Source organism: Pinus tabuliformis, chromosome 1_2, assembly GCF_031772625.1.
Source record: "Pinus tabuliformis cultivar Carrire ecotype Pingquan chromosome 1_2, CPIR1, whole genome shotgun sequence".
Taxonomy (NCBI): domain Eukaryota; kingdom Viridiplantae; phylum Streptophyta; class Pinopsida; order Pinales; family Pinaceae; genus Pinus; species Pinus tabuliformis.
In genome coordinates this window covers 644014830-644159008 of record NC_142298.1, presented here as the reverse complement: position 1 = coordinate 644159008, position 144179 = coordinate 644014830, and the positions used below count along the sequence as shown (strand labels likewise).

The 144179-nt window shown below is 38.5% G+C and overlaps 1 protein-coding gene and 1 long non-coding RNA gene across 2 annotated transcripts; both read left to right on the top strand.

Annotated features, from left to right (window-relative positions):
* The first annotated feature begins 25941 nt into the window (after positions 1–25941).
* On the top strand, positions 25942–115084 carry LOC149207318 (protein PECTIC ARABINOGALACTAN SYNTHESIS-RELATED-like). The gene is made up of 11 exons (XM_089395680.1): positions 25942–26438; positions 26611–26661; positions 27480–27567; positions 53320–53396; positions 67279–67367; positions 79052–79171; positions 79341–79457; positions 113208–113351; positions 113678–113801; positions 114248–114439; positions 114634–115084. The coding sequence occupies exons 1-11, from the start codon at positions 26157–26159 to the stop codon at positions 114991–114993; spliced, it is 1644 nt and encodes a 547-aa protein (XP_089251806.1). The 5' UTR covers positions 25942–26156; the 3' UTR covers positions 114994–115084.
* Positions 115085–115706: 622 nt separating this feature from the next.
* LOC149207317 (uncharacterized) lies at positions 115707–116563 on the top strand. The gene is made up of 2 exons (XR_016252000.1): positions 115707–115902; positions 116101–116563. It is a non-coding gene; the product is annotated as an uncharacterized LOC149207317 (long non-coding RNA).
* Positions 116564–144179: the final 27616 nt, after the last annotated feature.

The following is a 144179-nucleotide window of genomic DNA, read 5'->3' as shown; positions in this document are numbered from 1 at the left end:
ATTTGAATGGTATGCCTACATCAGCACATCTGAATGTACTTCCATCTGGATCATACAATATGCTTTTAGGTATGGATTGGTTGTATCTTCGTAGGACTAAGGTGGATTTTTATGAGAAGGCTATTGAGTGCTTGGATGACAATGGAGAACATAAAATCTTGTAGGGTAAGAAGAAGGAAACATCAATTAGAATGGTTACAACTATGCAGGGAAAGCATAGTCGCGAGAAAGGGTGTGTATTATTTGTAGTGCATATTTCAAGTGATGAAGGTAAGGTTGTTGAGGTTTTGAATAGGTATCTGATTTTGCAGCAGCTCCAAGATGTGTTTTCAACAAAGATTTTAGAGTTGCTGCCTCACAGGGAAGTGGACTTTTCTATTGAGTTGGCACCAGTGGAAACACCAACATCAAAGGCACCTTACAAGACGAGCACACCAGAGTTAGTGGAATTGAAGTTGCAGTTGAAATAAATGCTTGAAAAGAGGGGGTACATAAGACCAAGTGTATCACCTTGGGGTGCACCAATGTTGTTTGTGAAGAAGAAGGATGATACTCTCAGTTTGTGCATCAATTACAAACAATTGAACAAGGTGACGACCAAGAACATGCATTCATTGTCGAGGATCGATGATTTGTTTGACCAGTTGAAGGGAGCAACAATGTTCTCGAAGATTGACTTGAAATATGGATATCATCAGGTACACATCAAATAAGAGGACATTTACAAGACCATTTTCAAAACCAACTATGGGTCTTATGAGTTTGTTGTAGTTCCTTTCATTTTGACTAATGTTCCAACTACTTTCATGTGTTTGATGAACAGTGTGTTGCATCCTTATCTGGACAAGTTTTTGATTTTATTCATTGATGATATATTGATATATTCTAAGAACGAGGAAGAGCATGTCGAACACTTAGCAACAATATTGAGATTGCTAAGAGAGCATTAGTTGTATGCCAAGCTTAGTAAATTCAATTTCTTTCAGACAAATGTACATTACTTGGGACATGTTGTCTCTAAGGAAGGCATGGTAGTGGATCCAGAAAAGATAAGAGAAATCATGGAATCGACAACTCCTAGGAATGTGGATGAGGTCAGATCATTCATGGGGTTAGCAAGTTACTATAGGAGGTCCATCAAGAACTTCTCACGGATTGCATATCCTATTACATCATTACAAAGAAAAGGAAAGAAATTTGAATGGACAGAGGAATGTGTAATGAGTTTTGAGTAGTTGAAGCAGTTGCTTACAAATGCTCGAGTTCTAAAGATCGTAGATTCAGACAAAGAGTATGTGGTGTGTACAGATGATTGGAAGAGAGGACTTGGTGGAGTCCTGATGTAGGAGGGACAAGTGGTATGCTACGAGTCAAGGAAACTGAATGAGCATGATAAGGACTATGTGACACATGATCTTGAGTTGGTAGCGACCATTCACGCATTGGAGATGTGGAGACACTATCTTCTTGGTAGGAGGTTCATCTTGACGAGTGATCAGAGTGGATTGAGATACTTGTTTGACCAACCTAATTTGAATTCTAGGCAAGCTAGATGGTTGGCCACGATCAATGAGTTTGACTTCAAGATTAGGTATATTAAGGGAAAAGAGAACATGGTTGGAGATGCTCTTAGCAAAAGAATACATGTGAATCACATAACAACTATGAGCTCATATGGGAAATATTTATAGGATCATATCTTACAGGTAGGACAACAGGATGACATGTACAAGGAGCTTAGGCACATGTTACAACAACATGGTATAGGTGAACAAGATGTGGACTATCATCTAACGACATATGGTTTGGTCATACTTAGGGACAAGAACTATGTGTCAGACAACAATGCACTCAAGAAGCTTATCTTTAGGGAGTTTCATGTCAAGTCATATTCAGGTCACCCGAGATTTTATAAGACATTAACAACAGTTAAGAATTTTTACTATTGGCTAAATCTAAAGAAGGAGGTCGATGAGTTTGTGGCTAGGTGCCTGGATTGTCGGCAAGTAAAAGTGGAGTGTAAACACCCAGGTGGTTTACTATATCCGTTTACGATCTCATAGTGGAAATGGGAGGTCATTTCCATGGATCTTATTACAGGTTTGTCGAGGTCATCTAGACAACATGATTCTATCATGGTTGTGGTTGATAGGTTGACTAAGGTAGCACACTTCATTCCAATGAAGTCTACTTATTCAACTATTGAAGTAGCACAAGTTTTCATCATAGAGATAATGATATTGCATGACATTCCTAAGAAGATTGTGTTAGACAAAGCTGCTAAGTCCACTTCCAAGTTTTGGAAGGAGTTATTTGCAGGTTTGGGGACAAAGTTGGCCTTTGGTACAACTTATCATCCGCAAACAGATGGAGAGATAGAGAGGGTCAATAGGATTATGGAGGACATGTTGAGGATGTATGTTATGCACCAACAGAGGAGGTGGGAGGAGAATCTTCCACTAGTTGAGTTTGCTTACAACAATGGGTATCAGGAGTCACTGAGGATGAGTTTGTTTGAGGCACTTTGTGGGCAGAGTTGTAATACTCCCATTAGCTAGAGTGATCTAGTGAACAGGGTGTTAATAGGACTAAACATGTTGGTGAAGATGGAACATGAAAGGTAGGTAATCAAGAAGAATCTAAAGGTAGCACAGGACAAGCAGAAGAACTATGCAGATCAACACAAGGTGTTTAAGGAGTTTCAGGTTGGGGAACAAGTGTACTTGCACATCAAGCCCAAGAAGAGATCCTTGAGGATTGGGTTATGTGTGAAGCTAGCATCTCGATATTGCGAGCCTTTCAAGATTCTTAAGAGGATTGGACGGGTGGCCTATAGACTTGCACTACCTCCAAAAGTGAAATTCCATGATGTTTTCCATGTTTCATTGCTTTAAAGATATGTGAAAGATGTTGATAATGTGATTGATTTGTTTGTATTGCAAGTGGAGCCAAAGGGGGAATTGTAGCCAGAACCTCAATGCAATTTGTAGTGGAAACAACTCATGCTCCAAAACTGAGCAATCAAGTAAGTTAAAGTGCAGTGGAAGTACATTGGGCCCGATGAATCTACATGGGAGACGGCTAATCGGATGTAGGCTATGTATCCTTCATTGTTTTTCGGTTGAGGCAAAGGCGTTTTGGTATATGCATATATTTATGTATGGTCATTATTGGAAATACCACAATGAGTTGTGTTATAAAGCTCCAATAAGCAATATGGTTCTCATGTTGGTTTGCTTTTCAGCAGGTTGTACATTGTAAATATTGCATCGAGCTAAATTATAATGCTCCATGGGCAGTGTGTTTTGGTTTTCAATGATCTTGCTAGTTGTAGGTGTCATACAACATCGAGGATGGTGTTCCCCTAAGGGGGAGGGGTGTGTAACAACCCCGGTTTAAAATTTCATGTAATAAAGTTAATAAAGTCAAAATAAGACTGTTGAAAATAGCAACAAGAAATGTTAAATATAGAAGTGCTAAAAATAGCACTGCTATAAATAGCATTTCGGGATACCTTCTTATTTTAGTTAGTCCCCGAACTAAAATAGAGAAGTAAAATTCGAATTTGTTCTTAGCAGTTGTTTGATTAACAAATTAATTAATTCATCTTGAGTTAATTAGTTGGAGAAAATCAAACATGAAGTCTATATGAGGACATGCAACAGTTATCAAATTGATTGAGGAATTTATCCCTTAGTTATAGAGATAAGCATAAGTTGTAATTAGTTAGCTCAGTTAACAGAGTTAAGTCCAGTTAGATTAGTTCAAATAGTTTGTTGAACTAATTGTGAGTTCAGTTAGTTAATGCATGCATGCATGTAACTACTGCGCTTCAGATAAATGAATATTCTCTCATAAATAACTCATGCATGTCAGTTCAGACAGAGACCCAGTTGAGATTAGATGATGGGACAATGTACTATTAGTTGCAAGAATATTCCATGGAGGATATCTCTTGCATGCAGAAGGAATTCATTCCTTGGAGATTGCGAAGTTACTTTTGGGTTTGGTGAGTGTCTGATGAGGCCAATTCACACAGGTGACAACATTGGACCCCAAGGAAAACTACGCAAGGAAATAGGAGGCTTGGAGGGCTGAGGGAGGGCATATATTGTGTCTATTCAACCTGTGAGATGTGTTGTTCAATTGCAGAGAGAGCAAGATAGCTTGTGAGTCGATTCTTTGTGTAATCTGAACATATTTCCACTTGTATGATAATACAGAGATCAGGGTTTTTAGCTAAGGCTTTCCTCAGAGTATTCTTATGTGTTCATGTGCGATTGATTTCTCATTCTCAGTTATATGTATTCTAATTGATCTTGCTCATATTTGATTAAGATTCCACAAGTTTGCTATAGAAGTAGATCTTGTATTTTGTTTTAGTATATTGCATAATTTGTTGATCTATAGTGGGAATTTTTACATGGTATCAGAGCAAAGGTGATCAAAGCGAAGAACAACATACAAGAAGGGAGAAGTTCGAAGTTTGAGGTTCCCGAATATAGAAATCGAGTTCTTATCACATCTCAAGTTCACCAGTGGCGTTCAACAGTTTAAGACTCGAGTATGCCCTTAATGGCAACTCGAATTATATAGCCTGGAAGGATTGCATGGAAGCAGTATTAGAGGATAACGGTCTAAAGGAATTCATTGATCAAGAAGTCCCCAAGCCGACAACAGCTAATGTTACAGAATTGGCGGAATGGAAGAAATGTGTGGCTAGAGCAAGGAGAATCCTTCTAGAGGGAGTTCGAGACCACATAGTCTCAAGTCTCCATGGGAAGGAGGCATCGTTTTCGATGTGGAAAACATTGAAAGATCTATATCATAATAACAACGATAAGAGGAAGTTGGCGCTGAAAGACAAGATTCGGAAAATTAAGTGTGAAAAGGGCGACACGATCTCTCCATATCTGAACAAGCTCACCACCTGCAAGGATGAGCTTGGAAGTGTAATCACGACAACCGCTGATGACATGGTGAGTCTTGCACTCCTCGATCTTCCTAAGAGCTAGCATAGCTACCAAGACTCGGTAAATGGAAGAGAAAAACTGCCAGATTAGGAACGAATTTGGTCGGATTTGATGCAGGAGGAGATAAGAAGAAGCACCAGAGATGGATCCTCATCAAAGCAAGATGACGGAGAAAATCTAGCCTTAGCGAGTAAGGCAAGGAAGGGGAAAGGGAAGGCATCCCATTCCAAATCTAGTTCTTCCCATGGTGGGAATAAGTTTGACAAATCAAAAGTGTGATGCTTTCGTTGTCATGAAGTGGGCCATTATGCTACGAATTGTCCACAGAAGAAATCCAAGAAGGGATCTGATGGTGAGGCACTGGCCTCAATGTTTGAGTTGGATTTCTTTCTTATCGCATGGATGGTTTCATCCATGGTGGGATGTGTTTGGTACCTGGAGAGTGGAGCTTCATTCCACATGTCAAGTGACAAGAATCTTTTCAGTACCTTGGAGGAGAAGGATCTCCAGATGCGGATCAAGATGGGCGGTGATGGAAAGTACCGTGTTTCGGGTGAAGGTACATTTATGTTTCAAAGGGAGCATGGAGCTCCTCTTACCCTGACTAATGTAAAGTATGTACCAGGTCTGAAGAAGAATCTTGTGTCTGTTGCTATGCTAGAATATAAAGGCTATGATGTAGTCTTTAGTAAAAGAAAGGTATTCCTGAGGCATATTGGCACTGGACAAACCAAGCGAATCGGGATTCGATTAAAGAATTTGTACAAGTTGGAGGTAGATGATTGTGCTGCATTGAGTTCCAAAGTTGAGATGCTGCGGAGCCAAGATGTTGGCGAGTTATGGCATAGAAGATTGGGCCACTTGCACCATGGAGCCCTCAAGATCATGCAACAGATTTCTACCGAACTTCCCAAGGGAAAACTAGAGCAGACGAATACATGCAAAGGTTGTACCTTGGGTAAGTATGTGAAATCTTCCTTTCTAGATGGAGACAGTAGATCTGGAGCAATCCTGGAGCGAGTTCACACAGATGTTTGTGGACCATTCTCTACAACCTCCATCACTAAACAAAGGTACTATGTTATTTTTATTGATGATTTTTCTCGTAGATGCTGGATCTACTTTATGCATAAGAAGGATCATATCTTCTTGAGGTTTTGTGAGTTTAAAGCCTTGGCAAAGAAAGAATCTGGAAAGAAAATAAAAGCCTTGCGTAGCGACAATGGTGGAGAGTATGTCTCCCAACAATTTAAGGATTTTATGCTGCATAAGGAATTAAATGGGAGTTGATGGCACCCCATAACCCACAGCAGAATGGGGTGGCCGAAAGGAAGAACAGATCGATTGTGGGAGCAACTCGAGTGATGTTGCATGACCAAAGCCTACCATTGCATTTGTGGGCTGAGGCATGCAATACAATAGTATACTTGCATAACAGAAGCCCGCACCATATATTGGGAGTGAAGACACCTATGGAGGCCTTTTCTGGGAAGTGACCAGATGTGAGTCACTTATGAATCTTTGGATCATCGATTTACTGCCATGTGACCAAAGATGCCTGGAGGAAGCTAGATCCAACAGCTGAGTTGGGAATACTTGTGGGGTACACTGATACACCCCACAACTGTCGGGTGTACCTGCCTACCAGTCAGATATCTGAAGTTCGACGAGCAGAAAGCCATGCGAGTATCACTTGAGAGGGAGCTCAAGTTGCATGCAGAGGAGAAACTTTCAATTCCTAAGGAAGAGGAGCCTCAGATTGATGTGGAGAAACCACATGCAGAGGATCCGGGAGTGGAGACATCCACTCATGCTGAGTCTTCCAGAGATGGGCATAAATTCTCAAGGGAAGCTGACAGGTTGATCCTAGATGCACAGGAGAATGTGGGACAAGTTACAACCATATTCTCAACGCAGACAGAGGAGGTCACCCGAGCAGTACACTTGTTACATAGCCCTGGTTGGGGAGTGTGTAGAGTCTGAACCTTCTTCCTTGGAGGAGGCAATGCAACAACCATTCTGGGTTGATGCAACGTTAGAGGAGTACGACTCTATCATTCAGAACAGTGTGTGGGATGTTGTCCCAAGACCTCAGGACAAGTCAGTGGTGAGTTCCAGATGGCTTTACAAGGTAAAGCAGGCAGTTGATGGCATTGCTGAGAAACATAAGGCAAGGTTTGTTGCCCGTGGTTTCTCACAGGTCGAGGGGATCGACTACAATGAGACCTTTGCTCCCGTAGCAAGGTACTCATCTATCAGATCGATGTTGGTACTATCAACTCAGATGGGTTGGAAGATCCATCAGATGGATGTGAAGACAACATTCCTCAATGGGGATTGAGGAGGAGGTGTACATTGAGCAGCCAGAAGGTTTCGAGACCTTCGATCGTGAGTCGCTTGTGTGCCGACTCAAGAGGGCTCTGCATGGGCTAAAGCAAGCACCTCGTGCTTGGTACACTAGGATCGACAACTATTTCACTGGGTTGGGCTTCACCAAGAGTGAAGCAGGTGCAAACCATTACCACATCATGGTAGAAGGTAAGCCATTGATCATTGTTCTTTATGTTGATGATCTGATTTTGACATGTGATGATCAGCTGATCCAGTCTTGCAAGGAGGAGCTTGCAAGAGAGTTCGAAAAGAAAGACATGGGTCTTATGCACTACTTTCTAGGCATGGAGATGTGGCAAAAAGATGGTGAAGTATTTGTGTCTCAAGGCAAGTATGCCAATGAGATACTCAGGCGCTTTCACATGGAGAAGTTCAAGCCCATGCAGAATCCTCTAGTTGGGAACTGGAGGAAGGAGGATGCTACTTCAGGTGAGGTAGTAGCTGCTACTGTTTATCGACAGCTTGTGGGTTCACTTATGTATCTGGTGAACACACGACCAGACTTATGCTTTGCGGTGAACCAGTTGAGTCAAGCTATGGTTCAGCCTACCAAGCTATTTTGAAAGGCCTCGAAGCATGTGCTGAGATACCTCAGAGGCACATCTCAGTATGGATTGTGGTACAGATGGACAGAAGGCATGAAACTTCAGGGCTTCACAGATGCAGATTGGGTAGGGAGTCCATCAGATCGGAAGAGCACTTCTGGAGGAATCTTCAACCTTGGTTCAGATACAGTTTCTTGGTACAACAGGAAACAGAGATCAGTTGCACTTATCTCAGCAGAGGCTGAATACATAGCTGCTAGTCAGGCTACATGTGAGGCCATTTAGATGCGAAAGATTCTAGTGGGATTGTTTGGTCAAAGGATGGATCCAACTACGATCTACTGCGATAATCAAAGTTGTATCAAACTCTCTGAGAATCCAATTTTTCATGACAGGTCCAAGCACATTGATATCCGGTATCACCATCTCCGAGACTGTGTGGTCAAGAGGATCATGTTGTTGTTGTATGTTTCGACCAAGGAATAGGATGCAGATATTTTGGCTAAGGCATTGTCGAAATGCAAGTTCGAGTTCCACAGAGACAGAATTGGGGTTACTGATAATCCCTTTCTCGTTGAGAGGAAGTGTTGAAAATAGCAACAAGAAATGCTAAATATAGAAGTTCCACAAATAGAATTGCTATAAATAGCATTTCGGGATACCTTCTTATTTTAGTTAGTCCCTGAACTAAAAGAGAGAAGTAAAATTCGAATTTTTTCTTAGCAGCTGTTTGATTAAAAATTAATTAATCCATCTTGCGTTAATTAGTTGGAGAAAATCAAACATGAAGTCTATGTGAGGACATGCAACAGTTATCCCATTGATTGAGGAATTTATCCCTTAGTTAAAGAGATAAGGATAAGTTGTAATTTGAGTTGTAATTAGTTAGCTTAGTTAACTGAGTTAAGTCTAGTTAGATTAGTTCAAATAGTTTGTTAAACTAATTGTGAGTTCAGTTAGTTAATGCATGCATGCATGTAACTGCTGCACTTCAGATAACTGAATATTCTCTCATAAATAACTCATGCATGTTAGTTCAAATAGAGACCCAGTTGAGATCAAATGATGGGACACTGTACTATCAGTTGCAGGAATATTCCATGGAGGATATCTCTTACATGCATAAGGAATTCATTCCTTGGAGATTGCAAGTTACTTTTGGGTTTGGTGAGTGTGTGATGAGGCCAATTCACACAAGTGATAGCATTGGACCACAAGGAAAACTGCACAAGGAAATAGGAGGCTTGGAGGGCTGAGGGAGGGCACATCTTGTGTCTATTCAGTCTGTGAGTTGTGTTGTTCGATTGCAGAGAGAGCACGATAGCCTGTGAGCTGATTCTTTGTGTAATCTAAACATATTTCCACTTGTATGATAATACAGAGATTGGGGTTTTTAGTTGAGGCTTTCCCCAGAGTATTCTTATGTGTTCATGTGTGATTGATTTCTCATTCTCAGTTATATGTGTTCTAATTGATCTTGCTCATATTCGATTAAGCTTCTACAAGTTTGTTGTAGAAGTAGATCTTGTATTTTGCTTTAGTATATTGCATAATCTGTTGATCTACAGTGGGAATTTTTACAAAGACCAAGGTCATGGGACACTTATTCCTAGATGAATGTTGGGCAAAGCATCTTAGTGGGTGTTCATTTGGTTATTATGGCTAAGGGGAAATTGGCTATGGCATTGGTAAAGGCTTTGAAAAGGCATGAGGCAGTATTTGGAATTTTATTTATGAAAATAATGGAAAACAGGAGAAAAGGAAGGTGAAGGGTCACAGGTTGCATGTGAGGAGGAAATTGAAGGAAAATTGATGGAAATTGAAGAAAATAGAGGCCTCATTGATAAAAAAGATTATGAGAATCAGTTCACAACTTTTCTTAGTTCAATTTTGGAGCTCTCTTTCTAGTCTCTCTATTCTCTCATACTCTTGAACACTTATAACATTCTTGGAGCACTCTAGCATTGGAGAAAGGAAGGGAAAGGAAAGACAAGAAAGCAAAGGGAAGTAAGGATCAAGCAAGGAAGAGTTGGATCAAGTGACTACAACATGATTACTTTGCAGGTATCGAATTGCATGTATGGTTTCTGTTGGAGAGGTAAATCCCCTCTGCAGACAGAGGCGATCCCACTAGCCCAAAATGGGACTAGCAACAATCAATTAACGCTACCATGCAAGTTCCTAGTTGCCAATAGAAAGTGGATTATGAGAACCAACCTGGAGTCCAACGCTAGTGTCGTAGAAGAGTTGATACTCCCGTTCCCTTGCTCCGGCAAGTCACGATCCTCACGATCTCCGCGAATGGATACCTGCACATGCAAAGAACGAAGCGAATACAAGCATAAAATCCACTAAATACAACTATATATCAGTCAGAAAAGATATAGATCAAACATGAACAATAAGATCGGAACCATAATGATAGTCGTTTATTAATGAATAATCAACAGAGAAAAGTACAACCAAAGTTCTGACGTTGAATCTCTCCTTTGGCTGGGCGAGCAGCTACATATCTCTTGCAATAGACCTTTCTCTCTCAAGCTTCCGGCAGCATAACCTCCCTATGATCCAAGACTCTTACTATCACTCGAGACAAGCGTTATCACTACTACTCAAAAACTAGCTTGTCAAATGCATGAGGACAGACTTTTATAGATGGAGAAGGGGAGGAAAATAAAATGCATCAAGACACCCATTATGGATTGGCAATATCTCCAAAAAGCCGCTATGGATAGATGTAAGGGATAGATGATGAATCTCGACATCTAGAAGATTAGCTTTATCCTCAAAAGACTTCATGACTTGAAAGGAAAAAACATCAGGGCGCGCGTTTGTTAAAAATCTTTTCCAAACTTGGTTGGCGCAGGTGTTACTCTAAGACAGAGCGCCAATGGGCGCACCTTCTTTTGAGGATCTCGTTCATTGGCGCGGGTAGTACATTGTGGACCCGCGCTAATGGAAAAAGGGCACTTTCCAGGGATATTTTGCAGGAGGTGTCTTCAGGTCACATGAAGTCCATACTTAGGGGAACATAATGCAAGTGTTTTTAAGTTATGTCACTGCTCACAGGTCCCGAAATGAGTCCTCCAAAGTATGGGAAAGGGGTAATAGGGACGGTGACCAATGGTGACAAGTTACTGTGTAACAGTTTCCTTGCTAGTTTTGGCCTGCATGGTACATGCATGTGTGTATTTGGTTCTCTTGTTGTCATTGGCATGAGTTTTGCCAGGTGTGACAATGGTTTTAACCTTACCTTGCCATTTTTGGATAGCCATGGTGTGATGGGGTTCTTTAATTTGGTTGAGCTTTGTATTGTCGAATGGTTTTGGAACGGGCTGAGGTGGTCTCAGGAAAATTCCCAAGAGCCTAGGAATCCCTTGATTGATAATAGCAAGATTGCGTAAATCCTAAGGGTGGAGATGGGCAAATTTATAAAGGTATCGGTGAAGAAATCTGGAGGCATCCAAGCTTGTTTAGGGTCTAATGATCTCTTGACCAATTTTGGCGAGATTGCGGTAAATCCTGGTAGTGTATGTTTGTTGTTTGGGCCTAGGAATCCCTTGACTGATAATGGTAGGATTACAGTAAAGCCTGGTTGTGTAGGTGCTTGTTTTGGGCCTAAGAGTCCCTTGACCGATTTTGGTGGGATTGCGGTAAAGTCTAAGGAAGCCTTGTTGTTTTGTTGCCAGTCCCACATTCATGCTTAGAATATGGCACAAGGTTGATTGTATAAAAGAGAGATTTGGTTCAACCCAATCTATGGTCGAGTGATATTGGAAGTCCTTGACTTGGTTATATTTGCATATGTTGATAAGAGCTCTTTTCCTCTTGTATTTCATGAGTATTCATACTTTCTATTATGTGGCTTTAATGGTTGTTTTATCTGTAACAGCCCTAGTGAAAATTCTATGTGTGATACAGGAAAGTGTTCCCTCTGCGGACAGAGGCAACCCCTCTAGCCCTAGAGTGGGTCTAGTCACAAACAAGGATAGATCAACAATAGCTTTCCTTAAACAGTCATAGTTGGAGGCCTACCTCAACCGGTGGTCGATGGAGTTTCGTTGCGCTGCTCCAGCTTCCACTTCCTTGATGAGTGATCAACCTGAAACAATGCAAAGGAAATACAACAAAGCACGTAACTAGAAAACAACAATGATCTATTTACTCACAAATTCAAGAAGTCATGAGCTATCAAGTAAATTATATACAAGACATAGGAAAACATCATTGATTGTATTAATAATGAAATGAGAGTAAGCTTACAACCAAAGTCTTGACGTTGCAAGCCTTCTCAAAGGGATCCAACCAGCATGTTCTTCAAGCATTCACTCTTTGAAGATGGATCTCCCAACATACAAAGTTCTCTCTCACTCATAAGTTTTACACAATTTTAAGGGCACTTCACAACCTCCCACAAGCTATCAACAATCCCATACTTGTCACACTCACATCAGCTATCTAGCAAACTCACAAACACTAACAACACTGCTCAATCCAAGAATTTACCAACTAGCCAACTATCCAAACTAACAGTGCATAGCAATGGTGAGAGTTTAAATAGGAGAAGGAGTCTCCATGAAAGGTGGAAGAGTGAGCTTATCCCGAAGGAAGGTAGCACAATTGACGGAACTGCCATACTAGAGAAGGAAGGGCGACACAACCTATGCCAACAACCAGGTATGGAGACATCCAGAAGGTCGACCGTTGGAACGAATTCGCCCAATCTGGATCATCGCGGGTGAATAACTGAGCTTTAGCGCTGACATCGCTAGTGAGCAATGTAGCTAGTCAGATCATCGCTAAAGATAATAAGTAACCTCGCGCTGGAGCATAAAATCGGACCATCGCAGGAATCAGATGTACTTCCGCGTTGGCAGCGCGGCTGGACTGTTTATGAGCGCCCTTCAGCACATATATTAAGTCCATAATAGCGAAGAGGCAGATAACTTAGGAAAAGTGGGTCATTTGGCAGCACAAGAGAGCATTTGTTCAATATGAGCATGTTTGACTTGGACACATGACACAGTAGAAGGATTGGAGTGAAAGAAATGACAATTTACTACGTAACAGATGCCCCCTAAAGTATAAAGCCCGAGAGAATGGGAGGGGTGAAATGCTTTACGAAACTGACTGAGCTGGAACACCATCTGGAACGACCTGCACGCAAGTACAACTGATATCTCTGAGAGTGAAGTACATGTAGTCTAGGCATGGGCGTAGCGATTCAAAAGACATACGAACTAGGTCTGTGGTCTGGACGCAGCCATCCAGCGAATAAGACCATGATAATGATAAAGGTATGGTCGCAGCCATCCATGAATATTCAGGTATGGTCGTGGCCATCCATCAATGAGTCATGTAATCACGAACCAAACCACGCAGCTCGAACATGTGTAATCTGAGTTTGGGGTCTTGAACCCAACTAATCATAGTACAAATTCTAACATGCGAATAGATGTGCTGAGGTCAAGCATGATAGAAAGTCGCTTGATTAGCGGTCAATGATGAAAACCGTTAACAAGCGCGAGAGACACCACCAATAATGCCAATGGTTCTCAAGGCACTATCTAGCACAATCCACGAAGTGTGAAGAAGGAGTTGAAATCGAACACTCGTGGAATCACCCAATCAACGACTAATGATGAAAGTCGACTGTCAGGTGCGAAGAACTTGCCATTGAGGCATGCAAGCTCTAAGGTACCAAAGGGGATCTATTGATCAATCTCCTGGATAATGAGCTGACGTTGACAGGAGACGACTCGTCGCAGGAGGGCCATAAGGTTTCCCCCATCAACGACACGAGATAAGGAACAAGTGATAGATGGCGAAACAGAGTATCAGAGGAGGAGGCAAGGATGTAAACTGCAAAAGGATTATACTCTTGAACATGTCGGCGACACGACTCCAGAGGGTGGCAGCATTCAGGTACCAAGGGATCAGAGGCTCGATGGAGACGGCGTGAATCGGATGGAATGAGGCTAAATGGCAACCCAAACCCACGGAAGGCCAAATGACGATGTATGGATGTCCTAACCCAACAAGAAGCAAAAGTTTCAATGTTCAAGAGTGACTAGCTGCCAATGATGATTTCCAAATTATCCCCCCACCATTATTGGCGAGTACCCCAATCATTTTTGTAAACAAGCTTGAAGGGGATAGCATATGCTTGTAGTATAAGTTCGATTGTCGGTCGAATCCAACCTAGTAATAGTTTAACGAGCCCTAGGGAGGAGAAGCTCGAGTCTCATCATGGTGATGAGTCCAATGTCGTCAGGGTTTAACGAGTCCGACATAGGTAAAACTGGAGTCTTTTTCATGTTTAGAGAGTTTGAAAAAGACACGGAAAAGAAAACTCCAGGGGGGTCCTTTTTTGTAAATTTGTGTCTCTCGAGCCTGAAAAAGTATAAAATAATACTTGAAAGAACCGCTTGACCATTACAATCAAGGAGTACTTTTCGTGATTAGTGACCTCGACCCGAAAAAGTAGAAAAGTGATCAAAATCACGTTGTTTCGTAACCAGTAACGAACCCGGAACGACAAAGGCCCGACAATCTTTTTGTGTTTACACGGTGGAAAAAGAGCTTCAAGCCGACTGCCTCTTGTTTCTTTTAATGAGTCAAAAGGAATAACTCGGCTATCTTTTCGTCTTTAAACGGTCGGAAAAGAGCTTAAAGCATACCGCCCCTTATGTCGTTTAACGAGTTAAAAGGGAAAACTCGACAATCTTTTCATCTTTTACGAGTCAGAAAAGGGCTTAAAGGTGACTCGTCCTAGAGGAACGAGTGGTATAAAGGGTAGCAACTGGTTCTGGCAATGGTGGAATTGCTCAAAACATGTAACGGTCAAGATGTTGGCTAATAAAACCACTCATCACTACGGTACCTCAGGAAAGGATAAACAATCAAGTGAAAGCATATGATCAGCCAAAGAGATGGTGGCGATGGAATGAAACAACCAAGGCTCATCTAGCAGAATTTAGCGGATAAAAATGATAATCACGAGGTGTAAATTAGGTATGGGTTCATTTTTACACAAGCTTGAACCATGGAGAACTCTGCTTGGATCCGCTTTCATGTTTACACAAGCTTGAAACGAAAAACTATGCTTGTTATAAGTTCGCATGCCCCTAGCATAATGACACAAATCGAGGTGCATGCCCCCCAAGCTTCATGGCATTCAACGAGGTGGATGGAATGGAGGTTCACATTCGAGATCTTGGAAAGACTCGACTTGGATTTTACGAGATCTTAATCAAAGACTCAATTTGGAAAGGGGAGTTGTTTCATTTTTTAATGAGGTTGACACAGTGAAAAAGAACTATCCTCATAACCCTTGTTTCATTTTTTAATGAGGTTGACATAAGATCAAGAACTTTCCTCAAGATTCCTTGTTTCATTTTTTGACGAGCTTGACACAAGGTCAGGAACTATGCTCATGACTCCTTGTTTCATTTTTGAACGAGGTTGACACAGGAACAAACTATCCTCGTGACACCTGCTCATGGGCCATACGAGAACATGGCTCCCAAGAGGTCTTCACGGGATGGAAGAAACGCACTCTGGGAGGAATACATGTCATGAGGCACTAATGACAGATCAGGTTCCAAAGCCCCCAATACATGATGTACGAGACCATCTACATGATCATCAGCAGAGGCGGAGACAGAACGGGTAGCCACATAATTGACCTGTGGCAAGGAAGGTACTGCTTGCGAGCAAGAACTGATAGGGGACGACGGCTGCACAGGAGGCACCGGGGGACTAAAGAACGATAATTGATCTACGGTCACCATTCTTCCGTCGTGTGGAAAACAAACCACATGGAAAAGTGAAGAGACGAGGGCCCCCATGGCATAAACATAGTCACGACCAAGGAGAAGACTAAAATCTAAAGCACCTTGGACAACCATGATGTCTATATAGACGGTTTTGCCCCCCAAAGTAACAGGAAGCTTCGGGAGGATCCCTAAAGGTTGACTGGTTCCTCCGTCAAACGCCAACAAATTCTGTGTGACTGGCACAAGCTGTGGGGAGCCCAAAGCTTGCCAAGTAGTGGAAGGCACAAGACTGACAGATGCACCCTCATCTTATATAGTGCCAGGTACTGCCTTATCATAGGCATGTACTGTAATCTGGAAAGGCACATAGGATGGAAGGCAGAATGCAGTCAAATGACTCCAGTCGAAGGAAACGACCGAACTACTTGGTGGGGGAATCATATGATTGCCCCCCTGCTCTACAGGAACTGAAGAAGGACTCTCGTGATCAGCGGGGATAGGAGGGTCGTTTTCGGACTCTAGAGAATCTGATGAGACGAGAAGAACATGAGCATGATGCTCTTCCGAAACAAAGTGATCAACAGGTGGTGAACCCAAGTCGACACTCTCTCCGACCAATGGTTGGTTTGGAACATGCTTAGCACAACCAAGCTCGGAAAGAGGAGGATGGACAAGAGAAAAATCTAATTCAATCTCTTTGCCAACGGGGAGAGGGTCTGAAGAGAGCCTCTGATAACCAACAGGAAGTTGCGGGGAAGAAGCTGTAAGACTTTTCAAAATGGCGGAAGCTTTATCCATGAGCGGACAAAGGTGAAGGGGATGGTGGCCTTCACATAGCCTACAGGGGAATCGAATCTTCCCTTTCTTCTTACCACTGCCAATTGATAGGGTAGCATTGTCATGAGCTTCAGAGGACGATGAGGGATGAGCCGGATAGCGAGACCATACGTCTAAGATCCTAGGAATACTAGGACAATCACGAAGAAGATGGTCACCCTTGCACAATTTACAAGGAAACTTAACCTTTCGCGGAGAAGCAGAAGGTGGTCTGACCTGAGATGTACTCGGAGCAATAGATGCACAGGTGGCCTCGCGTTTATCGGACTTCTTCTTCTTCTTCTTAGTCTCCTGGTTACTAGATCTGAAACTTTCACCAGGCGAAGGAGGAGAGGTAGAGGAAGAAACATGGGAAGAAGGCGTAGGCTTAACCTTGGAATCAACATGTCATGGTTCGGATGAAGGAGACGGTGGAACAGGAGTCATGACACTCGGGACCACCGAGGTTGAAAATAACTAAACGGGTAAACCGATGGTTAACCCAGGCAAGGACAGTGTTGCCATATACAGATCACCGGCATTTCCGAAAGGTGGAAAGGGACTAGGATTCCCATATGGGGAAAGACCTTGGCTAGTAGACTCGGGGAATGTTGCCATCGGGAACGAGCCTAAAAAACAATCGAACTGTAAAGAAGAATTCTAACTGTTACCAGGAATATTTCGTGGGCAATAAATTTTATGACACAGGAACAAAACTTGACCTTTTCATGTTTCAAGAGTCGAGAAAAGGATGAAAAGGTGACTCTATCTCTTTCGAGGTTTAATGAGCCTGAAAGGACAAGTGCTCAGATGGACCTTTTCTTTTAGGGAGTCCGAAAAGGAATGAAAGTGACTACTCTGGAGAAACTAGGCAAAAGGTTTACCAAACAACCCGTAAAACTGCATATACACCTCGGCAGTCGTATGAAAACCAAGGACTTTTCGTATGGTAGTCAATCTCCCGAATGCTGTGTTCGGTGCGTTATGGTTTGCAAGGCGGCAGACACGACTTCCTAAGGATAAAGGATGATAACCTAGTGGGGTCTCCCAACATATACTCGACGGTACATGGGAGCACAATTCCGTACTAGACTGCTATTGAGTCACACAAGGAGGAATCACCCAACCTTGAGTGAAAACAATAGTGACTAGGTTTAACGACGCCGGAGTACGTCTCTAGCCTAGACCTCTAAATGGTGTGCGCTATGTTCCAATGCATTGTTAGGTTTATTTAGTTCATTTTAGAGTTGATCTTGAATTATGTTTCAGTTTTCAAGCCTTACCGTAGGTATACAACAAATCCTAGGATGCAGCTAGAATGAGCGAAATATCCTTTTACTTCAATGAACACCTACCTACGGGAGGTTAGAGAGATCGTTCCCAAACCAAGACGAGTGAATGTAAACACTAAGAAATACAATGCATTAATACACTAATCTCACGATGCATCGATACTACTAATGAAAGATTTAAAATTCGCTTTCCAATTTCTCAAACATGAAAATTCATAATGCAAATGTACTTTCACTTTCGTATGCTAAATGAATGCAAAATTTTCTTTGTTTTTGTTTGTTTGTTTGTTTTGTTTTGAATTTAAAGAGATAAACAAGCAAGTGTGAACTGATCGATCCAAACAATTGTGATCTATGCTTGGTAGTGAAGAAATCGAATCAACATAAAAAATTGGTTCAATAATCGACACTAAAAATCAACCAGCAAGAAAACAAGTAGTGAAAAAACCTCAAGCAAATCAATAAGACAGTTATGGATGAACCTTGAACAGACAAGTAGCCCAAGTAAACGGTTTCTCGATGAAACTTCTAAAGGGCTAGGTCACATGGTCCAAAAAACACAAGACTCACTCAATGAAATCAAAGAGACAGTACCCTAACCAAAAGCAATTAAAACAAGCTAATGAGAGACAAGAAACAACAGGGGATAAGCAAGATTGATGAATTCAGGAGGTAAAGTTGTAAAAACAACTTTACAATAATCATCGCAAGTGTTACATTGACAACTAGAGCTGTCATTGCTAAACTAGAGACCATCGCTAGGGATGCACTAACAACTAGAGTTGTCGTCGCATGTATTACACTGACAACTAGAGATGGTCGAGAAAGTACACCTATTTTCGGCGATGATCCTATTTCAAGAGTTGTCGCGGGAATTAAACTAGCAACCCGAGATCATCGCGGGTGAAAAGCTATAAAATGACGATGACGTCGTGACTGTTAGGCTTTTTTCCGCGATGATGTTCAAAAACAATGACAAATGAACAAAAAACTCCCAAACAAGAACCAGTCAATCCAACAGACAACAGAGGGATTTCCCAAATCAATCTAGGTAACCCAAAAGACTGATAATTTATCCCCAAAATTTAAGAGAGACCAAATCAAAATCAAAACAAGAGCAAACAAGAGAAAAACATAGGACAGACTCCCCAGCGGAGTCGCCAATTTGTGATGCAGGAAAGTGTTCCCTTTGCAAACAGAGGCAACCCCTCTAGCCCTAGAGTGGGTCTAGTCACAAACAAGGACAGATCAACAATATCTTTCCTTAAACAGTCATAGTTGGAGGCCTACCTCAACCAGTGGTCGATGGAGTTCCGTTGCACTGCTCCAGCTTCCGCTTCCTCGATGAGTGATCAACCTGAAACAATGTAAAGGAAATACAACAAAGCATGTAACTGGAAAACAACAATGATCTATTTACTCACAAAGTCAAGAAGTCATGAGCTATCAAGCAAATTACATACAAGACATAGGAAAACATCATTGATTGTATTAATAATGAAATGAGAGCAAGCTTGCAACCAAAGTCCTAACGTCGCAAGCCTTTTCAAAGGGATCCAACCAGCATGTTCTTCAAGCATTCACTCTTTGAAGATGGATCTCCCAACATACAAAGTTCTCTCTCACTCATAAGTTTTACACAATGTTAAGGGCACTTCACAACCTCCCACAAGCTATCAACAATCCCACACTTGTCACACTCACACCAGCTATCTAACAAACTCACAAACACTAATAGCACTGCTCAATCCAAGAATTTACCAACTAGCCAACTATCCAACTATCCAAACTAGCAATGCATAGCAATGGTGAGAGTTTAAATAGGAGGAGTAGTCTCCATGAAAGGTGGAAGAGTGAGCTTATCCCGAAGGAAGCTAGCACAATTGACGGAACTGCCATACTAGAGAAGGAAGGGCGACACAGCCTATGCCAACAACCAGGTCTAGAGATATCCAGAAGGCCGACTGTTGGAACGAATTCGCCCAATCTGGATCATTGCGGGTGAATAACTGAGCTTTAGGGCTGACATCGCTAGTGAGAAATGTAGCTAGTCAGATCATCGCTAAAGATAATAAGTAACTTCGCACTGGAGCATAAAATCGAACTATCACGGGAATCAGATGTACTTCCGCGCTGGCAGCACAACTGGACTGTTTATGAGCGCCCTTCAGTGCGTATATTAAGTCCATAGTTGCGATGAGGCAGATAACTTAGGAAAAGTGCGTCATTTGGCAACACAAGAGATCATTTGTTCAATATGAGCATGTTTGACTTGGACACATGACACAGTAGAAGGACTGGAGTGAAAGCAGTGAAAAATTACTATGTAACACCATGTAAAAATATATAAATACCACGGATGATGGGACACGTATTCTAAGCTGAATGGTGGGCAGGACATCCTAGTGTGTGTTCATTTGGTTGTTTATGGCTAAGGAAATTGGCAAAGGCAATGGCTAAGGCATTAAAGAGACAAAAAGGTCTTTTGGCACATTTATTTATGAAAATAATGGAAAGTAGGAGAAAAGGAAGGTGAAAGGTCACATGTTGCATGTGAGGAGGGAATTGAAGGAAAATAATGGAAAATGAAGAAAATAGAGGCCTCATTAATAAAAAGGCTTCTGAGGATCAGTGGGCAAGACTTCGTCAATTTAGCTTTGGAGCTCTCTCATTATTCTCTCTCTCTCTCTCTCATACTATTGGACACTTAAAGTTTTCTTGGAGCAAGGAAGGAAAAGAAGGCATGAGGAAGCAAAGATCAAGCAGCTACAACAGGCTTCATTGCAGGTATCAACTTGCATGTGTATTTCCCTTGCTAGATTTGGCATGCATTTGATTGTATGTGTTTCTTTTCTACCATGGCATGGGTTTTTCCAGGTGTGACAGTATTTTCAGCCTAGCCTTGCCATTTTCTGATAGCTTTGATGAGATGGGTTCTCTCATTTGTTTTGTGGGGGATGGCTGGATTGGATTTGAAGCTGAGTGGGGTGGATCTTTGAATTGACAAACACATGGTGGTAGTGGTCCTTGAACCAGACTGAGGATGCACGAAACCACTGGCCTAGTAACCCCTAAACTAGACTGTGGGTTGCAGTAAAGCCAGATTGTGTGCCTCGGTGGGCCTAGGAATTCTTGCCTGGTAAAGCCAAGGGGTGGATTTTCTCTCCATTGGGCCTAGTGATTCAGGGATGGAATGCACGGTAAAGCTTCGAGAGTATGTCTCGGTGTAGGGCCTAGTGGTCCCTAGATCAGACTGTGGATGCACGATAAAGCCTGAGAGACTAGGAGGCACTCAAATTCCTCATGGTGTAGGCAGAGAACTCTGGTGGCATCCACATTGATTGGTGTTTTTCATGTGTTCTATGAGTCCGACATTCATGCTTGGAATATGGCACGGGGGTGATTGGCTGAAGAGAGACTTGGCTCAGCCAATCTATGATTGGGTGGAATGTGGCAATCCCATCACCGGTTGGTTCATTGCATTTATTAATGAGAAATTGATTCCCTTGATTTCCATGTGCAAATGTACTGATATATATATGGATTTTGATGGCTGATATGTCCATTATATTTCTGTTCCTATTATGCTGGTTATATGTACTTTTTATGGCAACAACTATGTTTGGTTCTCAACATGTTTTTACTTGCATATGAATGTCTAATGTGTTTATGAGTTAATGGAGGACAATGCAGCAAATGGCATGAGGGAACAATGGTTCATAGTGATTCTCAGATAAGTATGAGATCCCTACACTTAATTATGTTATTTACACCTGTAGGTTACATGTTGATGATATGTTTGACAAAATGCTTGTCATGGATAGTAGGGGTCTTGTGATAATCTTGTTCATATTATTGTTTTTTTGTCATTGTTTCCTTGCATCCTCACTAATTCTAAATGATCATTCCATTCTGGGCAGTGTCCCGGGCTTTGGGCCGAAAAAGGTGGCTCAAATCCCAGAATGCTAGCATTGGTGCCAAGACTAACTCACCTGGGCAGTGTCTAGGGAGCGTTAGTCCTAAAACTAACTCACCTTGGCAGTGTCTGGGAAGCGTTATAAAGCACCTGGAGCAGTGTCTGGGGAGCATTAGTCCTGAAAATAACTCACCTGGGCAGTGTCTAGGGAGCGTTACCCTACCCTTTAGTCTCTCTAATAGCTGTAGAACCCAAGGACAGGCAGTCTGAGTGGCTGACTTGTCTTCTGAAGGTTATGTGGATGATGTTGGATGACTGTTTGTGATGCTCCGTATATTCCATTTCCTTAAAGTCACCAAGGAGGTTAAATCTTATCATAGTGGCCCCTCGTCACATGTTTACCTCGGCTCACCGGTTGCTTGGGTAGAAGTGGGAGGAGGGTGTTACACTATCATTGTTATTATTCTGGTTATATGTTGGATTTAGGCAAGGTTTTATGACAAACTCTAGTTATGACTCTCAACATGTTTTGATTAGTAAATGAATGGTTAATGAATGCATAACCTAATAGATGTTATTGCAGCTATTGTGAGAGGTCATCATACCTTTTGATGGTTTTCAGATAAGTATGTGACCCTTATGTTCAGATTTGCAATTATGACCTGTAAACTACATGTCCACTATGTGTTTGACAAAATGTCTGTCATGGTTACGCCTTGTTAGGTCAAGTTCTTGTATAAGATTTGCATTAATGGCTTTGTCCTTTTGTCATTCATCATTATGGAAAGTTCTATCAAGTTCTTGGCAGAGGTGTGGATCCTAGCCCGAAAAAGTAGCTCATATATCGGGGTCGCATGCACAAAACTAGGTAATTTAGATTGCAATCGTTGGGAGGCAGGATTATCCATGCGACTAGAGGCTTACAGTCGCTGGCTTACCTTGTTATGTAAGCGACTGAGAGTCCAAGTCAGTGAAAAAGCAAGTTAACTCACGGTTTGGGCACTTGGGGTGGTTGTCTAGCTCCTGGGGGTCCTATAGCTCTTGAGGGAGGTCTGTAAAGTTTTAGGTTGTCGATTCCACTTCCTTAAATGTACTTACGAGGCTGAGTCATATCATAGCAACTCTTCATCACATATTTACCTCGGAGGACCAGTGAACTTGCGTAAGTGTGGGAGGAGGGTGTTACACTGGAACAAGGAGTTTGGAGGTGCAGGGCCCCATACCTTCCAATGCAGACAATCAATGGTGGGTTATCCACTTCCAACCCCAGACAACCTCTAAAAATCTCACCTAAACCACTAAACAAAACAACGCAAAGTGGAAAACAATATTACCTGAGTTAAAGACGAAGGTTGCTTCTCAGTTGCTCGCGCAGATATGTCGCCATGGAGCAAAAACTGTCCACTCCACAAGCTTAGGAATTCTTCCTTCAGTCGAACCTCTTTCGTTGGGCCAAGGTCTCAAACACTAAATCCTCCCACCAATTCGCTATTCCAGCTAGTCCAACTACTGAATGCAAGACTATACTCCAATGTCGTTGCAGGAGGAAAGCCAGGGCGTAAATTGCACCAACGACCATCCTGCACTGTAAGAATAAAGAATTCTGACCACAACACCCCTCCCATAACTAAATACCTTCCAATGACTCCCATTGATATCTACACGAACATAATTAACCTTGCTTCTTCTGGAGCCTTCTCATACAAGGCGCATAAACAATCTTCTTTTTTTATGCTTCATTCCCTCTATGTGTGGGGGTATTGAATGCCCCTTAGGGCTCATTGTTTTCCACATTCATCTCCCTCATCGGGGAATCTTTAGTAAGAGTTTGAAAAACCATATAACAAATAATTATGATTAAATCTCCAATGATTTTTATCTTTTGAATGCCTCAATTCTTCTAAATCCAAACTATTATTTAAAATAACAAAATTTTACCTCAGTTATTGCATTGAGAGGTGCATTCTATAGCCTAGTATGAAGTCGATGTGTGATTCTATCCATACTTAACATGGAGTTGAATTTGTCCCTCTCGAAAATAAAATAAAAATATTTGCTAAATAGAAAACCAATGTCGCCTATAATAAAAAAACAAAAATGAATTGCATGTTTAGCTAGTTTTAATTAAAAGTGTTATAAAACATCACTAAGCCCACATGTGGAACATGCAACAAGAAAATCCTAATTTCTTTTGTCCTTGAATTAAATTGGGAATACAATTGTAATTCCACATCTCATGATAACTTGTATTAGTTAACTAAGTTAATTTGACTTAGTTGTCTTAGTTAATTGGAGTTGAGGGTCTAGCTTGAGTCATGTATAGTGTCTCCTACTTTATAGGAGCCCTCGTAGAGTTTATTTTGAGTTGTAATTAATTAATTCAGGTTAACTGAGTTAAATTCAGTTAAACTAGTTCCAACTCTTGGAGGAACTAGTGGGAGGTCTAGTAGTGTGGTGCTGACTGCAGTGATCAACCAATAAACTCATGATTCACTCATAAAAACTCATGCATGTCAGATCTGAGAGTTACCCAGTTAAGATTGGAGTTTAGGCACAATGTACTATTAGTTCTATAATCATCTGAATTGTATAAGTGGTGCATGCAGTCAGAGGAAGGCCTATGAGGATTGCGCAATTCATATTGAGGAATTCCCCTAATTAATAGGGGGCTAATTCCCAAGGAAATAGCGCAAGGAAATAGAGACTTGGGCAAGCGAACAATTGGTTAAGAATTGTCCTAGGCTTGTCTAGGAAGCTGTGAGCCAGATAGAGATAGTGGAAATGTTGTTTGGGATTGAACAAAACATTGTAATCTTCTCATATTTTTTTGACTAATGCAATATACAGATAGCAGGGGTTTTTAGCTGTGGCTTTCCCCAGGAAATCATTGTGTAATGTACTGATTGAATTCTTTCTCTTGTATGCTTCGTGATTTTGCAATTGTTAATTATTTCTGCTGATGAGTAGAGTAGATTCAAGTCTATTGTTTTAGCATATTACAATTAACAATTTGAATCTACAAGGAATTTCTACACCAACCTCACTAGGGTCACTTGATTTGTTGTTGATATTACAACCCAATGTGGTAAAAATATTTCAGTCACTCTTAGTCATAAATAAATAAACAAAATTTTTAGATGTCCATATGACACAATATAATTTCATATCGATTTAGCAAAAAAATGTTTCTCTAGTTTCGGCCAAAAACTCCAAAATGTCTAATAGTTAGACAACACCATATTTTAATATGCACGACTAAGTTATATTGCCTTATACTTAAAATACTAATAACCAAAAAAACCATTTTAATATGGTCCATAGATAAAATGTCTCAAAGCACATCACATGTAAAATATTTTAATGTCAAATATGTATATATTATATATTGTTTAATTTTTTGTTTGTTTGTTTGTTTATCTTATCATATAAAGCGATTGAAAGAAAATAATTCTTAATGGTTACAAGGTTTAAAGTAGTTTCACTATTTTACATTTGATTTTTTTTAGTATATTTTTTTGTCAATTTTCTTTTAAGTTCAATAATTTTTTTTTAATTATATAGTTTATATAATTTTCAAAACTAATTTCATATATATATATATTAAAATTTTGTCTCGCCATAAAAATTAATTTTTTTCTCAAATTTTATATTTTAAAAGAAATTTACAACTAAAAAATTTAACCTTTCTCAATTTTACAATTAAAAAAAACATTCACAACTAAAAAATTTAACCCCAATCAACTCTCCATAATTAAAATAAATCTATACTTAAAATTTTATTAATTCCCTTCCATAATATATATATATTTTTATTAATTCCCCTTCTATAATATATTTCTTATTCTCCTTTTGGATCAAAGATAACCCTTACAACGGATTTTAATGATTAATAAAATAAAATACTTTAATCTCATGAAATTTGTTCTATCATTAAAACAATAATTAATAATTATTTAATATGGAAAATCAACCTTAAAATAATTTTAAGGTTTAAAATTTTCATGTCCCAACGTGTCTAACGTTTGAATCAAAACTAATCCACATCGTCGAGAATAATTTTTGCGAAGACACAGCTAAAATCTCTTTTATTCCGATGAAATGTGAATTAGCAAAAGTAAATAATAAATACTAAAATCTCCTTGACAGCGAATCAAAATTTATTCCATCAACACGGAATTTTGTTTGCAACAAAAGTGAAGATTTTCCAAACTGTGAATTGACTGACAACAACAGCTTCGATAAATTTCCAATTACCAAACCTAAATTTACTGTCTGCTCGTTTGGAAACATTTCACAGGTAAAGCGATCTCGCACCATTCCAGGGAAACGAGGATCCGCGATGGAAGAGTTACTGTCTCGACACACACAAGTGACGTTGAAGATAATTCATACATGAGAGCTGCTATTTTTGTGGTAAACAGCAGCATAACTGCATTACAGAAACGATGGACTTCGGCGGAGTCGAAATGAGGCATTCAGGATCCTCGTCCTCTCCGTCCTCGTCTTCGCCATCCAAGCAAGCTAAAGAGGAAGCAGAAGTTGAAGAAGAAGAAGAGAAAGAAGAACTCCATAACCTAAAATTCAGAGGATGGAATCTCTCCTCTCTTTACTTCTGGAAAGACGACAGGCTCTCCAGACCGGAGGTCTTCAGAAAACTTTCTTTAGCATTGCTCTGCGCTCTTCTGTTAGCAGGATTCATCTCGCTGCCGCCCGTCTGGAACCGTTTGGTAAGCATCTTCACTGTATTCAGCCATGTAATCACACTTAAGTTATCGGGTTTTAGCAAATCAGGACCAGCGGTTAGTTATTTGTTAGGTTGGAGTATATTTACATGGAGATAATGACTGTATTAACCTAGATCAGAGTTCAATAGAGAAGTAATCCACGCGATCTGTGCAGAATCCTCCATATTTGTGCAAGAAGGAAGGAATTGTTCTCCGTTGTCCACATGTAAGTTCATTTTCTTTCCATACTGTAATTGTTTCACCAATCAGCCTGTGAATTTGCTTTTATGGATCAGGAAAAGTCATTTTCTATGCAGGATTGCATCTTCAGATTTATAGAATTGACTGCGCCTGAAACTATTTTTTTGCTTTTATGTAAGTTTTTAATAAATCTAGAATAAGCTAGATTTTAATTACGTAAATTTCTAGGTCGTTTCTTGTTCGCAGGCTGTTAGGTTTCTGTCAAACACAGTTTATGAAAAATTTCTGTTCAAATTAACAAATATGACCATAACTGGCTTTTGGTATCACCAGGTTAAATATTTTATTCCGGTTATTGTAATCAAATCTTAATTTTTGGAGCCTCTTTACCGTCTACTGAAATTGCATCGGCCAAGGGAGAGAATTATCTGTGCTTGAAATTAATTTTGCATTAGCTCTAACTTGACTGAAGGTTATATTAGAATAAGCCTTAGTCTAATTAAAGTAACATATAGCTTGTCTCTGACCTTATTTCCAGTAGTTATATTCCATAGTGCTGTTTTCCCTAATAAATATTAAAAATTAGTCTTAGGGAAGCACTTCATTATCTTCTTTTCAATGAAACTATATAATAAGAACAGTAAGCCTTTCTAGGATCAATTGTATCAAATGCTTGTTTACGATTTACTATTGATGTTCAAGTTATCCTTGTCTGCCAAGCACTGAAGATTTGGCATTGCTGGAAAAGGAGATTTCTCTGCTTACATGTTAGCTAAATCCATTTTGGGTAGAAATAAATTTCTTTGTAGTGGTTAACATTGACAATTACTCCTGTCTGTTCAGGTTAAAGATATACCATCTCTTTGGGAGAATCCACACTCTGCAACCACTTCATGGAAGCCATGTGCCGAAAGGCATGAAAAGTTTTCACGTAAGCTACCTGCTTTAATTCTCATGAGAAGAGGTTTCGTAACTTTGGCCAATGTGTACAGTTATTTAGTGGTATATTTTTTCCAGGTCGGTATCAGATGAGGGTAATTAATGACTTGGCTTGAAAGTTAAAAAATTCACAGTATAATCTTTTTGCAAAAATAACTATACATACTGGACCTTTACATCAATGTCTATTAACCGTATAACCTCAACTTCCTGTTTGCCACTCTATTTTAGTGTCATAAATCCCATGGAATACATATTCTTTGGACTATTTTCACTTTATCAGGAGGGTATTTGTGTATAAAATTGTTTTTATTCTACAGGAGGCTTCAAAGCTCAAAGTACATCAAAATGTGGCTCCGTTTCTGAAGTTTTGCAGCCGCTAAAAATACTGAGCATGAGTATCTGCATTCCATTTACTGAAAGCTTAAAATCTTCTCACGTGTCTGTCTGCCCGTGAAGCCTACCCCATCAAAGCTTAACATATGATTTTACATTTACTTGGAGCCATAGTTTTAAAAACTGGAACTGGGTTTCAAACCGGCCACCTATCCAACCGTGATTTGAACCAGAACTGGATCAAACAGGATTCAATAAACCGGAATTGGAAAAAATACATATATTAATTAATTTTAATGTATATTAATTAATTTTAATGAAAAAAATATTTTTAAGATTACAAACCATGATTCCAAACCATTAGAGACAAAATATGAAAAGTCTTCTCATCTATATACCAAGTAAGGGTACATATATCAAAATGGCATTGAGGCTCTAAATGGACTCATTGACAAAATACATAACCAATGAGGCTCTAAATGGACTCTAGAGTCAATAAACAATGCTACAATGAGACTCTAAATGGCCTATTGAGTCCAAAAACAATGCTACAACTCAAGCTACTAGGCCACTAGCCTACTACAAATCACTGATCGACATGATCACTCATCAAACTCATCACCACTATTACACATGGGATCATCACCAGGAGCTACACAAACATCATCTAGCTCAGAGTTTGATGACTCCTCAAACTCTTCTCCAACCACAATAGCAGTACTAGTAGTAGCATGAGCAACAACACTAGGCCTAACAGAACTAGAAGCATGAGTACGCCGAGCTGCATGACTATTGCTTCCCTCACGAGTCGCCATGTGACATGCTTAGTCTTGTTGGTTCACTTCCTTCAGCTCTTTGTTCAACTACCAGATCTACGTTGGGATCAACACCCCCAACTCCACTAAACAACTCCAAACTAACTCCAAGATGACAAAGAACCTCCAAAATTGTTGTTGTTACTCCAAAACTCAATGTTGGTGCAGAACTGTCCAAGCTCTCATATGCACACAAACACTAGAAATCAAATGTGTGAGGCAAATAGGAGCTTAGGCATTCTTTTATAACCTTAGGGGGGCATATTTAGAAGGGAACCTATCATGGTTTGCTAAATCTACCTCCAAAAACCACCTGGGCGTCCCATTAACATGCCCAACAATGTGGCTTCCTAATTGGCCGGTTTTTTTACAAAAGTCAGCCGTTTTTTAACAAAAATCAGCTGGTCAGGTACCAAATCGGGCAAACCGGCCGGTTTGGTACTAAAACCAGCCGATTTGGTACCCAATCGGTCCTGACCAATCAACCAATCAAATTTGTTAGGCCAGTTTAATATCTCAGGGAGCTAACTGGCCGGTTTGACTGATTTTCAGTTCGACCTGTTTCTAAAACTAGGCTTGGAGCCTGCTGGTGATTTATTGCCTTATAGGCCGTTGTACATTGACGTCTTATAAGCCATTGGACTGCTGAGGGCTTCTGGTTGGAGTTTCATTTTCAATATAAATCAGTGCTGGATGCACAAATGTCTCATCCATGAGCAATTTCTGACAGTGCTAGGATTTATCCCTGATTTTCTCCCTGTTTTCTTTTCGACATTTCTGGGAGCTGTCAATTCTGCTTAGAAGGGCTGCAATGAACTCCATTAATCCTTGAATCTGCTCCTTGAAATTTGTTTCATTCTGCTGTCATTGTTTTTCCATCTCCTGAACTCCGTTTGCCAGTGTATTGGCAGCTTTGTTCAAGCATCTGACAAAGTAACCCTTTCCTGGCAGGTGCAGCCCTTGCTAGAATTCAGCAAAACAAAAATTCATTGTTCCCATTGATCTGGTGGGGTTCACATATTTCTGAGTTTCTGGGTGTGAATAGGAGACCCCCAAAATTCCTTGGAGCATGGTGGAACAATAGCTATTGTCAGGCTAATCTCGGCCATAGATTTGGACATGAAATTTATATCAATCCAGATAATCATATACTTAGAAACACACTACAATATGTAAAGAATTTAGACTAGATTGATTATCATTTATGAAAATGAAAGGCTAGATTATGACTAAGTGCTATAGCTAAATGCTAGTTAATTGCTTAGATTTAAAATCGTAGAAAATCAAAAGAACAAGCTCATAAAGCATGAAATAAAACTTTAAAATTAAACCAATTCAATCACTCTTCTTTGAAAATGAAACCCACATATACCCAAAACTGGTTGAATGACTAGGCATGCATCGATTTCCCAGATGTTGCAACCTTTCTTGGTTTCCCAAGGTTCCAATGGTTGACTCCCGATCTTGTACATTGTCATGTATTGTTGATTTTGAGGATATCACACACACAAAATGAAATAATTTGAAGGAGAAATTGACAAGAAATGAAAACTATGGTAGAATAAGTCTAGTTTGAGGGACTTGTATCCACTAAGGCCTTTCCAATTTGGGCTGTCAATCTTAGTCTTCGACAACAATCAACAATAGGCTCGTCTCTCCATTCAATGTCTAATCTATGAAAGCATTATTTGATCTACAAAAGCATGAAAAACTAAGATGTCACAAGACAGTGCTAGTTTGATGAATCAAGCATGCATTAGATCCTTTTCTATTTAGGAAGAAGAAGAAAGGGTCACTCCTAATCTTCTATTTATTTATTTTTTTCCCTAGGAAAATTCGGGCAGATCCACCTGAAGGGATCACATCCCATCAGCCAAACTAACCAGCGCCTAACTCTGAGGGCGTTGAGGAGAATTTAACCCGTGACCTCCCAATGGCGAGGTGCTTTAGCAATGGGACCTCGACCAATTGAGCTGACCCTCAAGGCTAACTCCTAATCTTCTATTGAGTTCAACAATTAGATAATTTCATGCACATCACTTATCCTATGATATGTTTGCTCATGAGCAATGAAAGATATGAACAGCAAATAAAACAAGTTTAAACAGTAATCCAAATAAGTATGGACAACAAACTAAACTAGTATAATCAGTCAACAAAACAAGGTTGGACAACAAACTTAAAAAGCTAGTTATAAACAGTTTAAGCATATAAAGAGAGAAGTATTGGCATGTACAAGAAAGTACATGAAATGAAAGATATGCCAACATTAAAGTCACATATTTCGTGTGTCGGACACGACATGACCCATAAAACCTGTTCAACACGTTTTTCAACGTGTCCTAAAATCAAGACACGTGTGATGCCCTCAACGAATTGAGGACCAATGGACTTAGTAGCCCAAAACCCCCATTGTGGGCAAGTTTTGGGTAAGTTGGGTGAAAAACCCAAATCAGGGGTTTTGAGTAAGACACACTCAACCACTTAAGAAAATGAAACCCCCTCAAGGAAGTCTATAAATAAAGGAGACTTAGATTCATTTTGGATCATCATTGTGTATCATTTCATTTATGTTTTGAGCTTTGTTCTGAGGGTTTTTAAGACCCCACTCTCTCTCTTGTCAATTTCGGTCGTGAAAGAGCCTACCCTAGTTAACACCAATCTACCTTTTACTCATTCTGTTTGGGCACATGAATACATCTGTAAAGGCAGCGAATTGCTCTGATTCTTGAACTCTGTTTTGGCACAGGAATCCTTTTGGAAAGAGCAACAAATTTTTTGGGTTCTTGAATTTTGTTTGGCACAGGAAACATAACTTGGAAGATACATATTTTTGGTTGGTTTGATTCTTGCTTAGCCTAGGAACGTCGTTAATAAACAACGAGGGTTTTTGTTGATTTTTTTGATACAAGACCCATTTGGTTTGATTCCCGATAGTGGGGCGGACCCTCGCATATAGAGTCAAGCCGATGAAGTTTGGCTGCTGCTCCTGGAATTGGGTGCCTGAACGAATACAATTTCCTGAAATCAGAAATATTGCATGACAACCGATAACCCGCCGAAATTACACTAGGGTGGACGTAAAGGGTACAGGAGCGAGAAAATTAAGCCAAGGGTCGCTATACTTGAAGCACGCAATGATTAATCCCTGTAACACAATTACAAGTTTCTGGTTTCTATGCAAGGTAAAGTAGGTTTCGATAGTGTCGAATTGCAATAGCTCCGCGGTTTGGTAAATAGCTCCGAGTTAATTCAACGTAAAGCATCTCGGTTGCATAAAAACATTCATACCTCATAAAAGGGACTTCGATTATTAGTAAAACGATGTTGAATGTGTTTGCATCTGGATAGGGTGTGCCGCATGGTTAAATAATTCTATTATATTAGATTTATACGTTGAACTTGGATTATTAGAATTGTGGATATATTCGATGTTGGTTTGTTTTGATTATTACTTGAAACATGTATTTTATATGAGCTAAAATTAAATGTTGTGCAAAAGAAATCTATTGAAAACCCTAGTAAATTACCTTAGCTCATTACAATGGTATCAGAGCATAAGCAAACTGCCAGCTCGTGGTGAATGGTAGTTTATGCTTCTTGAAGACACCAACAACGTCACTGTAAGAAGGAGGAATAACCATCATTCCGCTATGGGGGACAGAGTAGAACGTGACCCTGGTATCTTACTATAGGAACTATTACAGGGGCAACAACATAGGAATCAACAGGTTCACCAGCAAGGGCAACAAATGATTCAAGGGAAACAACAGAGAACTCAGGTCTTGACCCAAGGGCATCAACAAATTGCGGTGCTAATTGCTCACCTCCCTAGCTAGCTGAATGTTGCTGCCACCAATAGGACTACAACTGAAGGAAGTGGGAATCATAATCCCATCCCACCTATCAATAAAGCCAACAACAAGGGACATAATCGACCACTTCTACCTCAATATACAGATAATCAGGTGCCAGCAGGCTAAGAAGCAATTGAGCCAAATCAACTGCTTAACAATTATGCTCAGGATTATGCAAGATTGGAAGAAAATACTCGAGCAACTATGACCTTCAACGAGTAAAGCAACTTCCGATACAAGAATAGACCCCCGGGACAGTGTAATGGAGAATTAGCCTGCAAGGTGAGTAAACTTCCTTTACCCTCATTTGATGGGTCATCTAAATGTACAACAAGGGCTTGGGTGCAAAAATTGGGCACCTACTTCAGGCTCAATCCTATGGCTGAGGCAGATGCAATTCAATTTGCCACATTACACTTAGAAAGGGAAGCACATGAGTGGTGGTATTATGGTCTAGTAACTTTGGGACATGCTAACATCACTTCTTATGAAGATTTTACACAAAGACTGATAGAAATATTCGACCGGAAGTACCTAGAAATCCATTGAAGAGAATTGGCACTACTCAAGCAAACAGGATCACATGAGGAGTTTATTGCAGTATTTGAACGCACCGCAGTTATGGTAACAAATATATCTGAAGGGTGATTAGTTATGCTTTTCACTGAAGCATTAGCTGAGCCCCTACAAGGATGGGTCAAAGCATTCAATCCCACCACTCTTCAAGAAGCCATCAAGAAGACTCGAGACTTGGGTAATGCAGCCATTAAAGCTAAGGCTTCGTCCAAGCCTTTCATCCCTCCAAAAGATAAGGAGAAGAAGCCTTTCCAACGTGATGGGCCCAAAAGAGACAGACTAGATGAGGAAACTCGAAGCGAACTGAGGAGGAAAAAGATATGTTTTACTTGCAGGGAACCATGGGAACCTGGTCATCGTTGTTTAGGAAAGGGGAAGATTCACTACATCAAAGTACACCTTGACGAAGAAGAAGAAGAAGATGCCACTCCAAGTATCGATTAACAGTCACTGCAAAAGGAAGCAAAGGATGAAGAAAAACCCCACAACTCCAAAGAAGGACCGCTACAAGAGGAAAGCCTCAACAGAGAAAAGAAGTCACGGCCACAAGTCAAAATTGCAACTCTTTCAGGCACACCCAAGTATTACACCTTCAGGGCTAGGGGAGTCGTCAAGGGACACCGCATCACAACACTAATTGATGGAGGAGCCACACACAATTTCATTGATGTAGCACTAGTAGCAAAAGGAGGACTTCCCACCGAAGAGTTTGAGGGCTTGGATGTGATAGTTGCGGATGGGTACAACTTGGATTGCACACAAATGATTCTAGATTTGAGTGTAACTCTTGGTAACTATACTTTTAGCAGTGATTTCTATGTAATAAATCTTGTAGACCTCAACATGGTACTGGGAGTTCAATGGTTATATTCATTGGGCAAACACATAATGGATTACCAAGTGTTGGAATTGGAATGTAGAGCACTAAATGGCAGTAAGGTTGTATTAAAAGCCATGTCAAATGGCGGGTTGCAGGTCGTTTCAACTAGAAGGATGGAAGCCCATTTTAGGCACGAGGATATAGCATCCACAACAGAATGTAAGGTTGTGACCCAAAAGACTCTCAACAATAATAAACCACAATACAGGGTTGATATTTAGCAAGTACTAGACAAGCACGCTCCAGTGTTTGATAACAATCCTCAAGGATTGCCTCTGAAAAGAGGATTTGAGCATATTATTGAGCTGGAAGAAGGAGCTAAGCCTGTGATCACTACACTGTACCAACTTCCGAAGAAGTTCAAAGACGAGATAGAAAAAACTATCTAAGAATTGCTAGCTATGGGACATATCCGACCCAACTCAAGCCCATTCACATCATCTGTGGTTTTGGTGAAAAAGAAGGATGGCACATGGAGAATGTGCATTGATTACTGGGCACTTAATAAGAAGACCATCAAAAATAGGTACCCCATTCCTCGAATTGATGAATTACTGGATGAGTTACATGGAGCAACATATTTCTCAAAGATCGACCTACAATCCAGGTACCACCAAATTCGAGTTCGGGAGGAAGACGTGCCCAAAATAACATTCCATTGCCATTATGGACACTTTGAATTTCTTGTCATGCCATTTGGGCTAACCAACGCCCCCGCCACCTTCCAATCATGCATGAATAACATTTTCAACATGCAACTAAGAAAGGTTTTATTGGTATTCTTTGATGACCTCCTCATCTACAGTAAGATGTGGGACGATCATTTGAGACACTTGGATTAGATTTTGAGCCTCATGCAGGAACAATCCCTTTATGCCAAAGCATCCAAATGCGAGTTTGGGTTGACACAAATTCTTTATTTAGGGAATGTGATCAACGCACAAGGGGTACAGGTCCACTAGGAGAAGATTCAGGCAATAGTGGATTGGCCTACACCTAAGACACTAACAGAGTTACAAGGGTTTCTTGGGCTCTGCAACTATTATTGGCGGTTCGTTAAGGGGTTCTCCTAGCTAAGTGCGTCCCTGATAGATTTGACAAAAAAGTGGGCATTCAAGTGGACGAAAAAAATTGACAAGGCATTCAACAAGCTCAAAGAAATAATGAGCTCGTGTCCAGTACTAGCCCTTCCTGACTTTGGCCAACCATTTATATTAGAGTGCGATGCGTCTGGAGAAGGAATAAGAGTCGTCCTAATGCAGAAAGGTCATCCGATCTCATTTGAAAGTCGGAAGCTAGAAGATACAAAAAGGCTTTACTCCATATATGACAAAGAAATGTTGGCCATCATGCACACATTGGCAAAGTTCAGACAATATCTGGTGGGTAATAGGTTCGTAGTCAGGATAGACCACAACAACCTGCGACATTTCTTGGGACAAAGGGACCTGAATGAACAACAACAGAAATGGGTAAGCAAAATTCAATCTTAAGATTTTGACATTGAATATGTGAAAGGGAAAAAAAACGTGGTGGCTGATGCACTCTCAAGGAAACCAATGACTTGCATCCTCATGGAGCTCACGAAAGATTGGAAGGGGCACCCCTACGCCAAATATGCTAAGAACTAGTTTGCTTGCACACTTTTCGACAGGATTATCTAGGATGACAGGTACAAAATAGTTGATGACGTCATTTACTATAAAGACAGGATATATCTGGTCCTTGAATCTACACTTAAGGAGAAAATTATGAAGGTTACACATGATATTCCTTCGGCTGGACACCAGGGGTTCTTCAAGACATACCGACAGATCCGAGAGCGATTCTCGTGGAAGGGACTCAAGGAAGATGTGATGAAATACGTCAGGGAATGCATGACATGTCAACAAAATAAGGTTGAGCATACACCTCCTGCAGGTCTTCTCCAACCTCTACCCATTCCAGAACAGAAATGGGAAAGCATATTGATGGATTTTATCATAGGATTACCCAAAGCACAGGGAAAGGATTACATATACACCGTGGTGGATAGATTGACTAAATTCACACACTTCTTTGCTATCTCAGTAGATTACTCGGCCAAGCAAGTGGCATAACTCTTCTTCAAAGAAGTCTTCAAATTACATGGGTTGCCGAAGAACATAGTCAGTGGCCGTGATAGCAGATTCATGGGCAAATTCTGGCATGAACTTTTCAAACTAGATGGAACTGAATTAACCCTTAGCACCAACTATCACCTGCAAATTGACGGCCAAATGGAAATTGTAAATAAATGGATTGAAGGGTATTTGCACAACCATGTGATAGGTCAGTGAAAGGCATGGATCAAGTGGTTGTACCTTGGGGAACATTGCCACTACGCCACCTACTACCTATCCATTGGAATGACACCCTTCAAGGCCTTGTATGGGTATGATGCGCCTTCCTTCATCTATAGAATCTTTGGAGACAACAAGGCATCTCTCTCCAAGGATTGGATACAGGAGTGTTAGGACATTCTTAGGGTACTCAAGGAGAATATTCAGGTTACTCAGAATTGAGGGAATATGTACGCAGACTAACATAAGACTAAGCGCAATTTTGAGGTAGGGGATATTGTTTTTTTGCGATTGCAACCTTATTGACAATCTACACTCAAGAAGAGCGGGGTAGAGAACCTGAAGCCAAGGTTTTATGGGCCCTACAAAATTCTCCGAAGAGTGGGTGAAGTAGCGTATGAGTTGGAGCTATCGAGTGATAGTAGAATCCACAATGTATTTCATGTATCGTGCCTCAAGAAGGCTATAGGCCAGCAGGTCACCACTTCTGTTGAGTTGCCTCCATTAGATGAGGAAGGACAATTGGAATTGATTCTAAAAACGATCATGGCCGTTCGAGAAAAGAAGTTAAGGGGAAGGGTAATTTCGAAATACCTCATCAGATGGAAGAATTCACTAGAGGAGGATGCAACATAGGAAGGAGAACAGATTCTGCAGCACTCGAATTTGCAATTGCTTGAGGGCAAGCAATTTCAGGCAGGGGGAGCTGTGATGCCCTCAACAAATTGAGGACCAATGGACTTAGTAGCTTATCTGTCCCTGTATCCTATAGTCCTCCAAAAAAAGGGGATAAAACCCCAAAACCCCCATTGTGGGCAAGTTTTGGGTAAGTTGGGCGAAAAACCCAAATCTGGGGTTTTGAGTAAGTCACACTCAACCACTTAAGAAAATGAAACCCCTCAAGGAAGTCTATAAGTAAAGGAGACTTGGATTCATTTCTGATCATCATTGTGGATCATTTCATTTATGTTTTGAGCTTTTGCTCTGAGGGTTTTTAAGACCCCACTCACTCTCTTGTCGATTTCGGTGGTGAAATATCCCACCCTAGTTGACACCAATCTACCTTTTACTCATTCTGTTTGGTCACATGAATACATCTGTAAAGGCAGCGAATTGTTTTGATTCTTGAACTTTGTTTTGGCACAGGAATCCTTTTGGAAAGGGCAACGAATTATTTGGGTTCTTGAATTTTGTTTGGCACATGAAACATAACTTGGAAGTTACATATTTTCGGTTGGTTTGATTCTCGCTTGGCCCAGGAACGTCATAAATAAACAACGAGGGTTTTTGTTGATTGTTTCGATACATGACCCATTTGGTTTGATTCCGAATAGTGGGGTGAACCCTTGTGTATAGAGTTAAGCTGGTGAAGTTTAGCCGCCGCTCTTGGAAGTGGGTCCCTGAATGAACAACATTTCTGAAGTCAAAAATATTCCATGACAACTGGTAACTCGCCGAAATTACACTAGGGTGGACGTCCAGGGTACAGGAGCTAGAAAATTAAGCCAAGGGTCGCTATACCTGAAGCACATGATGATTAATCCTTGTAACACAATTACGAGTTTCTGGTTCCCATGCAGGGTAAAGCATGTTTCAATAGCGTCTAATTGCAACGACTCTGCGTTTTGGTAAATAGCTCCGAGTTAATTCAATGTAAATTGGTTCAGTGGCATAGAAACATTCATAGCTCATAAAAGGGACTTTGATTGTTAGTAAAATAGTGTTCAACGTGTTTGCATCTGGATAGGATGTGCTGCATGGTTGAGTAATTCTATTGTATTAGAATTATACGTTGAACTTGGATTATTAGAATTGTGGATGTATTCGATGTTGGTTTGTTTTGATTATTATTTGAAACATGTATTTTATATGAGCTAAAATTAAATGTTATGCAAAAGAAATCTCTATTGAAAACCCTAGCAAATTACCTTAGCTTATTAAAACACATGCCCTAATGTGGCTTGATTTTAGGACACGTGTCCCACTAAAATCCCAAAGTAAAAATCATTGCGTCTTGATTTTTTCCATTTTTTCTGTCGATTTCATGTCTGTTCGTGAAGCGTTAGCCAACATGAATCTTAATATCCTAGTGCTAGAGCCAGTCACTTTTGATGATGAGTCTCTTGAGGGGTCATCTTCCACACCAACAAATGCAGCAAGAGATCTTGGATTGGGCATAGAGGAGGAGGATGGAACAGAGTCAGATGGTACTTGGTACTAGGTAGTGATGGTGATTACGACATAGTCGTGACTAGTGAGTCATGACCAATACCACTGACGAGCTATGATATTCCTACCTATTTAGTATTTTCCAGTGGCATTCTCTTGGTATCTATGTAATACATTTTGATTTTGATGACTTAAAGAAAAATATGCAATTTATGGTTTTAATATCTAAGTTCTACTTCTAAATTTCTAGTTTTATTTTATCAATCATCATATTTCTAAATTTCTAGTTTTATTTTATCAATCATCATATTTCTAAATTTCTAGTTTCTTATGTGCTTGAACAATTGTTAATGACATGAACAACAAACATTGAACTGTGAACATTATTGATGTAGTTAATTAATAAACTAACTAGTTCTAAAATTGTAAATACTAAATTACTAAATAGATATCATCACGATTCATATCTGTAGATGTTCTAATTTCCAAAAAATATGGACCAGGCACTATATTTCAGCATCTTTATATATATATATATATATATATATATATAACGTGTCCCTGTGTCCTTTTTCCGAGGTCGCTATGCTTCGTGTCGAATACTCATATTTACGTGTCCTCGTGTCATGTGACTTAGTAAGGAAATATATACCAGAACACAGTTGATGAACAACAAAAGAATTAAGTGCACAAGTTGACTGTGGGGGCCCTCCACCTTCAAGCAAGCACACCTATTGAAGACTATCAGCTACAACAATTCAAAAAGCTTCATTGATTGATGAGAAATACATAAGTAGATCTACAACACAGTTCTTAGAAGTTTGATACCAAAGTTCTCAAAACAGAGTTAGGAAAAGAGACAAAGTTGTGTTAAGTTTTCACACACTTGGTGCCTTTATACAAATTTTTAAAACTGAAAAGGCTATGATTTCTCATGCCATAAAGTAAAATAATATTTTTAGGATCTATTTGTGTTGAATTCCGCCCTTCTAGATGCTTGAAATCTGCTCTAATTCCTTAAAAACTAAAACAGATTTGATTTTAACTCAAAACAGGGGATTTTCCTCAATTGGGCTGTGTTGATCGAGTGTTGACTGGGTCTGTACGGGTTGATTCTCAAGAATCGAATAGGTGTCTGTCCATGTTTGGGTCTCAAGGAACAAAACCAATGTCTCGGATTTTGCCCATTTATCCTATAGATATTTAAACGAATGAGCATTTGCAAAACATTTGAGGTAAATTTATTGGTTAGATTCTATTTAATGCACAATTTTTTTTATCACAAAATCATAATTTAGAAGAGGATGGCATTAGATACCTTTTTCCATGGATTTCAGAGCCAAAATGAAGATAAAATAGGCAAAATGAAGTATAAAATAGGTGGGTATATTAAGCCAAATTTAGGGTTGTTAGGCTAAGCAAAAATAACCATAAAAATGCACCAAACAGTTATTAATCTCTGACTCGAACTCGGATTCGATCAAGGGTCAGCTCGGACTCTGACTCAAACTCGAAATCAATCAAGGGTAAACTCAGTCTCTAACTCACACTCGAACCAATTTGGTTTTAGTGACTCGGTTTACTAAAAAATACATAAAATGCTTAGATTTTAATAAAAAAACATATTTTAAAGATTCCAATCATTAGAGACAAAATATGTAAAGCTTCTTCATGCATACACCATGTAAGAGTATGTCAAGAATTTTTAAAATGGCAACAAATGCAAAACACATCAACAACAAAATACATAATTATTAGTCAATGAGGCTCTAAATGGCCTCTAGACTATAGAGTTTGAAAAACATGCTAAGTCATCTCATTTTACTCAGACTTATCTTCTTCAAATTTTGCTAGCTGATTTTGCAATTCCAATCTAATTTGTCCAATCTCCTCTAATGGGGCCACTTGGCCTCTTATATCAGCCAAGTGTGTTCTTTCAACCTATGATTCCCTCCCCCCCTGCATTTCGTGCAATATTTGCAATAAATCTGCTCATCAACAAGATCAACAGGGATCTATGCAAGGTCTTTGACTTTTGGGGCCATGTTAAAATTCTAATCTGTGAATTTAAATATTCATCTGGATTGGATCATTATATTATGTGTCATCCATCTTGATGCTTTTAGAGTGGAAAAATTGGAGGAATCAATTCACAAGGCCATTTTTACTGGGGGGTCTGAGTTTGGCAAATTGGGGTTTGAAACCTTTTGGAAACAGTTTGAACCATCAAATAGTGTTTTTTGGGGGTAAAACTTCTTTTTGGGGGTAAAACTTCGCTGCTTACGCGCCACACCCCCTAGTGCTATTCTACACACAAATACCTTTCAAATGGTGCAAGAATCATCTCATTCGGAGTTTGTATGCAAAAATTATGCCACCCAAAAGTTGACCTTCCTATTTTGACCTCTATGATTCGAGAGGATGCCATGTTAGCCCCAATTATTCATTGAAAAGGGGCTAGTCATGTGATCATGATGAAGAAGACTTTAAAAGTCAATATTGTAACTCTAGTCATGACTTGAAGGAGTCAAATTTAACTACTGGTAGGCTATTGGGCTGTGTTGTAACTTATAATCAAGCTACTTGGAGTAAAAGGGTTCCATTCTATTCGAATGCGTTTTTGTTTCATAGAGGAGCAGAGTAGCCGAGAGTGGGTAGAGAGAGCAAACATAGAGGGTATGTGTACTGTAGCAGCCCACGGGCTCAAGTCTCACTTTTTTACACTTGCATCCATTTCTATTTAGAGAAAGAGAGAGTAGAGCAACCTCACCTTCTAGTTGGGTTTTCTCTTGAAAGGGCTTTTCAGAGCATATCCTATGTTATTATCGTTTGTGAGGGCTTGTATTTTTGTCTGTTCTCTACTTTCCATATTTTATATATTGCATGCTTGAAGATAGTCACTTAATAAGTCCATAAGTCTAAGGAAATAACCCTCATAGCAAAGATTGCGGATTTTAAGTATAATTTTATAAGATTTGTTGTGATGAACTATGTAGTGGAATATCCATGACAATTTATGGATCAAATATGCAACATTGGAAACCATATCTTAAATTCTTAGTCTGCAAAGTTCTTAAACTTCAAGTTCAAACTGGTAGCAGTTTGAAAGTACAAAGCTTTAAACACATGGTATACCTGGCTGGGACAGATCACTGCTCTTCAAGGCCGCTCTAAAACTCCAAATGCTCACAAGTCACAAATGCTCAACAAGAGAGATGTGAAGTGTCAGACAATTGCCAAACCAGCTCCGAACTCAAGCCTCACAGCTGCTGTTCATCAAGATTTCAGCCCTGCTCCAAAACTCCAAATGCTCAATGAGAGAGGTATAGTGATCTAGAGGCTGGGGGGAGTTGGGGGGGGGGGGGGGGGGTTCTTCGTAACAATTTTATAGGGTTTAGAGAGATTAGCTTTTTTGTTTGTTTGTTTTATTTCAATTGTTTCTTGAAAAATTGAAAATTTCAAGGTGGAGGCTGTGTAAGGAGTTCCTATATCTACTCAGTTGAGTAGGTATGGACTCAGCTGAGTATGGATGGTTTGGTACAGAATTGGCCTTGTCATGCTCTATATTGGGCAGTTCGGTCCCAAACTGGTCCACTGAACTGAGCTGGAAGTGGAGTTGACTAAGTTCAAGTTGTCTGGGACTGCTTTTCAAAACGCAGGGTGGAACTATGAGGTGAACCATGATTTCTACTAGAGTAGCTCCAGAATCCATTGCTGCAAAGGTGGGGGGTTTTGTCAGCAGATTTTCCCATCTCATCTGTGGCTCTCTTGATTTGCTGATTAGATACACGTCGCATGATGTTTGATTTGTGTTCCAGACAGGTTTTGTTTTGCAAGACCTTCTGTGAAATGGTTAGCTACTCTATGGTGTTGAATGGATTGATTTAAATGGATCTGCCCCCTGGATGCAGAGTCCAGACTAGTTTGCTTTAGAGCAGCATGGAGTCCTTTCTCTTGGATGACCTTGTCAGCCTAGATGTGATTGCTGTGGCATTTCCTCAAAATTGACTCTTACAAATTCCTAAATTATCTAAATGTAGAATGGAAAAATGACCTGTAATGATACCAACATGCGTCATTAAGGCCGAGATCATTCCAAAGCTTGCCATGATTACACTTATTTCTAATGGTAGGGAGGAGGTTGCCATTTCAAACTTAACGTTCTGCACCACCTTACTTGTCACGTGCTTCATTAAATCCTTCAAAAGGATGCACTTAATGTGAGCATGATTGAAGATGAATGGAGGAATAAATCAATCCAAGAAACCCGTCTTTAATGTTAGATTGTAGAATAAAAGTAACCTCCATTTTAATCCTAGGATGTGAGCAAGAATTTGCTTAGATTTGTTTGCTAAACTTCTATTTACTTAATGACTGTCTATATCTGAGTCTAGAGATCAGCCAAACATACACTATATCACTCCTCTGAGGACAGCCCATCCTGCACAGCCTCTAAGCCTAGCCCTGGGTCATCCTGTGCAGTGTGCACAGATAGATCAGCCCTTGGGCCCAAGTCTGTGGAGAGAACCCTTCACACCTGTGTTTTGCAGCAGCTGGTGAACTTTGCGCTTGTTTAATTCCTTGAGCCAGCCTCCTGCAAGGTAGATTTAGTCACAACTGAGTTTGCTTATCTGTGGTTAGGGCCTTTGTACTCACCATTGATTGGCTCCAAAGAAAAATTGGCTCCCACCCCTTCCCGTGAGTGCCTCTACAAGCATAGCAGAATTTAACAATGGGAGGTAGCCCATGGATGATACTGAAATCAGCCCCCATCTCCCACTTTATGATCAAGAGGCAGATACAGGAGCTTAGATCAAATTGAAATGGTGAAAATTGTAGAGACTGAACTCCCCAAAACAGATACTGGGTTCTCTTACAGCCTGTTTAAGACCCCCTTCTCGTACATAACCCCCTGATAGAGGTGGCCTTATGGGCCGGACAGATTGAATCCTTGATGGAAGCAGTAGAAGAATTTGAAAGAATGAACTGCAGTGATTGGAGAACCATTCACCTCCTGAAATTCAGCCTGTGCAAATTCGAGTTGGATAATCAATTTCTCAGAAGGCAAATCACAGCACATGCAAGATGCCATTCAGAACCGGCTTGGGAAGGTTGAGTTGGAAAACCAACAGCTGAAAAAATATACAAAACAGTCAGTCTCCCCCTCCTCTGATATTGGTCCCCTTTCCTTCCACATATGGCAGCTGGCTGTCTTCTTCCCTAAAAAGAAGATAGGAATTAAAGGCCACTGAGAAAATGAAATCACCATTGATCAAAGAAAAAGATGTGGAGACAGATTTCAAGGAATAACATAAACATTCAAAACTTTGGCAGAGATAATGGGCATTCAGCCAGGTGCTGTGGTGGGCAAAATTTGTACGACTAGAGAAGTGAAAAGCACAATCCATGGAGAATATGAAAGGCAGAGCAGACTCATCAACATCATCATAAAAAGTGTAAAAGGGACTGGAGTTGAAGATCCAGCTGAGGTTTATGTACATTTTAAATGACCAGATCCATTTATGATCATAAACGACCACTTTGCTAATTAACATATTATCCACGGGCCTCTATAGAATCTTGATGTCCTAGCCTGCATACAAAGCAGCCCAAACTCCACTCTGATGCTGGAGGATGACATACATCCTTTTCACAAGCAAGGAATAACCTTTCTATGGAAGTGTTTGATCCCTGCTTGGTGAGCAAGGGATAACCACCTTCTCGATGGTGAGAAATCAAGGATGGAATAACTTGGAATAGCTGCTGGCCTGATGTTTAGGTGGGTGAGGGAGAACCATCTGAAATTGATCATTTGATTGCTTGGTAAGCAAGGAATCAACATCCCTGGGCAGTGAATCACAAAGAACCTGTATTGTAACTCTGTGTTTTGGCCTGTAGTCTGTAACGAGCAAAGTTTGTATGCTCAGAGGAATGCTCTGCCTTCATAACATGGTCTGGTGAGGGAGAACCTTTCTACGGAAGTCCTTTCCTAGCCCTAATAGTTGATTGCTCCTTGCAGTCATGAACGATTGTCAATTATTTGAGGATAGCTGACAGAGTGACATTTCTTTGGCCTATAATGCACCCCCAAAGAATGATTTGATGAAGAGACTGAGCAATGGAGGGAGGGTGGAAGAACCTCTATAGTAAGGTGCATTCTAGAGTCTAGTATGAGGGAGATATGTATTGTTGTGCTCAATGCTGACGTGACCCAAGTCACATGGCACCAGTGTTATAGGAACCAAACCGATTCCAGCAAAACCGGTCCGAACCGGCCCTATGAACCGGAAATGACTGGTTCGGTACCGGACCGGTTCACAAGGCTCACTGTTGTGCAGCCTGGGCATAAAAAAATGTTTATTTATTTATATTTTATTTTTTTTACTTTTCCTAGTTTCTAATGCTACTCTAGCACCCCCTAAAGCTATTTAAACACCCCCATCCCCTCTATTTCACTCACACTATTCATTCGAGTCTCCTGCAATTCTTGAACTAAGTTTGGTGAGGAGAATTCAGAGAGTTTTTTGCATGGTTGTTTTGAGGGAGATTTTTTTGTAGATTTGAAGAGCTGTTGGAGAGTGTGTTTGAGCATATACACACTAAGAAGATGAACCATTTGGAGCAAAAGCAGTTAAATGACATGGTTTTTGTTTAGTACTACCTTAGGTTGAGGCACAACCAATTGTTGAATAAAACCCTTAAATCAAGCAACATTGTCTTAGGTGACTTTGATCCAACATCAGAATGGGTTGTGGAGAGTCAAGCACCAACATTTGACAATGAAGACCTTTCTTGGTTGGACTTGGAACCACCTCCACAGGATGCATAGGCAAATATATAAGAAGCACTAGTAGCAGCTTCAAGGCCAGGGGAATCAAGCCATAATCCCATTGCAGACTTGGATGCTACTCATTCTTCAAATGAGGATGAGGAGGATGATCAGGAATCAGATGATGATTTGATCATTGATTTGTTGTAGCTGTAGCTTGTAGTATTGTAGGTTGTAGTATAATACTATGATCTATCATGTTATTTTGGACTATAAAGGCCTTTTAGAGCCTGCTTCTTGATGTTTGTAACATTTTTGGTTCAACGATGTTTTGCACTAAGTGTTATTTTGGTTATATGCACTATTACTTGCTATATAAATGAGAACTTTTGCATATTTGTGTATAAATGGTTTGGATTCATATGGATGCACATGAATATATCGGTTATTCTTTAAAATATGAATCTTTTATGTGTTTTTGGTAAACCGGTTTTTTTTTCCAGTTCCGATCCGGTTTCGACTAGTTCTCGGTCCACAAGGTTTTTCGGTTCAATGACCGGTTCGGTTCTGATAAAATTGTATGGCATAAGTATGGGACATGGAGGACACGTGGATGAGTATCCAACATGAGACACGTTGAACTTGGAAATAGGGCAATACGAAAATGAAATACAACATAAAAGATCCATTTTTTTAGAAATAAGAACATCTACAAAATTGAAAATATTGATACAGCTAGTTATGACAACCAATGATGGTCAAACAGACAAGAAATTAGAATATTCATTATAAAGATGTCATAAAGTAGAAGTTTAGAAGTTAGAACCACAAATTGAACCTGCAAATAGGACATGGGATATATATATCCTATGTGTTTCACGGACCCTAGAGTTCGGTGACTGCTACATGCACGTAATATTTGTACCACCCAGTGTTACTTGGGAGCGGGAGCGAAAGCGGGGAGCCGGAGCGAATCCCGGATCGATTATATATATATATATATTTATATTTTTTATATTTTGATACATATAGGTCAACAAAAACATGTAGAATGATGAATTAGATATAAAAAACATAAAAAAACATAGATTGATCATTGAACCATATAACATCAATCATCTAGAAGTTATAATCTTCATCAACCACATCCACAAGTTAGTAACATACATATTACAACATATTGAGTCTCGTGAATCATGATTCATCAATCTTAAAGTTTCAACTTCAAGCTTTCAAAATTGAAAAGTCAATATATAACATTTATCTTCATTGATCACCAAAGTTGTACTTGTAAGCTAAGTTTAACCATTACAAGAAATAATATCTAACATGAAATGAAATGTTATAAAATGAAATGAAACAACTTTCACGAAGCATCATATTCATAATTCAGAATCATTACCAATGAGTTATAATTGCCAACTTCAAACTTCAAACTTAAATTGTCATAGTCATATATTGTTTACAAAAAATATCATTATGATATGAAAGAGTCAAGACTCAATAGTTATGAAAACTAATAGAAACTAGAAAAGACAAGTAAACTGTAAATCTATTATCTACTACTACATGTGGCCCTTACCACGAGAAGGGTCTAATGTATGAGTAGGTCGTGGTGGTTTTCTAGGAGTCTCCCACACAGACCGACGACCAGAACTAGAAGGCACATGCCCTCCACGTGAGGGTGTAGATGGAGGTGGCGACAGCAAAGGAACAAGACTCGGAACTTGAGCACTGCTACTGGATGGTGGAGGTGGCATGGTTGTTGCTTCATCTTCCTCTCTTATAAGTTCCTCTTCCAGTTCTTCAAGATGTATAGTGCCATCCTCCAAATTATCATCCTTTGGGTGGTTGTCCCAAATTTTATATGTTGGATCCTCATAAGCCCGATCACAGTAATGACTCAACAACCTCAAGTTGTAGTGCACATAAACCAAGCTTTTTGCCCGGTTTTCATCGAGTCTGTTTCTTTTCACATTATTTAGGAAGCTCCAGGTGCTCCAACACCTTTCTGCAGAAGAAGTATTTACAACCTGTGAGAGAACTTTTTTTTGCCAATTTTGACAAAATTCCATGGCCGCCATATGATTCCCACCATGTGAGAGCATCAAATCTATCTCTATCTTCCATTGCATGAAAGGTACCAAACAAACCAGTGTTACTAAAGTATCTTCCTATTTCAAGACGCACACTAGCACATCTCTCCCTGTCAGGTATCAACTTTTCTAATGCTTCAAAATATCCTTTAGATACCTCTTCATTGATATGGGGTTTGGTCCTAACCCCACCCCTTGGTGCAGGTTGGCCCAACCAAGATGTAAAGTAGTATTTTGGTGTAAGGATATACACCAAGCATTGTAGTGGAACATTAAGTTTATCCCACTGTACACACACACAATTGTGAATCAGTTTGTAACTTTGTACAAGTTGGGATCACTGTTATGAACAATATCTTTTATTTGCCCCAACATGGTATCCATCTGCTCATACACCTCGCCAATCACTGGTTTACCTGTATCTGCAAACCGAATCATGTGATAAATGGGCTTGGTGAAATCCAATACTTGCCTCACACGTGCCCAAAACATACCATCAAGAACGGCCTCCTCCACCAGTTCAAAACCTTGCCTGTCAGCTGCATTTGTAGCCCTTTCCTTTAATACCTGCCAATGTGGACTTGATACCATGCTAGCCAATGACTCTCTTACCTTCAAAAGGCGCTTGAAGGTGAGGTAATAGCTACCAAATCTAGTCCTCGCAATCTTCAACAACTCCAATCCTGAGCGATTGCGGAAAAGGCCATGGAGATTTGTAATAAATTTTATCATTTGTTTGCCTTTCATGTACAAATCACCAATCCATTTGTAATGTTAATTTTTGTTCTTAACAATATCATGCATCAAAAGGTTTATTGTGTGAACCAAACACCCAGACCAAAAGATGTTGGGGTATTTATTTTCAATAATTGTTCTCGCTGCCTTACAATTAGGAGCATTATCAGTGATGACTTGGATGACATTGTATGGCCCAATACAGTCAATTGTTTCAAGTAATGGTTCTGCAATGTTGATGACGTTCTTGAACTTGTTTGAGTAATCATATGCTGAAAGAAAGATGGCACCACTAATAGACACAATGAGAACACTTATCAATGGCTTGCCTTTTACATTTGTCCATCCATCAGATACAATGGACACCCCATGGTCAGTCCAAGTCTCAAGAACCTGTCATTCTATTCAAAGAATATGATATTTTTGCTTTTTCATGATCAAGTCCAACGGTTCTTGCCTTGTCATACCCAGGGCTCTTGTATCCTTTAGGGGCATCATTTATGGAAGAAACCGTTTCGTGCCAATAAGGTGAGCGAAGAACATTGAATGGTATCCCACATGCATAGAGAAACCTGTAAACTTTTGAATCCACATCATTCCTACACCCTTCATCAAGGAAATTTGATGTGGTTCTACGCCTTAAACCTAGTGACCTTGTGCCTCCATATCCACTGCCTTGGGAGGATGCTGAAGGAGTTCTTTGTGCATGTGATTGTGAACTTGGTTCAAATAAACCCTTTGATTTTTTAGATTTATATTGGGCTTCCTCCTCTTCCCTTATGTATTTAGCTCTATCTGCTGTTGACACACCTGTACAAGTTTTGATTCCTATTTGTTTATCTCCATACCATGGCATTTTCCCGGAGAGGTGTTTTCTGGCACGGGTGTATGAACCTGTGTAATTATTGTTGCAATGGGGGCAATGAAATTTAGTGGTTTCACCCCCTTTCCTTGCTTCACGCCTGTTAACATATTTCCACAATGGGCTTTGGTCTTGTTTAGTTTTTTGAGCTGACTCATGTTCACTCTCCTTCAGCTCCTCCTCACGGGGGTTTTCATCAAATCCACTATGCCCCCCTTCTTCATCCCCTTCTTCATTTTCAATTTCAACCCTCATTTTTCTACTTTTCGGCACCATAATAACCAAAAAAGGAACCAAGAAGAAGAAAATGCCAAGAAATATAACCATGATGTTTGAAATTTGAAGTTTTGAATCTGCAAAATTTAAAAAAATGGAATGGGAAATAGAGAAAAAATTATTTATTTATTTAGAAATTAGGAATAATTTAATAAACATTAAAAAAAAATTGCTAGACATTCTATTCAATATTGTAGAGCGGCGAGCCTACCTCAAATGCGTCCAATCTCCCCTTGCTCCTTGCTCCTTGCTCTCTCCTCACTCTCTCCTTGCTCCTTGCTCTCTCCTTGGCACCTTGCTCTCTCTCCTTGCTCCTTAGTCCTCACTCTCACCCTCTCAATCTCCCTCTCTCAATCTCAATTGAGCTCTCACTCTAACTCTCACAATGAAAATGAAACCCTCTTACCCTCCCTCCTTCAATTTATAACAAAAAACGACTTTTTTACCACCGGATTTTTATTGCTATTTTTATTTATTTTTTTTCGTTGTTGTTGTGTTAATCGCACAATTCGCTCCCGCCTACTGTTCCCATCGCTTCGGGAGCGACGCTCCCTTATTAGCTCTTGAAACTAGTAGGGAGCGCAATTTTTTTTAATGGGAGCGTGCTCTCGACCCGCTCCTGAGTCGCTCCCGCCCAGATCGCGGATTGGGAGTGGGATTGGGGGGGGGGGGCTCCCCCACAACACTGGTACCAGCAGATCCACCTGAAGGGAATCACTTCCTGCTAGCTTAACCACGGATCCTGACCCTGAGAGTGTCGAGAGAATTGAACCTGTGATCTTGCAGAACCGTCTCCCCCCCAAGGATCCAAAGGTAGATTCGCGTCCCGTACGGATTCGCCACTGATCCTTCAGCAGAACCACGGATCGGAAAATCGGATCTGCGGTTCCTCCTTTTTATGGCGATTCCTGCAAAGTTGGATTCGCGGGGTCCCGATCTGTGGCTCCTACTACTCGATCCGTGGTTCATATTTCCCAATCCACAGATCCGAAAAGGATCGGGTGCGGATCTGTGGAGGTTCAAGTGTGTATCCACTGCGGATTGCAAGCGGATCTGAGATAAGGTGGACGGTTTCGTGGGGCTTTTTCTGTTTATGGAAATTTCGAATTGTTCTGTGAGGAACTACACTTTCCAAATACTCCCAAGGTGTCCCTTGATGCTCCCTAGACGCTTCCTAGATGCTCCCTGATGGTAATGTTAAATTCTTTAAGTAAAAGTGACATTCTCCTTTATCTTTCATTTCCATCCTTTTACTTAAATTTTTAACATTACCATGAAATGACTCCAGATGTTTGAGAGTGGTTCCAACCTCATCATACTTCTTATGGAGAAAATAGAATTTCATATCCCATTCAAAAGTCAACAGACTTAACAGTTTTCAGGATCAATGGGATTGTGGCGTTTCATTGGATTATATCATGTATGAGGGCATGCAATTGGCATTTAATCAAGAGCAACAAGCCCTATATGTACCCCAGTGTTGGTGTTATTGATTGTTGAACTCCTTTGTCATGGCCTTAGCAATTATGTACCCTTCACTCAAGTCAAAATCATTGATCAGGCATGTTAAGCTTTCTTTACCATATTATATGGCTTGGATTAAGCTGTTTGATCAAAATTAGGCAATGTTGACTAAAATCCCTATAGAATTGAAGTAGAGGCAAAGGCTAGACAAGAGAATAGGAATCTAGATTGTAGATGGTTGATGCTGGAATAATTAATCATTGATGTACAATGGATGCCATATCTATCTTGATTTATGTAAAAATATGCATGTTTTCATATCTTATACAACTTATTTGGTATTTTGAATGTTTTTTTTAATATAAATGCAAAAAATATAAAAAATATATACATATATAGTAGATGCTTCCAAGATGCTTCACTTCCTAGATTTTTGGAAAATGACGCTTCTGTGTCCCCGCTTCCAAAAACCGTCCCCGTTTTGTCCCCGCTTCGTGCAACATTGCTCAATAGCAAAGGTATTTTAATGACGGGGACTTGACCAATTCAGCGAACGCTGGGTGTAATACAAAAATGAAGTATAGACAAAGATACTATTTTTTAGAAATTATAACATCTACAAAATATTGTATCTTCTGTCTATATTTTTCATTTTTGTGTTTGTAATTTTTTTTAATATAAATGTAGTACATAGATATTGAGTCACTGATACTATAGGTGGAAGTGCTAATGGAAAATAAAAATAGGCTAGATACTAGAACTGTAGATGAAAGAATCCCATAGCTCATCATTGCTAGTAGTCCTTGATGTCAAAATCACTACCACTCTCACTGCTCTCTCCTCCATCCTTCTCCTGCTTCTCTACATCCAATCCAAGATCTGCAAGCTGGTGAGGAGGATGACCCCTTGAGATGATCATCATCAAAAGTGACCAGTTGCAGCATTGGTTAATTAAGATCCAAGTTGGGTAATGCCAGTTTAATAGTGTTGCCCAAACATATGTCATTAAGAAACATATCTTTTTGTGCCTTGGTGTTTGACTTTGGGGCACATTTGGACATGTGACCTAGTGTGTCACATATTTGACACAGGATATGGACATGGGCCCCCTGAGGGATGCGTCTTGTTACATAGTATGACATGTGGCATAAGTCAGACTAATATAATATTTTGAAAAAGCTCAAAACAATAAAGCTAAAGTATGGATGAGATGTGTAACACGTGCTTAGAAATCAGAATCTAAAAAATAAAATCCAAAGTATAAAAAAGAAAATCTAATTAAAGAATACCGAGCATTGACTGATGCACACACACCATCTTAATTCAATATCTTTCAAGCGCCATGAAATTTGCATCTCAATTTCTCTTTGATCCCATTCAGTGCTGAATAGATGCAGGGTTAAGATGGATTTACCCTGGTTTATCATATTATCTGCATATTTTGATGACTCTTTAGTAGTCAACCTGGCATCAAATCCTGTTGGAGACATCCTCAAAGATCCATGGTGTCAATATGGAACCGAAGTTAAAGTCCTAAAAAATATTTCTCTATTGGGCCAGGAATAGATGACTTCAAATAGTTCACATCAAGATTCCTCTGATATCCAATCTTAGATGACTTCTTAGTAGTTGATATGTACCCTCGCCGAGTTTATGTTGTAGATGATCCATATGTTTACGTATTATTTCTATTGCACAAAGCTGTTTTGACCTGTACTGCATAGAGAACAAACCCTAGACTGCAATTTTGGTAGCATTTACAGAACATCTATCTTCTGCAGACCACTCTTTTCTTAGCACCTTGGTCAATGGTAATTCCTTATCCACTTGCCATTTTATGGTCTGTACACATGTATCTATTAACATATTTTGAGAGTTTTATGGGTACAATCTAAAACCCTTTTTCTGGACCTTCTATTACAGCATTGCAGTTCATGCTCTGCAATACACATATGTTCTCTGTACTACACTCTACCAGGTTGGCTGCTGTGTTTTACTTACTGTCACAGACTCGCAGCAAATGTCGCTTCTAGCAGCAGACAAGCTGAGCCTAAATAAAATTATCATCTAAGGTTATTAAAACTCAAATTCATTGTCTAAGCAGGCCTATTGGGATAGCTTCTATAGATTTGCAAATGCAACCACTAAGCAGGTGAGCATATGAATATGAATAAACTCTGAATCACTTGAGTTCAAATTCTGCAAATGCTTAATATCAAGTGTATATTATGGCCCTCAATTGCAACATACACATGCTACGATTCTAATGTCTGTTGACAGTTTTAGTTGGACCCTGAAGGCACTGATATCTGGTCTATCAGTTGTGCTTATTTATTTAATATGTCATTGATATTGAAGCAGCTTAAATGTTTTTATTGTTTATATTCTTTATACATGTGGTTGTTATATATGGTTATTTAAATGCAAGATTTCTTTGTTCCACTACTTATTTGCTTCATTCTAGGAGTTTTATTTCAATTTGTTATGTTTTTCTGTTGACAGCTCCACAACGTGATTTCTTTGTTCCACTACTTATTTGCTTCATTCTAGGATTTTTATTTCAATTTGTTATGTTTCTCTGTTGACAGCTCCACAACGTGAGAATGAAACTAATGGCTATATTCTTATCCATGCTGAGGGCGGACTCAATCAGCAACGCATATCTGTGAGATTTCATTTCATGAACAAAAGAATGGGTTTGTAGAAAATTGCTCTTACTAGTGTGGTGGATGTGGTACATGGATATGTGTAGCTCAGTGAGTGTGTTTGCACTTTATGCAATCACTGTGTATTTCTGTAAAACTGTCGTAAAAATAAGACAACAGCATCATTGTAAGCTTTTCGGTATGCATTTTATATGGCTTTGGAAATTAGTTAGACAACCTTCAAATCTTTTTTGTATATTTGGTGTTGTTTCTAACACTTCAGAATTTAATGTTGAAATATGTAACTAGGTTTGGTCTTCATAATGACATATGTAATCGTGATTTTATGTATTTGATGTAAAGAGAAAAATAAATTTATTATTGTTATTCTTGAGGCATGAGTTTCATGCTCAAAGAAAATTTATTTTAGGTCAAGCACCCATTGAGTGCTTCTAGGGCTTGTCATTGAGTCTACAAGTCAATTGAGTCATTGTCATGTATGGAAGACCCTTTTGGGCATGTTACATCTTGTAAAGAAAATTTATGTAAAGTCAAAAGTGTCAAATAGACCCTCCAAGACCTTGTCATCATGCAAAGAACAAGTTGGCCTACAAGCAGCGTCAAGTCGGCCTCATGGACAGCTATTCGACCTCCAAGGAAGACTATATATAAGGATGCATTGACCTCATTTGAAAAGCATCAATTCAGATCACAAGAAGTTCTATCTATCAAGAAGGAAAAGGCCTAGAAGGAGCAAAGGAGGAAAATCCAAGGAGGAGACAAATCGAAGTTAAGAAGATTGTTTTTGGGCTAATATCTCTCACATGTGTGGACTGCAGCTAGGGTTTTCAAAGTGAAAATTGCAGACCTTAAAAAAAGCCGAAATCTAGCAACAACATATCATTTTTGCAAGCCGAATTCATGACAAGAGTCCAATTAAAGTGAAGGAGAGAAGCCTCTTAATTGTGCCCTAAACCTCTCACACGTGCAAGTAGCAGTCATTGCAGTAGTTCGAAAATTGCTGGCCGAAAGTACAGTCAAAGTTGCAGGTTGAAATTCTTGGTCAAAGGAGAAGTGGAGACTGCTATAAGGCAATTTTCACTTGGGTTGATTTGGTGAGAAGGAAGTGCCTCAAGGAGAAGTTTTGACTTGGTCTTGGAGGGGTATTGGTCAAGAGTCATAGGTCTTGGAATTCATCAATTGAAGTTCTATAAGAAGAGAAGAGTTCTTGTGGATTTTCTCCCCAAGAGGAGAGGTTTTGGCCCTGATTGATAGCCTATATTTTGTGTCTTCTTGTCTCGTTGTTCTTTATTGTTTGGTAGTTGTTTGATGATAAGAACACTAATTATAATCAAGTGAAAGAAGAAGCTAATCAAGCTAAGTAAAATACATAACAAGTAGTTATCAAAGTAAGAGAAATCACTTAATCTAGCTGCCCTAGATTTCTCAACATTTAAGATCTATCAGTCACTGAACAATAACAATGAACATCAAGAATTATACATCACGGGGGTGAAGGGAAGGCACACAAGTCACCTATTTCTACACATGTAAGGAGAGTTAGCATGTCAACATTGGTTCCATTTTCACCAAGTCTACATCTTCCTAAAGATGCCAATCTTGGCTGAATTTTGATATAAAAGTTAGTATTTCGAGCCCCAAATGTGTTAACTCAAGTGGTTTGACTTGACATGCACGCTGTGTGGCCAAGGAGGTCACGAAGGTGAATCCTCCTAGGTCTCTTGTGGATTGATTTAAATGTTGTCGACTAGTAGCATTTACTCATGTTGCCATTCATAGAATGTGAGGAAGCATTGAGGGGTTTCCTCAAGGAGATTTTCCATTGGAAAATAATAAAAAAGAAAAGCTAATATTTCTTTGAAATAGTTGGATTAGTTGCCTCATGAAAGGTTGCTTGACAGTGTTGTACTTCACAAAGAGAGGCAATAAAGAAAGTATTGTACTTCACAACAATCCATGCCTAGAAAGGTTTGGAACCTTGCAGTTCCTCATAACATGCTTATTTGGTTCATTTTTGTGGCAACAAAGTCTCATCCAGTTTAAAGCTAGTGAGGTGTATGCAATCTATCCTGAATTGCTAGACTACTATGAAGAACCAAGAAACCAAGTACTCTAAGTATTGACTCTATAGATCTCGTCAATTTCACTCTTTGTTTCAGAGGTTGCATGATGTTAGCATGTCCCCTCATTGTTACTATTCTTACACTATTGTGGGTAGGTTTTGGACAAAACCTAGGGACCCTCTTAGATAATGGTTCAACTTGAAACATGCTTTCTAGAATCCAACCCCATTGTAACAAGGGATAAGGGTCCTTTGCCCGACTTGAGAGACTATGCTTCTACAAAGAATTCCTTCTCTTCTTGTATGTGCATTATTTCCATTCCAAAGAAGGAAAGAGTAGAGCACCCTGACCTTCTAGCTGGGTTTTCTCTGGCAAGGGTTTCCTAGAGCATATCTTGTGTTCATTATGATTGGTGTGATTGTATTTTATTGCTCTCTATTTTTTGCATTTAATTTATTACATGCATGAACAAAAATAGTAATTAATAGGAAATCAACCCTCAGTATAGATTTTTGTCTATTTTTATCAGATATGTTGTGACAAACTACCTTGTGGAATATCCAAAACAATTTACAGATTATATTGGTATTAGAGCGAGTTTCTTTAGGAATTTTGTGGGAATTTGCAGGGTATCTAGGAATCATTTTAAGCAGGAAGTTGTGAAGCCCCAACCATGGCTGACAAATCTATTCATAATAACCCTTGAGATCCAACATAGGAGAGATTCGCGCAACTGGAAGCACAAGTTGCACATATAAACAGTAATGTGAATCTCCTTATGGTGGCCCTAAACAACAAGCTTGGATTGATTGGAGAGGATGGAGGTTCCAACTTAAAGGTTAGATTGAGGGGAAAATTGAGGGATTAGGATGATTATGAGGAGTCTAGGAAAGAACTTGAAAGGGAATAGCCAAGTTCAAGTGCGTGAACTATTCACAGTGCCTCCTCAAGATGGAAACAAAGGTGGACATCAAGCTATATCAATGTGAAATCGATGCTTTAAAATTAAATAACTGGTTGCGGTAGTTAGAAGTCTACTTTATTGTTCACCAGATAAATGAGGATCAAAAAATACCTTTGCTAGATTGAAGTTAGAGGGTGTTGCCCTAACCTGGTGGGAAAGACATAAAGAGACACTTAGGCTCGAGGGTGATCCCCCAATAACTAAGTGGGATGATTTTACTACCCTCATAAAGTCTCAATTCTACCTTATTGGGTATGTAGAGGACTAATGGATTCAATGATATGACTTTAGGCAAAGGTAGGGGAAAAGTGTACAGGAGGTACACCATCGAAGTTAGGAAGATGGCCATCATGTTAGTTATCTATCCCTAGAGCTGAGATGTACTCCATAAGTATCTGGGGGTTCTACATAACCATCTACAAAAGCAGGTGATGATGTTTGAGCCAAAAATAGTGGATGAGGCTTGTGTATAGGCATAGTACCTTGAAAACATAGGTCAAATGAAAGGGCAATCAAGTGGTTCAAGAAAGAAAGAACACCATGAAGTTTTCAAGGAATGGAATAAGTGGAAAGGTGGAAAGGAAAAGAAGACAACAACCATTGCACATCAATGCAAGGATCCTAATAATCATTACAGTCACTGCAACATTGATGGCCACATAGAGGAGAAGTGCTGGAAATTGCATTTAGAGCTGAACATGAAGAACAGGAAGGAAAAGAATCTTATTTACATAGATTCGAGCAATTGAGTGGAAAGCAACTCCGATGTGGGTGAGGAGATTGTTTGGACCTCTATGTAGAAGGAGGTGAATCTGAGTAGCCTTCATCATTGGGAAGATGAGATGACCAAGCTCTTCCACATTAAGACATAGGTCAAGAAGACCAAGATTGATGCCTTGTTCGACTTAGGTTCCCAGGCTAAACTCATAGCAGTGGATTTGATCAACAAACTTGGATTAAATGTTTGAGATCATCCTAGCCCATAATCATTGGTATGGGTAAATACTAATGCGGAAATTGAGGTAACAAAACAATGTAGGATAAAGTTTGCTGTTAGTGCTGATTTTATTGATGAATCAAAATTGGTTGTAGTTCCACTTTATGTATGCGGAGTTGTGTTTTGGAGTCCCTATATGTACATGTGAGATGTAATCTTCATGCAAAGAGCCAACTAGTACCGCCTCTTCAAGGATGGCAAATAATTCATCATCAACGCACACAAAGGCAAGCTAAGATTTGACTGGTAAGTGCCTGCCAAACTAAGAAATTTCTAGAAAGAAATATGTATTACTGCTTTTAAGAGAAAATCAATCTAGTGAAGAGTCAATAAGGGCAAAGGCATCCTTGGAGGGGTGTACTAAAGAACAAAGACATCAACTGGAAGGGTTGCTATAAACATACATGGGAGTGTTCAAGGAGCTTAAATGGCTATCGCCCTAGAGGGAAGTGGAACATGAGATCCAATTGTTGTTGGACCCCCTTCATCACTGTTATTAGAGCCCTCTTATTCATTATGGCACATGAGGGACCACACTAGGCCTTCCAACAACTCTCCTAGCTATTGTATTACCATTTCTGATCCAGGTGGATGTTGGTGGCCACCTGGCAAGTCCACCTGGACCCCCACCATTGTTTCTCTCAGCATTTTCAGTTTCCTTAATTGTAGCACAACTTACTATTTTTAGCAGCTTTTCGGGTCCTGAACTTCAGGAGCCATTTTGAGGCCCTAAACGACGTTTTTTGGGAAATCTACCGCCAGTGATTTTCTGTCAAAAAATCGTCTTTTCCTTCGTAGTCCTCGGAGAGATCTTTCCAACGGGCTATCATGCGCGTTAAACGCAGATAATACGACTAATTCGCGACCCCGGGAAGTTGATGTACCAACTTACCCAAAAAAACGGGGCCCACAATTTGGCGTTTCATCTTCTAGGGTTAGGTTTTGGAATGTGAAGGGTTTTCCATTGTTTCTCAACAATAAATAGGCCTTCGAGCCTCATTGTAACACAGTTCAGAGGCATGTAGCCACCACATCTCTTCTCAGAGATAAGCTACCATCGCCCTAGTTGGTTTATTTCCATTGCTGTTTGTAAACATATTTCAGTATTTTATATTAATGAAATGAAGTATTATTTCCGCTGCATATCTGTGTTATGGTTATCTTTGTAATTTGTTGCGTTCCTATTTAAATCCGGATCAATTTTGGCCCTCTTGAGAGGCTTATTTTTCATATGACGGAGCTATTTGATGGGCTTGTCACCAAAACGTTGTTATTTTGCCCATTATTTTTATTGTAGGGGCATTATTAGGCATACTTAGGCCATTCGAACCCCTTGGAGGATTGTATATATATAAGAGAGGTGTTCTCTCTCATTCATCATCACTTGGATTTGGGATATATCTTTCTAAAGATTTTGGACCTGCAATTTGTGGAATGATTTGGATGATTAAATGCATTTTGATGTGTGGAATATTTTCGCTATCTCTCTTGGAGCTTCTATTTGGCAAGTTTATGGATGGATATACTCTTTTTGTCATCTAAGTGATCTTTTCATGCAACTTTCATAATGTTTAATGTCTAATGTATGGAATGCTATGCCATGATTTTACTTGTGCCCTAAAAATTAATGCGAATTTATGAAACACTTGTAATCTTGGCTCGTTGCAAGAAGAACGAATTTTCCCAAGGGTAGGTTGTGTTCCTTTTACCTTGAAACTCCATCAAATGTTCCACATCGAAGTATAACAGTCTAAAGTTGCTATGAAGCTGCATTCATGGAGAGCGTAGCTGCTTCTTTAAGGCCTACTTGAAGAGTGAAGTTCCTAAATCTTGATAATTTTGACTCCAATCTTCCCAATAGTCAGGCATTGGTCCTAGATCCTTGGTGATCACATTAACTTTACGAAATATCATTATTTCACCTCCTTTCTTCCCCTTTTCTTCGTCCCCTAAGTATAAGGAGATTCTCTAGGGCTTGGTGCAAAATTTTAGGGAGGAGGAATTTTAGGTTTTTGTCTAGACAAGTTACTTCGTTTATGTCTCCTCTATGAATCCTCTAGTTTTGAACGAATTCCGACAGTGGAATTTCAAATAAATTGATGCCCTAGCTATCACACCAAGAGGGAACCCTTGAAGCTGCTTGAATTGGGGATTTCTTGAAGGTTTGTACTTTGTAGTTCATCATTCAAAACCTTTTCTCTTAACTATAGGTGATCATTGGATGAGCCTTTACCACGGTATATCTCTCAACCCTTGGTCTCTTATAGTATTTTTCTCAAGGGGTTTTTCGTGGAAAGTCATCCTAGCTTCCTCGAAGCCCACACTTTAATTGAATCTTTCCATTGAATGAGTCATCCTTGACCCACTTTGAACCCTAGTATAAACAATTCAATCACAAGTGAGGGATTTTGTAAGTTTTGATCTTACGGATTCATCATTTTTGAATATTCCTTAGCTCGAGGTCATCCTTTATAGGTCTTTCTTGTGGAGCCTTTCAACTTTTCTTCAAGTATTTGAACCATTAATTGAGCCTCTCCTTTGAATGGGCCTAGGAAATCATGTTATACCTTGCCATTGATCCTAGCATTCAAGTAATTTCCTTCATACCGAGACTCCCATCTGTGAAAGTATGTAAAGAGCATGGGGCATTGACTGAGGTGACAATGGGTCCTTGTCCCGTTGTTTCCATTTGCTCTAGTAGTTGTCCCTTAAGAACCCCTCTTAGGGCCCCTACTAGATTGAGCGGTAATAGGGCCATAGTTCTAAAAAGTGGAATTGAGTTTTGAATTGATCCACGTATCTAACTGGGTTTTGAACTAGAACAAGATTGAACCGGATTCAATGACTTGGATTTGAAAAGAAAACATAAAATAATCAATTGTTAACAAAAAAATTATTTTTAAGATTTCAAATCATTAGCGGAAAAATATGCAAAGTTTGCTCATCTATATACCATGTAAGGGTGAATATATCAAAATGGCCCTAAGTGCAATACATATCAACAATAAAAAACATAATCTGCGAGTCTCTAAATGGCCTCTAGAGTCCAAAAACAATACTACAAGCTACTAGGCGATTAGCCTATCGCAAATCAGTGATTAACATGATCACTTATCAAACTCGTTACTAATCCACTAATGCTAGAAATGGGATCATCAACAAGAGATACATAAACATCATCTGGATCAAAGTCTTTAGACTTGAATTCCTTAACCTTATAATGTGGTAGAAGTTGAATAAGCTTAACATGCCTAACCAATAATTTTGGTTTGAGTGAAGGGTTCATCGCCTCAACCTTATAATATGATAGAAAAAGCTTAACATGCCTAACCAATTATTTTGGTTTGAATGAAGGGTATATTTTTGTTAAGGTTATGGCAGAGGAGTTCAACAATCAATACCACCAATATCAGAGTTCAATAATCAATATCACCAACATCAAGGTAGATAAAGGATTTCATGCTCTTGATTAATTGCTAATCCCATACCATCATACATGATAGAATTCAATGAAAATGTTGCAGTCTTACAAATTATAAAATATCGAAGACTATCAAGTCTATTGAATTTTGAGTGGGATATGATATTCGACTTTCCTCGTATGAACTCCAATAGGTTGGAACCGCTCTCAAACATCCTGAAACAATTAATGGTAATGTTAACAAAATAGGTAAAAGGATAAAGAATTTAAGATTAGCATTGATTTCTAGCATTAATAGGGTTGAGTTAGGTTTTTTGTTTAGGTTTAGGGTTTAAGAGGGGGAGGGTTGGTTTTACAGCTAGAGGGGGTTGCTTTGGGAGGAAAACAACGCTTGGTTTCCTCCAAAACCACTTGAAAAAGCCACCAACAGGTGTCTTGGGCTCCCTCCACACATGTCAAATCTGATTGGTTGGCTAGGGTTGAAACTAGTCAGTTACCAAACTAGTTGGTTTGTATCGGTTAGGTATCAAACTAGCCAGATTGATTCCTAACCAGTACAAATTGACCCTCCAATTCGGTTTTGTTATCGGCTCATTACCCAACCCTATCTGATCGGTGGTTGACCGATTACTAGTTCGAACTGGCTTGTTTTCAAAACTACGGGTGGGACTTGGTGAACGTGCATTGATTGCAAAGCGATATACAAGTTTATGCTCAAGAACACCCCTTGCCCTAGATTGATGATCTGTTGGATCAGTTGCAACAAGTGAAATACTTCACTCAAATGGATCTAAAATTAGGGTATCACTAGGTTCAAGCCAAAGAAGAAGACACCTGAAAGACCGCCTTGAAAACCATACAAGTTTGGTATGAGTGGTTAGTCATGCCATTTGGTCTATGTAATGCACTAATGACAATCATGAGATTAATGAATCGTGTAATGCACCCTTATGTAGATTCATTTGTTATTGTTTACTTGGATGATATATTGGTTTATAGTGCTACCTAGGATGAGCACATCTCACACTTGATGCATGTACTAGAGACTTTGAAGAATCATCAACTATTAGCAAATTCAAGAATTGTGAGTTTGCATAATAGTCATTGGTGTATTTAGGTAATGTGATTGGTGGAGCGGAGCTCAAGATAGATCTTGCCAAGATGGAGGCTATCATGAAGGGTTTGTTGTCTACAAATGTCTTTGAAGTGAGAAGTTACGTTGGGGCACAAATGTCTTTGAAGTGAGAAGTTCCATTGGGGCAATACAATACCTAAGAAAATTCATAGCTTCATTTTTAGCAATCGTGGCACCACTCTATGCCATAACAAAGAGTAGCAAGAATTTTTGGTGGGGGAAGCGTTAATAGAAAGCCTTTGAAGAGTTGAAAAAGAAAATTAGTCATGCACCAGTTCTCATGTTACCAAATTTGCAAAAGCCTGTAGAAGTGGAGATAGATGTGAGTGGGTATGCCATGGGAGTGATCTTGATGCAGGGAGGGAGGCCTATATGCTATCATTCCAAAGTATTTCATGGGGCAGTCCTCAACTACTCTACCTACAACAAGGAGCTCTGTGCTTTGGTACATGCTATCAAAAAGTTGAAATGCTATTTGATGGGAAAGGAGATTGCCAACCACACAGATCCCTAGTAGCTACAATACCCACATGCGCAAAGTAAGCTATAACATACTAAACATTGCAAATGGATGGGGATTTTACAACAATTTCATTTAGTTACCAAATACAAGAAGGGAAACTCAAACAATTTGGCTGGCATGCTTTCAAGGCCACCCACATAAAAATTATGGCTTTTGGAACTCTGATGCACATGGAGCCTCTCACTCATAATACATATAGAGAGGCATATACAGAGGATGAGGATTTCAAGGAGGTGTTCCATTAGTTGCAGAGGCAGAGTCATGCAGGCAATGGTGACAACACAATTGGCTACCATCTCTAGAATGGTTACTTTACAAGTTGGACAAGCTTTGCGTTCCTGAAGATGAGCGATTGCAACTAATTAGAGAGGCTCACACCTCCAAGGTTGCAGGGAATTTCGATGTAGGGAAGACAATGGCCAACTTACGTAGGTATGTGTTCTTGCCCATAATGCTAGATGATGTAGCGGATGTATGCTTTGTTTCACCAACATGCATAGTAATAGGAAATAAGGTCTATGGCATACCTTACCTGTACCCTCTCATCCTTGGGAAAGCATTTCCATGGACTTTGTGGGAGGTTTGCCAACAACCATGAACATAAATGACTATTTGTTCGTGGTAGTTGACAGGTTCAACAAGATGTGCATTCTCGTGCCCTGTAAAAATACAATCAGAGGGAAAGAAGCAGCTAATTTGTTCTTTGAACAAGTCTGGGTGCACTTTGGGATACTGAGGAGCATCATTTCAAACAGGGACCCAACTTTCTTAGTGCATTTTAGACTACATTGTGGGCGAAGATGGACACGAAGTTGAAGAGGTCTGTAATATCCATCCATAGACTGATGGGCAAAAATAAGTAGTCAACAGGACTTTGGTGCAACTTTTGAGGGGTTACAAACTTACAATTAGAAGCATCTGGGGACCTAGGATGAAAATTTGGTATATATACAACACCCTTATAACAAAGAAGTCCACACTTTTATTGGTAAATTCCCATTTGAAACTTTTTTGGACATTTGCAACCTTCACTATTGGATGTTGTACTAAGCATGATCAACATAGATTAGAGAAGTCATTTATAGTGGGAGACAGAGTATGGCTACAATTGAACAGGGAGAGGCGACAAGGTCTCCTGGTAAGAAAAATAAGACTCTGCAATATGATCCTTTCAAGATAGTGGAAAAGGTGGGAGATAATCCTTATAGACTTGGTCTACCTCGATACATGCATATTTAGTTAGTGGGAATGTGGACAATCTTAAACTCTATGAGCTTTCCATGTTGGATCAGGAAGAAGAGCAAGGTCTAGATGCTTAGGTAGAGTTGATAGAGCATAGGTCTAAAACTAAAGACAGGGGTAGCATGCCTTTTGGGAGATTGGGTTGAAGGGATAACTTCCATGCAAGGGTAAATGGTACTCCAAAGAGAAGGTAGAGGAAAAGTTTCTTCATCTCATTCAGTAAAGCTTAAAAGCCTCCCAAAATGGGGATGTATGATATGGATTGGATCATTATATTATTTGTCATCTATCTCGATGCTTTTAGAGTGGAAAAATTAGAGGAATCAACTTTTAGGGTCATTTTTATCAATTGTCCCAATTTGAAAATTGGGAGCGAAAAACATCCAGAGCCATTTTGAAGCATTAAATGACAATTTTTCGTGGTCCCAAACTTATTTTGGACTAAGATCTCATATTCTACAGATCAACACATTTCCAACGATGCAAGAATTTCCTTAATTAGAGCTTATATGAGAAATTTATGCCTCCAATAAGTTGACCACCATGGTTCAAGTAGTGTTGTGAACATCTCAATTACATCCTGATTTTATCCTGAAATAACGAGTTTTTGGCCTAGCCGATGTTTGTCGATTTTTACAGATATTTTTATGGTATCTTAATTGTGCTGATGTTTGCCGATTTTTACCGATATTTTCCCGAGTTTTACGATTTTTGGTTTCTTGGACCCTTTCCGATTTTATCCCAATGCCGATGTTCGCAACGTTGGGTTCAAGAGGATGCAACGGTAGTCCTCGTTACTCATGCCAAAGGGGCTAGCCACATGGTGACTATTGCCTCAAAATCTAGCAGGTCTAGTGAGATGCCTCACAAGGCAAGGGCCAAACCCCGATGCAACAATGAGGTGGATTGCCATTGTCACCTCAACAATCCTCTTGCTCTTTAGTGGAATTTCACCATGGGGAAGCTTCCTAGTTTTCACCTAAAGGATATTCTAAGTCAATTGGATCAAGGTACTTGTTGAATGGATAAGGGCACAATTTTCTATAAATAGGAGCAACGTACCTTATACAAAGCCTTTGTAAGGCACTTGATACCTAGGGTTTCAACATGTTTACTAAATGAGTGTCTAGGCATACAAGCACAAAGAAAAGGCTTGCAAATGATGAAATCAACAAAGAGAGGGCAAAACTTCAATTTAAATCCTAAGTCGAAGCGTTAACCAAAGTTAGGGTTTCTTTAGGGCAAAATTTGCTTAGGGAAGATGATATCAACCCTATGAGGGCAACTTCAATAATAAAAAATTCTAGATTTTGAGTGCAGAGGATCAATCAAGGTGAATTCAAGCTACGGGAGCATCAACATCCATCTAATACTTGCCCTAATTGAATTCGGTCCTATGCCCTAACCCTAGCGGCTTGCCTTAAAGGGCTTAAAAAAATAAACAGGGAGAAAAATATAAGGTTTTTATGATTTTTTTTGACCACCACAAGGATTCCCATTGCCTTTTCCCTACTTGGCTGATCGAGTCTTTAGGGCTAAATTTAATAAAAACTAAATCTATGCTTGGAGTAAGGGGGAATTCCATAGTTTTCACTTGATAATCCCTAGCTATCCTTTTATGAGGGGAGAAATTAATTAGAAGAAAGCACCCTAGGAAACTAACATGAAAAAAGAAATTTGACATGCAATGATCAAGCAAGATTTTCCAATAAAGATATGCATTTAGACATGGAACAAGAAAAAAACCCTAGCATATATTCCAGAGAATCTGACGATGAAATTTGGAAAATTAAGTTGGGGATGTATTCTTTGCAACACTGTTGAATTTAGTAATATCTAGTCAAAGTTATGGATCAAGCCATGCAAGTTCCAGTTTGAAGTTACCAATCCAAGTGATACCAGATATAATGAAACCCAATATGCAAAGAAGAACATGATTAGAGGAAGAAAAATCAACAACATGTAGAAATTCCTTGTAGATTCAAATTTCAGATTGTAATATGCTAAAACAATTGACTTGAATCTACTCTACTCATCAGCGGAAACTATAAACAATCGGTGAAATCACGAAGCATAAAAGAGAAAGAATTCAATCACACATAACATAATGATTTTCTGGGGAAAGCCATCATTAAAAAACCTTTCTATCTGTATATTGCATTAATAAAAAAATATGAGAAGATTACAATGCTTTGCTCAAGCCTGAGCAATCTTTGCACTATCTCGATTCTCTATCTATCTCATTGCTTCCCAGACAAGCTCAAGCCAATACATAGCCAATTCTGTTGGCTGCCAAGCTCCTATTTCCTTGCACAGTTTCCTTGGGAATTAGACCATATTTAATTGGGAAATTCCACAAATATGAATTGCGCAATCCTCATATGCCTTCCTCTGATTGCATGCACCACCTGTACAATTCGGATGATTATACAATTGATAATACACTGTCCCTGAACTCCAATCTCAACTGAGTCTTTCTTTGATCTGACATGCATGAGTTAATTATGAGTGAATCTTCAGTTTACTGGTTGATGACTACTGGTTACACCCCACTACTGCAGGGTACACACCACTATTGGATCTCCCACTAATTCCTCCATCAGTTGAAACAAGTTTAATTGACTTTAATTCAGTTAGACTGATAAATAATTACAATTCAAAATAAATTCAACTAGGGCTCCTAAAAAGTAGGAGACACTCTACATGACTCTAGTTAGACCCTCAACTCGAATTAACTGAGCCAACTAAGTCGAATTAACTTAGTTAACTATTACAAGTTGTCATGAGATTAGGAATTACAATTTAATTTCTAATTTAATTCAAGGACAAAATTAAATTATGATTTTCTTGTTGCATTTTCAACACAGCAACTGTGCTTGCATCTTTGGGATGAACCAGGTTTTGATACAATTTCATTCTTTTCATTAGAATGAATGAATAGCCTAACTTTTCTGTTGCCTCAACTGCATGGCTCTATTGCTGTATAGCTGCATGCAAGACCTTGGCCCAGGGTGCCCACACGCTGTGCTTACAAAGATGGAGATGGTCAGACAGTAATACTTTCATGTCATTTGATAGATCATGAAATCCAAAACCTTTTATTTTTCCATTTTTCGTTTGGGCACAAACTTAAAAAATTTGGAAGAAACAATATCCTACTAATTTCGTTCTCAATTCTTTTGGTTATGTTCTGCTAAGGTCACTGAATAGTTTTGCTAGTACTTCATTATAGGGAAAATATTATCCAAGATTCAGCTTCATGATTTACAGTCACATTACAACTTCCAGAATGCTCATTGGAGGCCATTGACATTTTTGTGAGGCATATTCCCAAATGTGTTTTAATTGGAGAAAATTTATTATCATGTTCAATCAATCATCTCCTTTTCTCTTTATATGGCCCAAATATTTAATGAATTACATGCTTTCTGTTTCAGAAACCATTTTGGTTCTAAGAGAGTAGACTTGTGTTATGATCAGTTTGTAAGATAGAATTTTGACTGTTTAAATGACATTTGATGCATGGATTTTTGCAGATATGCAATGCAGTGGCAGTTGCAAAGATGATGAATGTGACACTTATCCTACCTATTTTGAAGCAAGACCAAATTTGGAAGGATCAGACGTGAGTCTATCTTATTGCATAGAGTTTATGCAGTCAGCTGTCTTGATTGAAGTGGTTTACTGCACATGCTTGTCAATTATGTAAAGCACATTTTATTTTGTGTCTTTCTTTTGGTTTTCTTTTGTTCCCTCTTTGCTAGGTTCCCACATTGTTCAAAAACACAAAATATTTTTCTATGGGAACTTTTAAAAAAAGCTTAAAAATGCCAGCAATCAAAGTTCTGTAGGTTGTGTTCTATCATCATTTCAATGGGTGGTTCAGAAGAGCTGTCGAAGTTGAAGGTTGCATCCTTCGAAAATAGTCTCGACAGAGTGATCCTTATCATCAGTAGTCTCTGCAAAGGAATCCTTATCATTGCTAAATAGAGGAAAACAGTCATACTTGCAAGTTGGAAGTGGGCCTGGTTTAAAGCAATCATCTTATTTTGTGGCATGACGAGGGCACTATTTTGAGTCACATAGAAGCTATAAGTTATGAAGCAATCTCCATTGGAGGAATGAACCTAGGATTCCAGGATACAGATATAGGGATGGATATTTGACATTCTGTTTGTTTTAAAGTTTTGGATATGATACAGCTGGATACAGCGTATCTAAAAAGACATGAAAATATGTGTGCTTCATGTAGATGGATGTTTGCATGTGTTTGTATGTGAAATAAATGTCTTAAAAATATAATACTAAATTTTAAAACTGAACTTCACTGAGAAGCAGATTTAATTGTCAAGATAAATCCTTAAGATTAATAACCTTATAAGATTTGTTAAAGATCTGGTTGATTCAACGAAACACAAAATGGTTTATGAGATTCCTTGCTCTTGTGGCAAATCTTACATTGGTGAGAATGATGTTTTGTTCAGGTAAGATGAAGGAACATGGGGCAGATATCCAACACGATTGTATTCACTCAGCCCTTGCAGAGCATTCTCACAAAATGAAACATTCCATCCACTTGGAGGACACCTAGGTTATTTCCGAAATTGTTTACTTCTCAAAAAAGCACATCAAAGAAGCTGTAGAAATTGACGAGCCCAATTGCTCGAACAGGGGTGAAGGTCTTGAGATAATTGATGCTTGGTTTCCTATCTTGTAGAGTCAAAATAACATGTAAAATACATCTAACATCATAACATAAATAAAAATAAAAATAATCATTAATTATTAATAAAAAGTATAAGTGACTTACAAAAAGGGAACCTATGTTGCATGGGAACCCGTGGGCCGTAACCCTTGAAAAACCCTGTACCTTGCATTCTTGGGACTTAGAAACAACCTGTGAATGCTCTAGAATAGATGGTGATATCATTTAGGATGTGGGAGCTTCTAGGGTGTTCCTAGACTGTCCCTTGCAAACAAATTCAGGGAAGGTCAACTATCCCTTGACCCTACCCACGGTTTAAGAAAAAAATAGAAAACCTAAATCTAACTCTGTCCCCACCTAAAATCTAAACCTTGTGTGCCTGTAAACTCTACCCATCAGCTCAACATATCATTATTCTATTCTCCTTGGCTTCTCTCTTTGTTGTTGACACTCACATACTCCATCACACTAGACTCTAAGTCAATATGGGCGATCATCTGTGATTCATATCCTTGATTGTGATTACAAGCTTCCTCACGATGTCATGGGGGGATGGGGATTGTTACCCACCCAAGTGGGTAACCCCTAGGATAAATTTTCCTTTCTTCTATTCGGTCAACCTGCTAGCCAGCATTCCTATGATTATCCACAGAAAGCTGTGCCTCAAAACTCTCCACATATGCTTTGGTCAGTGTTGTTCTTCCATCTAGTGTACTTCTTGTAGGAAGGTGGGTCATCTATTATAAGGTACACTAACAATTTCTGTAATCATATGCTTTGATTTAATGTTAAGGGCATTTTAATATGAATGACAGGATGAGCTAGATTATTGATCATTCTTCATTGTATCCTTGTCTCACGTTTCACCTTGAAGGTTATCCCCTTGTCCCTAGTCCAGTGTGACCTTCTGTGAAGCCTTTTCCTTCGATTATCTAGGAGGGGCACAAATAGGAGGCCCCTCAAATAGCGTGCCCAAGGTTATCCATACTTATCACTTTCCATCGATCTCTTGTATCCACCTCCATTCTTTGGATTGATTTTCATTTGTCACTGCTACTTTCGACATCCTTGAGTAGGGGCCTGAAAACTTTGCCCTTAGGAGTTTGATGTAGCTGAAAGCAGTGTTGAAAACATCGGCATTGGAAAAATATTGGCGAGGGTCCTGAAAACATCTTTTCGGCAACATTCGCGAAAAATCGGCAAACATTAAAAAAGGCAAAATATATTTATTTTTTTAAAAAGATTTTTAAACATATAAAGCAACAACGAAACATGAAATAAACACATTGGCACATAAATATGAAGAAAACACTGATATATATGATTTAATGGATGTCAAATAAAAATGATACATCAAAGGTGATACCAAATCATTGTTGATCCCCGATAATTGTCCAATCAAGGACTCAAATGTGGAGAACCAATACAAAATAACATCACATATATAAATGTATCTCATCATTATGAGTTATATGTAGTAAAACAAACAAAACTAGCAACTAGCTATCTAAGATCAGTGCCCTCTCCCCCTTTTACGGGAAAAGATGATGAGTTGTTTGCCAAGCCTGCCCTTAGAAGTAGAAGGCCTTGGCTTGCACCTAATGTCAAACAATGATTGTTGGGTATGGAACTATGCTCTCCTATCTCTGTCACAGATGGTGTTGATGCTCCCACATTCTCCTCCTCCTCCTTCACCTGCTCCCCCAAGTGCTCCTCTTGTTGCCCTTGTACTAATGGTTCCTCCTATAACAATCTAGGTGACTCCATGATGGGAACCTCAGAATCCACCCTCCACTTAGAAAATACATTAATATTGTCTAAGGAAATGGCATCCACATCCAGTGGTTTCTCTACTTGCTTCATTCATAGTTTAAGATTGTAATGGACACAAACCAAGTCATTAAGGTGTGAGAAGTCCAATTTGTAAGAGTGTCATAAAAAAATTAATGAGTCTTGACACTTGAGGGTCATAAATTACAATAAATGTAATTGCTCAGTTGAAGGCTAAAGCTCAAAGTTATAACCTGTTGCACTTCTTTGAGTGTATTTTCTCAAATACACTCCAATTGCGCTCACACCCCGAAGCACTATAGGTCTCACTGAGGATTCTGATGGCCAATTTATGCAAATTTGGTGCCCTTGCACCATAGCTTCACCCTCAAACATCTATAGCAAAATAAAGAAAAGTTAAAAACTTAAAACGTAATTAAACATTCAAATAAAACATAATTGAATTTAAAAAATATAGAATTCTAAATTAGTAAATTCTAATGAGTCATGAGTTGTCACTTAAGTGGCATGAATATGGTCCTTTCATGAATAGCATCATCAAATCCAAATAGTCCAACACGATCTCGATACATCTGTATCTCACGATTGATTTTGCTACGTAGCTTGGCATCAGGTACCATCCTATGAATACAGGTATGGAGCCATTCCATCATCTCGCAATCAAAACCAAAGTTTCATTTGTATGAAAATGCGGGGTTGATGAAAGGTGTTCTTGGATGAATGGGTCGATGAAGCATCCCTATCCACTGACTATCAATGACATCCCATAACATCATCTGTCTATTAAACCCAACAAAACCCTTGTTTGCATCAGTGTTGATAATATCGGTATCGGGAAAATATCGGCGAGGGTCCGGAAAAAATCTTATTGGCAATATCGGCGAAAATATCGGCAAAATATCGGCAAGCATAAAAAATGCATAATATATTCATTTTTTTCAGATTTCTAAACATATAAAGCAATAACAACATGAACTAAACACATTGGCACATAAATATGAAGAAGGCATTGATATATATGATGTCAAATAGAAATGATACATCAAACTTCAAAGGCGATACCAAATCCTGCTGATCCCTGATAATTGTCCAATCAAGGACTCAAACAAAATAACATCACATATCCTGCTGATCCCTGATAGTGATAATTGTCTAATCAAGGACTCAAACAAAACAACATCACATATATAAAACTTTAAAAGTATTTCATCATCATGAGTTATAAACTTATATGTAGCAAAAGTTGGAAAACAAATAAAACTAGCAGCTATCTATCTGAGACCATTGGCCTCTCCCTAGCAGCTTTCTTTCTGTCTTGTTCAGCAATTGCTTCAAGATCTTTTTGTATAACCTCTGCACTAGAAACCATACAAGGCATCACATCTGCATCATATGCAGAGAGTTTAGCCAGATGGTATTTCAATCGTGTAATCCCTCCTGACATCTTGGTCCCACACAAGTTGCATGATATATATGCCTGATTTGCCCCACCAACAGCCTCCCCATACTCCCAAAATGGGTCCAAGGCTTTTGGCATATTTGACATTTGTAGTGAACTAATTCAAACCTAGGGCACAAAAAAAACAAAAAATTGGCATTAAACCCCCCAACACAAAATGAAAAAATAATAAGTAATAACAACCTCATTCAAAAAAAATTACTACATTATTTGCATTTTGCAATGTGAATGAAAAATGGCAATAAGAGGGTGCATAAGAAAGTTGAAAAAAAAAAATGAAGCTTGCTGTCCAAATATGGAGAAAACCCTTGCATTGGTTCATGGGCATGAAAATCATAGCAAATGGAAAAAAACAAAGAAACAAAATGTTGGTAGGCAAAGAGGCAAGCAAGCATAACCCTAAATCTATGAAAAAATCATTAACATAGAGGTTTTTAAGAACATACCTGCTAATGGAAGAAATGAAGTTTGTCTCACTACTCTTCAATCTTTGATCCACAAAAAAATCTTAATTGGTGGTGATAATCGTCGTTTGATCTTCAAACCCTCCTTGACAAGCACCACAAAACTCTTTCCCTTTCTTCTCCAACACTCAGAAACAGAAATGAAGAAAAAAAAAACCAATTTTCGTCTTTTATAGCCGCGGAAAAACACGCCCGGCGATATTTTAGATCGTCGCGCGATATTTTCGAAAATATCGCCGATATTTCGTAAATCTCGCGATATTTTCAAAACCCAAAAATATCGCGATATTTTTGGGGCGATATATCAGCTCGCCGAAAATATCGCGGTATTTCCGATATTCAGCGATATATCGCCGATATTATCAACAGTGGTTTGCATAATAAAGCATGAATGGTCTCTTTGGCCCTATCCATGGCCTCATACAAATAAGCCATTGCAGGCTTATCCCCATCTACCAATCTCAGAACCTTTACAATAGGTTCAACTCCTTGCCAAAAGGTGCCAGTGTACACCATTTTTGCAATGACTCTCCCATCTTGTCTTCTGCTATATCTACAATCATGCCATTGATCATAAATAAACATTTGCTTCAATTCAAACTGACATTGAAGCAAAGACAAAACAATAATGAAGTTGGTGGCAAAATGTGTGATTGTAGGACACCATTACTCCCTGTTTTTGGTGTATCTCCTCATGAGGCTAAGAACAAAAGCATGGTTATATATGAACTTGGGGATGCTCCTAGCCATATAAATCACCTCCTTGATGAAGGAGAGTTTCCCCATATCCTGAAGCATCAAATTGATACAATGTGCTACGCATGGAGTCTAGAATAATGAGCGATGCTTTTCCATCAATAACCACATAATTAGCTGCATTATCTGTAATGACTGGCACCACATTCTGCACACCAATCTCTTGGACAAACCCATATAACAACTCACATATGAAGATAATTAATGAAAATAAATAAATAATTTAGGCGACAGAAACATGACAGAAAAGGCTTTTAAGCCTGAATGTATATTCACAAAAAAGAATGGTACATTATAAATACATCAAGTTATGTCTCAAGATAGTTAGTCTATCTTGGACATACAATCTTTTGGTTGAGTGAATATCTCAACCACACACCAATCTAGGAGGCTAACTAGTTGGAGAGAATCTCTCAACCAACTAGGCCTAAACAAACTCCCAAGTATTAGGAACAAACTCATTCTAGAATGGACGAGCACACCAAATACAAGTAGGAATTATATTTCCAAGTTTCATAACTTTATTATTTTGTGAATACTTGGACTTATTGATTGTTTATGTGTGTATGAGGCTAACATCTCACCCCTCAATCATAAGTCCAAGTAATAACCTGGTACCATCTCCAAGTCTTCATGTCGAAACTGCTGAACTAAGCCTCAATGAAAAATTGCCTGAAAACCACCAAAACTGGATGCCGAAAACTCTAATATGAAGAGAGCGAACCAAGAGACGTGAATCAGCTACAAGTCTGATACATCCCTGAAAATGCTTGAAAACTGAATCAAATGTCAAACTACAAATCAAAAGGATCTATCTATCCTTTGCTGGGTACAATGACCATCCAAGTGAACAAAAATGCCCACAAATGTACTGTCAATCAACATCCCAATCGCTTGTCCATTGACAAATGTTGATTCCCCTTGGGAAATTGTGTTGTAGAAACTTTCAGTCTAACAACCATCCTCATCAATTCCCCCCTTTGTCAGTTGAAAGGAGAGACCATAACCATCTAGATTTGTTTTGAACTCGCCCCCCTTCAGATGTAGGGGAATTTCTCTTTTTAATTTTGTTCAATTCTTCAGGCAACTTTATCTTTACCTCTGTCTTGAGTAGATTGTAGGACTTATGCAGCTTCTTTACTTCTAGATTCCATCTCCAAGGGTTTATCCATCCATAATTAACTGTCATTTTAGTCTTCTTCTGCATTCGACATTTCTTTGATAGATTATTTGTCTTCCCACAATGAAGACAAGGATGGAGGTCGAAACATTTACTCTCCATATGACCATTTCTTTTACAATGGTTACACTTAACAAGATTCTGGGTATTTTCTAGAAAACTTGCACTTACAAACTGAATTGGTTTTGAGAAATCTGGAACATAAAAATTGTTTTCTTTGTTGTATCCCAAACCATGTCAATCTTTGTTGAATGAAATTTCTTCCCAAGGTCTGATCACCATCTTGGAAAGACCATTTTCTTGTTGTTCTTCACACCTGCTACTGTTGCTGATATTTTGTGCTTGGTTCATTAAGTCATTTGTATCACACTGAGCATCAATCATCTCTATTAACAATTCATTTGTATCGCATGCTGCATCAAACTTTTCAATCAAATCATCAGTACAACTAGTTGCGTCATTTTCTTTTAGTAGCACAACTTGCTGGATGAGATCATCCGTGTCACAACTTTCATCAACCTGGTGGATTAGATCATTTGTGTCACAACTTTCATCAACATGCTGAATGAGGTCATCTATTTCAAAAATTGCATTTGTTGTTTGGATGAGGTCTTTTGTGTCACATATTGCATCTATCTTTTCTGTACATCTTGCATCAAGTAGATCTTGTTTTTGCCTCAATTTTATCTGGAGTGCATTAATGAGTTGTTCTTTCATATCTAGTTCATTTTGAAGATCTTTTGTTGCTTCTAATGTGCTAGTCATTTGATTAATTATGTTTTGATTTTGCTTTAACTTCCACTCAAGTACTTCAATTTTGTTGTGCAATTCATGATTGCACTCTTGCAATTCTTTAATTTCTAGCTCTGCACTTTGAAGATGTTTTCCTCCTTTACCCATTTTGGTCTTTAACACGCTCGCTTGATTATCACGCTCGCTTGATTTTATGTCACCGTAGGGTGTCAGTGACAACCAATAATGCACCCCAAAGTTTGATTACAATCTTAAATTTAATGATTCAACTCACCCTCTCTCAAAGTAAAACATTACTTTGGATTACAACAATGACCTTCCCTTAAAAGAAAATTCACTTATCACTCCATATTACAAATCACTCCAAAATTACAAAAAATTACACTTATCACTCCAAAAAATTACTAAGTTTAAAATCACTCCAAAATTAGAAATTTCCAAATAGAAGCTGCACTTTATTGCTCCACACCTTATCTCTCCATTAATTTTAGTTTAAAAAAATAAATAATTAATAATTTTTATTTTTATTTTTCTCTTTAAATCACTTTATAAAAAAGTGTAAAAATCACTTTAAACTTTGTGCTTAAACTAAAGCATGCACCATACGAGAATTAAAATTATAAAAACGCACCATACTTATGAAATCTTTTGGAAGATTTTTGGGCACAGTCCAAGGCAGATGGGTTTCAAGGAGTTGACGGTGCTGGCTCCTCCATGTTGGCTCAACGCCGATTCGGCAAACTCCTATGCGATGTTCGCTGTAGGGCTTCTTCGCTGCAGGTTTAAGAGTGGTCTTCTTCCAGCTGATCCATGTAAGATTGATCTTCCACACAACTGGCTTCTTCATGCTGATATACACTGTTGGCTTTTCTTCCAGCTGATCTACGCAGGATTGATCTACTCATGATCGAATCCCGGAGGCTCCTGGAACATCATTCTGTTTCATAAATTTAAATTGTTACGCTGATTATAAATCCGATAGCTCGCTTTTCCACATCGGCTACAATATCCTCCACACTCTACAAGCATATCTTTAATTTGGGTTTGGATTGGGTTGGCCAAATTTACAGTAAATTCTCACCATTTTATTATATCTTCATCATAGTTTGTTGAAGTCTTGTTAGAGTCCATGATGCCATCGACTGACCATTTGTCCTCATGGAATTTCCTAGCCAGAGACGTGGAAATAAATCATTCATTGTCGGTTCAGTGTGAGGAGAACGTGGTGTTTATCCACTCAATGACCCCATGGTCAAGCTTAATTCGAAAACACATGCCAAAACCTTTGATCATGCAGTTTGGCAGCACATGAATGACGTCAGAATTGGAAACTTTGATGAATAGTCGATTCCGCTACCCGCCTAGATTTGATGTTGATCTGCAATCCTGCGAATTCCTGCGTTCGCTCAATCCTTCAACGTTGCTTCAAGGATTTATTTCTCGGGCCAATACCATTCAATGTTGATGAAACCACCTTTTCATGATTTCCCTCAAGCACACATAATTGTATCTGCAATGCAAGAGTTCAAGGCGTATCCAAGCTTCGGTGCCTTGATGCTTCAATGCTTGCTAGATGCTTTATTTGGGCGTTTCACCAATGGACAAGAGTTGATCCAATCTTCAACGCTTGATGTTGCTGGGCATTCTCATTTCTTCCATGATCTGCAAGAATCAAACAAGCTCCATGCAAATTGAATTTGACAAATTAAAACTGATTTATGGGTGTCCAAACAAGCAACACAAAGGTGGACTCGCAGACAACGCAAAGAGTGCAGTCTTTGCAAAAATGCGATTTCTGAGATCGACAAAGGAGGAGGGGCATGATTCAAATAATAATTGGTTCATAAATCAAACTTTGATTAACCTCGCTTTTGATGGCATGTGCTCAAATTGTCACTTCTCTCCATTGAGTTTTGAAGGTTCAAATTGATCCCGAAAACGATCAACCCTCTACATAGCAGCATCCAATCTCTCACACATTCCACTAGATACATTCATCAAGATATGAGACATGAAACACTCACACAACACTTACTTTGCACAAAGCCTTTTTACAAATTCTTTCAACCAAGCTCTGATACCAATTGAAGATAATTAATGAAAATAAATAAATAATTCAAGAGACAGAAACATGGCAGAAAAGGCTTTTAAGCTTGAATGTATATTCACAAAAAATAATGTTACATTATAAATACATCAAGCTATGTCTCAAGATAGTTAGTCTATCTTGGAGATACAATCTTTTGGTTGAGTGAATATCTCAACCACACACCAATCTAGGAGGCTAACTAATTAGAGAGAATTTCTCAGCCAACTAGGCCTCAACAAACTCCCAAGTATTAGGAACAAACTCATTCTAGAATGGATGAACACACCAAAGACAAGTAGGAGTTATATTTTCCAAGTTTCATAATTTTATTATTTTGTGAATACTTGGACTTATTGATTGTTTATGTGAGTATGATGCTAACAACATATCAATGTTGCATCTTTTATATGTGTTGATGCATCCACTGATTTAATAAACATGGTACCTTTAGGAAAATATACCAAGAAATTTAGAAGGGTCCTATCCTTTGTATCTATCCAACGATCAGACATCCCTATGCATCCAGAGACCTCCCATGATTGCTTCAACTCCACCAATCTAGAGTTGATGTCTTTCTTTTCTGCTTGAAGGATTGGCCCCCGCAACTCCTTCTATGTAGCACTTTTGTACCCTAGGTCCATAATAGCAATAACATCACACATTGCCTGCCAAAATGGATTGTTTTTGGTGATGCTGAGAGTTAAGTCACTCTAGTAAAGACACCTCCCCATAACTCTGTCTGCTTCTTGCTTCTCCTTTTTTTTTTAACCACTGACTTTATTGAAGGTTGTGCTCCACGTCCGATTTGTGGAACAAAATATGATGACCTCCTAGTAACATCAACAGGTGAAGCTCCCCTCACTACTCTTAGGCTTAATCTCGGAAGCAAATAGCCTTGAGGATCTTCCTGCATGTTCGGCCTTGTTTGCATATGCCTCTTCTTTCTTTCTGTCTTTTTCCTCAATTGCTTCATATGCAGCTCCTAGCTAGAATTCTTACAAAGCCCGATATCATGGCTAGAGATTCTAGCCAGATGGTATTTCAATCGGGTAACCTCGCCTGTCAACTTGTCCCCACACAATTTGCAACTTAGATATTGCCGATTTGTCCCACTATCAGGTTCCCCATACTGCCATCCAAGGGATTTGGCATATTTATAGTGCAAGTGTTTAATAGACAGCTTCAAATTTCGGTCCTAGGGCATCAAAAGGACAAAAAAATGGCAATAAACCCCCACTATACAAAAAATAACATCCTCATTTAAAAAAGTCAATTTTTTACTACATTATTTGCAATGCAAAATGGCAAATAGGAGGGTGCATAAGAAAATTTAAACAAAAATGAAGCTTGCTATCCAAATATGGAGAAAACCCTTGCATTAGTTCATGGGCACGGAAATCATAGTAAATGAGAAAAAAACAAAAAAGGAAAATGTTGGTAGGCAAAGAGGCAAGCAAGCATAAGCCTATATCTATAAATTAAATCATTAACATAGGGTTTTTTAAGAACATACATGTGAATGAAAGAAATGAAGTTTGTCTGACTGATCTTGAATCTTTGATCCACAATTTTTTTTTGGTTGGTGATGATAATGGCTGTTTGATCCTCAATCCCTCTTTTAAAATCACCACAAAGCTCTTCCTCTTCCTTCAACAAGGCCAATAAAGCAAAATGGCAAAAAAACCCCAAAAAGTCCTTTTGAAAGCCGCAGACCTGTGCGCCCAATGATATTTTCTATTGTTGCGCGATGTTTTCCCAAAATTTCGGTGATATTTTGAAAATATCGTGATATTTTCAAAGAGGAAAAATCGCGATATTTTCTGCATGATTTTTTGTGAGCCAGAAATATTGCGACAACATTGGCTAAATTTCACCAATATTTTCCACACTGATTTAACCACCTAACAGCTAACGAATGTTACATTGGTCACATGTCATTACTATATAATGTGAAAGCATTACTCCTAACTTACATATGGTTGGAGTGATAATAATCCAAGATGTTCTGATTGTGTTTGAGGTAGAACTCTTTTTGACTCCAATTTACAAGTCAGCTTTTTAAATTTGTAATGAAGATATAAGTGAATATCGCTGATCTATTCTGTTGAGCAGGAAGTTTGAGGATATTTTTGACGTGGATCATTTTATTGAATACCTGAAAGATGATGTACCAATTGTAAGGAGCATTCCTGCATGGTTCCCTGATAAGGAAGAATTATTTACCAGCATTAGGTAAGAAATATTTCTAAACATGCTGTTTTAATTTAATTCAAACACCAATGATTCCTTTGTATGTCTCTCACTTCTAGTCATTGCATATATTTGTAGAGTTGTACAATATGTCATAATGGCTGATGAATTTCCTAATTCACGAATGCTAATGAGTGTAATATTGATACAGGCGTACTGTGAAAAACATCCCAAAGTATGCTTCCAACCAATTTTATCTAGATAATGTGCTTCCACGGATAAAGGAGAAAAGAATTATGGCACTGAAGCCTTTTGTGGACAGACTTGGGTAATTTCAACATTCTTCTTACTTAGAGAGTTGTCAGATCTTTGCTTTCTTGCAGCTTTCTTTCATATGTTTTGAAACTGAAACTATACTTCAAGCACATTTCCCATTTATAAAGAAGCACTCATGATGAGTAACAAACTTTGTGAAGATATGATACAAGGAACAATTTGTTGGGACTGGCCTTATTCCAACACAAAGGCCTACCTTTGTGTTGATAGCAAAATTATTTGACTCGTTGGAAATTTGTGGTGGAAACTATGAAAGTACAAACTTCAAAGCAATATGAAGATCCTTTTTCTATAATACAAGCATCAAAAAGATGTATTGGGATTCTTCATGATTGCTTGGTATTTACAAATATATGTTTTATTCCATCCTTTCATTTTCTCTTAGAACAAAATCTGTATTACATTTAAAACAGAAATCATAGCAAGTACACAATCGAGGTTCTATTTCAGTATGGGTTCAAATATGATTCCTGTTTTAGCAGGAAGCAGGGATTGCTGGCACTTAGTTCAGCAGAGGCAGAGTACATTGCAGCCGGTTCTGCTAATTGTGAGGCCATTTGGCTTTCCAAGTTGATAGCAAAGACCTACAATCAGAGTGTTAGAGCCAACTGCGATCCACAGCGACAATAATTGTTGTATTAAACTCTCTCAGAATCTAGTGTTTCGAGATTTTTCCAAGCGCATAGATCTCTGGCCATTGTTTAGGGACATAGTTCAGAATGACACAATAGGTCTTGAGTAAATTCCTTCAGATTCACAAGATTCAGGCATTGACAAGGCCAATGGCAAAGGGGAAGTTTGAGAAGCTGAATGAGAGACTGGGGATGGTAGAGAATGCATTCCTTAAAATGAGGGAGTGTTAGAGTATTACATTGGATTGTTTGGATAATAGCTCTAGAAGTAATGGTGTAGCAGTAAGAACAACAAATCCTTCTTCATGCAGCGGTGGAACAGATTGTACCTTGATTCCCTTGCAGCAACATTGTGGAGTCAATGTGCATGAATTTTGTACTTTGGATGGTGTACTGTAGTTATGTAGTAGAGGGGCCAGGCTTATCCACTTTCTAATTTAGACTGTTGTTCAAATTTTAGCAGTTCATATTTAGACTCTGCTTTTCTTAGCGGTTTGCTTTCATCAGCATCAGCCTTAGGGGGTTTTTCTACTTTTAGAAAAGGGAATGAGGTTAAGTCGGATGCCAAGTTTGAAAAAGGATGCACTTCCCTATAGACAGAATTATATTAGGTTTTTTTTCTTTTAATTAATTTGGGTGCCCATAGAGATTTGTTATTTTGTGTTCTATTAGCCTTCCTTCCTTCCCTATAAATGACAGGCAGGCGTCAGTAGTTCATGCATTTCAGTTTTGAGCTTTTGCTATTTATTTTGTTTTCAAATTCAATGAAAAGGCAGTTGTGGGTTTACTGTTTGATAGTTCAATACTGTGTATTTGCTGTTCATATTTCTAGCATTATGTGTTTGTAGTGTTAATTTTTCTGATTGTTCTATGCTATGTTAGTTACTTTAGCCCAATTTACTTCTTCATTAACGATGCATCCAATTAATAACATTGTAACCAATCATAAACTGTAACTAAAGATAGAACAATATATGCAATGACAAAGAAGGCAAAACACAACCATAAGAGAGCAGATTGTTCAAGACCAGGGAAAAACCCCACAAGGGGGAAACCCTTTCAAATCTTCTTCTTTAATAGATCGTCATAAAATTTTTTCAGCAAAGAGTACAATGAGCCCAATACATATATTTGCAGCGGAGATTTACAAAACAGATCTACAGATCTATATAACAGCAGAGAGAAACCCAAATCTACCAGATCACTGAGGCCAACTGTCAAACCCAAGGTCAAAACGCTGGATGCTCTCAACAAAATTGACTGCATGCGTCTGAAACTCTTTGGACGCTCTCTCGGACACTGTCTGAGGGCGTTTGTGATTGCTCGGACGCTCTTAGGAAGACTCTGTGCTAGCGTCCGGGGTCAAACTTACCCAGATCTGCTCCGAACCCCCAGATGCACCCTTCCAGTTACTGTGCGTGCGTCCGGGACTGCCTGGATGCTCTCAAGACCACTCTGTGTGAGTGTCTGAGGACCGATACCTCCAGATCTGCGTCTGAAACCTTGGATGCTCACTTAGGCGCCAACGTCTAGGGCTATTTCGACGTTGTCTTTATCACTCTATGCCAACGTCTAGGGACTAAAATGCCTAGTTATGTGCCAGCGTCCAGGGATCAGAAAACCCTAGATCAGTGCGAGCTTCACCCCTGTGATTTCAGACCCTTGCGCGAACTCCTTCCATTAGACTTGTGCGAACCAAGACAAAAGAGAAGAATAGAAGATGGCTTGATCAATGTGATGAAATGAGCTTGAGGTCGCTTCTATTTATAGGCTTTCCTGAGGGTCCACTTGGGGTTGAGGCCAACCTAAACAATTTCACATGTGCTTAGGGCCGACCCATTCCATTATACATGTATGAATAAAATAATTTAAAAATCAACTTCCGCTTGACCAAATAGTGTGATCTTTAGATAAATTTTAGTCCTCTTGAAAAGAGGAATTTAATGCAAGCATCATCTCGGTCATCTAAGTTGTCCAATGTGGAATTTGAGCCTAGTTGCAAAAATTAACACTCCCTCTCAACTAGGAAGAATTCCACTTGCCAATATCTGTCAGTTGATCTTCACATCATCCTGTCATGTTGTGGTCATGCTTTGACTGTCTCTGCTCAACTCTATCTGCTGAAAATTTCTTGGATCTAAAAGAAGAAGAATCGGGGAGCAATAACTTCCACCCATACCGAGCAATAGGATAACTCATCATATAGGGGAGCACATCTTCGACCTTGGAATCTCATCGGGGAGCTCATTCTCAACCCGAAACATCAAAAGGGGAGAAACTCTCAACCCAATCCTATTGCCTACCGATCTTCCGCCAATGGCTCCCAGTAGTCATGTGGTAGAACACTTGCATCATAATCGACTTGGGTTGTACACCCCAAGTACACTCTCAAGTTGTAGGCCATACGAGGAGTGATATTCTCGACAAGGCCTGCTTGTGGGTGTGATGCCAGCTAGGGTATATTCTACAAAGACCATACATGGGAGCAACATTCTCTAGCCCTATGAAGATAGGGGAGCAACATCTCCAACCCCGTGGGTAACATATAGGGGAGTACCATATTGTCCAAAGATCCCTCAACCCCGGGAGTCCTCTATCTCAATTCCTCACACTGGGAGCTCAAACAGGGTAGGAAGAGTTGGCTTAGTGTCCTCGATCAGCGTTGCCCCTTATCCGGAGGGGCCACATCCATCAGTCCAAGTTGCTCTTTGAAGACCAAAAACTTTCCTTTCGGTACTATCTTGGTGAGAATATCTGCAATCTGTTCATTTGTTGATATGTGATGGAGTCTAACAACTCCTCTCTGCACCATGTTTCGAATAAAGTGATATTGAATCTCAATGTGTTTGGTCTTGTCATGGAACACATGATTCTCTGTCAAACGGATCCCACTCTTGTTGTCACAATATATCACTGTAGTGTCTAGGACCTGCTCAAATAGCTCTTCAAAGAGCTTCCTCAACCAAATTGCTTCGCAACTAGCCATGCTAGCGAGAATGTATTCTGCTTTGACGGTGCTCAATGCTATAGACTTTTGTTTCCTGCTCATTCAAGATATCATGGCATATCCAAGGCTAAAACAACATCTAGATGTACTCTTTCTGTCGATAACATTTCTTGCCTAGTCAACATCAATGTATCCATGAAGTTGAACATCTCTTGCAAAATATCTCAAACCAAGTGTGATCGACCCATGCAAATATCTCAATACGTGTTTGGAAACTATCCAATGTGCATGGAGGGGCTCGGTCATGAATTCACTCAATGTGTTTATTGCATAGCATATATCTGGACGGGTGTTCACAAGGAACATTAGAGCCCCAATCAGTTGTCTATACTCGGATGGATTTTCCAAATCGTGTCCTGCAACTTCTCCACATAACTTCTTGAAGTTCATTTCCATCGGTGTAGCCATAGATTTGCATTCAATCATTCCAAATCTTTGTAGCAACTTCACAACGTGTTTTCCTTTGTCAAAGGAAAATCTCACCAGGCCTTCAAGGCCTAGAAAGTACTGCATGAGACCAAGGTCCTTCATCTTGAATTCAAAGGCTAGCTGCCTCTCACACTTGATCATTAGAGGCTCACTACCTGTCAAGAATAAATCGTCAACATATAAAACCAAAATCAATGGCATACCTTGGACTAACTTGAAGTAGAGTTTGGGATCGACATTGCTTCTTGTGAATCCCAGCTTCATTAAGTAACTATCAATGCGTGCATACCAAGCTTGGGGAGCTTGCTTCAAACCATACAATGCCTTCTTCAACATGCAAACATGTGTTCTTCGATCTTCCACTTCAAATCCCTGTGGTTGTTCAACATATACTTCTTCCTGTAACATGCCATGAAGGAAAGCGGTCTTTACGTCCATTTGATGAAGAGTCCATCCTTGACTAGCAGCAAGGGCAACTACTGCACGGATGGTTGTATATCGAGCCACAGGTGAAAATATGTCATCATAATCTTCTCCCTCTTTCGGAGAGAATCCTCAAGCTACAAACTATACTTTGTATTTCTCAATGCTGCCATCAATTCCATGTTTGATCTTGAATAGACATTTTGAAGTCATAACAGATTTCCCATTCGGTCTAGGTACAACATCCCATACATCATTTTTCATAATCGATTCATATTCCTTGGCCATAACATCCTTCCAAACTTGTTCTTTTACTGCTTCTTCAAATGAGGACGGTTTGGCTTGAATCATAGTGCTCATGGCTGCAACATATCCCTGGTACCTGCATGGTTGCTTCCTTTCTCTAAATGATCTACGAATGGGAACATTTCTTTCAACATTCTGTAGAGTATCGCGGAGCCAAAGTGGTCTCTTCCTAGTAGGAGGATCACTTGGTGGAGGATCTAACAGATCCATAGGCTCCATGGGATCATCAACCATATTGGACTCGGGCATGGAAGGACCATCTAGAATATCCCAGTCATCATTCTCTTCCTTGGGAGGAGGAGGCGGAGGAAGATCTCTTGCTTTTCCAAGAGCTGCATCTTCATCGAATGTTACGTCCTTGCTAATTTTGACTTTCCTCTGACTAGGAATATATATTCTATATGCTTTAAATTTTTCACAATAACCCACAAACATACCTTTACTTCCTGTAGCTTTCAATTTTTTCCTTTTATCTTTCGGCACATGAAAATATACCAGGCATTCAAATACACGAAGATGGCTAATATCAGGCTTGACACCTGTGAATATTTCTTCGAGGGTCTTGTTTTCTAACGCTTGATGAGGCACCCTATTTTGAACATATACAGCAGCAGATGTGGCTTCTGCCCAAAGGAATTTTGGCACCTTTTGATCATGGAGCATGGCACGAGCAACTTCTAATATAGACCTGTTCTTCCTTTTAGCTAAACCATTATGTTCAGGAGTATATGGCACAATTGTTTCCTTCTTGATCCCTTCTTTCTTGCAAAATGCTATGAATTCATTTGACATGTATTCCCCTCCATTGTCAGACCTGAAGACTTTGATTCTCTTTCTTGTTTGATTTTCGATCAAGGCTTTGAATTCCTTGAATATTTCAAAGGCTTCATCTTTGTGCTTAAGGTAGTATATCCATGTCTTTCTTGAGAAGTCGTCAATAAAGGTGATGTAGTAGAGATGACCACCAATAGAATGTACATGCATTAGACCACATATATCGGAATGAATGAGATGGAGGATGTCATTTGTCTTGTTCTTACTAGAGGGAAATGGTCCCCTTGTTTTCTTTCCACTTGCACAACCTGGACAAACTCCATCATGATGAGCTTGAACATCAGGAATACCTGTGACCAACTCTTCAATTTTGGAAGAGCATCGTAGTGTAAATGAGCCAGCCTATGATGCTATAACTCGCTAAGATGATTGGTATTATGAAGCAATGCTAGAAGTGGCCTTCCAGTGACTCTAAAGAGTCCTTCAAATCTCGATCCTAATGTGAATGCATCTCTCATAGGTGAATCAACAGGCCAAATCAAAACTTTTCCTTTGATGAAGGCAACTCTCATCCCTTTATCTTTCAATGTGGATATAGATACCAAATTCTTCATTAATCCTGATACATACATAACATCATGCAACAGAAAATCATTCCCCATAATTTAGCTGAAATTTGACGGACCCAAAGCCTTTCATGGGATGAGTGGAGTTGTCTCCAAGAATAATGTTTAGCTTAGTCTCCTTCTCTACTAGATTAGAGACGACTTCTTTGTATCTAGAGAAATGATGAGTGGCCCCACTATCAACCAACCAACTATCCCACGAGTCTGTGGAGAAGAACTAGTAAGGGCATAGATAAAAATGCATTCAGATTTATTTACAACATTACTTTCATACTTGGGAGCCCTTGACTTCTTTTGAGTAGGATGATCTTCTTCACGGTCACTTGAGGAGTCTCTTCCTCTTCTTTCATATCTTCTATCGCGGTTATTCCTTTGATTGTCTTTTCTTCTTTTATTATTGTTGTTGCTTCTGGTGTTGTAACATGGCCTCTCTCTCTTCTCAAGACAATCTCGAGCATAATGACCTTTCTTATGGCAATTGTAGCATTCAATATGAGATAACGATCTATCATTCCTTTCTTTTGTATTTTGAGGAGGCTTCCTTGATGGACCTCCTTTTGCCTTCGTCCTTTTATCATGAGAGATATATGTAGCGAGCTCTCCCTCTTCATGCTTTTGAATCATTCCTCTTTCTATCATCCTCAATTCTTCTTGAGTAAGCTTCCCAACAATTTCATCAAAAGATGGAAGGACATTGCTGTTGCTAATTGCAGTAATGAAGGTTTCCCAAATTGGAGGGAGACCTCTAAGAGTCATAAGTACTAGTTCCCTGTTAGACACATTTTCTCCAATTCTCTGCAATTGATCTCTAAGGCGAGAGATCCTCATAATGTAGGATTGAACAACTTCTCCTTTGTTCATCTTGGTTTCCTTGAGTTGATCTTTCAAGGTGATGATCTCATTCAAGTTGTTGATTTCATACATGCTGGCTATCTTGTCATACATATCTTTAGACTTTCTTAAATTCCCAACATATGCAAGTAAATGATCTTGTAAACCATCAGCTATAATTTGCTTTGCTTTGGACTCACCTTTCTTGTACTTGTTCTTGAGGGAAGCAGAAGCATTTTCTGGAGGCTCAGGCATCCTTCCTTGAATGTATTCCAACACATCATTGTTGTCAGCTATGATCTCCAACCTAACTTTCCATGCAACAAAGTTTGATGCATCACCCAACTTTTCATGCTCCTTGAAGGTAGAGGAAGACATCTTGACCTTGACTAGGCAATCTTCTTTCTGATAATGAGGGCTTCAATGCTTGTCTTCTTTTGGGCTTGTCCTTCACCTCAGCTCTGATACCATGTTAAATTTTCTGATTGTTCTATGTTGTATCAGTTACCTAGCGCAATTCACTTCTTCATTAACAATGCGTCCAATTAATAACGATGTAACCAACCATAAACTATAACTGAAGATAGAACAATATATGCAATGACAAAGAAGACAACAACACAACCATAAGAGACATCAAATTGGTCCAAGACCAGGGAAAAACCCCACAAGGGGGGAAACCCTTTCAAATCTTCTTCTTTAATAGAAACGTCCTAATTTTTTTCATTATAGAGTACAATGAGCCCAATACATATATTTGTAGTAGAGATTTACAAAACATATCTATAGATCTATATAACAATAGAGAGAAACCTAAATCTACTAGATCACTGAAGCCAATTGAAGCCAACTGTCAAACCCAAGGTCAAAACCCTGGACGCTCTCAGAAAAACTGACTGTGTGCGTCCGAAACTCTCTAGACGCTCTCTCAGACACTATGTGAGGGCGTCTGTGACTACTCAAACGCTCTCAGGAAGACTCTGTGCATGCATCCGTGGTCAAACTTACCCATATCTGCTCCAAATCCTTAGACGCTCCCTTCAAGTCACTGTGCGTGTGTTCGAGACTTCTTGGATGCTCTCAAGGCCTCTATACGAGCGTCCGGGGACCAATACCTCCAAATTTGCTTCTGAAACCATGGACGCTCCCTTAGGCTTTTGTGCCAGTGTCTAGGTCTCTCTAGACGTTATCTTGACCACTCTGTGCCAGCATCCAGGGACTAAAAGGCCCAGTTCTATGCCAACATCCAGGAAGCAGAAAACCCTAGATCAGTGCGAGCTTCACCCCTGTGATTTCAAACCCTTGCGCAAACTCCTTCTGTTAGACTTATGCGAACCAAGATAAAAGAGAAGAATAGAAGTGGCTTTATCCATGTGATGAAATGAACTTGAGGTCGCTTCTATTTATAGGCTTTCTTGAGGGTCCACTTGGGGTTGAGGCCGACCTAAACAATTTCACATGTGCTTAGGGCCGACCCATTCCATAATACATGTATGAATAAAATAATTCAAAAATCAACTTCCGCTTGACCAAATAGGGTGATCTTTAGGTCGATTTTGGTCTTCTCAAAAAGAGGAATTTAATGCAAGCATCATTTTGGTCATCTGAGCTGACCCAACCCTATGTTGTCTGTTTTTGAAAACAAATCTTTTTGACTTGATTCCTTAGCCCACTTGATAGCCCTCCCTCATCAGATAGGATGACTGAGGATGAATCTTGATACATGTTATATCAATAGAATATATGTACAAAGAAAAAAGAAGCAAAAATGTACAAAACGAAAAAATCAAGGCATCCTCCTTAGTGCTACTAAAATTAAGACATGATCCTGGTCAAGTTTTGGCTAGAAGTTTTTAAGAAGGCTATTTGTACAGGTTGCCAGTGGATCTAGTGAGAGCACTAGTACACACCTGTGACAACTTGTCTGAGCCTTGGCACAGGAGGTTGGGTCACTTAAATTATGTAGTGTTGCCTACCTTGAAGGGGTGATCAGACTTCAAGATCAAGAAGATTGAGTGTGTGAGCATTGTGTTCTTGACAAGCATGACAAGACTGTGTTCCCAAGTGGTGAACGTAGGTCAAGAATGCTGGAAATACTGGGGGGGGGTGAATTAATATTTCTTTCAACTATTATATTATGACAGTTATACCAGAACACTAGAAACAAAATAAAAATAGTTTATATTAATATAATTCAAATGATGAGGACACCAATCCTCAAATTCTGGCTCCAACCATTACAAAAACTTCAATTCTTACAAGGCTCCAACCTTTACAAATGCTTTAGTTCTTCAAGGCTCCAACCTTGAATGAGGACACCAATCCTCTTAATCAAATCCAGGCACCAACATGGTCTATATGAGGACACCAATCCTCTTAGGCTCCAAACTATATAAGCACCTCAAATATGCTTCAAAAACTTTTACCAAAACACTGCTTCAAGATGTCATCCACGTGGTTTCAATCCTGCTCGAAGAAGTCTTCAGGATCTGCTCCAAAATGCTCTCCAAACTCTGCTTCAAAGGTGCTTCAAGGATTCTTCAAGGATTGCTCCAAAGTCTGCTTCAAGAAAGGCTACAAGGTCTGTTCAAAAAGTTATTTAAGTTTGCTTCAAAACTCTCCAAGTCTGCAAAAAAAGGTTCTCCAAATTTGCCTCAAGTCTGCTTCAAGGAAGACTTCTAGGGCTACTTCAAAGGGTCTCCAAAATCTGCTCTACAGTCACTTCAAAATTGTTCCTAAGAAGCTGATCCAAAGAACCAACTAAGGTTGAAAACACAGGCCCAAATATACCCCTTTGCCTCTGGACTGAAGTCTGTCACAGGAGGCCAAATTTCTTGCCTTAGGGCCAAATTACCACTGGCCATGGAAGGGCCAAATCACCACAGACTGCAAGTATCTTTTCTCAGGCCAAAACACAGGTCCTAAGTTTTTCCTCAGGCTGAACTACAGAACTAGGTAGTGAATTGTTGCTGGCTCAAGTTGAGTCTAGGCTGAGTTTTGTCCTTCAACAGTTGCTGAGATCCAAGTTAAGAAAGGTCGAAGTCTTCTCCAAAAATAAACGAGTTCTTTCCCAAAAACCTGATCAAAGGATTACCAATAACCATAACCCAGAACAAAAAACCAAACACCAAGAACTTGCTTCTTTAATTTGCCCTACGGTTCATGAGGTATGAACCTATGTTCTTCTTTTTTAGACCTGAATTCCTCTTGACATCTCCTTAACCGAGTTGATGGTCGAATGAGGGAGAGGTTCTTCTTATTTATACCAATTAATCTACTCAAAACAGGGCTGACTTGTCTAGGCAGGGCTGTCTTGGACAGGGTCCAGAAATAAGTATATTTTGACTTGAAAATTCAATTTCTCCTCAATTGAGAGGAGTTAGAGGGCATGCAATAGCTCATTGGAAAGGGCTTAAGTGCTCTTTAAGTCTACGCTATTTTTATCTTCAATAAGATATCCTTTGACATGAATACTGTTAGGATATTCCGACACATAGGATATAGTTAAGTTCAACTTGGTCTAGTATAGAGTTAGGTTAGAGTTAGGTAAAGTGTGTTTCTTTACCGTTGTACATTTTGTAACTTACAATCCGACGGTCACGATATGTAGTGATCCGACGGTTCACTCTCACCTCGGTATTACCGACACTTGATCCGTGGCTTGACACCCGATTGGTCCATGAGTTCTATTTAAAGCGCATGGAGGGTCATTGTTCGGGTAATCCGTGCATGAGAGAAGCTTATGTAAATTTTCATTCTTTGATTAATAAATTGCCTGTAGTACCCACGTTGGGACAGGCCGTGGACTGTTTCCCTCCTTGCACTCTGAGGGTTTTTAACCACGTCAAAAATACTGGTGTATTGATTTGAGATCTGGTTGTGAGCGGTGTCCTTTTGGTATTCTTTCTGTGGAACTTACCCTGTAAATTCCTACATGGTATCAGAGCTATTTGAGGGCCGCGTCCGTTGGTGATCCAAATCTGAAGCCGGTAGAACTGCATGCGGCTGTCGTTTCCTAGATCTGCTGTTTCTGACTGCTTTCGGGCCGAGAGGACTGCTCTGTTGCGTTCGGAGCATCTGTTCCAGTGAGGAACCCCTTTCGTTTCACGCGAAAAGGTTTCCGGTAGCCCTAGCTGCGTCATTTTTCAGATCGGGAGGTATACATTGTTTTTTTGCAGTTTACTGTTATTTTCTCTCTGCTTATTTCGGTCTCAGTTTATTTAGCCTTTTTTTTAACCGGATCTATACCTTTCATTTCTGCGTATGCTCTTTGCCCTGCGACTCTGTGCGATCTGGGCAAATCAGAAACAGAAAGGAAAGATTTTTCTCATGCGTATGCTCTTTTCCCTGCACCTTAGTGTGATCTCGGAAAATCAGAAACATTGAGAAAAATATTTAGTTTTTCGGCTAAAGCTAACTTTGAGATTTTTTTTAAAAATTTCTAGTTTTTTGGCTAAAGCTAACTTCGAGCCGCAAGGTTCGTTTTTCTTTGCATATTCGTGTTGGGTTTTGTGTTTTGTGTTTTGTAGGGAAAAAGAGCTTTCTCAAGGCAAGCACGCAAACCAAGGCCCCCCCCCCCCCCCCTCTCTCTCTCTCTCTCTCTCTCAAATTTTTTGTATAGATCAATTGGTTCAAAGCTATTTTAAGAGAGTAGAGGTCTTGGGTTCAAGTCTCCATTTTGTGGGGGCGGATTTTTTCATTCCCGCACATTCGCGCACTTTGCCGGCAACGTCAACAATTTTTTTTCAAAAAGCCATAACTTCTTCATCCGGAAGCCTTTTTCAGAGCCATTTTTTTAAAACCGCCTATTTTTTCGAGATCTATCCATTGGAACACTTACTTTCAGCATCTTCAGCTTCAGTTTTTTTTTAAAATGGAAAGTCCATGCCAAGTCATTCTTGACAGCACTAACTACTTCCAATGGGTAGAATACATGGAAGATTTACTTAGAAGTAAAGGTCTCTTCAGAATAGCCACAAACCAAGAGAAGAAACCAAAAGATGAAGACAAGGCGGCAAAATGGGAAAATAGACAAGATCAAGCACGTGGTTTGATAGGGATGTCTATTTCTCCTGATCTTAGATTCCACATTGCAGAACTTGAGACTCCTCATGAAGCATTAGAAAAACTTGCTAAAGTTTTTGGGATTAAAAATGAAATTAGAGCCCATCAACTTGAAAATGAGCTGCTTACTTTGGATCCTAATAATTTTTCTTGCATTGAAGATTTCTTGTCCAAATTCAAGACCCTTAGATATCTCTTGGAAGGTGTTAAAGTTAAGAAAGAAGATGGTAACCTTATTTATTCCATCCTTACTAAGTTGGGACCAGCCTACTCTGTATTTGTTTCCACTTTCCATTCTACAAGGGAAGCTTTCATTTGTCAAGGACAAGACTACAAGGCCCCTTCCTTTGACTCCTTTTGTGATTCCTTAATAAGAGAACAAGAAAAACTCTTACACCTTGGTCTTCTTAATCTTGGAAACTCTTCCACGAAAGCGTTAGCCGCCCAGCAGCAACCAAATTCAAAGAATCCTAAGAAGTCATATCCTCAAAAGAATGGTCCTAAACCATCTCAGCCTCAAAATGAAAGATCATTTCAGCAAAATGATAAGACCAATAAAAACAAATGGAAGAAGACTGATAGACATTGTAACTTTTGTAATCGAGATGGCCACTTAGAATCTAAATGCTTTAAGAAGATGGAAGCCTTGGAAGCCGCAATGAAGAAACATAACATCCATGTGGAGCCTACTTCAACTTCAACTTCCGGAATGGCACTTTCTGCATGTCATTGTCAATCATCTCAGTCTGGTTATGCATTAAATGTATCTTCTTCTTCTTCTCATTCTCATGAGTGGCTCATTGATTCTGGAGCCTCTTGTCACATGGCCAAAAACCAAGCCATGTTTTCTTCTTTAAATGATTGTAACACCAAAAATATATATATTGGTGATGATAGATCTCTTAATGTTGTAGGGACTGGAACTGTTCATCTAGACAATGGTCAGTTTAATGATGTATTATGTGTTCCAACCTTATCCTGCAACCTTCTATCTGTCTATCAGATAACTCATTCAGGTGAAGGTAAAATTGTTGAATTTTCACCTCATGATGTTGTAATCAAGGATCTAAAAGATCCTAAACAGATTCTAGCTACTGGTCTTGCTGATGATTCCAAAAGGTTGTATAAGTTTCACAACTTTGGGTCATCCAATCTTCCCTCAGTATTTGTTGCTCATAATGATGAAGTGAGCAAACTTTGGCATGAGCGATTTGGTCACTTAAACTATCGCTCCCTTCAGCATCTATGTAAAGAAAATATGGTGACAGGTCTTCCTATGGTATCTTGCAGAGATGGTGTTTGTTCCGGATGTGTACTCGGAAAACATCATCGGGACAGTTTTGACAAACGTGCCTCTTGGCACGCCTCAGCCCCTTTACAGCTTGTGCACAGTGATTTATGTGGTCCTCTTCCTGTTGCTTCATTCTCTGGCTGCAAGTACTTCTTAACTTTCATTGATGATTTCTCCAGACGCACTTGGGTATACTTCTTAAAACTCAAGAGCGAAGTATTTAACACTTTTTTGGCCTTCAAAGCCTTTGTTGAAAAACAATCTGGACATCAAATTCTTAAGCTAAGAACTGATAATGGTGGAGAATATGTTAATTCATCAACTTTTGCACCGAAAATGGAATTCAAATGCAACATACTGTTCCATACACTCCACAACAAAATGGTGTAGCTGAAAGGAAAAATCGCACCTTAAAGGAAATGGCTAATTGTATGCTGCAATCTAAAGGACTCAGTCTTAGTTTTTGGGCCGAAGCAATTAATTGTGCAAATTATATAATCAATCGCACTCCTACTAAGGTTCTAGAGAATATCACTCCAGAAGAAGCTTGGAGTTCCATTAAACCAGATGTAAGTCACTTTCGTGTGTTTGGAAGTGAAGCATGGGCCCATATTCCAGATGAAAAGCATAAAGCTTTAGAACCTAAGAGTGAGAAATGTACTTTTGTTGGATATTCTGAAGATGTAAAAGGTTATAGACTTATTCCATTTAAGTCCAAAAATGTTATCATTAGAAGAGATGTAAAATTTGATGAAAATAAATCGGCCTGCGAGCCTAGTCCGGCGGATGTGCCACCTCTTCCTATCTCTTCTACTTTTGAAAACATTTCTTCTTCAGATGATGAAAGCGAGGATGATAATCCTCCCCCACCTTCTCAGGATCCTCAACTTCCAAGATGGGTCCGTGCTACTCGGGATGCAGCAGGTGATCTTGCCGGTGATCCTACAGATCAGCGACGTACACGTTCTCAGTTTGAAAGAGCCTCTTCTTTACTGGCTCAAGCTCCAGTAAATCATGATCCTGACACTTTTGCAGAAGCTTCAGGCCATCCACATTGGGAAGCAGCTATGAATGAAGAATATCATTCATTAATGACAAATGATACATGGGATCTTGTTCCTCTACCAAAGGGACGCAAACTTGTTAGATGTAAATGGGTTTACAGAACCAAGTATGGACCAGATGGGAAAGTTGATAAACATAAAGCTCGTCTCGTTGCTAAGGGCTTTTCACAGGTTGAAGGCATTGACTACACTGAAACCTTCTCCCCTGTTGCCAAAATGAACTCTATCCGCCTTGTTCTTTCCCTTGCTGCCTCTTTAAAATGGGAAGTCCATCAGATGGATGTTAAATCTGCCTTCTTGCATGGGGACTTGCAGGAAGAAATCTATATGGAACAACCCATTGGCTTCATACAAACAGACTCCAGCCTTGTTTGTCGACTTAAGAAATCCCTTTATGGCCTCAAGCAAGCTCCTCGGGCTTGGTATGCCAAAATGGATAGCTTTCTTTTAGAATCTGGCTTTTCTAGGTGTCATTCTGACAATACTGTCTACACCAAGAAAGTGGGCAACTCTCTTATCATCCTTGTTCTTTATGTTGATGATCTTATTCTTACTGGTAGTGATCCCAACCTTATAAACCATGTGAAGTCTAGCCTTAAAAAGAAATTTGAAATGACAGACTTAGGACACTTACACTATTTTCTCGGTCTTCAAGTCTTGCAATCCCAAGAGGGTATTTTCCTTTCCCAGTCCAAGTATGCTTGTGATATTCTTCGTCATTTTCACATGGAAGACTGTAAGCCAGCCCCTTCTCCCTTTCAGTCTGGAGTCAAACTTTCAGTCTCTTGTACTTCTCCTGAAGTTGATGCTACCTTATACCGTCAACTTGTCGGAAAACTCTTGTATTTAACCCATACTCGTCCTGATCTTTCCTTTGCTGTTGGCCTTGTTGCTCGTTTTATGCAAAACCCCCGTGAAAGTCATTGGAAAGCAGCTAAAAGAATACTTCGTTATGTTCGAGGTACAGTACAGTTTGGGATTCATTACAGTGCCAAAGCAGCTCCTCTGTTAGTTGGTTTCACTGATTCTGATTGGGCTGGTGACCCTGATGATCGGAAGTCTACTGCCGGTTATGTCTTCACTCTTGGTTCAGGACCTATTACATGGGCTTGTAAGAAACAGGCTGCCATTTCTCTTTCGTCAGCAGAAGCAGAGTATCGTGGTGCCGTGGAAGCTAGTAAGGAAGCCTTGTGGCTTCGTCAGATCCTATCAGAGTTTGGCTTTGAGCAGCAGCATCCAACCACACTTTGGTGTGATAATCAAAGTGCCATTCAGCTATGCAAAGATCCAGTCCAGCATCAGCGCAGCAAACACATTGAACTACACATGCACTTCATCAAAAAGCTCATTCATGACCATGTTCTTGAAGTGCAATATTGTCCAACAGATGATCAGGTTGCAGACATCTTCACAAAGGCTCTCACAGAGGCGAAGTTCACTAAACTTCGATATATGCTTGGAGTTCAGGAAGTTGTCACTAAGGGGGGATAGGCTCTAGTGCCTCCTTCCTTCTCCTATTGTGTCATATTTGTAAATCCTTCAATCCTATCCCAAGTTGTTCTTAAGGGGGGATGTTAGGATATTCCGACACATAGGATATAGTTAAGTTCAACTTGGTCTAGTATAGAGTTAGGTTAGAGTTAGGTAAAGTGTGTTTCTTTACCGTTGTACATTTTGTAACTTACAATCCGACGGTCACGATATGTAGTGATCCGACGGTTCACTCTCACCTCGGTATTACCGACACTTGATCCGTGGCTTGACACCCGATTGGTCAATGAGTTCTATTTAAAGCGCATGGAGGGTCATTGTTCGGGTAATCCGTGCATGAGAGAAGCTTATGTAAATTTTCATTCTTTGATTAATAAATTGCCTGTAGTACCCATGTTGGGACAGGTCGTGGACTGTTTCCCTCCTTGCACTCTGAGGGTTTTTAACCACGTCAAAAATACTGGTGTATTGATTTGAGATCTGGTTGTGAGCGGTGTCCTTTTGGTATTCTTTCTGTGGAACTTACCCTGTAAATTCCTACAAATACCAAATTATTTCTCAACAAAGAAAAATTATTGACTTGATATTTTCAATATAGGTGGATCCATGACTTCAAATTTAGTGTCAAGTAACATTTATTTTGTTTTGTTTATTGATGAGTCCTTGAAAGACCTGGATTTACTCCATGAGACCAAAAATGAGGTCTTTGTGGAGTTTCAAGGGCCTAAATCTCTTATAGAAAATCAAACAGGGAATAAGATTGACGTGCTGAGATCAGATATGGAGGAAAGTATACCTCCAAATATTCCAACACTTTTTTTAGGGAAGCAGTGATCAAGAGAGAGTTGAGAATGCCTTGCAACTTACTCTGGAATGGGGTTGCAGATTGGAAGAATAGGTTCATTGTAGAGACTACCAAGGCAATGATCCATGGCCTAGGAACGCCCTTGTGTCTTAAGGCAGAAGCATTTTGCACAATAGTCTACGTTTTGAATATGTGACTTCACATGATATTCATGTAAAAGAAACTAGAATCTTTTATTTATGAGGAACTTTTTTTCGTTTTTGGTTGTCATAGATATATTCATATTCCTGAGGAGAAAATAATTAAGTTGAAACCTCTAGTTTGAATTGTATTTTTGTGTGATACATCGAGACTTCTAAGGGTTACAAAATCTACATTTCGATTTAGTGGAAGGTAGTTGTAAGTTAAGATGTCAAGTTTGACAAGGATGCGTGGTTTGCAAGTCTCAGGAACCTCGAGTAGAGATTGAGGATGTAGAGAAGCTTGCTGCCTTAAAGGATGATCCACAGAATCTTGATAAATCAGATTCAGATCAGTGAGATTTGTAGGTATAAAGAGGATTTTCCTTTAGTTCAGTTAGAAGGCTCAAACCAGTGTTATAAGGACTGAACTAGATCGGCTGGTTCAGACCGGTCTGACCGTTTTGAGGCAAAAACCGGTTCAAACCGGTGACCTGAACTGTTTTTCTCCGGTTTGGTACAGTTAAGCCACATAGAACACAACAAGTGGGGCCTGTTTTGCTTTTTTCTTTTCTTTTAATGTTTGTCTTAGTTGGGCACTAGCCCATAATAGGTGCCTAATATTCAAGCATATGGCCCTACTATTGCTATGCATTTCATGGTAATGTTAAATTCAAGCATATGGCCCTACTATTGCTATGCTTTTCATGGTAAAGTAAAAGTGACATTATCTTTTATCTTTCATTTTCATCTTTATATTTAAATTTTTAACATTACCATGAAATGGCTCAAGATGTTTGAGAGTGGTTTTGACCTCATTGGATTTCATATGGCGAAAGTAGAATTTTAGATCTCACTCAAAATCTAGCAGACTTAACAATTTTACAGGATTTCCGGATTCGGGGGATTGCAATGCTACATTGGATTTTCTCATGTACGGGGGTATGGAACTAGTATTTAATCAAGAGCACCAAGCCCTCTATATGTTGAGAAATCTAGGGCATTAGGATTAGGTGATTTCTCTTGTAATGATAACTGCTTGTGAATGCTTTTTACTTCTTTAGATTATGTTCTTCTTTGACTTAGGTTATTATTGTGTTCTTCTTCATCAAACAACTACCAAATCATAAACAATAATGAGACAAGAGACACATAATGTAGGCGATCAGCCAGGGCCAAAACCTCTCCAACTTGAGAGGAAAACCCAAACAAATTCTTCTTCTTATAGAGACTTCAATTGACGAATACCAAGACCAAGACCCTTGACACAACAACTTCTCTGAGACTAAGTCACAAGATCCTTTTTTCACTGCTTCCTCTACTTGTCCAAGTCAACACAAGTCAAATTGCTTGTACTCCTTTGTTTCTTGGCTAACCTTCAGATTTTGGCCTCTTGGATCAAATCTGCAACCCTAAGCTTTTTCAGAAACCCTAGTTGCAACACGTGTGAGGGATTTACACCTTTTTTTGCACCTTAATTTCCTTCACTTGGTTAGTATGACTCCCCTCTACAATTCGGCTTGAGAACTAGCTTGTTTGTCTCCTTGATTCGACCTCTTAAGACAACAGTATTACCTTTGGCCTCTTCTACAACAAATGTCACTCCTTTTCCTCGCAAGTGTGGAGGTATTTTGCCCTAAACGGACCCAAAAACAATTCGGCTTTCTTTCATCCTTCTTTCGTTGGATGAGATGTTCTCTTTTCTCCTTCCTTTGCACTTCTTCTTGGTATTTCAGATGCTTTTTTGTTTGTGTTCTTAGTGAGGTTGAGCTCACTCTGTATATAGTGATATGCTCCTTGAAATAGGTCGATTTGTGCCATGGGGTAGGCCGATTTGCCATTCTAGAAACATATTCATCTCGTTTGAAGGGCCGACATGAGGGAGAGCTTGTGACAAGGTCTTTGAGAGTTTGTGACACAAATATCGTCTCTTTTAACAATGTGTAACATGCCCAAATGGGTCTTCAATACTTGACATTGACTCAATAGACTTAAGGACTTGATGACCAAACCTAATAGCTCACAATGGGAGCTTCAACTAAAATAAAATTCCTTGAGCATGAAACCCATGTTTCAAGCATAACAAAATAATTATATTCTTCTTCTTTACATCAACTACATAAAATCATGATCACACATCATTATGAAGACCGAACTTGGTTAAATATTTCAACACTCCGTCCTAACTAGGGAGGTATTCATAATCTACACAAGGTACTTGGGCATTCTCAATTTGAAGAATTCTCATAAGAAGAGTCGAATTTGGTAACCCATATGTATAGCATCATATCATCCAACATTGTCACATAGCAAGGCCTTGACTAACAACTCTATCTCTCCACAATATTAGAGCTCAATGTTAGCGAGACCAATGATGTATAGACACCCTCATCATTGTCTCTCTCAGAACATACCCTACCCGGGTTCTTAGAGTGTGTTCCACCAAGACTATTCTTATCTTGGATTCCCAGTCCTCAAAGAATATCGGTCCTCTACGACTACTCTTATCTTGGATGCCCTAACTTATCCTCAAAGAGTATCAAATGCGAGATGTTTACCCAATCCTCGTTTCTGTCTTCCCAAGTGAAGGCAAGAATGATGTGTCTATCTCTCCCTTTCAACTTAGCTAGGACATACACATTCCACTGAAGAAATGTACCCATTCCTGTAAAAAGGAATGTACCTAAGCTCCCTTTAATCAGGGACTTGACCAAGCTCCCTCTTGACTAGGGACTTGCTTCCAACAACTCTTCAAGTGGAGATCATGGGATAACCAACTGCTTGTAGAACTCCTTCCTTTGATGTCATGAATTTCTTCTTTGTCATAGAGTCTACATCTTTCGGGACTTCTTCGTAGGGCATAGACCATCCATCACTTTCATCCATGAGTCAGTCATGTCATCATTCCTTTCATTGGAAAGTGATCCATTAGTCCATATCTGGTCTTCCTTCATGCCATGCTGCCTTCTTCATGCCATGTTTCCTTAAGGATCTTTCATCCTTCTACATTAGCATCAATGTTGGAAGACATCCACAACTCTTCCCTTGGCAACCCTGCATAAGCCCACCCAGATATTATTCAAAAATAAGAAATGAACATTAAATCAAAGTTATCTTTGTGATTGTCTTTCATCATGACATCTTCTTGTGAGCATCACATATTGACACACCTCCAAAAGATATATACTGTCAAGGGTCTCTTTATTTTTCAGACTTCATCAAGGTCTTCATATCTTTCATGGAGATATCATAGTCAAATCTTTTAGTCCTTGGATGTTGATTGCTTTCTCCATAGTTGCATATTTCATGATCTCTTTCTTTCTTCACACATTTCCTTTCTAGGAACTTTCAATTAGAGTTCCTACAAATATTGTCAACCACCTCATATTTCATACGACGACATATTATGTTGATTTCATCTAGTCAATGTGTGACCCATGCCTTCCTGCATCCTTTCAAAGGAAGAGATCCTATGACATGACTCTATTTGATCAAATACAAGCATACATACCTCATTTTCTTTTTAGGTCATCTAAACTTCCTTCAGCAGTTTCCTTGATTGAAGGAACTTCAATCCCTTGATCTGCTTTACTTCTTTTGACATCATACCATCATCCCATGAATTCCTACAAGTTGGAATTCTTGATGAAACACTTGCTTCCTTTTAATTAGTGAATCTTCCAATGAAGACTCTAACAGAGGATCTTGCGTATCCTTATCCAACAATTGTTTTATTTTTGAATGATATATGATGAGCTTTGTACTAGATGACCTTTTCCTCTTCTCATAAGTACCACTTATGTTTCTACTGAGGTTACTAATTTGTAGGTGATTGCCATAGACTTCTTATTTCAGCTATCTTTCATGCTTCTCTATGATGAGTTTACGAGCTCTTGCTTTCAATGCTCCTATGGTGCCATGATGCATCCTATCATGCTCCTTAGAGACTAATGATAGCCATATCTTACAACAGAAACTTAGAAACTTGAAAAGAACTAGGTGAGGAAGACTGTCTCAATCATAGTAGATCTTTTACTTCCTCTTTCATGGATTTCTTCGTCTCAGCTTCTTCCACTTCTTCGGTAATATGGGTTTCTTCTCTTCCTCTTTTGTCATTGTCCTTCTTGAGCTTAGGACAATCTCTCTTGTAATGCCCATATTGTTGACATCCATAGCAATGAACCTTGGCCATATTCTTCTTTTTTTTCTAAGGACCAAACTTTCCAAACTTTCCCTTTCTTTTTGTCATTGTAGCATATGCTTGATTTTTCTCACTTGATCCTACATTAATTTTTGCCTTCAGCCTAGTTTCTTCAATCTTGCATAGTGACCATAGATCCTTGAATGGAGTAGCTTCCTTCTTCCCATAAATGCTTGATGTGAAGTTACCCCATTCCTCTGGTAGTGCATTTAGTACTACGGTAGTCATCTCTTTGTCAGACATTATTTCTTCCAGATATTGAAGTTGATCCCTTATTTCAGATATCCTCATAAAGTATGAGGCTATTTTTTCTTCTTTTGATACCCTTAGCTTGTATTGTTCGTGCCTTAATGAGATAAATTCTCCTGCAGTGCTTACGGAAAACAACTCTATTAGTTTGTCGTATATTTCTTTTAAAGTTTCGAGTTTAGATAGATATGGAATGAGGGGATCCATGATGAATTCTATGAGAATACTTTGAGCCCTTACTTCCTTTTTCATAAACCTTGCAAGTGCTTGAGCATCTTCCTTTGGAGGTTTGGTGATTAAGCCCTCAACATGTTCCATGACCTCATTTTCAATGAGATTCATATCTGTCCTCTTCTTCAATGCAAGAAAGTTTGAAGCCCCAACTAACTTGTTGCTTTCCTTGCAAAAAGACATTTTGACAAATTCAGCAGTAGACATAAATATACTTACTTGTGAAGATGCTTCTTCCATTGCTGCCTCCTTGAACTTGATGATGACATAGAGAATAGAAAACTTCTCCTTGATGAAGATAGTTTTCTTCTAGAATGATCCTTGGCTCCAAAGAGAGGGAGACCACTTTAGAATTTTAGATGATGATGGCAATGTTCTTGATCTTTCTTTTCTTGAATGAGTAGACTTCAAGTTAATTTGATTTATAGATCTCTTCAACTTGTGTAGAGGTAGGATCTTTGTAGTCTTTTTTCTTTGATGACGACTTGAGCGAGGATCCGAAGACTTTTTCTGGTGAAGATTCCTTCTTCGATCTAGGGTTTTGACACTTCCTTGTAGATCTTGACTTCGAAGTACTTTTAGGATGAGATGATCTTCTAGAATTGCTTTGATGCCCTTCTAGAGTTTCAGCCCTTGAATACTTTGAGTGTCCCTTGATAAGTTGCCCTTCCTTGATTTATCACCTTAGCTTTGATCCCATGTTGAGAAATCTAGGGCAGTAGGATTAGGTGATTTCTCTTGTAATGATAACTGCTTGTGAATGCTTTTTACTTCTTTAGATTAGGTTCTTCTTTGACTTAGGTTATTATAGTGTTCCTCTTCATCAAACAATGACCAAATCATAAACAATAATGAGACAAGAGACACAAAAACCTCTCCAACTTGGGAGGAAAACCCAAACAAATTCTTCTTCTTATAGAGACTTGAATTGATGAATACCAAGACCAAGACCCTTGACACAACAACTTCTCTAAGACAAAGCCACAAGATCCTTTCTTCACTGCTTCTTCTACTTTCCCAAGTCAACACAAGTCAAACTGCTTGTCCTCCTTTGTTTCTCAGCTAACCTTCAGATTTTGGCCTCTTGGATCAGAGTTGCAACCCTCGACTTTTTCAGAAACCCTAGTTGCAACATGTGTGAGGGATTCACACCTTATTTTGCACCTTAATTTCCTTTGCTTGGATAGTATGACTCCCCTCTGCAAATCGGCTTGAGAACTAGTTTGTTTTTCTCCTTGATTTGACCTCTAAGACAACAGTGTTACCTTTAGCCTCTTCTGCAGTATATGGCACTCTTTTTCCTCGCACGTGTGAAGGTATTTTGCCCTAAACAGACCCAAAAACAATTCGGCTGTCTTTCCTCCTTTCGTTGGATGAGATGTTCCCTTTTCTCCTTCCTTTGCACTTCTTCCTTATATTTCAGATGATTTTCGATTGTGTCCTTAGTGAGGTCGAGCCCACTCTATATCTAGTGATCTACTCCTTGAAATAGGCCGACTTGTGCCATGGGGTAGGCCGACATGCCATTCTAGAAACATCTTCATCTCGTTTGAAGGGCCGACTTGAGGGAGAGCTTGTGACAAGGTCTTTGAGAGTTTGTGACACAAATATCTTCTCTTTTAACAATGTGTAACATGCCCAAATGGGTCTTAAATACTTGACATTGACTCAATAGACTTTATGACTTGATGACCAAACATAATAGCTCACAATGGGAGCTTCAACTAAAATAAAATTCCTTGATTATGAAACCCATTTCTCAAGCATAACAAAATAATTTTATTTTTCTTCTTTACGTCAATTACGTAAAATCATGATTACTCATGTCATTATGAAGACCAAACCTAGTTACATATTTCAACACTATGTACCTTGATGTTAGTGGCATTGGTTGTTGAACTCCTCTATCATGAGCCTACTAAAAAAAAATACCCATCACTCAAACAAAATCTTCATTTGACATGCTATGATTTTTCTTTCTTATTTTAATGCTTAGAGGGTGATATTGATGACAAAGATCCCAATATAGGCAAATGATTTTGATGATATGTAGGTATTTGTTGTAGCATAATTTTTTTTGGATGCTAGAGGCCATGTGGAGCTTGTTTGCTGATGTATTTTCAGTTTAGAGATGGATTGCACTCGGTGCTATTTTGGTTATGTGCAGTCTTACATGCTATATAAATGAGAACTTTTGCTTATTTGTGTATAAATGGTTTGGATTCATGTGGATGCACATGAATATATATGTTTTTCTTTAAAATTTGAATATTTTATGTGTTTTCAATTGACCGTTTTTTGGTCTTTTGTTTTACCGGTTTCCGTACGGCTTTACCGGTTCTTAGTCCGGGGGATCTACTGGTTCAATGACTGGTTTGGTTCTGATAACTATGGCTCAAATGGTTTACCTATATGGGGTAGGAGGCATAAGAGCAAGTAGGAATACCTACAAGCTATTTTTGTGCGAGTCATTCTCCTAAGAAGTTTCCTCATTATGTTGCACTCATGTCTGCAAGAAGTCATGTAAATGAAGTTTGACTCCATCTTGAAGAATGATATATGAGAGATAGTATTGAGACGAATAGAGAAGTTATTGATTCTAGGGCATTGTACAATGTGAAGTATGTAATTGGTGGCAATTCTAGAAGTATAAGCCCAGGTTCATAGCGGGAGAATTCTCAGAAAAAAGAGGGAGTAGACTATGATGGGACCTTTGTTCTAGACTCTAGTTGCTAGTTATACTTCCATCAAAACATTTTTTCTTTAGCATTGTGTTTTATTGGCCTTTATACCAGATGAATGCTAAGACAACTTCTTTTAATGGTTTGATTGAGGATGTTGTATACGCTAACCAACATAGGAGTTTTAAGGTTTGTTACCCAACAAAATGTGGGTAACCCCTAGGAGAATTTTTTCTCCTCTTTGGACAACCAACTAGTTAGCAACCTTATACGATCAACACATAAGATGATCCCTAATTCCTTAACCTAGTGTTCTTGTTAGATATCTCTCCCATTTGGTATTGGTTCTTGAAGGCAAGTGGGTCATCTGTTGATATGTGCTATAACCATTTTGCAATCATGTGATTTCATCTAATGTTATGGAATATGTTTAAGCTGCTACAACACCCTCCAAAATTTTGGCTTACACTCAATTTTAGAGCCTTCCTTGGTCTTGCACATTTTTGTCGCAAACACCGAAACTCATTTCATGTACTTCCTTGAAGTATTTTGCTCCCCTTTGCAAGTTGGGTAAACTGTCGTCTTTTTGCATGATTGGCTGTCGCACAATGTGTAGGACCCCGTTCTGGTGGTTTCAAGGGTCTATCTTTATGAATATGAGTTGTTCTAACCATGTAAACATTTGTCACATTCATTTGTAAAGTTTTGAGCACTATCACACGAGTGCTGTCACGATCGTCCCAAATTCTATCTCCAGTGTCGCACTTGTCGTAAATGGTCGTAAAGTGGTCACACGAATGGAAATGTATTGTTCATGTGTCATGGGTGATCTATGTTGTTGTGTCATCAAGTATTCAGTGTGAGATAACAGTCGAAGTCCTATCACTGTTCACATCAATCTAACTGCTCTTACACTTAGCCATTTCTGAGAAGGCTTCCCGATTAAGCAACTTGGCTTCACTCGGCTTTCCTGAACTGCGCATTACGTAGTTCTAGTCTTCTAGCTGAGACCTTATCCCTTGACACTGCGCAATGTGCAGTTCCCGCCTCCCAGGACTGCTGCATCGCGCATTTTCAGTGCTCTAGCTCCGACCTTGACCTCTAGGATTGCGCAATCATTCCTCCCAGCCCGACCTTCACTGTGTATTGTGCAATCACAAGCCTCAATTTCATCCCCTGAGCCTCTGAACTGTGCAATTGCATAGTAAGCCTTGCCTCCCTTGCCTCCCAAAACTGCACAGTGTGTCATCTCAGTGTTCATCCCCTCAGCTTGTCCCACTGGCTCTCAGAACTGCACAATTTTTTGCCTCAGTCATGCCTGAACTGTGCACCGCACAGTCTCAAAGCTCAAGCCTCACCCTAGCTGCTGGAACTACGCAATCACTGAGCCCTCTCTCCCGACCTATCACCTTGTTCCAACTCAGTTAATGGATCAAAATGCACTATCTTAGACTAGGGCGTTTTCAGATTGATGTTGTCTCGTCATGAGTGAATTGTAGATGCAGGTACTCTATCACACCATGGCAAGATGATGGAGGAGATGAAGGAGGGAAGCTTGCTGAAAGACTAGCTTGTAGTTGAATACACAAGCTAATCAATCGAGAGAAGCAAACGGGACATCAATTTGCAACTCAAGATTTAAGATCGTTGAAGATTCCTTATCACCAAGTCATATGGAGGTGAAAAGAAGAGCATCTTCAAGCAGACACTCAACACTTAGCAACAACAGTGGATTGACATTGCCACATCATCATGCAGTCCATGTTAGCAGTGTCATGTCATGTCATGTCATGAGTAGTCACATGCCACACATTGTGGCCAATGATGTAACATATGTTTCAGAAATGTATTGTAAAGTGAAAGTCCAAAGGAAATGTGTGGAATACAAAGAGTCATGTAAAGTTGAAAAGTCATAGGGAGTCAAACAATCATGAGGGTAATCAAAGAGTCACAAGGAAGGGGAAGCATCACCTGTTGATTATATATACACCCTCATTGTATGAGCAAAGGACTTTTCACCTTCTCTCTAGCGGCAACGCATTAGAGAGACAGATCGGTTCTTTTGAGGAGCAAGGAGTGGCTCTGACGTTCCACTATTGGAGCTAGTGATGTTTATTGTATATGTGTCTTGGAACTTTTACTTAATAACATAAGCCATATGGGCCAACACATTCTTCATGCATGGATTATGAATATTTGTAAGACTAGCCTGTGAATGTTTGTGATACATGTTTGCTTTCATCTCTGCTAAAGTAGTTGATCTATTTTGGCTAGTTTGGTACTTATCATAGTGAGAATGTGTTGTAATTGCTATTATCGCTGTCGCATCATTGTGGACTATTCCGTTGGATATTAGGCAAATCTTCTTTGTTATATTGGTTTCAATGACTGTGGCATTTCTGTGGAATATTCCGCTTGATGTTGTATGGACCCTTCTTGTTCAGGTGTGTCTCTACTAGGGTGGTACTACTACCTCTTTCTTAGAGGCTCACTTTTACTCCCTTCCATAGGGAAAGAACTTTGACATACATATGATCGAACACTCACTAGGCACACCCCCCTTGCTTTTCGAAGAAACCATGCACTCCTCTCTCTTGCTGACAATTAGAGCCAAGGCATATCTTTAAGATATATGGCAACTGAGCTGATATTCCAGATGGGGCTCCTACTCAAAATAGTGTGAGGTCTAATTGGGACTTCACATCGGGGAGACCCCTTGGTTGACGGATTTCCAGCATCGTCAACAAAATATTAATATGGATCACGGGGCAAATTGGATGATTCATTGATCTTGACTGTATCCTTGTTTCCTTACTTGACTCGGGAGGTTAGTTTTTGACTCTAGTCAAGTGGGGCCTCCTCTAAGGCCTTAGGGTTTAGAAAGGGCGCTATTGGGGAAGCATTGATTAATCTAGTGTGTCCGGGGAAATCCCTAGTTACCACTCTCCATCTTTCCCTATTATTTATCTCCATTCTTTGGGAGGGTCATCATAGGTCACCGGGATTGTCACCCTTCATCCACATCCTTGAGTTTGGGCCCAAAAACATGGTCCCTTATGTTAATGTAGCTAAAAGAAAGGTAAAATCATATGAAAGCCACAATGAAAGAAAAATGTATAATGCAAAAGATGGCTGGGACATTTATTTAGTGTTGATTTGGGGTAGCATCGAATGTGCACTAAGCCTCAAATTTTGCAGGGAGACTTGGGTGCAGGTATTCCAAAGAACCCAGAAAGTGTTTTGGGAAATTCCATTTAGAAGTGATTTTATTAAAATAATTAATATTTTTAATGGGGTTCCTAAGTCTAAACTGAGGAGAATTAAAATATTAATGGGTATTAATCTAATAAGGGGTGAAACTTCTAGAAAAAGCCGCGGATCAAGCCAAAACTATCTGAGCCTTTGATTAAGATGTAATCTAGGCCGTTGGTTGCCCAACAGGAAGATATAAGAAGGGCCTTGAGGGTCATTTGGAAATACACCAAGAGAGATCAAGAAATCGATTTTTTGAAGTGAGAAGTTCTCAGGGGGGAAATTCGATTGAGGAGATTTTTTGCAGTAGAGGGGCAGGGATAGCTTCCGGAGAGAGTGATTTTCTTAGCCGGAGAATCATCAGTAGAGAGAGGCAAAGGGTAATTCAACAGTGGCAATGCTGAGCCAGAGGGGTTGATGCAGAGCCACGTAGAGGCAACGCAAAAGCCAAAGAGGAGTCCGAAATTTGTAAAGGGAATTCGAGTTTCGGACGCCAAGAGTTGGGGTGTGAGACCGGGAGGCAGAAATCGAATCTCCTAGGCAGCAAATCGACCAACCAGAGGAGTGACGTAGTCCCTAGAGAGTGTGACACTAGGCTAACACAGAGGCAGCTAGAAAAGCAGGGGATCAGTCAGGATTTCCAGTGATAGTGTGAGATAACGTCAGAAAGCTTTTGCCAATATTTCTCTCTGTAACTGAATAACCCTGTGAGGTATTCAAAGATGTATTCAGAATATGCTACTGCTTAATGGTAATAAACCCTCAGAGCTGCTGCACCGGTTTCCTCGCATTAGGTTTTCCTGAGGACTTTTGTCAAAAAATAACAGTGTCCTATGTGTTTGTATTTCTTTGCTCAGTTTCTATGTTTCAGAATCATATTTATTTTGGTATAGGCTACTTCAGTAATTATCAATGTTACAGGAAGAAATCCGAAATAAGTTTGTAATGTAATTTACGATCTAGGTGAAGTAAATTCAGTTGGTTGCAGTAGGGTTCCTGAGATTGTTAGATCTAGGAATTTTCACATTTAGTGCATGCACAAAAGCCTAGCTTGAACTCTATCCCCCTTACTAACCATTACCCAATTCCTCAAGCATTTAATGTTAGTTTTTGTAGCATCAGATGTGTTCTAGCCACGAGATTTGGTGGAGAAGCTAGAATGTATGTATTCTCTAATACCTAGAAATTGTTTTTGGAAATTCCACATAGAAATGACTTAATTAGATTTATTAATCAATTTTTAATATTTCCTAAGTCTAAACTTAGGAAACATGATTAATTAATCGGAATTAATTAAGTCATGGTGTGAATGTTCTAGAAACTCACACGGATCGACATAGAAATAATCTGGGCCATTGATTATGTTTTAATCTTGGCCGTTGGTGCTCCAACAAAAGATTATAAGAAGAAGTCGATGGGTAGATGGAGAAACCACAAGTGCAGTTATTCAGTTGCCCAAGCAAATCGATTTTCTCAGTGGCTAAAGTTCAGCAGAGGAGATAGAGCCAGAGGGTGAGTTGTAGAAGTGAGAGAGAGGGTATCAACTGTGATCCGGGAAGTGTAGGATGAATTCAGGGAGACACAACGTGAGGAGAGATGCAATCCACTAGAGCATTGCGCAGAGGGTGACACAGAGACACCATTGTATGGGCAAAGGGTCCATCTCAGGGTTAGGGAGTTGCTGTGGAGAGTGAGAAATTTGTTACTAAATTTCTCTCAGTATTTTTCCTTTGTCTTGCTGTCCGAATTCTTGTACTTGAATTACCGCTGAAAAATTAATAAATAAACCTTCATTTGCTACACTTGTTTTCCCACATTGGGTTTTTTCGGGGGCAATTGTCCAAAAATAACTGTGTCAATATCTTTATGTCTGTGCTAGAATTTCTCTAATTTTCCTACATTTTTTTTTCTTCCGCAATATTTGTTTTGTAAAGGCTGCAGTGTATATGTTTCAATATTTGCCATAGGAAACTGCAAATGGTGTGTTTAATTAATTTAACAAATAGAAGAAATATTATCAGTTGCTGCAGTAGGATTCTTGGTTTCGAATTTTTCACATGGTATCAGAGCGCAAATAGAAGCAAGAGAGCTCAGTTGCAGAGAGAAGGATGTTGAGCCAAATGTTGTTGGCTTCTCTAGCAGTAGCCAGTGGTGACTAGTGGTGTTTCACAATTTACTTTTGTTGTAGAGGCCATTTCTAGCTTCCTTGGTTATGTGTTTTTGTTTTGATTTTTATATCATCATTCATGTATGTATTGAACAGTGCGCTGGGTGCCATTTTGATATAATGGATATATTCATGAGCCTACTTTGATCATATGTTGCCTTCTCTCTATATTCTAAAGATTTTTGTTTGGAAACATGAATGAAAATCTTATTTTTTTTTATAAAAATAAATATTTAATGTATTTTTTACAATGCCCGAGTCATTGAAATCAAACTGGCGAAGTCGATACTGAGTCGGAGTTGGAGTCGGAGCCGACTCTCAGCCGTTTCCGAACCGCAGTCAGAGTTTTTAAACATTGCTTTTAGCTAAACAAAATTTTTGGAGGTTTTCCATTTTGCACTCAAGCCTTCGGCCCTTAAAAAAAATAAATAATAATAATAAATAAATAAATAAATTACAAAAAAAATTCACTGCCAACTATAATTAAAAAAAAGAAATTTGAAGATTAATATATTTACTATTAAGAATAGGACATTTAAATAGTAAAAAACAAAGAAGGAAAAAGGAGGAAAAAACACATTATATATATATATATATATATATATATATATATTAAAAAAAACCACAAGTTGCACCCTCCACTTACCACTGCCGCATTATTGATCATCAACTCCCCCGACAACACTGTTCACCTGCCACAGTCCACAGTTATTGTTGGTACGCTGCCTTACATTCGCCCTTCTAAACTGATTGAATATGTACGAATATGCATGTCCTGCCATATTTTCAGCCATACACATCACGCAAAAAGGAACTAGGTTTGGGAAAAAAATCTAGGTTTGGAACAGGTTTAGGAAGCAATCTTCTCCTCTTATTGGTATCGGGTGGAAGAAACCTTCAATTGGATTAGTCCAAAACCTTTCTTTAGTGAAGTATCTGTACTGTGTAACTGCGACCAAGGTTTGTAGGAGCTCGAGAGATTGTGCCACTATCTAAGCTGATAATCCAACCATCATGTGAAGGGAGAAAAGAGTTAACAAGTTCCAAAACGGTCAATGATAAGTTGCGACTCTCTAATCCTAGCGAACCCAATTAATTCAATTAATTAGAGGCTAAAGTTGCAATGTTTTGGAGGTTTAATCAGTTCAGAAAGATTATATTATTAAAGTGTATAAAAAAGTGCCTAACAAGTGGAAACATGGAAGAGTTACTATAAGATTAAAGTAATCCCCCAAAAAAGTACACTTACATTCAAATTGTTAAAGGAGTTATAAGAGCGTATATAAAAAGCTTTATATATATATATATATATATATATAAAGTCATTCATGAGAGAGATATATCTTAAAAAAGAAGTTTACTAATAATTAGAAAAAGTAAGAAGGTGCAAGAATAACACTAAAAAGAGTATTAGAGGAAAACACACATACATGTTCAGGTGAATAATTAAGGAGTTAAAAGAAGTCTAGAAAAAGCAAAAAAATATATTTCATAAAAAACCTTGGGTTCTTTTCAAAACGAACTTTTTGTACAGAAGGATATTCTAATTGTCGAGTCATTTAAAAATCAAAATGTCATTTGGGCAAAATGTTACAAAACCTTTACTTTGGTTGAATATCAAAGTGACACACAAAAACCAATCATCAGGAGATATGAAGTTTCGTGAATGGATAAATCAATTAATAACGACATTTGGGCGACAAAATGAAGATTTAATAAAGAAATTGTGGCTCAAGAATTGAAGAAAACAGAATCCAACTTACAAGTTGAACACCCAACATTGCTCCTACAAGACGATGTAATCCAATGTACCGAGAAATTGCAGTTGGAAGATTAAGAAAATTCACATATTAAAAATTTAGAAGACAAAATCGCCAAACTTTAGGGAAACAAAAAGGCATCACAATAGAAATATAAAGGTCTCGAGGATATGCATTATGAAGAAGTAATAAAAGAAGATGAAGAAATTTCTCATCTCAGGGACCACAATGAAAAATTACTGGAACAATTCAAGAAAGTTAAGGTCACAAAGAAAGAACTCAAGAAACACTTGTCAAAACAAGAAGAGGAAAATTTATGCTTAAAGAACCTTAATCAAAGTTTATTAGAACAAATCAAAAGTTTAAAATATGAGGAGAAGGACACTAAGAATAAATTCAACAATCTAGAAAACTCATGTCTAAAGAATCTCAGTCGAAACCTACTTATGCAAATAAAGAAGCTTAAGAGTGATAAGAAGTCGCTAAATGACAATTTAGAACAACTTAATCAAGAAGAAGCATCAAAACCTTGAGATGTTCAAATTCATGTTGCAGATAAGGGAACAAACACTGATCCAGATAATATAACAATTCAGAAATATCCCAATCCAATTGAAGTAAAGACGTACTCAGAGGTTGCAATTCAAATGACAGAAATTTCAAGTGAAGATCCAACAATTAACGAAGCAACTTCTTTACTTGAAGGAAATTAGAAACTTAAAGTAAATCAAGAAATTGCTAGGAATAGGATAAGGGGAAATCAGATTACAAGAACTCCTTATTGACACCCAAATCATAAAAGCAGACATCTCAACTAGTCTGCAAAGCCATATCACAGACCGGAAACAAGTGACTTGTGTTCCCAAGAATATGGATGCCACCATAAACCAGTCTTATGATAACAATTCATCCCGTGTTTCCAGTAATTACAAGATTCCAAAAAAAATTAATTTGGGATGGTTAGATCATTTCAGTGTGACAATTCTGTACCACACTCAGAAGTTCATATCTTCTTGTATCATTGAAGATGATAGTTCGAGAATTGAGAAGATGAGAAGACACGACGAGACAAAAAAGTATATCAAGCATTGTCATCAATAAGCTTTCAGGACAAAGTTTTTTCTAAGGGGAAGGCTAGGTTATGAATATAAATAATCAATTAATAGTTAATAATGATTAGTATAGTGAATAGGCATATCGCTAAGGATATGACTGTTCATGAAGGGGCACTTTCCTAGATATTTAAGCAGACCCTCATTTGTAACCGATCAGATCTATATCATATCGATATCTCTTGTATATTGAACATTCTTATAAATATATTACTTGTCCCATAATGGATATTTACATATTCCAGATATTCAGAATTCTGAATATTCTGCTACGTAAACGAGTATCTGGATTCTGGAATATCCAAAGCCGAAGCATTTTGGATTGCTGGGAGGTGCCAATGAACTTGTTTTTGGTATTAAGTTATGACGTCTGTTACAGTATCTGCATTATAATTTATATGGTTTTTCCTTTTTTCAGATGAATGAAAAACTGTGATTCACTAGTTAAACAATTTTGTAACCTAATGTTTGCATTTTCATTTGATACAATTTATGTGTGCCTGGCAATCCTTAGTTCTATAATGTTGATCTCAATATATCTATTTAATTGTGTTTTATTTGTTGTCCAATATGCTGTCCTCTGTAGCCTTGCTTCCTAGTCAGATGGGTAGCTCATCGACACATCTGCTACTCCCCTTCCCTGGACCTTGCTGTAACCTTATTTTTACTGACGTTTCTTTTTTGACTTCCATTGTTATAAATAGTAATGTTGAAAATTATATATGAAAATTGAACATTGGCTTTGTGAGTGTTTGGTTATGTTTATTAATTATATTGTTTCTGACCACTTGTCAACTGGGAGAGATCACGTTACAGTTCAACAGAACCTTCATGTGATTTGAATCGAATGATCTGGTTATTTCTGATTTCTTTCACTTCATAAGATTTTGACTTTTTTTTCGAAGTTAATTTGACTAAAGCTGTATTCATTGCATATGAAGAATTGATTTTTACATGTTGGGCTGAAATATTCTCTCATCAAGAAGTTTAGAAAAGTTTAACTCTGTTGCATGTGGCTTTTGTATTTATGTCAAATTGTGAGAATCGCACAAATATATATATCTCCATTATTGATGGTACTAGAAGTTCAATGCGTTGATGGCCAGTGGAGACCATCAAAATTCTTCTCTCTGCATGATGTATTTTGTGTTTGTACTTCTTTTTCAGATATGATAATGTTCCAGCAGAAATAAACCGTTTGAGGTGCAGAGTTAACTACCATGCCTTGAAGTTTCTACCTGAGATAGAAACAATGGCAGAAGTTTTGGCCTCAAGGATGAGGAACCGCACGGGAGTGACACATCCTTACATGTAAGTTATTTTAGTTTCTATGTTGGGAAATTGTCTGCTGTAGGTTCAAGGTCTTTTATTTTCCCTTTCTATTCCCAGCAATGTGCTTGAAAAAGGGCATTAATTTTCTGAAAGGAATGAATGAGCTTTTTCCATTGTGCTCATGTACATCCTTATTTTTATTTGATTTATTTCATTGTTCCACATGATCAGGGTTTTTTGAGCTAATGACACTCCTCTGTATTGTTTGATTTACATAGTGTTTCCATAGATATAGAGATCTCGCTTGTTAATGTCAGGTGATCTCCTTAGTTATGTTATGATTAATATTGATTTGGGCGGAGCAGGGCACTACATCTGCGTTTTGAAAAGGGCATGGTTGGTTTGTCATTCTGTGATTTTGCTGGAACAAGGGATGAAAAGGCAATGATGGCTGCTTACAGACAAAAAGAGTGGCCTCGCCGTTATAAAGTAAGTTTATGCTTTCTGTAAGGTGGTTTAAGCTTTGCCTGTTCTCACATAAAGATGGTTTAATGCTAGCGATGGAGGTTATTTTTTTTCTTGCCTATTGTGTAATTATTATTCTAGAATCCAACATTTTCAATGGAGATTATGCTTTTACTGCGTGAAAGCAAAGCCCCAAATTTAAGATGATAATGGACATGTTTTCAACTTTTAGTGGTTACACTACACATAAGAGTAAAGGATAATAATAAGTGTCAATTTTCAAAGACATGTACTTTGTGGTTGCATTACTTGGAACTTCAGCTTCCGTGTTTGTAGGCATCTCCATTGGTTTTGATATGGTAAGAATATTATATTCTGGTTAAAATCAGTTGAGTATTTGAGATATCAACCTGTTTCTTAATCATATGGATTAATTTCCTGAGTTATAACTTAGATGATATTTGCTGCAGAATGGTTCCCACTTATGGCAACTAGCATTGCAGAAACGAAAAGAGGGTCGCTGTCCACTTGAACCAGGTGAAGTTGCAGTTATCTTGAAGGCAATGGGGTATCCTAAGGAGACACAGATTTATGTTGCATCTGGGCAAGTTTATGGTGGTCAGAATCGCATGGCTCCTCTAAGAAATATGTTCCCAAATTTGGTATGTCTGGAAATTAACTTGAGTGTACTTTGTTTTACAATTTGCACTGATGCAGTTGCTATTTGTCCCATCATCTATCTGAATTAGTGTTGGCAAACTTTTTGTGTTGAACTCTCATCAATTTCTGTTGAAATGTTTAAGGAGGGTATCCAGACACGATTCTCCATTCATGGTGCTGCTTTTTGTTCTTTCAGGTTACCAAGGAAGAGTTAACGACAAAGGAGGAACTCAATTCCTTCAGGAAACATGTTACAAGCCTTGCTGCTCTTGATTTCCTTGTCTGCTTGAAGTCTGATGTTTTTGTAATGACACATGGTGGGAACTTTGCTAAATTGATAATTGGAGCTCGTAGGTATATGGGACACCGTTTGAAATCTATCAAACCTAATAAAGGTGTTATGTCAAGAGATTTAGGGGATCCTTTCTTAAGCTGGCCAGCATTTGTGAATGATGTTATAGTTACACATGAAACCCGAACTGGTTTGCCAGAGTCAACTTTTCCTACCTATGATATTTGGGAAAATCCTCTAAGTCACTGCATGTGTAGAGCATGAAACCATGGAATTTTCGTAAGAATGTCAAATCTCATTGTGCAAGTGGTTCCTCTTATTTTCACGAATACAGGCATTTCCAAAGCTTTTGTTAGATTCGTTTTGTTTGGATGTTAGTGGCAGAGTTCATTGCATTTTGGGAACAAGTTCCAGTTGGTGCATAATGTCTTTTGTTGTTCCTTTACCTGAATGGATTGTGCCTCTTATTTCAAATTGGATTAAGTTAACAGTAAGTGGTTATGGTCTCTACTCAATCGTGTGTATACTGGGAGTAAGTACCTTGCTTTGGCAGTAGTACCCTTCTCTGGAGGAATGTGTTATTTCATGAGTACTGTGACTGCTATTCATGAATGTGTTATTTCATGAGTACTGTGGCTGTGCTATTCATCACCTGAACAGGGAAAATGAAACTGTAATAAACTGACCATTCCTGGTGATATGAAGCCACACATGATTCCGCGGCTGGTAACTGTAATGAAATGAAAGGATATTTTAACGTCCACGAGACTAAAAATAGTCTATTGGACCACCAGTTCCCTGCTTTTCGCCTTTTGCAATTAATCCTTTCTATTCAAATTGATGATGAGCTGGCCCAACCATTTAACAGTCCCCTCGCTGAAAAGACAATGCCAATGAACTGATGCTAACGTATTCCCAACTTTCTCTGAAACACATCACATTCCAAAATGAAATATTCCAAAATGAAATGATTTTCTGATTCCACTGCCCCAGACGTGCAAAATATACATACCCATTCTTCCCAAGCTTCTTTCGGCCTTTTCCACCGTCCTGTGTCACACTTGATTGCGAGTTGGTTACAGGAAGACCTCATGAGGTTTGATCTTGGGCAAGGAGGCAGGGAGGCTTGGAGGGACTCAATCAATTTTGCAAGGGGTCTATGCAATTTCTTGTGTAAGTAGTATCCGTTGTATGCTAAATTAGGATTTCTTTTTAATTCTCAATGGTCGAATCATTGATTACCATGTAAAATTTCAACGATAATTTTTTGAGTTGGTGAATTCCTTGGTCATGGTGAGATAATACCCTCTGCATTTGTTCATATCATTCTTTTGTGGGAGTCATCATCAATCCAATATATAATTTGTGCAGTTGTCCGCTTTCGTGATCAAATAAACATAGCGAGCGTGACGTGCAGTAAAGTTGAAGTTCGTTTCGAAAGTTGGTAGCTTTAATTTGGTACAGTTTTTTCGATATAGACTTTCTGAGGAATGTCACAAAATGTAAGAATATGGTAGGACCTCAGAAGCCCTCTTTGAGAGCAGAATGGATTCTTGTCACCATTCCTGTTGCTGGTTTGCAAATCGAAGGCGTTTTCTTCTTAAAAAACAGCTAACAAGCCTTGTTTGGCTTTGCCAGACTCACCTCTGTGTGACCGTTTGACGTCCAGACCATTGATCATAATTTTTTAACTTCTGAATTATTCAGTTTAACGCAGTAAAATTGAATCTCTTGTTTTTCAACGTATTAATGGACATTTTAATTATTATTTGTTAGTTTAATATTCATACTTTTAACTTATTGCATTATAATAAAGAAAATATCCTTTAACGTATACGCGTTATATATTCATATTGTGTGGGCATTTATATTAAATAGCATCTTGCAATTTTCGAGATGCACTTATTTATTTTTAGATTGATAACATTTCTTTTTAATGGTTAAGAGGAAAAAGCCTTAATTGTTGAGAGGGATTTTTTTGGGTGTGTAATTTCAAATATATAAGAAACTATATTTTGCAGATGCCTGATGATATTCTTAGACTTCTAAGAATAACTTAAAGAAAGAGATTTTTTTGTGTCAAAGATCATATTGATAAGGAATTTCATTAAGCCTTAATTGTTGAGAGGGATTTTTTTGGGTATGTAATTTCAAATATATAAGAAACTATATTTTGCAGATGTCTGATGATATTCCTAGACTTCTGAGAATAACTTAAGAACGAGATTTTTTGTGTCAAATTACACATGATCATATTGATAAGGAATTTCACTGAGAAATCTAATTTATTTGATCCCTGGATCTTACTATTTATCAGTATAATTATCTTTTTTGAAAAAAATACTGTCAAAATTCAGCACTGAACATCTATATATTTTTGTTAAAGCAGAAACAGAATCCCTATCCTAATATCCAAATGCATTAGAACCAATAAAGACACAAAAACTAGCAACGGGAAGAAAGTGTTACGAGTGCAATGGGTATAATAACCCCTTTGTTTTTCCCAAGTCCTCTAAAATTTAAGATCAAAAGATAGTGTTACTTTAGGCAATTTTATCTATTTATTTGTTATTTTTTAATTTATGTATTTTCCGAAGTTACAAATCCCGGGGAAGACCTTGAATGGTGAACCGTAGAATCCTTAGGGCACAAGGTCAATCAACAACTAGGCTTGAAACAATTGCAACAATATACTTGTTACAAGTTCAGCATGTCATTTGTGAGAATTGAATCCAGGTGTCAAGGATAGCAATCATTGTTCCCAACAACCCAAGATAAACCCAACTGATAATAGACAATGAATTTACATGAATGTTTCTTTATTTGAAAATGTCTTGGAATGGCATTTTTGAGAACAACATTATCCTAGTATCAACCTCAAAAAATAGACACAATACAATATTTTCGTAAGCAAAGAAATCCCCCTTCCACTTGACACTAACAAGCAAGTCTCCAAAGCAATGAATCCTCTAAGCTCCTTTTTCAATAACAAAATGTGAGAGAATTTTAATGTCGCCAAAATTGTTGGCCCCCCTGCCCCCCTTCCGAAGTCTGCTTTGAATTTCAAAAAGTGAAAATCCAACCAGACTAAACTTCTTGCATCATATAGGAGTGGATCACATTGAATAGCTCCATTGAAATATATATGACAACCCATTTTATCTATCACTTCTCAATAACTGATGTGGGTTTTAATTTTTATGGTTTTGATTTGTGGGAATCTATTATTCTATTGACAATATCTGAAATCTGTAAGGCACACCGAAGGGGAATAAAATATCCGTGCTAAATTTTTTTGCTAATTCTAAATATCCATACTCTCAAAGAAACTATAATAGGAAGTGCCTTATCCACTTTTAAAATAGGAACCCTATCACACTTTTTCTTCTATAGAGTTTCCCTTTCAGCTCTCCCTTTATGACTACAATGTTCGGTGCTTTCCATAATTTAGAAGTATAAATACAAAAGTAAGCATATGGGGTATCATTTTATCACTTGCTGTGCAAAGTGAATATTTAATAAACTCTTGTTCATTATTTTTTTGCAAATTGTCCCAAGTAAGCTTCTTATTGTTAAAGACCAACCTTATGAAAATACAATGATACTAATACTTTTTTTAATGTTTTATTGACAAAATTTTAATTTGATGAATTGTTTTTTCTTCTATTTTGTTCCAACAACTTTTATACTAAAATAAATGTTAAATGCTATCCTTTTCATTTAAGATTCTTGAATGCCCCAAGAACAAATTCTTTTTGAAACTTTCTTTGATTTCCAAAGAAAAAGTGGAAAGTATTTCAAAAAGAGAGACTACAAAAGAGACTATTTCACAAGACACATCGAATTCAAATAAAGTAATATTGATTGTTAACGAGTGGTGATAATAATGTTAATGTTATTTAAATTTGTGAGATAGGGTGTTCTTGTTAAAGCTATAAAACTAGTTAAATAATCATTTATTTCACTTGTTCATTAAAATAAACAAGCTATAATTATTGTTATGTACTAAGTTCCAATTCCTTAATGATGTGGTACAATATCATCACTTCATATTTATTTAATGATGTGGTACAATATGAGTACTCCATATTTATTTGGAATGGTTCAACTCAACAATGTGTCTTGGTGGGGTAACAAGTAGTGATACTAATGCTAATGTTCTCTAAATTTTTTGGGTAAAGTGCCTTTGTTAAAGTTATAAGAATAGTTGATAAATAATCATTCATCTTAGTCATCAAAATAAATAAGTTACAATTATCATCATGTACTAAGCTCCAATTTCTTAAGAATGAGGTATGATATACGATATTTAATTTTTAACTGAAAATTGTGTCTAGGTGCGGTAACAAAATTACTTTTCTCAAATGGATTTCATTCCTTATAATTTAGATTTACAAATTGATCTAGAAGTGAGTGTTAGTGCCTAGATTTACCTTAGGCTTAAAAGGTAGGATTTAGGGCCAACATCAAACCACGCTCACCCTGGTAGCTAGCCCTACTAGGGCAGGAGAGGGCTCCCTCCGGGTCAATCTCAGCAAGTTATGATTGATGAGGGCTTGAGATGACTAATAGAAATACTGATCTTAGGCTAGGTATAAGTGCAAGAGAGTTTGATTTAATAAAATGATGTTTTGTTGGCTTAGATGGAAAGATAGATTTTGGGTGCGGGGATTGAAGCTCAGTCCTGCGGAGATCTCAATGGGGCAAGGTAGACAATTGTTTTTGGCACTTCAAATCGAATGAGGTGGAGGGATTAGACACGCGAGGAGTTGAAGAGGGCAAGGAAAGTCACGGCTCCTCTCCAAACAACTGAAAACATCAAGAAACTAAAACAAACTTCAAATAGAGCACTGCAATTTCAATGGATTCTACTTACACTCTTGTTTGTTTAGTTTAGAAGAAACAAGATAGAGAATGGCATACATAACACATAAGAAAATTCACAATTACAGAGAAAAGCACTGTACCAAGACAAATTGCCACATGGATCCCAAAGAGTGCTGCAAATCCTGGTCTCAATTCCTTAGCCAAAATGCTGATATGAATGTACAATGAAGCTCAAGGCTTTCTCAAAAGTCCAACCATGCTAATGACTGAAAAACCACATAATATAGACAAACCATAGCTCATCCTAGCCTCTAGGGGTCGAGCTCACATGTTTAGGAGCTGTTCCAACTAATTCTAAACTGAGAATTAGAAATCAGGCATTGGAACAGCTTGCCTCTAGAAACAAGGGAATTGATTCATTCAGTTTCAAACAACTTTTTAACAGATGAATCTACCTCCATAAGTGAAAATTTGACATATTTGCATCATGATCCATCAATGTACATTAAATTACATCACAAATTTGACTTTAAGAAGGTGAAAATGTCAAACTGGCAAAATTTAGGCGAAAAATAGAGTATATTCGGTCAAACTGGCAAAATTTTCCCTATGCACCGCGCCTGATTTCTCTATGCGTAGCACTTGTTTGAAGCCACTTTTGGAGGCCTTCCCGTTGTCCAAATGAGCTCCAAGTGTGCTTGTTGGAAAGGTCTGTCTGTCTACTTTCCAACCCAAGTGAAAATTTTCAATTTGGCCTCCATTTGCCCCTCCAAAAGTCAGTTCTCCCAACACTGCTTCATGTGCGTCAAAATAGGGGCAGTGATGTCATTTTTTGAGTGTTTTTGACCTTTTTGAGGGCTCAAAACCTGTCCAAATTTCTTGGCCATTGGTAGGCAAGCATATTTTTTCATGTCAGATCCAAAAATGCTGAGTTTTTGTGCTTTGGAGGCTTCTAGCAAAAGCGAGCACCACGTGGTGCACGCATAGGGCAGAAAATTCTGTTTTTTGTGCCAAAAATTTCAAAAATGAAAAAAGTGCTCCAAATTTTTTGAAATTTGGGCAGAGTCTTTTTCATCAAACATGTTGTTGGGCCAAGGAAGCCTCAGCCAATATTGAAGTCCTTCATGCTCCTTTCGCCTCTTTGATGCCCTCTTCAATTTTGCCTTTAAGCTCTTGATTCTCGCCTTGCAAACTTTGTTTCTCGCCATATAATGATAAACCATGTGCTTTAACAATGTCTTCTTCCTGTTGGCTTTCTCTAGCATCCTTTCCCAAGTGCAAGTTTGTCCTCTCAAGCCAAGATTCATGCTCAGCTTGAATATCCCTTTCAAGTGTTGTCAACTTGGTTTTCCTTCTTTTAGCATCTTGCCGGTTGCTTGCATATTTTTGAGCTCCATGGATGAGTGGGACTGATGAGGGGAGCATTTGATGCTAGCTGTAGGGTTTTGGGGAATGAAAGGGTTTAGGGAATTATATTTAGGCTTTGGGATAGCAATTATGGTTTAGAAATGTGTAGCTAGGGTTTGGGATAGTGAGAGTTAGGAATATGGGGTTAGTGAATTTAGGGATATGGGAATGAAACTAGAAAATGAATGTGGGAAACAAAGAGTGTGGGAATGAGGGAATGGAATTTGGCAGCAAAAACACAAACTACAAACCCTAAGCACTTGTTTTTGAGCAAAAATGGCAAGGGAGTAGGGTTTGAGTTTTGTCTCACTAAACCACCATAAATTTTAAGAAAAACTCATTCACTAGCAAGGGAAGAAAGCTGGACTTACTTGCACACCATAGGATTGAGCAAATTTGGAAATTTGAGAGAGTTTATGGGTGAAATTGGGCTTACAGCTCTATGCGCCGCACCACAAACCCAATGCACTGTGCCCCAAACCCTATGCGTTGCGCTTTTTGCAGGAGATTTTTGGAGGCCTTCGCGGTGTCCAAATTGGGCGCGGGATAGCTCGTTGGAAAGATTATTGAGTCTAATTTTCATCCCAACTGAATTTTTCAATTCGGAGTTCATTTGCCCTATCAAAAATCAAATCTCCCAAGACTGGTCAAAACGTGCCAAATGAGGCTGCCTCAAGGCAGAGTGCTGTTGCAGTCAACTTTTGAAAGTCTTCATCAACTCCAAATTGAGCTCATGATAGCTCATTGGAAAGATTTTTGTGTCTAGTTATCATTTGACTCATCAAGAAAGTCATTTGGCCAACCAAGCTAGGAGAAAACTTGATATTTCCAAGGTCACTTCAGAGCTGCATCAATTCTCCCGAAGCAACTGTATTTTTGACATTTCTTTAAAACCATGACACCTGTGTAAAAAGTGAGATGTTTTTCTTCCTTGGCCTATTTTGGAAAAAAACTTCTCTCAGTTTTCCCAAATTCATCTTTTCTTGCTCATAAACATCATTGGAGTAAAACCTATCCCAATGTGTGGAACAAGGGATTTGTCGAAATGAAGTGAAATAAAGGGGATAAGGGGCTTCTAAATTCTTGAGAAAATTTTGGGAAGTAGGGAGGGATGTTAGGAAGCAGGGGAAAGTGGAATTTCAAAGATTGAGTGAGGGGAAGAGGTTCAAAAGAGCAAAACACAGGCCTAGCCTAGAAAATTGTCAAGTTGTAGCAAGAAACTAGGGTTTGTGCAAAAATGAGGAATTTGAGGGATGTCATTGATGGGAAGTGTTTAATAAGGTACATATAGGATAGGGGGAGGTGTATGAACGTCGGGATACAAGTTTTGCTGATGATTTGACCATCCAAGAGAAATTGCCTTCAAAACCCTAGGAGAGGGAAATGAACCTTACCTAGGCACAACTGAAGCATGAACAAGGTGTAAAATGACCCAGTGGAACTTGACATGATGATGAAAACCCTCTGAATGATGGTACAAGTAGTTGAATGGTGACATGGACCGACATTTGGACAACTTTGAAAAGAGTAAAAGAAAACCCTAGACCTAGTACCTAGTGACCAAATTTTACTTGAAGACTTACTGAAATGACAAAATTTGACCTTGACACCTTAAAATTACTTTGCAAGAGCATGTTTGATCACTGGAGGAAGGCTGCAAAGACTAAGTGCCTTCATCCATTGGGCAATGGAGTCAAAAACTCAAGCTGAAATGCATGACTGAAAACTAACGACTTGACGACACAAACTGACTCTCACTCAACTAAAAAATGACTCGATACTTAAATGCAACCGACAATCTGGAAAATAACGCTGAAAGTAGAGCTTATTCATCAAAACCTACTCTAACAGTTTCATTCATCACCTGATCAAGTGAAATGAAACAACCAATGCAACCAAGTAAGCATTCCGACTGCTGTTTGCATTCTCCACAAGTGCTTGCTTATGAACAACAAGAGAGAACTATTGAAAGGCAACTCCCATGAAAACTTGTGAACAGATCCGTTGAATACTATATATTCTCTATCCGCCTCCAAAAACACTGCATAAGTATCTCGAAATTCATGCAAACTGGGACTTAGCTCATCCAATGGATTACTTCTCTTTTCCTCATACCATGAATGCAAACTTTGATATGAGCTTTGTGACGAGACTCCTGCTGAAAATGACAAAGAAACCAGCTGCCGGATCAAGTTTATATCAGTACACGTTTCAGGGTCACATGTAGTCAATGGAGATGGACTTTGACTATAGACATCATCCAATACATCAGCTATTGGATCGTGAAAAATTTGAAAAGACTGCTGCAACCCATTTTCTATTGGTTTTAATGAGATTGCATGATTTTCTACAAGCTGCTCATCCTTTACTGAAGATGTACTATGCAAATTTTCCTTCAAAAACTGAAATGATTCGAAACAAAATGGTACGGAATAATCTTGCATCATTTGATCATATGTGCCAGCTTCCAAGTCCTCATCTGCAACTTGACAATCCATGGCATTCGGGGGTTGAAAATATGGATATGAAAAGTCTTGAACAAGGTTTTCATTGTCCTCAAGATAGTCCAAATCAAGACTTGTCGACAGTTGATTTCTGATTGCATGAATGTTGTCTCTGATGAACTGAAACGAAGCAAAACAAAGGCAAAGATCCTTCACTTACTTCAAAATTTGCTACACTTTCCTCCTCACTGTCGTAGCTGATATGCATCGGTTGATCACTATATTCGAGCTGCTGAAAATGAACTTCCTCCTTCCATAAACTAGCTGCTGATTTGTCTGCAATATGAGCTTCTGTTTGGAGAACATAATCATCATCATCATACTGATCAGACTGAGGCAAATCATAAATATAAAAGATATCATCGAGCATACATGTCATATCAATAGATCTCTTTTCTCCAAGATGATCTATAAAACAATCATTATCAGATCTATGACAACTGGGACAAGAAAGAATATGTTTTGGATCAACCATTTGTTCTTCCTCAATCAACGAGCCATGGGATTGAACATCATACTCATTCCTTGTAGTGATACTTTGCATCATCTCTTCCACTGCACTTACCAAAATGTCAAGCTTTACCTCTAGAGATGTCGATTCCTCCGGATCTATGTTTTTCATCTCTTCTTCCTTCAACTTTGCCCTTCTGATCAGCAAATGAGCCTCTACATCTACTGCACTATTCTGCATCTCTTCAAGTGTTGCAAGATTCCTTTCTCTCAGCTGAAACTCCATTTCTGGATCAAAGGCACTTGGGTAGTGCAAGAGCGGATCCAACAGGAGGTCTTATATTAACCAGCATCGAAAAATAGACTTGGTTAAACCTGGCAGAAAACTGTTGTACTGTCTCCCCTGGCAGTCTTTTCAGCTAGTTATACTCTTCTATAATCAAGAAAGGGTTTTGTCTTACCACCCACTTGTCGAGGAAAACTTTGACGGACTACTGGAGATCTGAGATGCTCGCATCAGGCAGGGTTTTAAACCAACTCTTGACTTTGCCTTGCAAAGAAAGAGCAAAAAGCCTAATACTGACATCTTCTTCATCAACTTTAAAAAGGTCAAGAAAGGACTCAAAATTCAATACATGTCTCTCAGCAGTGATATTGTCGCGTTCACCATCAAATCTTGGTAGATATAGATCATGATTTTTAGGGAAAGCATGGGATATAGGAGGTAAAATCAGAGGCTTGTATCGATCTCGAATTTTACAAGGTGTAGGAGTAAATACAGAAGGTATAGAATCAGTCTTGGTCTCTTGGGGCGCATCAGTTTGAAGACGGTCATCATAAAATTAAGAAGAAGGGTCTTGATCAAGATCAAAGGCATGCAAATCTTTGGCATTCACAATCTTCAAAGGGAAGGAATCAAATGCACGCTAAGGATCTTTTCTCAAATACAATATACTTTGCAAAGCCTTCTTGACATTCTTGGGAAAAGAGAAGAAATACTTTACAACAAAGAACAAAATTTCTTGGACGAAATTCCAACTTGAATACCTGATCTTGCCATATTGTCCTTTCATGTTTATGCTGGTCAGGTTGATCCTCCAATGGAGTCCTTGGATCTGATCTCGAAACTGATTTAGAATCGCCAGGTGAATGATTTCAGCCTTGCCAGTGTCTGATCGTTGTCCACTATTAACAATCAGATCTGAATTTGATACATGTTACTGGGGCAATTTGCAAGTCAGATGTTCGGCTTATAAGACTAGACCGGAGATTGATTGAAGCAACTTTTATTTACTTGCGCTAATGCAAAACAAAAGCGTTTCGAAGGCTACCTGGCTAACTTCAGGCTCCGTCTGTACTCTACAAAGCCAAACAATGAAAATAATCTTTCTTCCCCAGTATGGTCACCACTATGTTAGTGCCTAGATTTACCTCAAGCTGAAAAGGTAGGATCCAGGGCCAACATCAAACCACGCTCAGCCTGGTAGCTAGCCCTACCAGGTCAGGAGAGGGCTCTCTCCGGGTCAATCTAAGCAAATTATTATCGATGAGGGCTTGAGATGACTGATATAAATACTGATCTTAGGCTAGGTATAAGTGAAAGAGAGTTTGATTTAATAAAATGATGTTTTGTTGGCTCAGATGGAAAGATAGATTTTGGGTGCGGGGATTGAGGCTTAGTCCTGCAGAGATCTCAATGGGGCAAGGTAGGCAATTTTTTTTGGCACTTCAAATTGAATGAGGTGGAGGGATTAGACAGGTGAGGAGTTGAAGAGGGCAAGGAAAATCATGGATCCTCTCCAAACAGCGGAAAACATCAAGAAACTAAAGCAAACTTCAAGTAGAGCACTGCAATTTCAATGGATTCTACTTACACTCTTGTTTGTTTAGTTCAGAAGAAACAAGATAGAGAATGGCATACATAACACATAAAAAAATTCACAATTACAGAGAAAAGCACTGTACCAAGACAAATTGCCACATGGATCCCAAAGAGTGCTGCAAATCTTGGTCTCAATTCCTTAGCCAAAATGCTGATATGAATGTACAATGAAGTTCAAGGCTTTCTCAAAAGTCCAACCATGCTAATGACTGAAAAACCACATAATATAGACAAACCATAGCTCATCCTAGCCTCTAGGGGTCGAGCTCACATGTTTAGGAGTTGTTCCAACTAATTCTAAACTGAGAACTAGAAATCAGACATTGGAACAACATGCCTCTAGAAACAAGGGAACTGATTTATTCAGTTTCAAACAACTTTTTAACAGATGAATCTACCTCCATAAGTGAAAATTTGAAATATTTACATCATGATCCATTAATGTACATTAAATTACATCACAAATTTTACATTAAGAAGGTGAAAAAGTCAAACTAGCAAAAACTAGGCAAAAAACAGAGTATACTTGGTCAAACTGGCAAAATTTTCCCTATGCGCCGCGCCTGATTTCTCTATGCGTGGCGCCTGTTTGAAGCCACTTTTGGAGGTCTTCCCGTTGTCCAAATGAGCTCCTAGTGTTCTTTTTGGAAAGGTCCGTCTGTTTACTTTCCAACCCAAGTGGAATTTTTCAATTTGGCCTCCATTTGCCCCTCCAAAAGTCAGTTCTCCCAACACTGCTTCCTGTGTGTCAAAATAGGGGCAGTGAGGTCATTTTTTTGAGTGTTTTTGACCTTTTTGAGGGCTCAAAACCTGTCCAAATTTCTTGGCCATTGGTAGGCAAGTATAGTTTTTCATGCCAAATCCAAAAATGCTGAGTTTTTGTGCTTTGGAGGCTCCTAGCAAAAGCGAGCGCCACGTGGCGCGTCGCATAGGGCAGAAACTTCTGTTTTTTGTGCCAAAATTTCAAAAATGCAAAAAGTGCTCCAAATTTTTTGAAATTTGGGCTGAGTCTTCTTCATCAAACATGGCGTTGGGCCAAGGAAGCCTCAGCCAATATCTGAAGTCTTTCATGCTCCTTTCGCCTCTTTGATGCCCTCTTCAATTTTGCCTTTAAGCTCCTGATTCTCGCCTTGCAAACTTTGTTTCTCACCATATAATGATAAACCATGTGCCTTAACAATGTATTCTTCCTGTTGGCCTTCTCTAGCGTCCTTTCCCAAGTGGAAGTTTGTCCTCTCAAGCCAAGATTCACGCTTAGCTTGAATTTCCCTTTCAAGTGTTGTCAACTTGGTTTTCCTTCTTTTAGCATCTTGCTGGTTGCTTGCATATTTTTGAGCTCCATGGATGAGTGGGACTGATGAGGGGAGGATTTGATGCTAGCTGTAGGGTTTTTGGGAATGAAAGGGTTTAGGGAATAGTATTTAGGCTTTGGGATAGCAATTAGGGTTTAGAAATGTGTAGCTAGGGTTTGGGATAGTGGGAGTTAGGAATATGGGGTTAGTGAATTTAGGGATATGGGAATGAAACTAGAAAATGAATGTGGGAAACAAAGAGTGTGGGAGTGAGGGAATGGAATTTGGCAGCAAAAACACAAACTACAAACCCTAAGCACTTGTTTTTGAGCAAAAATTGCAAGGAAGTAGGGTTTGAGTTTTGTCTCACTAAACCACCATAAATTTTAAGAAAAACTCATTCACTAGCAAGGGAAGAAAGCTTGACTTACTTGCACACCATAGGATTGAGAAAATTTGGAAATTTGAGAGAGTTTATGGGTGAAATTGGGCTTACAGCTCTATGCGCTGCGCCACAAACCCAATGCGCCACGCCCCAAACCCTATGCGTCACGTTTTTTGCAGGAGACTTTTGGAGGCCTTCCCGGTGTCCAAATTGGACACGGGATAGCTCGTTGGAAATATTATTGAGTCTGATTTCCAAAAAGACTGGAATTTTTCAATTTGGAGTTCATTTGCCCTATCAAAAATCAAATCTCCCAAGATTGGTCAAAATGTGCCAAATGAGGCTGCCTCAAGGCAGAGTGCTGTTGCAGTCAAATTTTGAAGGTCTTCCTCAACTCCAAATTGAGCTCATGATAGCTCATTGGAAAGATATTTATGTCTAGTTATCATTTGACTCATCAAGAAAGTCATTTGGCCAACCAAGATAGGAGAAAGCTTGATTTTCCCAAGGTCACTTCAGAGGTACATCAATTCTCCTGAGGCAACTGTATTTTTGACATTTTTCTAAAACCATGACACCTGTGTAAAAAGTGAAAGATATTTTTATTCCTTGTACTATTTTGGACAAAACTTCTCTCATTTTCCCCAAATTCATCTTTTCTTGCTCAGAAACTTCATTGGAGTAAAACCTATCCCAATGTGTGGAACAGGGGATTTGTCGAAATGAAGTGAAATGAAGGGGATAAGGGGCTTCTAAATTCTTGAGAAAATTTTGGGAAGTAGGGAGGGATGTTAGGAAGCAGGGGAAAGTTGAATTTAAAAGATTGAGTGAGGGGAAGAGGTCCAAAAGGGCATAACACAGGCATAGCCTAGAAAATTGTCAAGTTGTAGCAAGAAACTAGGGTTTGTGCAAAAATGAGGAATTTGAGGGATGTCATTGATGGGAAGTGTTTAATAAGGTACATATAGGATAGGGGGAGGTGTATGAACGTCGGGATACAAGTTTTGCTGATGATTTGACCATCCAAGAGAAATTGCCTTCAAAACCCTAGGAGAGGGAAATGAACCTTACCTAGGCACAACTGAAGCATGAACAAAGTGTAAAATGACCCAGTGGAACTTGACATGATGATGAAAACCCTCTGAATGATGGTACACGTAGTTGAATGGTGACATGGACCGACATTTGGACAACTTTGAAAAGAGTAAAATAAAACCCTAGACCTAGTACCTAGTGACCAAATTTTACTTGAAGACTTACTGAAATGACAAAATTTGACCTTGACACCTTAAAATTACTTTGCAAGAGCATGTTTGATCACTGGAGGAAGGCTGCAAAGACTGACACTAACAGATAGCAACAAGTTTGGAAATTCTTTTGTAAATTACATCGCAGTGGAACATAAATGCAATGATGAAATTTTGATTACATTATTATGCTAATATGGTGGTTGCACATAGTGATTGTTGCCTAATATGAGTTGCAAATGGATTTTAGGGGAGATTTATATTGGAATTACACTTAACCAGACATGGGTATCGGAGGTGTTTCAAAAAAGCATTGGAGAAATATTTGATCTCTTACAATTAAATGCGATGGTTCCTTTATCCCTCCACCATAGATATTGTTTATGGCTGGATAATAACTTAATTTTAACATAAAAATAGTCATTCTTAATAACATTATGTTCAACTATCAACCACACTTATATAATTATAAGAAATCTATCCCATCCAACCACAACGTTCACTTTACACATAAGCAGGAAGACAAAATATATACATCTTTAATTAAATATAATCTTCGTGAAAATGGTTGCCAATCATGTAGTTGTCACCAAACCAAAGACACTTTGTTAGGATGTTTCCCTAAAGCTATCCACATTGCAACAATGAGATGAGAAGAGCTTATGGGTAGGGATGCAATTTCCCTCATTGCGAATTCCAACAAATCTTTGCAAATCCCTTGCCGACTTACATGTTAGATTTAATATGGAAATTTAATCTAATTCGACACTTTTTTTGCATATTGAGTATATGTACTCTAACAATTTAATTCATCGCCATTGCTAGCTTCCATGACATTGTGAGAACCATAAAAACTCTTGATATCAATAATGAAAAGATCTATAATAGTTGGCTACTCAGTTGGAACAAACGTCTAAAATCATGATTAAAACACTTAGTAGAGCAACACATTGCGATCTAATTGCACTTGTGGCAACAATTGCCTTGAATTATCTTCATTATTCTCCACTGGAAGCAAGATAAAAAGTATAGCATGCAAATAATGCATGCCATCACATTGCATCTTCGATCTCTTTACAGAAGCCTCACATGGGTATTTGTCTCAACATATCCTATCTACATCTTCTTAACTATCATAACCTCCATATACTTGTAAAATGCACGTTAGACAATGTAAAATACTCCTCTGACTTCTTAAAGTATACATGCTTTCTTGAGGCTTGATGAACATGTGTGGATAAATTGAGAAATCACAAGCTACTTTATGCATCTTCGTGCAACCCTTTTGTCACTCAAAAATTGTCTAGTGAAGTGAGAGACATTTGTTATCCATCATGTTTAGGACTACTTGTCTTTTCTTGAACTTTTCACTTGCCATACCATAGTCCCCCATTCACTCCAATGACAACCAATTTTATATTTTTATATTAACTTTATATTACAACGAGATATCATGCCTACTCATGGCTTCATGATCAACCCAGGGAAGGGAGAGTATCCCTGCGTAAGCCTATGTTAATTTTCATTTTTCTATTCTTTGCCTTCTTCCATGATTACGAAATTTAGAAGTTCGTACAACTTAACTCCACACATAAAACATATTCAATGTATCTTAGTTTTTGTATAAGACATTACCATTGGAAAAATTAAGTACAACATTTTCAAATTATGAGTAGAAAATACAACTTTTGTATAATGTCATAGCTTATAAATTCCTTGGATATTCTAATGGTTAGCTCATTATAATAGCTCTATAAATCTTTTAAAAGTTTCTTACCATACAACAAGTTCACGGTTTGTTGTGCAAGACTTGACTATGTTTAAGATGGTTTATTTTTATGTTTATCTTACTATTATTTCAAGAGTTGTGTTGTTTGTACATATATCTTTGTGTGTTTATTTGTTCACAATTGAGGAGCATTATTCCATATAGGCATAGTTTAACCATTATAAATTTCGGCCACCTTGAGGTTCAAAGTCGTCTAGCCTCCAGTGACCCATCTCCCTTCACTTTCTCTGACAACTTGTCTTCGACCATTTTACAGACCTCTATTTCAACACTTTGTTTGCTTACATTACCCAAACTAGACATTCACCTCACTTGGAGCAGGATTATACAAATGTTGCTCATATGTTTGTAGCTAAATGAGAGTAGGTTGATGTTTGAAGTATGAGTTAATGCATTACAACCCATGATCCCTTGTCTCCATTGTTCACTTCATGATCCACAATATTCAAACTTCTTTTCCTCCCTTAGCTCCCCAGTGTTCTTGAAATTTGAAGAAAATCCTCTATTATGCACAATTAAATCCCTTATATATGTGGCTTGGGTTGCACCCATCCAACTTTGATAAGATTGAGAGAATCTGTGACTAAGCACTTGGCCCTCACTTCAATCAAAGAAGAATGAGATAAGGTAGACATCTCTACATTTTATCTATTGACGAATTCAAGGTGTATATCCTTTTGTTTCACGTTTTACTTTGTCTTTTGCTTCTATAATGGTGATCTTTTTAATTATGCTTGTTATGCATGCATAAAAAAAACCATGCAATTTTTTTGGGAGTAATTGTGGTGAAGCTCTGTTGAGGTTAGCAAACTATGAAATGATAAGCTGCACCATTTTTTAGGTGAATTTTTTAACTACATATATCCATTCCGAGACTACATTATTCACGATAACCAATACAGTGGAAAAGGAGGATTGAATCATTAGACACATTTGAAAACACATTGAAACACTCTTAGATGTTGAAACTTTGGAAAAAAGGTGTATATTAATCACTTTTGAAAATCAAGACTAGATATGTTATTGTGTGACAATGGGTTGAATGAATAATATTTAAGTCTAAAAGTGAGAGAGAATCAAAATAATTATCCTACCTTCCATCGTCCTCTTATTATCATTTTTCATGGTGATGTGTGTTTGGGAGATAGAAAAGTGGCATAATCATATATGCTTTTCATTTAGTTTGAGTGGCAGAATTGGGGATCAAGACAATAGAATAAGGTCTGTGTAATAATAATTTAAACATAGGAGGGGTGGCAGGAGGGGGAGGGATTCTCCTGAATCCTGAAGGAATAATAGTGGACACATTCTCATGGGGGCTTAGTAGAAAATACAACAATCAGACTGAGATGTATGGTCTTTTTTGCTGATTTTGGGTAGCATTAGATGTGCTCTAACTTCAAAATTTTTTGGAGGGGCTAGAATACATAAGATCTCCAAGACCCAGAAATCGTTTGGAGAAATTCCACTCGAATGATGAGTTATCAAAATAATTAATATTTTTAATGAGGTTCCTAAGTCTAAACTTAGGAAAATAAAAATATTAATGGGTATTAATAAAATTATGGGTGAAAAGCTTCTAAGAGACAAGGATCAAACATGTTTTAATCTTAGTCGTTGATTAGGGACTTAATCTCGGTCGTTGATTCATCAACAGGAAAAGTATAAGAGGAGGCTTAAGGGGTAGTTGGAGATACACCAAGTGATCAAATCAATTTGATTTTTCTGGGGCGTGGTTTACTGAGAAATCAAACTAGTGATTTGAGTTGCAATGAGAGGGGAAAAAGCAGAGAGTTGGATCGGAAAGGAGTTCTGAGCCAAAGAGTACTAGGCAGAGAGGCAACAATAGCATCAGAGAGGCAGCATAGAGGCCTATGTAGCCCAAGAAGGGGCTCACGCAGTGCTAACGCAGGCCAAGAGGGTCACTTGCAGTGGCAGTGCAGGATAATCGTCAGAAGTTCAAGATTTTTCCAGAGAAGCGAGGTTCTGAGATGGGAGGGCTGAACAACAATCCTTCTCTAGCAAATTGATCCAACAGAAGAGGTGACGTAGTCTTCTAGAGGCAAGACGTTGGCCCAAGCAAGGACTGCGTTGGGATTTCGCAGTGCTTGCTGGACTCAAGCCACTTAGTGGATCAGTTGTGACTTGGAGAACGAGGTAAACCCTCGTATGTATTTCTTGCCATTGAGATTTCTCTGAAAGGTTAGCCGGTGTGAGAGGAAAACTGTTGTACTCCGATTCTGCTTACTTAATAATACAAACCCTCTATATGATGCACCGGTTTTCCTGCATCGGGTTTTCCTGTGACATGTCCAAAAATAGTGGTGTCCCTTGTGTGTTTGTCTCATATTTGTTTTGATTTATGATCTATATGTCATTGTAGTTTGCAGTAGTATTTTTTATTACTGTTTATAAATTAAATAACTTGTTGAATGTAATAATAAGTAGGAGATGATAAATCGGTGCTTGCAGTAGGATTTCAGATGTGTAGATTAAGAAATTTTCACATTTTTTGGGGCTAACAATAGCGCAAAAAGGGGCATAAAAGATTTAACAATCCTGGGTGACTCTTTCCTAATTATTTTTCTCCTAAGATCTAAGAATCCCCCTACATATAATATGCTAAGTCTGTTATTCCGTCACATCACAGGGATTCTGGCTCTTTCTCTAACTATCCCTCTTTCCACATTCTTTGGAGTCTCAATAGCGATGATGATCTTATGGCTAATAAATCTTGCGTCTTTGCGGAAGGGCAAACATAAATTAATGGTGTGGGTGGTCAAAATATTATCCCCTAAATGATGTTCATGGACTATCTATATTCCCCCTCCCTCAACATGTTCCCCTCCCACTCTTATGGATCTAAGTTGATTTTTAGTCATTCGCTCCCCCAAAATTCCTCCCTATGCCCCTCCCTCTCATCTCATTGTTTTATGATTAGAAAAAATTGTGAATTGGTGACATATGCAATGATGTTAAGGCATGTCCCATACCAGGTGATCGTGGTAGCTCTTGGGTCTTGATTACGTGCAAACACGCTACATTTATTGGCATTAACATCACCTCTCTCCACCCTTCAACCTGTTTCTTTGGCATCCCTTTTAATTAACCTCTCCAACATGCCACAACCATGGGAACCGAGGAAGATTAGAGGGAGTGCGATGTAGAATCCAAGGCGTGCAAGGAAGACGTCTCTTTTGGGTATGGGGAAATGATGATCTTGTCTTCGGACACTAGCTCAAGTGATGTGAACCTGCAACTTTGCATAGGGTCTTCCTTCAACGTTGAGATTAAATGGCGGTGAAGAGGCATGGTTTCCTCAATTTCGAATGTGAAGATACGGTTATGGTCCGTCCATTCTCTAAGCCTTGGGAAAAGGAGGATTTTCCATTCAGGGTGGCGGGCAATCAAAAAATTTGGAAGCTCACTATTGAGCTTTCAGAGGCTTCTAAGATTCTCTGGTACTCTTATCTTGGGTCAAGAATCAAGCTTCATTGTATCAGGATAGGGTGGAAATATGTTTCTTTTGATCGAAAGGTAAATAACACCATTTCCTGCCCATTTTATTTGGTGCATCATAGGGAGTTCTATGATAATTTAGAAGCCTTGACACATAGTCCCAAACAAAGCAGAATTTGGTATTTTGGATCAGGTAGTTTGGTTATTCAATACTATCTCTGTTCTGTTGGGTATCCAGTTCCAACTTAGACAATTGGATTAGATAACAACCCATTCCGCCGAGTAAGAAAGAAAGGTGGTGCTTTTTCGGTTAGCTCGGTTTCGATCTATTTCCTTTTCACCTGGCTTGCGTATCGTCATCTTTTGTCCATGGATTCCAACTCAGAGCCTGACTCTTCAACTTCAGTTGTTTGTGATCACTGCCGAAAGGTACGTAAAGAAATGAATGCAAAAATTTATGATTTGCAGGTTCTAATGTATCAACAACAAGATACAGATAGAGCCACAAGAGAAATAGTAGAGGCTCAACAAACGAGAATTATTCGTTTGGAGGACGAGGTGGAAGCTCTACGTAGCGTTATCATGGATTTTCATTTCCTGATCAACCAACCACCGATCCCAACAGGTGACCATCCTCGAGGATTTGACCTCAATCGCCTTGCAGAGGGATATGATCAAACATAATTGTAATGGTTGGAGTTAAATGTGTATGGATGCTATTTCAATTTTGTCGTGCGTATACTTCTAGGATAATATTACTAATATGGTTTGGGGCTTTTGTTGTAATCTGGGTTGTCGTGTGTATACTTCTAGGATAATATTACTAATATGGTTTGGGGCTTTTGTTGTAATCTGGGATGGGTTAGATAGATGCAATCTGACAATCCAAATGGCCATGAGAAAAACAATATTGTAACTCTCTTGAGTATTTACCACGACCGAGCGTGAGCTTAATGAAAAAGTTCTCATTCTTGTTAAAAAAATTAATAATTAAAATATAAGACCTATACCTATGAAATATTGATTTTAATGATATATAAAATTATAAAAACAACTATGTGACTTTCACTCACAACTCTACCTATATCTATTTGGAAAATGTCTATTTGGAAAATGTTGGTTCAAGTAATGCATTGAAATTACTAGTTTACTAGTCAATCTTTTGGATTTTTGTATATTTTAAGTCTTTCCACCTACAGCGATTGGTTTTATGATGAATTTTGATGTAATGTTTTTTTTCAACAAAATATATGAAAAGATATAAAGTCTCACATGATTGAGATTTGTCATTTGTGTTATTTTATGTTTTGTTTTTTTCCCAAACTTTAATTTCATTTTTAAGAATCTCCCAAAACCACATATATATATATGATCCAATTCCATTCAAAACAAGGAAAAGTTCGTAGTCCAAGGAATTTACTACTGGCTTGCAACTAAGGAAATTAGATCCGTGTAAAAACTTTAATCCTTTAACAACATAGTTCAAAAAAGATAATTTTACTTGAGTTTTGAACTATGAACTAGGGTTCATAAAACAACCTTTAAACCAAAACTTTCTATGCATAGCAAGTATAGCACCATTTTTTTTTTAGAAAATAATTTGATTGGAAACTAGTGAGAGGTTGAGGTCTCCACCTTCATGGGCTTAGCTGCATCCTTAATTGGTGAGATTAGGGCCGATCCAAGAGTCAACCCTAACTCAATGTGAGTGAGCCATCCTTGTATGTCATCCAACTAGAGTTGAATTTCCTTGAGAACTACCAAAATCTTGTCTCGAGTTATGTGACAATACAATAGGAACCAACCAAGCAAATCCTTGAGGTGCCAATATAAGTCAATAGTAAGAAAATATTGGTTTTGACAACCCCATCTATGCATGGTGTCTAACACTGAGGTGGCGAATATTCCAATATTTTGGTGTCAAAAAGATGATGACATCCCCATGGTATCCTTTTCTATCAAAATCCAAGCAACCCTCTTATCTTTGGCACCCAAACACTTAGGATCAACATAAGTGAATTTCCCGATTGCGTTCCCTATATCAGATAAAGTCTCTCGGGTCCATAATTCAATAGGGAGACCAGGAAGTTTAACCCAGATGAGGTTATTTGAAGGGGTATTTTTTAGCGGGTTATATCCAATGTACCATTTATGAAGAGCTAGAAAGCTCTTCTCATGAACCCATGGGATAGAAAGAATTTTCTTCAAATCTTTCTCATCTAAAAAATGAAAACTGTACCAGTCCTTCATTAATCTCACAATTGTAGGAACATATCCCAGCAAACGATTCCATTGTTTTCCAAGCCATAAACGCATTTGGGAGTCCCCCATGTCCAGGAAATGCCAACGGCCGACCAGTGCTCTCTTCTGAAGGCTTGTAATTCTGTCGGCAAGGAAGGCACTGTCAATATTACAGGCGGAGGGTGGTGGAATAGTCTTCAATGGATGTTGTTTCTTTCTATGTCGCGGGAAATCATCCCCGCCACCTTCTATATCACGTGCCGTCATGGTAGATGGAGGGATAATAATATTTGCCACCTCAGATTGCCAATCCTTTTGGCAAGTCACACCACCGAAAGCCTTTTCAGCCTCAATAGTGGCCCGTACTAAAGCTGATGAGGCGGACACATCGGAGAGGATCTCCATATGTATCGCGATAAAATGACTATAACGTCAGCATAGCAGAACTATACGACAGAAATCTAAAAAGGATAGACTCAAATGGGGCACAGAAAGCAAGGAGCACGGAAAGGATATATGAGATGGGGAATGTAGATAGGATCTAAATCACCTAAGAGGAAAATCTTTTAAAAAGAAAAAACTTCGAGAAAGTACATTCAGGCTAACGAGATATCATGAAAACATTAATAAGAGGATAATGTCGTGGGAATATTCGGAACTTAAAAGATTCCGAAATAAATAAAAAGTATTGCTTCTGTTTCTATATGTATATGTGGATATTTTAAAAATATAATGTGAAAATTTTCCGGAATCTAAATTTTTATTTTTTGAATTTTCATAGCATCGAATCGAATTAAAATCCATATTCGAATTCAAATTCAAACTTAATAAATATGATTTTAAACCATGTGAGAACTTACTCGGAGCCATCGTGTCTTCTAGTTATGATATTACAGTTGACGGCTCTTTGGGACGAAATTCGTTGTACCATTAAGCTATTTAATTATGTAGCTAAAAGATCAAATTCTTTCATCAAACATTAAACATCGCATAATTCACGACGTCAAGAAACGGGATTCGGTTTGAAGGTGTCAGGACTCTCAGCTTCAGACATCAAACAAGAATCACATAATTCAACCCAACTGTTGCTCTGCTCAACTCTGAGTTAATTACCACTCACTTGGCGCCGCTAAATGACTTAATTTCAGTGGATTGATTGTGTTTCTAAATTACAACACAACCAGATTATTGATTGTTGCTCTGCGTACTTATATATTCCTTTACAGCCTGGCAACCTAGCACCTGCAGGGCAATTCTGGTAGGCCAATGATTTTTTTTCGTTGGTTTTATTTATATGTAAATCAAAGAAGGTGGCCGGAGTCTGAACAATTACGATGTCAAGTCTATTTCCTCGTACGCACGCTAGACTCATGCATTGGGGCACAAATTATGGTGGAACCCGTGAAAGTATTCCTCTCCACAAAAAGTGTGAATCTTCCTCAGTTTTCGCAAGTGGATCGTTTGCTTTCACCGTTTACGCCTCGGGTAATGAGGTAGATGAATTGTTTGGACAGCCAAAAGTGGTTGGAATGGGGGAAATTTATTTTCAAAAAAATTTGTAAACAAGTGGTGAAAATGGATTCAGCACCGTCAAAAATGTCTAAGACACTTAAAAATTTGAAGATTAACAACTATAACTTAAATCTCCAAATTTTTTTACCAAATTTTCTCTAAATATAACTGAAATTCTATAACTTTCGTCCGTTAGACATGTTTAACAGCTGATGGAATAGCATAAATATTAATGCACACAAACGATGAATTTAATATATTTTTATGAATGAGTCACCACGTAGTTTAATGGTTAACTTTACGGCATTACTCATAAATCATAAAATTTGTAAAATGCCTTTTAAAGTTCTTGAAATGTTAATATTATCGATGTGTTTTATATTCGTTAAAAACTTACTAGATAGAATTTAAAATTTAAATTAGCATAGTATTGGATAAAATGATGTTTTAAATTCGAAAACAATTATGATTTTTTTTTTTAAATGAGGGGTAAATGAAGAAATTTTACCTGAAAAGCAAAATTATAATTAGTAATTAAATTATAATTTATTTTTATTATTAATTATAAAAAATTAATTATAGTGTTTTTTTAATAGGGTTCTCAAAATTTTAATTTAATTATTAATATATAACTTACATAGAATATTCAGTTTTAATTGGGTTATTTATTTTGGAGTAAAATTTCTAGAATTTTAATTTAATTATAAAAAAAATTAGATGGATGATAAGAATTAAAATCTATCAAATATTTTATAATATTCTTAATAGTAGTTATAAATCAAAGGTTGAGATTTATCTCAAGAGTAGTTATGTTTTTTTTCCTTTTTAATTCAATTGATTAATTTAAAAAGTATGTCATATAAATATGATTAATGGTTTTTTGGGCATGTGGTATTACTAAGTCATGGTATTGTTCCATGATTGTGTAGCAAAGACTATTTATAGGTAAAGAATCTCCATATTTTTTACATAAATCTCAATATTTAATTTGTGACTTAGAATATTCTAAAATATTACATGAGGGTTAAATCCCTACCATCCACCAAACCATTATTCATAATTAAATTAAAATTTTAAACATTATATTCCAAAATAAACACATATTCACATAAACATATGTACTAGCACAACCACATTAATAAATATGGCTGATATACTCCAACTTATTTGAATGTATTTAAATACACTTTCAACAAGGTCATGGGTAATGTCAAGGTCAAGATAAATACGCTTTCAACAAGGTCATACTCTGGGGTAAAGCATTCTAAAGTATTCATAATAGTTATCAATTATTATAAAGATTAATCTATTAATATGACATCCACCCATAGTTCATGGATTTTTTTCCATTCCAAATTTAAACTATTAAAAAGAAAACATTTGAGCGCTAGGGTTCTCGGGCTTTATGTTCAATCTATTGAATCAATATTTGAAACACTACACTCTTCTCATTTTCGTATTTGAGAAGGATTGTGACCTTGAATCATTACTATCATAGATATTGTACACAATTAGAAATACTTAGATTTGAGAAAAAAAAAGTTTCCACTGCAAAAAAAAAAGTGTAAAACCATTTGTGAATCTTACCAATTATATAAAATGCCAATAAGACGAATAAAAAAATAATCTAATTAGTGAAATAAAGAAAATAAAAACATACAACAATAGTATACATGATGAAATAACACAAGTACATATTAGTCTCCGTTGTCGTCACCTTCATTATCTTCCTCTCTTGGCATGATAACACTGTTGTTCTTAAAAATATTTTTTGATCTAGGGTTGTGTTTTAATACGAACCACCAATCCCTATTCAACACACTTGGGTAAAAAAGCAACTGGTTGCAGTGTTTTGGGAAAAAACAAGGCTCCCTAGCTTTATGCCGCATCTTTCTAGAGTTGATAGATGTCATCCGACTATCGCGATATTCCTTTACATTATTCCGATCAAAGATGTCCCACCACTTGCACCTAAAAATAACACATTGGAACGAAGAGAAGTCCACTCAAATGATCTCTTGTATCTTTCAAATATAACCTAACGTCCCCTGCATCCGGTTTTGATTGTAGTGGCAACAAGAAACCACCCAAACTAATTCAACCTTATCTACTAGGTGAATTAGAAGATGAACCTACAAGTCCATGAAACTTCTCCGCAGTTCATTCTCAAACATATAAACAATCTCAACTATCTCTTGATGCCACTGTGGAATGCTAGCCATATGAATCTCCTTTGATGTGATCCAATATACAAATGTATATAATTTAGATATGGTACATTGTAGGTCTTGGGGGAAGTCAAGGTTCACACACCCACACATGAGAAAAGGATAATGATACTACACAGTAAATAGTACATTATAAAGAAATTAATTATAAAATATTCCATTGCATAAAAATAAAAACAAAAAAGAATAAAATCATGTTATTGACATACATACTCTTAGAAGGTTCAAATGGTCATGCGATTTCAACCACGAAAAATGGTCTTCCATAGTGAAGCAACGTCGTAGTGAAGACCCATATAAAGAAGGAACACTTACACTCAACTTCCTTTGCCTGAGAAATATCATATTTCTTTAAAATCCATGGGACATCACCTTCTTTCAAAGACCAAGAGGGACTTGCCTCTCCTCTAGTTTTTTATCTTGACCAATGTTTCTTTTTAGTTTTTGAAGAAATAAGATCTCTCCTAACAACCAATGTATCATTTTCTTTTGATGATATGTGCCTCTATAAAGAGGATGAAACATATTTAAATATATGCATGGGATCTAGTAAGTGGGCAATCTTAAGATGCTCCCAATATGGGAGCTCATAAAAGACATATTTCCTTTTCATCCCAATGGGAAATTTCTCAACATAGGTGTTGAAGCATTATGGATCATTGAACACAGACTCCTTATTTGAATTGAACATTTTTCAAACTCTTTCTCCTTTTCTCTCTCATATGCACTAAGACATTTAGCTGGTGTCATTATTATAGGCCTTTGTGTTCTCTTTGGTTTACCATTGAAATCTAATGTTACTCTTGTGTAAGGGTGTTCTTAAGAGAGCAATACCTTGGAGCAGTCATATAATGGCTTTCGTAGGTGGTTGGACCACCTAACCTTCAGAGAAGGTCTACAATATTTACATCCATGATACCCTTTTGTTACAAGACCTGTGAAATTATTGTATATAGGCCGACATGATAATGACAATGAAGATCAAAATAATTGCATCAAATTAATTTTATATATTTGAAACAATATTTTTACATATATAAACAAATCAATAAAAATGTAATTTTCCAAAGCAAACTCATAAGCCTCGATAATCATGTATGGTATAAGAACATATGCCATACAATGTAAAACTCCTCTCTGTTGCGATCATGGGTCTTGATACATTATACACATGTATCCGTTCCCATAATTCCTTCAATTCATCTACCAATGGTTGTAAGTAGACATAAATATTCTTCACTTGTCTTCTACCAGGGACAATGAGAGCCAACATAAGATGTTCATTCTTCACAGACAACCATGGCGGGGGGGTGGGGGGGGGGGGTGGGTGGGTGGGTGGGGGGGTGGTATTGTTATTGATCACTACTACATGCCAAACATAATAGTTGGTATTTTGGAGGGAATGTGGGTTGACAACGTCAATGACTATGATGAATCATAGAATTTGTACTTCATCCTTGAATTTTTAAGGCCATGTATCCTCTATGGGTGAAAGAATGAAGATGGGTTACACTTTTGGGCCAAATGTGGCAATGAAATTTCAAGTATTTCCTCTTTTATCAAATTGCAGCCCTTAAAGTTCATAAAAGCGTTGTGAATTTTGATTCAAAGTCAAAAGGAAATATGTGGAGAATTATGTTTTTTTCCCAAGGAAAAATCATAATCTTCCATTAATTGAAAAATTACATATAGTAGATGCCAGTGGCATATGCATAACTGTTTGGCCTAGGCTATTCAAAGTAGCTGTCGTAAAAGTAAGTTATAGCCGAAGCCATTCCCAAAATAGTTGTACATACTCACCTCACAGGGTGTTCATCATGTGTAGTATGCAGAATAAAAAACATAAATATATACATATAATGATACTATGTATCAAATGTAAGATAAACAAAAAATTTAGGGCCTGTCCGCCCTATGATATGCTCTATCTATGTAGGGTTGATGATAATATTGATATTGTTCTGCACCAGACTATTCCTGGATCATCCACAGGCCTCTGGGGCGTGTCGTGGCCTCCTTGGATAATTTGTCAGCAGCCTCGTTATTTTCCCTGTAAATGTGTTGATAGGTGATAGAGTTAAATTGTGCCTTGTATTCCAAAATTTCATCCAAAATGTTCCTAAGAGTATGAGCATGACAATTATTGATGTTATTGAACCAATTAATGATGATTTTGGAGTCTCTGAAGATCTGTAGATTAATGCATGAGTTGTTGGGAATAGAAACAAGAAATGCTAAAAATAACATTCAGAATATTCCAATTTTGATTTTTCCTTGAATTAGAATTGTGAATTAAAATTAAAATTTAGTCTCACCAGCTGCTTGAAAAATAATTAATTAATTCATCTTGGATTAATTAGTTGGAGAAATTCAAGCTAGAAGTCTTTGTGAAGTCATGCAACAATTATCCCTTAAATTAAGGAGATTATCCCTTAATTAAGGAGACAAGGATGATTTGTATTTGAGTTGTAATTAGTTAGCTCAGTTAACTGAGTTATGTCAAGTTAAATTAGTTCCAAATAGTTTGAGGAACTAATTGTGAATTCAGTCAGTTAATGCATGCATGCATCCAAATACTGTACTCTAGATAACTGAAGATTCTCTCATAAATAACTCATGCATGTCTATTCAGAGAAAGACCCAATTGAGATTAAAGACAAGGACATTATACTATTAGTTGCATGAGTTTTCTTATAAAAGGAAACTCATCCATCTCCAGATAACTGAAGATTCTCTCATAAATAACTCATGCATGTCTATTCAGAGAAAGACCCAATTGAGATTAAAGACAGGGGCATTGTACTATTAGTTGCATGAGTTTTCCTATAAAGGAAACTCATCCATGCAGAAGGAACAAGGTTCCTTGAGGATTGCGTAGTTTTACAGGGTGTGAGATCAGTGTGAGTGATCAATGTTACACTTGGTAACAGTAGGATCACCCAGGAGAAATAGCGCAAGGAAATAGGAGCTTGGAGGGTAGAGGAGAAGGTTTGTGAGAAGCTTTATTTGCTTGTAGCATCCAAACGGATTGTACTGAGTGCTGGCTAGCTGTGAGAGCTAAGGCTTTGTATAATTCTAATGTATTTCCACCTTGTATGATAATACAGATAGTGGGGTTTTTAGCTGAGGCTTTCCCCTGAGTATTTCCTATGTTTCATGTTTCATGATGAATCATAGAATTTGTACTTCATACTTGAATTTTTAAGGCCATGTATCCTCTATGGGTGAAAGAATGAAGATGGGTTACACTTTTGGGCCAAATGTGGCAATGAAATTTCAAGTATTTCCTCTTTTATCAAATTGCAGCCCTTAAAGTTCATAAAAGCGTTTTGAATTTTGATTCAAAGTCAAACGGAAATATGTGGAGAATTATGTTTTTTTCCCAAGGAAAAATCATAATATTCCATTAATTGAAAAATTACATATAGTAGATGCCAGTGGCATATGCATAACTGTTTGGCCTAGGCTAGTCAAAGTAGTTGTCATAAAAGTAAGTTATAGCTGAAGCCATTCCCAAAATAGCTGTACATATTCACCTCACAGGGTGTTCATCATGTGTAGTATGTAGAATAAAAAACATAAATATATACATATAATGATACTGTGTATCAACTGTAAGATAAACAAAAAATTTAGGGCCTGTCCGCCCTATGATATGCTCTATCTATGTAGGGTTGATGATAATATTGATATTGTTCTGCACCAGACTATTCCTGGATCATCCACAGGCCTCTGGGGCGTGTCGTGGCCTCCTTGGATAATTTGTCAGCAGCCTCGTTATTTTCCCTGTAAATGTGTTGATAGGTGATAGAGTTAAATTGTGCCTTGTATTCCAAAATTTCATCCAAAATGTTCCTAAGAGTATGAGCATGACAGTTATTGATGTTATTGAACCAATTAATGATGATTTTGGAGTCTCTGAAGAACTGTGGATTAATGCATGAGTTGTTGAGAATAGAAAGAAGAAATGCTAAAAATAGCATTCAGAATATTCCAATTTTGATTTGTCCTTGAATTAGAATTGTCAATTAAAATTAAAATTTAGTCTCACCAGCTGCTTGAAAAATAATTAATTAATTCATCTTGGATTAATTAGTTGGAGAAATTCAAGCTAGAAGTATTTGTGAAGTCATGCAACAATTATCCCTTAAATTAAGGAGATTATCCCTTAATTAAGGAGACAAGGATGAGTTGTATTTGAGTTGTAATTAGTTAGCTCAGTTAACT

Bases quoted from the DNA above. Each gene is read 5' to 3' on its own strand.
- LOC149207318 (XM_089395680.1), top strand. From the start codon at position 26,157: ATGGACTTCGGCGGAGTCGAAATGAGGCATTCAGGATCCTCGTCCTCT. The intron at 53,397-67,278 runs GTGAGATTTCAT...GGATTTTTGCAG, and splicing joins TCAATCAGCAACGCATATCT to ATATGCAATGCAGTGGCAGT. The intron at 113,802-114,247 runs GTAAGTTTATGC...TATTTGCTGCAG, and splicing joins AGTGGCCTCGCCGTTATAAA to AATGGTTCCCACTTATGGCA.